Below are 102,965 nucleotides of genomic sequence, written 5' to 3' on the forward strand. Positions count from 1 at the left end.
TAGATACATGTATTGAAATACATATTCCAATAATTAGATGACACTTTAAGAAGAGAAGACACATTAATGATACTCTCACCCCATTTTCTCAATCACACAGAGCCAGAAAGGTCAGTTCCATCAGATACCATTAGAGCTAGGGCTATAATCCAAACCTTATGGGTCCTAATTCCATGCTGATACCACACACCTAAAGATTAAAAACAAACCTTTATAAATTGGTGTCACCGAACACTTTTTTTTTGTGGAGTGTAAATAGACTTTTCTCTTTAAGCTGGTGTTTCAAAAGGACTTTATAAGAGGCTTCTTGCTGACCACCCCACAGCCTGCAGGTACACACTCTTATATGCCTTGTATAGTCTATCCATTAGCTGAGTGCCAAAGTAAAGACCTTCCCATCTCCCAAATTCCAGACTGCTCACTTGGTTCTAGACTCCCAGGTTTCCTGGGCCTGGCCTACTTGAATGGTATGTATTTTCTAACCTGCGTTCACGGCTTTGTGTGAGCATTCCCAGTATTTGTGCCTTGTTAACTGATCTGCTGTTGCCCACTGTCCCTGTACAAAGATCTAAAACCACTCCTCTTTCTGAGGGGGATGGATGGGAAGACTTTTGATGCGCTCAATCATGTTCCTTTACTCAGTGTTTTCCCAGTTGCCAAATGCCTTCCATGTGACTGTGAATGAGAAAGTGATAAATTGGTACAAGGCTCAAGATATCTCTCCCCTCTTATCAGCTGTAAAGCTAGAATAGAAACTGATCGGTACCAGAAATTCACTCAATCATATAAATGTCTCATCTAAAAATAAAAGCCAAATACACATTTCTTTGTTTCTTGCATATATTTACAATATAAATACTAATTTGTTTTCAAAGTACATATTCTTTTAACAATTAGCAAAAGTTATCTAGAATGGGACAGCAATTTAACGTAAAGCCTTTGTAGTAGTGATTAAGGAAAAAATAGAACTGTTTTGGGGATAAGGGATTCTAGAAGGAATATGAATGGGCATGATGATCTGAACTTGCTAAGGTAATGTGAAGCAGCTTACTCCACGTTGCACTGCCGATACAGCATGTTAAAGGACTACTGTGTGAGACAGCAACCGGGATGGGGTGTTGTAAAAACTAAACCTGGGAGATATAAAAAGTACACATGCTTGCATAGTGCGTTAATCTTGAAAGAAGCTCAACATTTCATTCTCATTTTCAATAACTTAAATGAATAGTACTTAAAACACATCACACAAAATTAAAAGACTTGTGCATATATTTCAGATTTCAACAATGTCAAAAATACATAGTATGATTTTACATAGGACTTGTGCTACATTAGAACACTAAAGACAAACACCACTTGAGTAGTAAGGAAAACATTAAATATTAAATAACTGAGAAACGAAACGTGTAAACACTAATCTAACTGTGGCGGGGGTGGGGGGGTGGGGGGTGGTTTGCTCTTGCAACAAGTCCAGTGAAGTGGTTTCGACAGTACAAAAAGGGTTAGGACATGAGTGTTTCCAGTCTCCTTGGAATATGTGGATCTCATCCCAGGAATCCTTTCATAAAAACTGGTCCAGGATAACAGGAGAGGACCCACTCTCCTGCTTGTTGGTACACTCCCTTCTACGCTATTTTTTACTTTCAAACTTGGGTACTGAGCAAATACTTTAAATTGTCACTCTTTATCAACATCTTGGTGAAAACTGAGGGTTTGTTGGCGATTCAGTGTAAGATTTGAGTTCATATGCAGCACCGCTATCAACTTCCATCGACTTTCTAGAGAACAGGAGCCGTACATCTCTATGGAGGTAGATCTTTCCAGATTTAGAACTCTGGAACCTAAACAAAGAAACAACAAAATGATGCTTCATTTCAGGGAATTAGTGTTTAAAACAAACAAACCTGAGTAATTAAATTTTGAAAGCAGGAAGGATTAGTCTTGCTACAACATTAACAGTGCCTCTTTAACAAGATATTTAAAGTCTTATATTGCCAAAGCACTTGCTGCTATTTCAGTGCCTCTCCCTCACTATCCCTAAACATTCCATACTCCCTTTCCCCTCTTACAATGACAAAGGTGCTTCTTTTTGTAAATCTGGGTTTCACATGCAATCTGACTCTACATCCCTGACACCACAGCACATGCACCTTTCCTTACCTGTAGTATGCACTTTCAGTTCACGTCAGCCAATTACACTACATTTGGGCATCTTCTAGCTACAAAGAATGACCCATTTCACACAACTTGCCCTCCTACAATTTTGAGTACATTAAAATGGATTCCACACTTGGAAAGTCACCACAGAAAACTATCAAGTTTTGAGACAATCACAGGATGAGAAAGGACAGCTACCACCAGTAGTGGCTAGCTAAATAAAGCCTAATCATCATTAGAAACCAAGAGGAAAGTTAGCAGTGAAATGAAAATGGTTATCAAAGCTGTATATGGAACTGTTTCTATCCTCTGCTAACAGCTTATAGCATAATACAGGGGTTGGAGGCTTTAATCACATAAACTTAACTGGCAGATAGTCAAACATACCCTTTAGTGTTAATTTCTCTAGTTTCCCCTTTGCATAGCAGAAGTATCTGGGTTTGTGGATTTTATTCCCAAATTAGCTGAAAAATCTGGTGGTCAGTTGTATATATTAAAGCAGACCTCAGACTGGCTCACTCTTTGATTCTTTCTGCAGTTTTTCACCTTCTCAACCTGAAGAAGAACATGGTGAGCTTTGGGAGTTATGCCATGCCTTCCAAAGCAGTTTCTTTACAGCATTTAAGGTATCTAATCATTATGTGGAGATGACAAAAGCTGGGCTAGTTGACTTTTTGGCGAATGTTGGTTACATATGGCTAAGGCTGTTGTAACAGATTGAAGTTACCTCCTCCTGATGAATAGGGCTCCTTGGAGTAAGCAGTTAAGCTAAGATGAATTACTGTCACTGATGTGATTGAGGACTTCTTATGAACAACATCAGAAAATTATTAGGAATAGAGTTACAGGCAAAGGGCTACTGAGTTCTCTTCTAAGCAATACACTTGCTCATTGATCTTAAGAACTATACTAGGATTTCAGGGCTAAAAACCTTACCCTACGATGCTGGAAGCATGGACCTCAAGAGCAAACAAATGGTTTCTCACAACCTAGAGCTATTAGCTGGGTAGTAAAAGTTTGAGGAAAATATATTTCTAATGGAATCACCAGAATATAAGCTGTATAAGAATAGAGATTTTGTCCCTGCTGTTTCCAAGAGTCTAGAAGCATGCCGGACACGTCAATGTTTGTTGAATGAATGAATGAATATGAAAGTTAAGAATTTCCCTGTCCAACTCAGCAGCCACAAGCCACATGTGGCTACTGAGCACCTGAAATGTGGCTAGTTCAAACTGAGTACAGCAAAGGAATGTAAATATCTCATTAATAATTTTTATATAGATTACATATTCCAATTATAACACTTGTATGTTAGGTTAAATAAAATATATTAAACCTCTGCTTATTACTTTTTTTAATGTGGCTACTAGAAAATATAGAACTATATATATGGCTCATATTACAATTCTATTGGACAGCACTGGTTTAGACAACTGTGCTTCACTTCCCCCAGATATATTAGCATTGTTTTGCTATAACATAGTTTCCATTACACAGCTATAAATGAAGACTCCCCTAATTCAACAAGTAGTAATGACTGAAGGAAGATATGCCATGTGTTTTCTGCATCCTGGCATATCATAAAGAGTGTCGAAGTTAAGCAAATTCCAAGGGGCACTCGTCTAGTTAGAATGACAGTTTTTAAAAATAAACTAAAAATTTTAGAGTTTTCTTCTAAAGTAACGTATTTTCATATTCATTTGAAACATTACCTCAGATGTATGAGGTAGCGTAATAACCGTTCTTCTGTATGTCGGATGTTCTCTTTATTAACACTTCTCTTCATTTCTTGTTTAACAGGTACAGAAAAAGTTCTTTGTCGTAGGAATGTCTGATGATTGGCTGGCATATCTCGTAAGTCATATATCACAACAAACATCTTCACCACAGTCTTATTAGGATTAAATAAGGTCTGAAGAAACAATATAGAAATTATTCTTTAAAAACAGTGATTTGTTCATTTGATTCAAAATGATTGTGCCAATAATAAAACAGGCTTTTCAATAATAAATTAATCCCAGTGGATATAATTCAGTTTGGGGGAATAAAGTTAATAAAATTTCAGAAGTTTATGAAATGATATTCAATATTTTTTTAATGGTTCAATTAGATTTTTTATTTACAGAAATAAAAGAAATAAATGCTCCTGTAACAAATCAAAATCTTTAGTCACAAATCTCATATTAATAATAGATAATACATAACATTTACTCTTGTTCATATTTTAAGAAATGGTTCCATTAGATTAAGCAAAATACACCTTCACTGAATTAAAACATTCCAGTTCAACTACTTCAAACACTAGCTTTATTAAAATGAGTCAACTGAAAAATGCTCAAAATAGAATTTTAGTTTTCCTCACATCTTAATGGTGAATAAATAGAATTTTTTTTAAATAAAAAAATAAAATCTTGGTAAAACTAGACTTTGATATGATGTTTCAGGTACATATGGTTATTATAAAATTTAAAATATATTCTCAAAAAAGAGAATTTTTCTTGTTTGGAAATTTTTCCAAGTTTAGAAAATAAAGTTCATTATTATTAGTTACAAAGTAGGCTAAGTAATACTTCACGTTCTCACAGTTGGATTCATTTCGAACACTGCAGTGACACTAGACTTTTTTTAAAATCATCATCAATATCATAATAGACTGAAATTAAATTCAGTTGCTACTTGGCCATTAATAACTGAAAGAATATTATTTTTTAAAGTACTAATTTTTAAACAAAATTCCAAGCTGCTGATTTGACTTTAACCAAATTACCAACACATCAATAGGTAACTTGGTGCCCATGCTTTCAGAAGCTCATCCGTGGCACTGGACATCACTCACTGAATCAAAATGAGAAATATATCAATATTATGATCCAATTTTTGAAATCTAGTGAGTCTTAAGATTAAGGCTAATAATACATTTAACAACCACAACAACTAGCAAGCCAGGAGTTCAAGCCATGTTTATACATAATTAAATTTATACAAGGAATGAAAGACATACCCAAATTTCAGATTTAAAATAGCCAGTAGAGTTGGTAGTCTTCCAACAAGGGGTAAATGTGCTGCCTCTGGGTTTATGCCTCATTATTATGACACCTGATAGCTAGCTTTCCAGTGACCCACACTTTCACAAGCGCTACAGAGCCAGAGGCAAGAGATCAGAAGATGATCACTCTTTTAGTTCAAGAAATCCATTCAACATAAAAATCTTACTTTAAAATGCAGTGATTTTTCCTTGGTAAAATTTATACGTATGTACATACATGCATATATATTGCCTAGTACTGTGTTTCATTCCTGTGTGATACGAAATAAACAAATGTACAGACTCTTCACTATACTGGAACAATGAAGATGAGTAAAAGTGGTCCTTCGAAGCACTGATCACACTGAAGCCAAAGGTCATCAAAAGGCTTGGTGAATTAGACCAGATCCTTAGTGTGAGGAACTCAGCTAGACTCTTTTTTTTTTTAATTTCAGCTTTATTGAGGTACAGTTGACAAATCTCAGCTAGACTCCTTCCAAGAGTTGCAAGAGCCAACACTGTAATAGACTTGCGCGCTTACAGGATTATCCTGGGTCTGACTTGGAGATGAACTCAATCACAAACTGGTCTTGATATAAAATTACTCTTCTGAGAATCCTAGATCAAGGATGATGAAGGATTACTGCTCTGGGCTAGAGGGGCTCTCCTAAGCCAAAACTAGATCAACACCTAGACCAAAAGGAAAGAGGCATTCTTTGCCCTGACATCTGTCGGACTGCATTTCTGCTTTGTGTAACCGTCTCATTAAATCAATTTTAGAAATTATTACAGTAGGGATAATATAATTTTGCTTCCCAGGTTTCCCTGACAAAGCAATACTAATATTTGGGGTCTCCTTTTACATAGGTCAATCTCAATCCGGCTTATTATATTAAGTAGAAGGTACTGGTAATCTAAATTCTAATTATACTGAAAATAGCTCTATTTAAATTATGTTAACTGTCATACCTATTTTTCTAAAGCATTCACCTTGATTAGCTTATTAATGCTTTCCTTTTATGGAGGTCCCCAAATGGTCATTCCTGAGGCAGAGCAGGGTAACTCCAAACAAAGCTGCAGCCCCACTGTTACTTACCAAAGTTGTTGCAGCAGCAGTAGCAGGAGAAAGGGCTAAGTTCTATATGTATGTGAGAGAATGATTATTGCAATTGTAGGCTATAAAACACATACCACTTGTATTGTTCCTGAAGGAGGTACTCGATAACCCCTTTTACCAAGGGACTCTAAAGTAATCACACCCTTGAAATAAAAGAAGACAAACTGAGTACAAACTGATGCATATATATACATAAAAGACTAAAATAAGAATAATAAATCATGTAATTACTAACATTTCAGAATTTTATTTGTATGGAAAAACATTCACATTGAATTAATAGAGATACATTCTATGAATATGAAATAGTGAGGATCCCACCTCACTAGGAAACAATTTACTGTTCTTCCTAGAGATGCTTCAATAAACAATACATAACATCAATGACCATACTGCTTGAAATTAATATTAAGATATAAGATATAGAAGTGAGAAGTTCTTTAACTAAAAAGGAAATAAAGGGAGATGACAGGATTATTCTCTTGTACCATGTGGGAGCAGGGAAATGAAGCAAAACAATTTATTGGTCTTTGGACATACAGAAACTCAGGAATGAGGACTGATCCTAAGTCTTTCCCAAAAATGAAGTCAATTCTTCAGTCAGAAAGTTGAGTTGTTATATACGTATATGGACTTCTGACTAGAGACAGACCAGCATCATCAGCATCACCTGTGAACTTGTTAGAAATGCATAATTTGTGGCTTCTCCCCAGACCTACCAAATCAAATCTGCATTTTAACAAGATTCCCCAGATGATATCATATGTATATTAAAGTTTGAGAGGCACTGCCATATTATATAAAATAGTTTTCTGAGAAAGATGTTGTAATCACTGCAGAAGTCGAAACAATGACAAACAGTATAAATTAAAACACAGGAAGCTAAGATTGAATGTGTGAAAGTTTCTAGATAACCAGGATGACCAAATTACTACAGGTGGTGACTGTGATACTTAATTCTTAGGTAGCTTTAAGAAACAAATGCTGATTCATTTAACTGGGTAAATAGTTTTCTTTTGAGTAGTTAAGTAGAATAATTGCATGCTCTACAACTCATATCCCATCATTTTACACTGTACCTGCCAAAACGTGTCAACCTTATGTAAAAGTAAATATAAAACAGGACTGTCTCATCAGGCAACATCTGTTGGGTTTGAAAGACAGATCAGGGGAGGCGGTAGGGGGTAGAAAGCAGTGGACAAAGGTAAAAAGGAAGGCCAGACTCTAATATGTGAATACCTAATCTCCAAGTGAACAGCAATTGACAATCAGAATATTAAATTAATACGTTAATAATGGGAAATGTTCATGGAAATGGGCACTGAAAAGACATATGTGGTTCTTAACAAATATGATTACATGGTCATTTAAAGCATGAAAACAGCATATCAACAAACTGCATCCCTAACCAAAACAGTAATGAAGCTTTAATAATTTTTCTCTTACAATCTTCTCTACATGAAAAAATGCTATGGTATATAATGCTCCTCTTCTTCCTAGTTCCAGAAAGAAAAAGCAGAATATATCTAAATAATAGCTACCTTTCTAATCACATTGCTCCAGGCAATATATTACTGTTTTTCCTTGCCATCCTCTGCTAAATATATATAAAAAAACTGGTGAGGGAAAATCTACTACCAAGCCTACACTTACTTCCTTTAATACAATACAACTCTAATAGATTTTAGAACATAATAACAGTAACTAAATCAATTTATAAAGAAAGAATATGGATAAAACCCCTCAAAGTTTAAGGCAACACTTTACAACAATAATTTCTAAGCAATATAAGACTAGTATTGGCAATGGCAAGTTAGGAATTTTGAAGAGACTGGGAAAGTATTTGGAATTTTATTTGTATTATTATTAAATTTATTATTTTTTAAAAATTTCATTATTTTAATTGGTTGGCATATTAATATTTCCACCTAGAAAGTTACTGTATTTAACATAAAGAAGAAAAATACATTTTCTTCTGGCATTTTAGGATGGAATAGGTAGATTAAGATGAACTAAATTTGGTCAAAATCTTACACAAAAAATTCTCAAGTGACTGGGGAATAGAGAATATGCAAAGCTAAGTAAAACTGAAGGAGGTATATCTTAATTTCGTTAATTATAAATAGAATAAAATATATAGTGCTGTTAATATGATCATAAAGCAAGTCATACCATGAATTTGCCACGGGCAAAACTGCTTTAGACCTTTCTGCCTGGTTCCACCGTGCAATAGTTTCTAAACAGCGAAATGTTGCCATATTACGTAACACTTGGAGAACATTTTTACTACTGACGTAGGATTGGAGAGAGACATTTATATGGCTTTGAGCTAGTCTAAAAGGAATTATTTAATGAAAAGCCCTGTACTATCTCTACTCCACAAAGACAGAATTCTCTGTGCTAAAATTTCACCCTTGCAAGTCATTTGTATAATTTGTCATGAGAGGTTCCAAGGTTATTATTAGAGTAACAAATAGGGATTTGGTGTCTCAGCTCCACTGGTCTGTGATATGTACTATCTTATCAAAACATGATCAGACCTTTGAAAACAGACTAAACTACCAAAATACAAATAACCCTCCCTAGCGAATAAGATTAATTTGATTAATTTACAGGAGGAAAGATCCGTGGTCTAAGATTTGGACTGGGTCATTTGTAAAGGGAACCCATTCCTAATGAGTAAAAAAAATTACATATTGGAAAATTTATTAAAGAATATTATCAGAGAAAAGTAAGAAAAAGATTCTTAAAGGATAGACTAACTTAACCTAATTTAGACTCTTTTCAATATTTATTCAAAATCTGTGATCATTTGTGTGTGCTTTCTGGAGACAGAGTGATAAAATCCTTTATCTCTCTTTTTTTTAAATTTAATTTAATTTATTTTTTATACAGCAGGTTCTTATTAGTTATCTATTTTGTATATATTAGTGTATATATGTCAATCCCAATCTCCTAGTTCATCCCACCCCCTGACCCCCACTTTCCCCCTAAATCCTTTATCTCTTAATCCTTATTTTTTTAGATGTCAACCAAGGTCAAGAATTAATGTTATTTTGCTTTTTTAAAGCATAGTTCAAATTACCTCTTGCTCATGAATTTCACTCAAAGATAGTTTTTTGAGCTGACTTTCAGCCAATTCACTCTTTAACTTGTTTCTAACTCATCCTAATGGTCATCAGGGACTCTGTACACTAATGACCTCAGACCTTATCTTTCCATTCTTTATTACCATGTGCCAATAGAATACCTGAAACTAATGAGACTTCTTGATGTCCCAGTAAAGCAGAATGGCCATCTTTATAGCTATATTCTTTTTTTTTTTTTTTTCTGTGGTACACGGGCCTCTCACTGTTGTGGCCTCTCCCGTTGCAGAGCACAGGCTCCGGACGCACAGGCTCAGCGGCCATGGCTCACGAGCCCAGCCGCTCCGTGGCATGTGGGATCTTCCCGGACCGGGGCACGAACCCATGTCCCCTGCATTGGCAGGCAGACTCTCAACCACTGTGCCACCAGGGAAGCCCTATAGCTATATTCTAATATTGTAAGCATTCCAGTAAGATACACATTTTTTCTGGTATTGAGCTTATCTCAATATTTTCCATTTTATTAATTATCTAAAATTAACAGTTATTTTTTCAAAATTATACTGGAAAGTGGATACATCTTTCTATGGTAAATGAGTAACAAGTGGTATATGTGATAACTGGGTAGGCTTGTGAAGAACTGGGCCTCTGTTTTTTATAACAACCACTGTTATGCATCTTTACAATTATGACCCACAAGTGTTATTATTATTGAAAAAAGAAAACTTTGAATAAATGACACCACTGTGCTTTTTAGATCAAAGTATGAAACACCAATCAGACTCTTGATTAAAATTTTCACCCTTAGAATGGAATAAGGCTTAACAACCTTCCGTGAACAAACTACATCAGTAATGAGTAGACTGCATTTAGGTCCCTAAAAAACTATAACTTCCCTTCCTCTGTTGTTTCTCAATTATGCAGAATTTGCTTTTCATAGTTTTTATTAATAACAAAAGACATTGTTGCTAATGTCCTTGAGGAACCTAGAAGGTGGGGGAGAGGGATATTAGAAAGGAAGCAATTGGGTCAGGGGATAAGTTAGGAAATTCAAGTAGCAAGACCAGAGCTGTATATTTCTATGCCTACCGCAATTTGTATTTCTCAAAGCAAGACCTAACATAAAAACCCAGATCTGACTCCATATTTTATACCATCAACGTAAACTTCTTACAGACTTGCACTGCTAGCCACTAACTTGTCTTTCGGAAAAGGGCTGATAGTAATCACACACCAGGACTTGGTATCATTTTTGCAGTTGAGGGCTTATTTCATCCTCAAATCCACTGGAATAAAAGATGGGAAAGATAAAATTATAGGATCCTAAGGCTCAAGACAGTGCTCTTATTCCTCTTAGCTATTTTACTCTCCACTAAAACATTGGCATGGAGTCAGAAATAGCTAGTATTCTAAAGAACCCTAGAATTGGAAAAAGAATGGTCCAAAGATAAACCAAACAGGAGAAAGGGGGTGAAAGGGCATCACAAAAGCTGTACGTCACCAAATCTTTACCTAAACTCTACTGAGATGAGGATCATAGTGAAGGCAACACTGTTAGGACTAGAGTGCCCAGTAAGCACTTGAGAATCTGCGTGAACTCAGCAAATATGGAATCACAGTGTCACTAATCAAAATTTTATCATTTTTTCATATTACATAGAAACAAGTAAATTTTCAGCACAATCCTCAAATGTAATAGAGGGTACCTGTTATTAGAGCTTGCTCAGAAAGAAGTTGTGAGGTGTTATTTTGGCATATTCATCTCTATGCAGCCTTCAATCCCCTCTTAGGAAATACTTTATATTTTCAAGCATTGCACCAAAGTAGTACTAAATCTCTTTAAGCTTAAAGGTATTTGTCATTAAGATGGTTGATTTTAGCAGAAGAAGACAATTTAAAATACTTGCCATATAAGGAGAGGGAGCATTATCATCAGAAACACTGTAGAATGACACTTCAACTGGAAGAGTCAAATGAGTGGGGCAGAAAACACCACTTGCCCCTACCTCGGCAGTAAAGCCATCAACAATGCCGAGAGGATCTAAACGATAGTTCAAGACAGACTCCTGGAAGGCAAAATAAAATAATTTTTAAGAAATAAAATTTAAAAGTTAACACATTCATTCCTTCTTTCTATTTAAAGAAATATGTTAGTATGCTTTCTGGCACTAGAAAAGTGGTTGCTGCCATTGCCATGCCCTCATTTCAAATGTTCATCTGACCTGAAATCAACACCCTCCCAAATCAATCTTCTACCATCTTACAAAGTTTGGCCTCCTTACTATTCCAACCCACACTGAACTATCTTTGAACTTCACCATTATTTTGATATAATCGTTTAATGAGTTATTCTTATCTCTGTAAAGAAAATATGCTCTACCAAAGCAGGTATAATATCAGAAATTTTCTTATTCCTCAGAGTATATTTCTACTGTTAGCCACAGAGAAGCACTTGAAAACTTGTTAACAGGTCATATACAGAAGTTCCATCAAAAAAGAAAGCCAAGTACTCATAACTTTAACTGAAAAACAACTGCCTCTTAAAAATTGTTGTTGGAAGTGACATATGTTTTATTGTTTAGTTTAATTTAAGAAACAGTAAATACACATTGGGAAAAAATTTAAAAGTACATAAATACAAACAATAGAGAAGCTCCTTATCCATCTCTCCCAAGCTCACTTGCTGAGGAAACCACTTTTAACAATTTAGTGTTTATATTTCCAGGTATGAGAAACATGTTAAACCTTTCACAAGCTCTCTTTCCTATACATATATCAACACATATATGCATACATCAAGAAATGTGAGTAACGTTTCTTTGATTCAGGAATTCTTTGAAAAGAAACACTCCAAGCCCTCATGAGTCTAAATTTGAAAGTGGCATCAGCAATTCTCAAGTCCCGTGTCAAAAAGACCAGACCAAGAGACCTACGTTACAAGGAGCCTTCTGTATCTCCCTCCTGCCCTGCAATCAATCCAATCCATATCCTGCTGATGGGACCTCTCAAGTCTCACAGCCTCAGCTCCCTCAACACCAGTAACCTAGCTCAGACCCTCATAACCTCTCCTCTGAACAAATGCAATACCCTCTAATTAGTTGTTCCATCTTTAGTGTATCATCTGTATTACTGCCAGAGTTTTTAAAAAAAAAAAAAAAAAAAAAAGTCTTACATTACCCACCAGGTTAAAAACTTTGTGTTTCTTGATGTCCACAGGATGAAGTCAAATATTCACAGCATGGTATGTAAGGTCCACCCTACATCTCTTACCACAGCTCTCCTCACTTGCACGCAGTCTTACACTCCAGTTCTGGATGATGCTTTTCAATATCACCATGCTCTTTTACTACTTTTACCCATATGCCTTTGCACATGTAGCTCCCTTTGTCTAGAATCTCTTGACACTTCTCACACAATTTACTTGGCAAATTCCTACTCATCTTTTGTAACTAAGCTCAAATGACAGCTCCTTAGTGAAACCTTCCCAGTCCCTTAGCAGAGAGAACAAATATATGGAGACTGAGAAAATTTCTATTACAGTGCTAATTACTTCGGTTTATAGATTATTTATATGTCCAACTTCTCCAGCAGCCTGTAAACTTCTCTAAGGCAGGAAGTTTATTATTTAGCTTTATATTCCTAGCATACAACATGACACATAGTAGGTACTCAATAAATGTTTCTTAAATAAGAAAAATGTTCTAAGGATGTATGAAAATTTCAGAAAAAGAGCACAAAAATGCTAATGGATAAGGCCAATGATCCAATGTAGTCTATGACTTTATTCAGGTTTTTGTGACTTTAAACGAATATATTGTACTAGCATGCATGTTAGGCCCTACTGAGTGCAAGAAAAGGAAATAAAAGGCATATAAATTACAAAGTAAGAAATAAAACTGTCCCTATTTGTAGATGATGTGGGAATCTACATACAAAAATCCACCCCCTCCAAATCAATAAAATTAATAAGCAAGTTGAGCAAGGTCGTAGGTGATTATATATGTTTATACATGCATATGTATACATACACACATACATATATATATATATATATATATATATATATATATATATATACACACACACACCCATACATATAAAATCACTTATATATATATGTGTATTTTTAGCCCCAACTCTCAGCATGCAGGATCTTAGTTCCCCAACCAGGGATCCAACCCATGCCCTCTACAGTGGAAGCATGGAGTCCTAACCACTGGGCTGCCACGGAATTCCCTAAAATCACTGTTGGGAATGTAAATTGGTACAACCGCTATGGAGAACAGTATGGAAGTTCCTTAAAAAACAAAAAATAGAAGTACCATATGCCCCAGCAATCCTACTCCTAGGCATACACCCAGAGGAAACCGTAATTCAAAAAGATAAGTGCACCCCAATGTTCATTGCAGCACCATTTACAATAGCCAGGACATGGAAGCAACCTAAATGTCCATTGACAGGGGAATGGATAAAAAAGATGTGGTACATATGTACAATGGAATATTACTCAGCCATTAAAAAGAATGAAATAATGCCATTTGCAGTGACATGGATGGACCTAGAGATTGTCACACTGAGTGAAGTAAGTCAGACAGAGAATGATAAATATCATGTGATATCGCTTATGTGTGGATTCTAAAAAAAGGGTACAAATAAACTTATCTACAAAACAGAAGTAGAGTTACAGATGTAGAAAACAAACTTATGGTTACTGGGGGGTAAAGGGGGGGAGGGATAAATTGCGAAACTGGGATTGACATATACACACTACTATATATAAAAGAGAGAAAACAGATAACTAATTAGGACGTACTGTGTAACAGAGGGAATTCTACTCAATACTCTGTAATGGCCTATATGGGAAAAGAATCTAAAAAAGAGTGCATATATGTATATATATAACTGATTCACTTTGCTGTACACCTGAAACTAACACAACATTGTAAATCAACTATACTCCAATAAAAATTTTTTTTAAATGTCATTTACAGGTTCATGTTTAAGATTGTTTTCTAATTGAAGACAACTAAACCCTTGATATACTTGATCCCAAGTAGAAGAGTCATTAAATAAAGCAGCACATGTATCAGAGACCTTTAACCATTTGATTTTTTAAAAATAATCTTATTTTATAATAAATTTAGATTTACAGAGAAGTTGCAAATATAGTACAAAGAACTATTTGATTTCGAAAATCAGCCTCCTTGATCATGAATCAGCTGCTATCAGCCCACCATCATCCTTCCTGGGTCCCAGAGCCAGTTTTACCAGGTAAGAAGGTGTGGTCAAGTCTATTTTCCAGCCCGAGTAACGGATACCTCCATCCAACCTGATTTCACCTAAGTCCTGCATCTCCTCCACCAGCTACCCAATTCTAAAATGTCACTGCCAACAATTCTCCCAACTTTACTTCTCATGTAAAGGAAAGGAAAAAGGGAAATCAAAAAAGGAAAAAGGGATAAGGAAAAAAGAAAAAGGGAAAGGAAAGGAAAGGAGGTGATTTCAAGGCTTTAGAAAAATGTAATCCATTTATTTCCTTTTTAAGAACAAATGACATAAATGACACCATGGGTCTAGGTTAGGAAACTTCAACTCTTAAAATAGTTTCAAAAAACATTACCTCAAAATTTCCTAAGAGACTAAGACTTGTTATAGGTGGAGCACTAGAACTCAGAAATGGTTTTTCATGAATATCTGGATCATCTTCAATGTTTAAACATGGTCGAGGACTATTTAAAAAAAGAACAAATCAGCAAATGGACATATTAACAACAGTATTTTCTAATTCACTTTTGTACAAATTAAACTAGGAGGATCTGATCAATTTTACTTAAACTACCATAATAAAAAATTAATGTAACCAAATTTTAAGATATGAAATATCTCATTTTAAATTCCTGATTAGATTTTATAATCTTTGTTATAATATTTGATAAAGAATATAAATAACATCCTAGGTTTCAAGGTGGAATTTATAACATATCACATAGCAGCATCTACTGGAAATATATAATATTGTAATGCAGTCTTCTATATCAATCTTCATTTTAAGTTAAAAATTAGAATACAAAGGCAAACTTATGTGACTAAGGAATATAATGAGAGTATTATTTGTCAACATGGAACAAATTGCCAAGGCTTTTTTGCAAAGGAGTATAAGACAAAGGAGGAGGTGAATGACCAGAAACAGACAAACCCACTTAAATGTTAAAACCAATGTGTTTGTTTATCATAATGACCACTGTATAGTTAGTTACTCATCATCTTAATTTCTCCCTCACTCATCCTTAATAACTGTATGTGTGAAATCATCTTGAAAATGATAAACTGAAAAATGGGATTCCTGTTCAAATTTTGATTTTCAGAGTCAACATTATTTACTGTGAAAGGCTAGAATTTTGTGCAAGATTATTTCATATCACTAATGAATTTTAAGATAAATACCTTCTAGATGATAAGCTTTTCAGATGCAGTAATGAAGAATCCAGATTAAAGCAACCTGATTGTGCCTTTCTTTGAGGAACCTAAGGTTAAAATAATCACTTGTTAGGTTTCAAAAGAATTTCAGACTATAAGTTTTTTCTTGAATTGATAGAACAATTTTCAAATGAAAGCTAAGCATATCTTAAAAAATAATAAAACTTCTCTCCTAATAGCTTATTAAAATCATGCTCTTTATTACATATTGTCCCTATGTCCTCATTTTATTAACTAGTTTGGAAAAAAAAGATGATTAATAAAAGCACTTTTACTAGGTTTTGATTTTTTTCTTTTTTTGGCTAACTGCACTTCGGGATCTTAGTTCCCCAACCAGGGATTGAACCCTGGCCACAGCAGTGAAAGCGCTGAGTCTAAATCACTGGACCGCCATGGAATTCCCTCGGTTTTGATTTTTTAAGAACCAGAACCAGTTTTTTCTAAAACCAAATCTTACATGTAATCCCAATATATAATATAATAAGACTTTTACTTTTTACTTTATATACTTCTGTATTGAGGGGGTAGGAATAAATGATTAATAGCTTTACAATAAAAGGGGGAAAAAAAGAATTAAATGGCGATGGGAGTCTGGGGTCCTGCCAACTCTACTGTTCTTTTAACCATCCCTACCCGACTGCACATTTCCAAGAACCCTGGCTGGGGCTTCACAGAGAACAGGTTTGAAAAATACTACTGTGGATTTTTAACCACTATTGTATACCAAATTACATTTAAGACAAACCACCAACTAGCTAAAAATAATCTAAAAATGAAAGACCCAAGTGTAAATTAAAGGTAAAATCACATACAACATACAAGTTAGACGGATTTGTCTTTAGAATTAATGTTAAATATGTATAAAGTATCTGAGTGATTGGTCTAATTTGTGACTAAGAAACAGATGATACTGAAAGTCTAAACAACCTCAATATTTTTAAGAGTTGTACAAGCGCACCATTCTATATTTTGGAGTTAGAACTTAATGTGAAATCTTCAATCCAAATTCTCATGTCTTCAATTCAGGAAAGTTTTCTACTTTCATTTCTTCCAGTACTGCATTTTCCTCATTCCATCTAGCCTTCCTTTTGGAATTTCTACTAGGCTTATACTGAACATCTCATTTTATCCTCCAGGGCTCTTTCATATTTTACCATCTCTCTTCCCTTCTGCACTTTATTCTAGGTGCTTTCTTAATACGTGTCTATCCGTTGACTAAATCTCTATTCAGCTGATTCCAGTCCACCATTTAATCCATGTGTATGTGTATGCACACGTGTGTGTACACTTCAATTATATTTTTCATATTTTTAATTTCTATTTTTCCAATCCCACATGTTCTCTTATCTCAGTTCCCTGTCTTTATCTTCATTTATCTCTTGGAACATACATTCACTCATTCATTCATTTATTTATGTTAACATCTTTATTGGAGTAATTGCTTTACAATGCTGTGTTAGTTTCTGCTGTATAACAAAGTGAATCAGCTATACATAAACATATAACCCCATATCTCCTCCCTCTTGCATCTCCCTCCCTCCCACCCTCCCTATCCCACCCCTCTAGGTGGACACAAAGCACCAAGATCATCTCCCTGTCTTGTCTTGAAACATTTTAAAAAGAATTATTTCTGATTCTCTTTCAAGTTGCTCTGATAACAGGATTCCTAAATATGAATTTTCCCACTTCTTCTTCTTGCTGGTTCTTTTAAGGTGCTTTATAATTTTAATCCCCCTGAGATCATCCTCAGAAAGAGTTATCTTCCATGAAAATAAATCCTTGGTGCCATGGGTAATAGATGTGGGATAGTTTCATGTTTTCTCATAGACAGCACAAATTCAGAACCCCCTAACCATGGGTGACTTAGGCTTAGGTCCAAATTCTTTTGGGGGCTTCTTTTCCCATCTACTCTATCCCTCCTATTGCACCCCTTAAGTAAATAGGTGATTTCTTTTCTCTTCTCCCATTTCTAGAATGGCAGTCCTCACCTGTTTCTGGCTTTATGGAGTTTGGTTTTAGGTCCCAGCTATGACCAGTGTAGACCTGACTCCTGATCCAGCAGGAGCATTAAACGCTAGCACTATATTAGATTTAGATATCCTAGAAGGTCATAATTTGCCCCAAGTTAGTTTCAGAGATTTATCTTTCTTGCTCTTACACTATATTATGTATTTAAAAGTTGTGTTATATTTTGTCCAGGATTTTTGTGTTTGGGAAGGAGGAAGGATCTTCTCGTATTAACTCAGTCCACCATATTGAACAGAAGTCTGTAGTGCTTTTTACACCAGCATGATGCTATAAGTTTTTTCCTCATCACCTGGGCATTTTGAAAGCACCTCATACGTAGGTCAAACATTTGGGGTTATTTTAAATTGTTTAGAATTCAACTTCCCTAAAATAAACACCTAAGGTCCAAGTTACAAATTTAAAACTAAATCTCTTATTCAAGAATTAATTTTTGAAAATATGCCAGATATTGCATGCTTTGAGTTTACTTAAAAAAACTCACATAAAAACAAAAATTATGTCAATAGCAAAAATAAACATGTTTTTAGTTTACTAGGATATTGACTGCTTACCTCTCGTTTAACTGAAATGGCAGCTTTAGCGACTATCAAATGCTTACCAGGAATGATATTAATCATCTTCCCAACACTAAGGTGGACATTATCACCCCTTTTTCAGATGAGGAAACTGAGGCTCAGAGAGACAATATTTCTCACCTAATGTCACACAGCTAGGGTGAAGTCAGCGTGATGCCAAAGCGAGGTTCTTAACCATCACACTCAGATCTATAAATTTATTAGTAAATGTAGAGTGGGGAAACTTATATGTCTCAAAATAAGAAGATTAACTGTACAGGTCGCAAGTCAAAGACAGCCACAAATTTGATTCCCAGATGATTCAGCTGGTGGTGTCAACCAGCCACAGTACTATGATACAAATCTATTTAGAGAAAATCCACTTTACACTAAGTATTTTCTTTACATTAGTGAGAATCAATATGCTGGACAAAAGAATTTCAGAGAAATTTTATAATCCTAATACAATAAATTCATTTTTATTCATTTTTTCTGCCTTTTTCCATATTAACATTTAGCTATTAAATGTATCAAAAAATAAAATGTTTTCCCACTAGAAATTTATTTTGAAGGTATTTAAATTTTTTCAATTAAAATTTGGATAAAGTGATTTGCAAACATTTTACATGTTTTGCAAGTCTAAACATAAAATAAGAGAAAAACACTTACAGGACTGGAAAGAAGAGGCAATCCAGTTCGAGGATGAAAGGCTCTGGTTGAGGTTCCATCCAAGGAATGAAAATTATGTTTCTGCCAGACACTTGAGTGTTTAAGTGGTATAGTTCTCTGCTAGGAAAAGATTTAGATTTTAATGGCAATATTTAAAATTTTTTTGTTTTTAGATTTATTCTTAACATGTACTGAGGTATTACATCCTTGGTGGTAAAGCTAACAACCTATATAACTATCTATACACACACATATACATATATACACTTTAATCAAAAAACAGTGTTTAAGAGTTTTTTCTAAGATGCTGAATAAACTCAAATATTCTAAAAAAAGTATGTCCAAACACAATTGCCTTATCAACATATTTATCAAAACTCAGTCTGGGCTTCCCTGGTGGTGCAGTGGTTAAGAATCCGCCTGCCAATGCAGAGGACAGGGGGTTCAGTCCCTGGCCCGGGAAGATCCCACATGCTGCGGAGCAACTAAGCCCGTGCAGCACAACTACTGAGCCTGCGCTATAGAGCCCATGAGCCACAACTACTGAAGCCCGTGCGCCTAGAGCCCGTGCTCCGCAACAAGAGAAGCCACCGCAATAAGAAGCCCTCGCACCTCAACCAAGAGTAGCTCCCGCTCACCACAGCTAGGGAAAGCTCACGCACAGCAATGAATACCCAATACAGCCAAAAATAAAAACAAATAAATAAATAAGTTTATTTAAAAAAAAAAAACTCAGTCTATCATCTAGTAAGCTAACATTCAATTCTTTTAATCTGTGAAAAAACTCACAGAAAAAATTAGTAAAATATTCTAAAATATAAAACTATGTCAGTAGCAAGAGCCATTCTGAGAAAATATAATTTGGTACAGCATGATACAAAAATTTAAATGTGAATTTTAAAATATACTTAACACAGTCACAGTATCATGTTTTTGAAGTGATATAAGAAATAGACTAATTCTTAAGAATTTAAAATGGCAAGTTTATACCCAGAAATAAAAAATGCATAAAAACACATGAATAAAAATCAGAGAAGAATAATTGGGGTCCTGGCTCTACCATTTACTAGCTTTATGACCTTGGGCAAGTTACTTAACCTCTCTGGGCCTAGAGTTCTCATTTGTAAACTGGAGTTAGTAATAGCACCTAACCTCAGAGCGTAGTGAAAGGATTTAGTAAGCCAGCATGTATAAAACATTCAGAAGAGTGCCTGGGCACCCAGTAAATGCTATATAATTATATTTAAAATGAGTGTATGAAAAAACAAATATTAGTGGCTTGAAAAATACCATGGTCAAAGTAAGTCTCCCTGTTAGGTACCAGAAAGGATCATGAAAAGCTAGTATTCTTAAGGCCAGGGTAGGTTTTTGTGACAATTATAGTTTTAGGAAATTGGAAACTCTCATTTGATTAAACCCATGTGTTAGAAAGAGATCGTCTGTTGAAAAATATTAATTGCAAACATGGCATACTTTTAAGACTCTAATGTCCGGCAAAGCTAATTTGTATGATAAAGAAGATGAATCAAGGTCATTCAGATTTGGATCGAGGCAGTTAAGTAGTTTTCCATATAACTGAGATATAAATTTGTGATACTTCTTGGAGAAATAAAGGAAATTTAAGCCTAATAATAATTTTCTAAAGTTAAAAAGTGATTTGGTGGACAAATAAAATGGAACTAACTTAAATATCTTTGATTTAGGTAGTGCATTAAAAGCTTACAAAATGTTTAAAGATCTATAATTTGATTATCACCACAACTATAAGCAAAAGATATTCATCGTTCTTATTTTAAAATCGAGGAGACTGAGGGTTTTATAAGTTACATGATTTATTCAGCTTCACTCAAGGACCAAATTGTCAGGACTGAAACTTGGGTATTCTGACCAACAGCCCAGTGATTTCACTATAGATATTTCTAGGCATAACACAATGGGCACACTGCTTGTAGGCCAGAGCTGCTATCAAACAATACCTTAAGCTAATGATACAAGTTTCATTTCTGACTCTTATTTACTCTCCAGCAACTGTTCACAGTATTAAAATAAACAAAAAAAGGCAAGAGGAAGAATTTACCTAGCATTTGCTCTGAAGTGGGTGGGTTATTTACAAGGATGTTTATTATATCAGACAGTGAGTTTTATAGATAATGGGCATCTATCTTGAGCCTAACTAGATCTCCTGTAAACAAAGTTCAAACCATAACAAATGTTTGAGGATTATATTTGAAATGTTAGATATTACCTACCAATACCTCTTTAGTTTTCAGTCGTTCACACGTAAACAAACATTCTTTTATATTCTTCCTCTGAGAACAGTTTTGAGATATTTCATCAACTGGATCTTCTTTCTTATCCTGTTCATTGTTTAATTGGTTTGGCTTTTTGCATTTGAAACCTTCACTATCTTTATTGAGATAATTTTCTATACTATTAAGTTGAGTATTTTGTTCGCATGACTTAGGCTTTTTGGAGTCTTTATCTGAGCACTCATTTGCATGTTTCTTCAAATATCCAGACATTTCCAACACAGTAACATTTATTTTCGAGTCACTTTTTTTTGAATGATCAAACTGGTGATTGTTAAAAGATTCTGGATTATAATTTTCATTTATTATTATTTTGTCCTTATACTTATTTGTGCAAATCTGTTTGTCAATACTGTTACATTTTGAATACTGTTTATTGATTTCATTGTCAATTTCTTGTTCCTTAAATTGACACTCAGAAAGTGTGTTTTCCAATCTGATTGTGAAATCTAAGTTATCTTCTTTGCAATGAGACATATTTGAAGGATTCATTAAACCAGTGGCTTTGTTCTGTGTCTCTTGAAATGTACTTTGGATTTCACTAGGATTGTTCTGATGCAGATTTCTTCTTGTTTGAGGTTTCAAAGAAGGCTTGACATTACTATTGCATTTAAAATAACTAAAATGTTTATTAGGTGTTAAGTGTTTCCCTTCACTGATGTTATCTAACAAGGAAAATTTTGTATCAGAAATGGAAACAGAGGTGTCATCCTTGTTTTTCTTCAACAAATTTCTGTCTTCATAGGAACTCCTAAACACTTTAGAAGGAACTGAACTGGAGTCCTGCATGTTGAATGATTGCCGGGGCATGTGAGGTGCTGTTGGATCAATGTGTTCCAAGTGCTGAGCAATCCTTGCAATGACATCTTGCCGCTCCTGGAGTAAAGAGCTTATCAAAGGATTAATCTCACCAACAGACTGATCAGAATGAAGACCATTAGTAATGCAAGTGTCACTTCGAGGAGTTTCTGGTTTTACTCGAATTTTCCCTTCATTGATGTCTTCTGAGGAGGTGAGCTCTGGATTACCAAAAGAAATGGAGAACGTTTCTTTACATTTTCTCACATTTTCATTTTCTTGTGAAACCCGGAAAAGCTTTGAATTAAGTGAACTAGATTCTTGTGTATTAAGTGGATGTCCAGAAACATGTGAAGTGCTTGGATCACAATGAATCAAATGCTGAGCTATTCTTGCAATAACTTCTTGTCGCTCCTGAATTAAAGAGCCTATTAAAGGATTAGTCTCACCAACTGACTGCCAGGAACTCTGGCGGCTAGATTCACTAGAATCAATCACTGAAAATGATTTTAAAGTTCTCACTGATGTTTCATGTGACTTTTTATCTCCTATACCACTGAAGCCCAGAATATTGCCTTGAGATGTTCCATAGTCAGATTTACCACTAGTGCCCGGATATAGTTTGACATTTTTGACAGCTGCAGTATATTCTGGAGTTGTGCCATTTTTTGCATGTAATATTATGCTTTCGGGTGCCATGGTCCAAGTTTGTTTGCTACACAGACGCTGTGAACTGTTTGTACTACATTGCTCTGCTTCAGTAGAATTTCGGTGCTGATGGGTTTTAAGTTCATGGTCTTGAACTCTTTTCTCATAAAGGCCAATATTAGTGTGAATACTACAGGTCAAAACTGGATAATTAGACTGTCTGGGCAAGGACTGAACACTGACTTTCAAGGCCACATTGTGAGACACATTGGGAACAGGAAACACATGTTCAATTGGAGTTTGTGAAAAATTCCACTGTAGGTCTACATCAGCAGCACTGATTCTAGAATCACACAGAAAAAAATGGAATCAATGGATTATAAAACAAATCATTATTATGTTATTTAAAAAATGTTAAACAGTCATATACTTACCTTTGTTTGCATTAATTACTATTGAGATTTTATTTTAACCTACTTTACCATGCATGTCATTCTAACAAAACCAACATAAATAGATTATACCTGGAATGGAGACCATCTTTTTAAGAACACTATTCTATTAAAGCATTAAAGCTCAAAAATACTATAATTTAAAATTAGTTGTCAAAACAGAAAAAGGACTTTTCATTTACTACTAAATAAATGGATTCAGCTAATTCTGTTGCGCATGGTGATTAAGAGATACTCTCTATCTCACGGCCACCTGCCTAAAGAGACAGTTAAGACAGTTGTTCAGCAGCCTGTGTGTTTACAGTTTTCAGGATCTTAAAATTAAGTCTACCATTATGGAAATTCAGCAACCCAGAAAGTTTTTCCACTTTATTTATAATGGTGGTACATTCTCATTGTTAGTTCTGTGAAGTAAGCTGAAAAGTTCTCTGAAAACTATTCTACGCCAGATTTAACCCAAGAAGCAAAATGCATATTGAGTCATATCTAAATTTCTCTAACTTGTTTTGAAAAACAAGTAAATTTTTTACTTTTTAATTTCAGTAAATTTTGTCCCCTTATATTTAGAAATGAAGGATATAAACTGCCTAAAAGGTAAAATGTCATTCAGTAGCTAACCACTGTAGCTGAATACACATTGTCCTTTTTCTGCCCTAGACATACCTGTAAATAATATTTCGTGGAATAGCACCATGAGAAACACTCAGCCAAGCACTTAATTGAGAAAAAAACACAAATGAGCGGACAGCCAATAGGAGAGTCTTCTCTTCAATAAATCGATCGCCACTCCTAAGGGAAGTAAAAAAGCATCATCTAAATGTCAACAAGTACAAAATGACTAAATTTTAGAAAGATAAAAGTTGAAATAAACATATCACTCAGGACATGTGCTTTCAAGAGTATAGGAGTGCATTTACCAGTGTCACTTGAAGTCACATAAGTACTAAATATGTAAATTTTACTACATAAATAGAGGAACTCAAAGATATGATATATTATTAAAATAATTTATAGAAAGTAATGGAAAACCTGATTTACAAAGGACAACTTCAAACTCAGTTCAACTTACTGTCGAGGAACTGGCTCCAATATCCATCTTTCTAATAATAACGCATCTTGCTTAATTGCAGGATCATTTAGATCAATCCCTTCTGTGGTGGGCCCATCGTCACTGTAGCAGCAATCTGGTAGTAGCATCACTTCCACCATGATTGGAAGGTTATTCTTCCACAATAATGCGACCTCAGACCTAGTTCGTCGGGCTTGGCGACACTTGGAGAAGATGGAGATAAGCAAAATGGCTCAAGAGCCCACCCAATTTTATATTTAAATTTGAAAAATATAATTGTAAAGCAGACATCTATATGAAAATGAGTTGCCTATTGCAGGGCTCAGCTCAGGCTTGTCTGCCTATTTAGGTTTCCTCATTAAACAATGCATCAGCACTAGGAGCTCTAGAGTGTGGGGATTAGTAGCAAACAACAATTATGATGCAAATTTTCTCCGGGGAGGATATCTTTGCTCTATTTTGTGGAAAAAGAACTGCCATGCCCAATGTCTGACAGGCCTCAAGATGGCCCAGCCTCGCCTCATTTGTTAATTACATCATCATTAATTAGAGGAAAGATTCATTCTAAGATCAAAATATTAAAAACTCATTTTCATTAAACACTTAAAGTAGACAACATTTTTAGAAGTTTAAAATTTTGGACTACAGTTAAGAGACTAACTGGGAGAAAAATCCTTACAGCAAATTATACGCTACATATCAAAATAAATATTTTTAACAGTATTCTACAAAAACATTAATGATAGCAAAAAGTATCCTCCCATTAAAAAGGGGAGGGATGTAAGAGGGAAAGTGATTAATGTGGGGAAAATAATTATGAACATCAATCTATTAAATAAACAAGAACACAAAGTTGATGAACCGGGGCTGAGACTAAAACTAAAGAAAAGCTAATTCATAGTAACAAAGATAATCTTAAATCTGGTGTGTGTGGAGGCAGGTATGAAACTGGCTGCCCACCTGCCTGCTGATGGAAAAGCTACCTACTGTGGCCTTTGAGAGCCTTGTTTACAGCCAAAATTATTAGCTGCAGTTCAGGATTAGTACCTTTTCTTTATGTTGTGACCAATTTTATACTTAAATGTGAACATTATAATTGTGATTTAACAAAGTCAATGACAGAATTTAAACAGGTTTATATAAAAGATAAAAAGCATTCAAAACACAATTCTCACCTGGGCCAGCTTATCACTACATTCATGTTTGCTAGTTACTGGGTAACAGGACTGTGCTGGAGGGCAATGGAAACTTTCCGTCCGACCTTTAACAGAACATTCAGGTGTTCGTCCTTCTGTTATTAACAAGGCCAGAGAGACCAAGAACTCCTCTGCATCATATTCAAAATATTCATCCAGACTATCTGGTATCAAAAGAAAGAAAGAAAGAAAGATGGGTCCTTGCTTTAAGGTATTCTTGACAAGAACTCTTTTTTTTTAACATCTGTATTGGAGTATAACTGCTTTACAAGAACTCATTTTTTTATGTCTAAAATAACTAATGCCACAGCCCAAATTCAAGTATATTCACTAACAAAGAGTGAAAAGAGAATAAAAGTGAGGCAATTAAAATACAATAAACTCTTGGTACTTCCCTGGTGGCGCAGTGGTTAAGAATCCGCCTGCCAGTGCAGGGGACACGGGTTCGAGCCTTGGTGCGGGAAGATCCCACATGCCACGGAGCAACGAAGCCCGTGCGCCACAACTACTGAGCCTGTGCTCTAGAGCCCATGTGCCACAACTACTGAGACCGTGAGCCACAACTACTGAAGCCCACGCTCCTAGAGCCCGTGCTCTGCAATAAGAGAAGCCACTGCAATGAGAAGCCCGAGCACCGCAATGAAGAGTAGCCCCCCCTCACCGCAACTAGAGAAAGCCCGTACGCAGAAACGAAGACCCAACGCAGCCAAAATAAATAAATAAACAAACTTATTAAAAAAACCCAATAAACTCTTAATTCACAAGGTACAGAAGTCAGATGATGATGGATAATTCAAAATTTCATTTAAGACAAAGCCGGTTAAAATTATGGCATAAAATTGTTTTTATGTAAACTTCAATTAAAATGTTTAAGATTTAGGAATACATTTATAATCTTTTAGATAATGATATTTTTGGACATCAAATACAATAGTTTTCACACACAAAACTTCGCCAATAGCCAAAAGGTCAAAATGTCTTATTAGGTCATATAAATATTTTCAGCTAAGACGTTTTATTACTGTTATTAAATATTAGAAAAAGAGGCAGATACAAATGTATGTTTCTCCTTTTCTCTCCCTCTCCCTTCCTTAACTAGTTCCTTGCTCTTACAGCCCTAATTCTGTGATGTGGACACTCACAGCCACAGGGTCCTTCTCTTTCCTTGCTATGCAGTGGTAGTAGTTTCAGAGGAAGAAATTTTATAATTATCCAACAGGAGATGCAGGCCTGTATTTCAATATATGAAGTGTGATATTTTTTGGCTACTAGGCAGTTCCAAACAATCTAACCTGCAGATGTTTCACTTAGATATATTAAATTAAAATTTTTTCACAAGTCCTCCAATTTTAAAAGCACGGTTAGTCTTTAAAACTGCTAACCTGCTATGCAGGTTGGACATGCATGCATGTGTACATGCACACACGAAATTCAATTTATAGTGCAAACTTGAAAAGGTTGCTTTCTCTTATCTCTGCCAGCTAAGCAACACATATTTTAAGTGCCTAGCACACTGTAGTAGGTGACAAGGGGACACAAAGTTGTACTGCACAGAGCTAATAGTTTCAAAGGATTTGATTCAGGGACGATTTTTTAAAACAATAGAACACTGAAGCATATAATAAATTCCAAAGAAGTTCAGATAACAGTGGTAAAATTTTGCCGAAGAGGTAGATGTTAAGCTGAACCATGAGAGAGAAAGTGCAACTTGAGTGGAGCATTTGTACAAAAACAGTGTAGAAAAGGCAGGACTGGAGCCTGATTGTGAATAGCCTTGAAGAGTATGACGACGAGTGCCTATTTCTAGCCTCAGGAAGGCCTTATCAGGAAAAGAAGGAGTCTTGAGAGCCAACTTGATTGAGCTGGTATTTTAAGACCATTCAGTCCCTAAAATGACCATTTGCAATATATAAAATAACAGCCAGCACTTAGTAATGTTGTTAGGCATTGCCAGTTCTCACTACTTTCTATACATTAACTCATTTACTCCTCAAAGCAGCTCTAGAAGGGACTATTACCACCATTTTTATAGATAACCGAAGCATAGAGAGGTTGAATAACTTGCCCAAGATCACCCAGCTAGGAAGTTGCAAAGTTGAAATTTGAACCTACACAAGTCTGGTTCTAGAATCTGAGTCGCTAACTACCCCACGCATGCTTCCTTTCACTGTGGCTACAAATTTTGCCTTTATATACTTTAACAGATGTTTGTAAAAATATAAATAATATATATTCAACATATATTTTAACAATATATTTTGGAATATTGTGGTACAGGGTTTGTTTCCAGGAAAAGGACCATAACTTATAATAATGTGCCAAACTGGGGGAAAAAAAGAGGTCTCAACTTTCAACTTTCCTCCAGGAACCAATTAGGTCATAAGCCAAGGGTCTCCTGTGGTCTCCTGGGACTCACTGAGTTAAACCATGGTGTCCTTCAGAGGGAAGCAAAAGACATTAAAAGAAATCCATTCAGACCTTTCTCTGATGGTTCTGTGGGTTTTCAAGGCTAGCTCAGGCTTGCCATGGGCTGGCTACATGGGATGATTTTAGCTCCCGGGAGATTTCTCTGGGCTCATCCTTTTCCCTCTCTCAGACTGTGGGGTAATCCTGCAGAGCTAAGAACTGTGGCAGAGCAGTGGCTCTTACGCTATGGAAAGCTGAATGATGTCAAGATGTCAGTTACTCCATGTGAGTACCAAGGATGGTTCACAGCCTAAGTAATGTCTCATATATATTTGGCAGTATTTTTTTTAATTATAATTTATCTCCAAAACCCTAGCAGGATATCCATTGACAGATGAATGGATAAAGAAGACGTGGTACATATATAATACAATGGAATATTACTGAGCCATTAAAAAGAAAGAAATAATGCCACCTGCAGCAACACGGATGGACCTGGAGATATCATACTAAGTGAAGTTAAGTCAGAGAGAGAAAGACAAATATCATATGATATCACTTATATGCGGAATCTAAGAAAAAAATGATACAAATGAACTTACTTACAAAACAGAAACAGACTTACAGACTTAGAGAATGAATTTATGGTTACCTGGGGGAAGGGTGGGAAGGGGGAATGAATTTATGGTTACTGGGGGGAAGGGTGGGGAGGGGGATAGATTGGGAGTTTGGAATTGACATGTACACACTGTTATATTTAAAATAGATAATTAACAAGGAGCTACTGTAAAAAAATAAAAAACAACCCTATCAGGAAATGGCTTACTCATATACTAGAAATTACCAAGTTTAAAGTGATAAAAATTAAACTGTTATACACTGTAAAGCAACTATACTCCAATAAAAATTTTAAAGAACTGTTACGTGATGACAACCTTTAGGAACTTGTCAGGAAAAATTTATGAGTGTCTGAATTTTAATAAATAAGAATACTAAATCACAGTAGTCATTAGAAAAGTTGCATTATTAAAATTTTGATAATTTCAATCTCTAAAACCTCTGCCATAGCGCAGTATTTACTGTAGTAAAGAATATGACTAAGGAACTGGGAAATTTTATGTCATACTAAAGAAAATTTATTAGATCCAACAATACTTTGAGGACATAGCTTACTCAAGAAATAAGGTATAATTTTTGGGTCTCTGAAAACAATTTACTCTTTACAAAAACAAAAAGTGTTGCAAATCTAGACAAATACGTGCTAAGGCTTACCTACTAGCTATACATTTTAAAAGAGATAAATTATTTGATGTAAAACATAACTTCGAAAAGAACAGAAAGGATGTTATAAATTCTCACAGGCTATCAGTGACAAATCATTACAGAGTGGGAATTAATCAATCAAAACATAGTCCCTCTGCCCCCAAAACCTCAATGAGGATAGTGCTTACAACACAGTCTGACTAGAAGCCATGACCAGACTAGCTCCTTTTTTGTGGCACACTCTTCTGGCTCCGGAGTTCAGCCATCTTAAAGTTCTTCATCTGTTCTCTCCAACAAAAGAGGTTAATAATTTGGCCACTGGGAAAACCTTAAATAATCAGAATGACCCATAGGTGAAACAGACTAACTTGGGAAGTAAATTCTTCATCACCAAGGCACAAACAGACTGATAAACAATTGCCAGGGGTGTGGTTGAAGGGATTTAGCTGTCAAGTGGAAACTGAATTAGACTTGCAGTGGTTCTTTCAACCTTGAGAGTCTATGAATCTCTGTTCTTCAGAAGTACTTCATAAAAAACCTAGGGGAGAGACCAGAACCACCACTTCCTTCTTGGGAGGTCCTAACCAGGAGCCCCTCTCAATCAGAACTCATCATAAACACTTAATGGTGGTGTCTCTGGATCCTTGATTTAAAACAAAAACCTAGGATACTTCAAAGCTCTGTCTCAAGGAAACAGAAGAAGGTCCTTCCTACCATTGGGCTGCTGTATATACTGTTCAATTTACTTCTAAAGCCTGCCAAGGTAGTAGATTGCACCCCCCTCATATATGGAATAAAATGGCAAGAGAAGCATGAGAACACCTGGGGGATTGCCAAAAAGAAAGTTTCTCTAAAAATAATGTCCTTTCAAACTTATGATGGACAATCTAATAATACGAATAAAAACTATTCTATGAATTTATTCCAATGAAATAATAGACCAAGTACACAGAGATGAATGTTGAAGGATATTTATTAAAATGTTTATACCAGTCAAAAATAATTGTAATCAATCTAAATGTCCAACAAAAAGGGACTGGTTAAATATACTGTGGTACAGTTTTATCTAAAATAATGATATAGATCTACTTTTGACAAGGAAAGATTATCTACATCATAAGTGAAACACAACTCTCAAAAAGAATGTTATGATCATGTGTTTGTGGAATTACACATGCATAGAAAGATATACACGCAACAAAATATTATCAGTCCTATAAAGCAAACACACAAACAGATAAACTAAATTTTAAATAAATTACTGTTCTCTGACTGGCATTAATTAGATAAATGATAAAGCCTATTAACTGAAAAATAATATGTAAATAAAAGAATTACATAGTGTCATATATTTTAATTAGAGTTATTGTTTTGTAAAACCCCTGCTAAGGAGATCATAGTCTGGTTACTCAGTAGAGGAATTTGTGAAGACACACGTAAGTAACAGCACACTGGTTCTGGTGTTGAAAAATTAGAACTTAGCAGTTTGAACACTTTTCTGCTTTGCTTTCTTTCTTTTTTTCTCTTTATAAATAATCTTTTAAAAATAATTAGGTAAGAACTAGCATCTCAAACTGATAATATGAGAAACATATGGATGAATCTGAGAAAGGGTGTTAAGAATTAGTAGAAGAGGTTATGCTCAGAGAATTGGACTCTCAGTTGATATTACCAGTATGTAGGTATGAAGATGGTGCTAAGTGCCATGCTATAATTGCAAAAATTGAGAATAATTGTGTAAATGCTTTATACTAACTGTTGAGGGATGGCTTTTCTGAGCAGATAACATTTAATTAAGCCAAGGTCTGAACAAGGAACAAGCAATTCAAAAATCAGAGGAAAGAGCATTCTGAGCAGAGGGTCTAAGGTGACAATAAAGGAGTAATGTCCCAGGAACTAAAAGGTGAGTAAGGCTGGAATGGCAGTAGCAGAGAGGGAAAGTGGTAAGAACTATAGTTTAGAATGGTGGGCAGGGACTACATCACACAGGATTTTGAAGCTAGGGCAAGGAGTTCAGATTTTATCCTAAATGCAATGGGAAGTCACTGGAGGGTTTTAACTAGAGAAGTGACACGATCTGATTTACATTTTTAAATGATCGCTCTGCCTGCTATGTTGATAACAGAATAGGGGAAAAAGAATCAGAGTAGGTATACTAGTTAGGAGGTTGTTGTTTTCCAGGGTTGGGGATATAGTTTTGGGAATCATTGGCATTTGGTTAGTTCTTAGAGTGAAGAGTTACCTAGAAGCATGTAGAGGGCATTCATGACAAAGGCCAGAGGCACTCTAAGAAGTAGAGATCTGTTAGATGATGAACCAGCAAAAGGAGCTGGTATATGTCAAGTATGGTATCATGGAAGCTGCGAGAAAAAAAATGTTTCATGGAGGGCATGGCCAATGGTCTCAAACACTAGTGAGGTTTAATAAAATATAAACAAAGAAATGACCACTGTATTTGACAATAAGGAAGTCATTGGTGACTTTGACAATAGCAATCTCAGTAGGTGGTGATGATGGAAGATTAGATGTGACATACATTGTCAATTATTCTGAAGGGTACAGATGATAAATACAAAAGCCTACTTTCCTAGTCCTCTCTTAACACAATGGCAATTCATGTATCACAATATAAGTATTACACATGCAAAATCATCACTCATACAAAATTGTCCCCAAATCCCAAAAGGGAATAAGAGAAGTTCCCTTCTAAGTCTATGGTACAGGGGCAGGAGATTCTCCCTCTTTATGGTCCTAAAATCCAGTGACTGAACAAGTCACTAACTTGTTCTTCAAATTTCTCTTGAAATTAAACCTTCCTTTTTAACCTCAAAACAGTTACCAAGTTAGATTCCTATTACTTTACACATAAATTACTACACCAGTCTCCTAGCTATGGTCCAGGACTCTAGGCCCTTTCTTATTCATCTTGCACCCTGATGCAGATTAATCTTCCCGAGAGCCATTCCTCGAAGTTTTTCTGTTTGTTTGTTTGTTTTACTGGCTCCCTAACTTCCTATTAAACCCAGTGTAAACTCTTAAGCCTGACATTAGGGCCAGCGCCACTGTACAGAGGTAGCTACTCTGGCTGGGCATTGCCAGATTCTGATGTGAACACTGCCTCTTGAAGTTATACACTGAGGTGACCCTGCTTAAGACTCCACCCACCTCTGGTTCTTAATCTCATCTTTTACTGCTCTCTGTGTTCTACCCAAACTGCTGTCTATACCACGCTCTACTCATTTCTCACCCTGTACCACTGCTTTTTCTTTCTGTACTGCTAACTTTAGCCAACCCTCTCCCAACTGCAGGCACTTCCAGAGTTACACTAACCCATCCATTTCTTTATAAAAATATTCTTAATATTTCATAGATGTTTATCTCCTAATGGGTTAAGTTCTACATACATTGAAATATTTTTGCTTTCTCATTTATATGTTGCAATCTCATAGGTATGTGTTGAGTGTTTCTGTTTTAAGTGAGAATTGTAAAGGACCTTAGAAATCATGTGGCCTAATCTACCTTACTTCCAGATGAAGAGAGTAAGGTAAAAAGACATTAACTTTCTTGCTTAAAGTTGTATGCAGTATGCATACTGGAGAAATCCAGGTTTCTTCATTCCTAGTGCAACTTGACTTATACACCATGAGAAGTCTTTAAGCAGAGAATAAAAGACAAAGTTGACTTTAATGACAAGTGCAAAAAATAGTGGCTGTGGCTATAAATGAAAGCAACTTTATATCTGTACTATTATTTTATTAATACTAGTGACACATAAATATTTCCACTGTCAGAAGAGTACCTTCAAACACAAAAATATTCTTTGTTTTTGTTAGCCAACAGCAAAGCTTAAACTGAATTTAAAAAAATCCTCAGCACTCTATTATGAAAAAGGCAAGTGATCTGTAAACAAACATATCACGGACTGACTTTAAAAGCAGCTTTCTAGACGTGTGTGGTTTAAATTCAACCAAGTATTTCTGCTGTACATCTACAGTAACCACCAAAATTCAAAATTATGATTAAAACAATGAATATTCTGAAGTTCTATCTGAAAAACAAAGTCATGTGTATGTTTTTATAATAATCTAGCTCTTTGAAAATTGGCTATAAATTTTAATTGTCACATAATACAAACATTCAGTTAAACAAAGATGATCATTATCATCTTGAGTTGTGGAGTGTTTTATCAAGTGCTTCCTCATCTTAATTCTCATGATGTAGCATAAAGTAATAGTTAAGAACATGAACTCTGAGGTCAGGCAAACAGTTCTGCTACTTGCTAGTTGTTTGGCTTTGTACAAGTTATAGCGATACAACCTCTCTTTGCCTTAGTTTTTAAAAAATCTATTAAACGGCAATAATAGTAGTATTGACCTTCAGAGGGTCGTTAATAGGTTGTTATTTGTAAAATATTTAGAATATTGCCTGGCACATAGTGAGCACCATACTGTTTCTTTTTTCTTTTATTTTCCATCTAACGTTTCTTAAATTTAAAATAAAAATAGGGACTTCCCTGGTGGTGCAGTCGTTAAGAATCCTCCTGCCAATGCAGGGGACATGGGTTCGAGCCCTGGTCCAGGAAGACCCCACTTGCTGCGGATCAACTGAGCCCGCAAGCCACAACTACTGAAGCCCACATGCCTAGAGGCCATGCTCCACAACAAGAGAAGCCACCACAATGAGAAGCCTGCACACTGCAAGGAAGACCCAACACAGCCATAAATAAATAAATAAATAAATAAATTTATTTATTTTACAAAATGAAATAAAAATAAATGCGATGGTATAGGTTTTTCTCTCATTTTACAGATGAAAAAACTAAATTTGTAAAATCATTTGTCCAAGGTCACAAACAGTAAGTAGAGAACCATCTGTAGGAGCCCACTTTCCACTACCAATAGTTCTTAATAATTCTCAATTATGAAAGTTCATTCTTATTTTTCATTTCACACAAAAAAGATTCATTTTTAGGGTAGAGGTTACCCTACCAACTCAGGGCATAGATTCTAGGAAGCTCCTCAGATAGACATATCTTCAAGGATTCCTGGTATTAAAAGAATTTGGACAGCTATTCCTTTCTCTCCTTATGTCTCCCAAGTTTAAAGGTTTCTCAGTTTAGATATCATGGAAAAGGTCTGGATCATGCAGTGCCAGAAAGAGCAAGAGGATATCCCACTTAGAAACATTATCCTTATAATGCTTGGCAAAACTGTACAATTACATCTGCTTATAAATAAAATGTTTCAATGTTCTGTTTTGTGCATTCAAAACCACTTAGAGTTAAGTAAAACCAAACTTGGTCCCTCTGTCATCAAAGAAAAATAAGCAGCTTCTGTGGGCAAAACTACAGGGGATAAGTTAAAAAGTGGGGTGAGGTGGGGGGAGTCTTGGCTTTTGTATAGAATTCAGGAGTAAGAACTCAAAGGAACCTTCAAGAGTATGTATTTTCATTAATCTATAGATGAAGAAATTGGACTTCAGAGAGTAAAGTGACAGCTCAGACACACAGAGCAATATAATGGTAACGTGAGGCCTTAAATCAAGATCTCCTATGTATATAAAATGTTAAAAATCTGAGGACTTATTTCCAAGTCTCATCCAGTGTGCCTACCTAAACTCTACTCCCCAATTAGTCCAATTCCAATTCTGGCTCAGGAAAGAATAATGGATGGAGACTCAGCCTCAGGTATTTGTTGGCTTAGCATCAAGGTCATTCTTACAGCTCATTCTGTATTGGTTATCCAGCCTGTGAATGTTGATTCTGGTCCTTACTGTAAAACATCTTGATGTTTAATTTCCAATCTCTGTTTTCCTTTGAATTCTAGCTGGACTTTCCAGTTTACATGGTTACTATTCTGCAATCTTGACAGAATTTTCTTTGTTTCTCTGCTCATGCAACCACTCTGAACCCTATCTTTCACCACTGAGACATGAGGTGCTTACCTATCTCAGGACTGTTTCCTCAATATCTATTATATCTGATAGGGATTCCTATATGCCATGGCTACCCAAACTAAACCTGACACTTTGAAAGCTGCAAAAGAAGAGTTGTGAATGAGTTGGAAAACCAAAGGGGGAAGGGAAACAGGGGTTAAAAACCTTAATAAGGAGTACACTGTTACAAACTGTGTATTTTCCGATGGAGAAACTGAAAATCTGCCAACTTTTTTCTAGTCCCTGATTTCAGTTAAATTTCAACTCAGGCGGGAAGCAGACACAGAGGGAAATCCTCTCATAAGCTTCATGTGTTCCTACTGCAATTCTTACTCTACTCTAATGGCCGATTGTCTCTAATTAGATTATAAACTCTAGGCATGCAGGAGCCAGGTCTAACACATCCATCATTCTATTACCAGTGCCTAGGACAGTGCCTGGCGTATAGGAGATGCTCAATGAATACATAAGCAAAATGAAAGAGTGGTTAAAGTGTAGTTATTTAACTAATTAATAAGATCTCAGTTGCAGATCAACTTGAGATCTATGTTAAAGTATGACCAACTCTGAAGAATTCAGGTGTTATAGGACAAGTGACCTCAGATTATTAGCCCTCTAACAAATGGCAGATTGAAGGTGCCAGGACATCAGGCAATGCACAAGAAGTTCTTTTAGCTTTTATTTTACTACGTTTTTTTAAAAACAGAATTTAACTTATTCACACTGACATTTTAATAAAGAGTTGTTAAAACACACACACACACACACACACACACACACACCACTAAAATGATTATATTCATGTATGTTCCTGGGCCTCAATCATCAGTATCTCAAGAGAATTTGTTTCCTACATTCCAATTTGACAGCCGGTTCTGCCATCTGATAGTGTATTCTCTAAAATGTTGAAAGCAGGTAATTTTTGAGGGTCAGATCTTACAGATATCTTCACACTAAATCTCAGAGAAACCAAAGGAAAAGCCTTGGCTAATTCTCTAATCACTAATTCTCTATCGTTAACAATTAGCACAACTAGTATAACCAATGGAAATGGACTAAAGGAAGGCAGGCTTAGTGATCTGACAGGTGAGAATTAGGACTTTCAATTATTTTCAATGCTCCAAAATGTTTCTTAAATTTTTCTAAAACTGCTCATGTTTGTAGACATTCTAACAGGCTCAGAACTGGTGTTTTGAAATTTTCATATATATACACAAAAATTTAATTATTATGAACAAAATCAATACAAAATATTCATTCCATCATTCTTAGATATTTTAAGATTAATAGTATTTTCTAAAGCACTTTGAACTTCTTGAAACAAGGATCTAAATAACATTAAAAGACAAACAGTTCTGGTTCTAAAACTAAAAAAGAACATAAGAGAATTCTGGAAGCATAGAAGGTGCTCCTTTGATATGAGCTATGACAAGCCTGTGTACTCAGAACTGAGCCCATACTGAGCTCCTATGTTCCCTAAATTACTTACAGTCAAGTAATAAGTACTAACCCTTTTCCCACCTTTGCAAATATTGCATAATAAAAAACAGCAATCACCTACCAATTTGAATTTGTTTACCACAACTATTAAATAAATTACAGTAACAAAAAATACAATGCTATGTAGTTTTTTAAAACACTACGTAGACTATATTAAAACTTTTAAAAAGGCATATATTTTATGCCATTTAAACTGCTCAGATGATTATATTATAGGTTAAAAGCTTGCATAACAAAGAAATATGGCATTTATGATTAGTATTTACATATCTTCCATCAAAATAGTTTTTAACTAAAAGTGCTACATAGGCATAACACAAAAGAAACAACTCTTTATAGTAGTAAAACAATTGGTGAGTTCATTAAAAAGAAATTCAATCTAATTTATGCAATACTTACTACTGAATTTTTCACCCAATTGTTAGCAGATAGATATTTTCTAGGCACAGAAGAATAAATAGAGTTCACCAGAAGCCAAGGAAGGTAAAGCTTGTACTTCACACAATTCTGCAAGGCGACTCTCTTCCCAGAGGACTGTAATTGGCTGCCGTAACAGGCATCTCCTTTTCCTCTACAATCCGAATTCCCAACTACACAAAGCCTCTAATATGTAAGTGCCATCCACATTCCCCTCCTGGCTCCTTACCAATTCAACCACAGTAATTTGTGTGGAGATAAGGAAAGCTTTAAAGAAAACAATCAGAAAAGAATAGAAGGATAAGTAACTAAGAATTGTGATCAAAATAAAGAGAAAAAAAGGAGGAAAGGGACAGGGAGAAACAAAATAGACAAAGAAGAAAGAACAAACAAGAAAATATGATGGGGCGGGGTGGGGGGGAATAGAAAAGGAAAAATAAAGTATACAGAATAAGAGTAGAGTTAGAGGAAGCTGAACAGATGAGGGACGGAAAAACTTTTCAGGGGAGCCATCACTTTCTGTCCTAATTGTTCCTTAGGCTCTTTTCCTAAACTCCCATCTTTCAAACATTGCAAAGTAAGCTTCCCTGTCTTCTCACACATGTTCTACTAGCACCCCTAAAAGGAGCCCCAAATTTGTTAGGTAGTTGTATACCCATTGATTAAAAACATTTTAAAGTAGAAAAGGCCAATTCAATCTGGATTTCAGTTCACAATAGTGTTCAAAAGGTACAGAGCTTCAATTTAGTGAGCATAAAATATTAACTGTAACCTAGGCAAGTTGCTCTCTTAATTATTTCTCTGGTAACTAAGAGATGATTTATTGTTTGATAACCATATTGCTTATAATAATTTTTCTGTTGGTTTTAGATAAATGATCTTAAAGATTAATTTTTCTAAAGGACACATAATAAGCCAAAATTATAACTGTGAATTTTAAACCTGAAATATTAAAATTTTATGTTCTTCTATAGAACTGTGATGGTTCTAAACTGTGGCCTAACTTCGAGGAAAAAATTGGTTTTATGATCAAGTAAATGTAAATTCAAATACTGAGTGAATCTAGGCAAATTAAAATAATTCTTTGAGAAATTTCTGAGAAAAAAAAGACTCTGCCCTTTGATCTCTGGCATACACTGCTATGGTAGGAATTATCAAATTAAATTTCGGTTATTATTTAACCTTAAACAGCAAACCTCATGTAGTTGACAAATATTTATTTATTTATTGACAAATATTTAAAAACCCACTATAAATTCACTGCTCTTTATGGTCAGAAGACATTCTTAGTATAGTTTTCATACAAAGGGCCAGAATATAAATTAAGTAATTATTGATTTCAGGCTGTATTTCCTTCATAATGTATTTGATTCAAGGAATGCCATGAAGCATAAAACCTTCCCATCTCCAGAAATGAAATGAGGTTATATACAACATAACTGATGGTCAAAGTGAAAATTAAAATTCATGTAAAGATCTAAAAATAAAATTAACCTTTAATAACTATTTTGTAACTGCAATACGTAAAACATTCACTGCAGAATTTGATTTTACTGTTTTCACAAAGACAGTAGGATCCAGTGAGGACAGTCCTGGGCAAGTTCAGGCATGTCACTTAATTTCTTCATTTATACAATGATAATGGTAAGTGTCAGGGGAGAAAGGAACTTCTTCCCTTTACCTGGGTTGGGTCTCTGTACACAGGGAGAGCAGGACTTTACCACAGCTCTTATCTTCCACCAAGGAACATACTGGGGAGAAACGCATGATTTCTATATTCATCCATTTTATGAATTCTTCCACAAGGCCAGTAGGATGGCTGACATGACTGGTTTGATTTTGGTAGTCACTGTGCTATTTCCACTCAAAATGGAGTAACAGGGACTTGATTTACCCACACACCTAAACCACAACAAAATACAAACAACTGTTTCCAGACACTGGACAACAGACAGTGTAAGACAGTGATCTCTGAGAGAAAAATAAACAGGTGAGCTCTAAACTGCCCAACTTTGATGCCTGGAGAAGGTTTCCAGGCTGAAGGACAGGGAAGGAGAAGACAGATGGAATCCAGCAGTCTCCCTGAATCAAGCACAAAAGAACTAAGGGAAAGGGAAGTTAGGTGGCTAGAGTCACAGGGCAGAGTACCAGACAAGGGAGAGTAGCACAAAGAAGGTGAGCTCAGGAGAAATAGAGAAGGAGGGAAAGAAGAAAACTGTCAACCTGGAATTCCTGAAAAACAAACAAACAAACAAAAACCTTAGACCCAGCAAAGCTGAAACAAGTTTATCACCAACAGACCCTCACTACCAAAAATGGTAAAGGAAATCCTTCTGTCAGAAAGAAAATTAAACCATTTGGAAATCTGGATCTACACAAAGAGAACTGGAAATCATAAATATGTAGGTAAATAAAAAATAATTTATTATTTGTTTTTAAATCACTTTTAAATAGAACTGACTATTTAAAGGAAATGTTGAAGTATTTGAAGGTAAATACTTCAAAGTATTTGAAGGTAAACTGTGACAAGTTAATTATTGCATACTTTAAAGTAACTACTGAAAAAACAAACAAAACATACCCCTATAAAACTAATTATAATTAATAAGTTAACAAAGGAGATAAAATGAAATTATTCAAAAAAAAACCCCAAACTGTCAATCCAAAAGAAGACAGAAAAAGAAGGATAAAGGAACAAAGACCACATGGGACAAATAGAAAGCAAATAATAAGATGACAGATTTAATCCCATCCATATCAACAATAACCTAAAATGTGAAAGATCTAATTAAAAAGCAAGGACTGGGCTTCCCTGGTGGCACAGTGGTTGAGAGTCCGCCTGCCGATGCAGGGGACACGGGTTTGTGCCCTGGTGCGAGAGGATCCCACATGCCACACAGTGGCTGGGCCCGTGAGTCATGGCTGCTGAGCCTGCGCGTCCGGAGTCTGTGCTCCACGTCGGGAGAGGCCACAGCAGTGAGAGGCCCGCGTACCGCAAAAAAAAAAAAAAAGAAAAAAAAGCAAGGATTATCAGATGGGTTAAAAAAGCAAGACACAACTGCATACTACCTATAAGAAATCCATTTTGAATATAAAGACACAAATAAGCTAAAAGTGAGTGCTAACACTAGCCAAAAGAAAGCTGGAGTGGCTACAGTAATCAGATGAAACAGATTCCAGAGCAAATGAACTTGCAAGTGATAATGGTGGCCATTTCATAATGATAATGAGGCCAATCCATCAAGAAAGCATAACAGCCCTAAACATTTACGTACCTAAGAAAATAGCTTCAACAAGTATAAGGCAAAAATGATAGAACTGTAAGAAGAAACAGACACATCCACAATTATATTTGAGATTTCAACACCCGCTTTTTCAATAATCAATAGAACAAGTAACAGAAAATCAGTAAGAACATAAAAATCTTGAACAGTACCATCAATTTGACCTAATTGGCATTTACATTACACTCCACTCAACAAAAGAAGAATACACATCTTTACTAGGTACACATACAACATTTACCAAGACAGACCATATTCTGGGCCACAAAACAAGTCTCAATAAATTTAAATAGTTTTAAATCATCCAAAGTGTATTCTCCAACCATAATGGAATTAAATTAGAAGTCAGTAAGAGAAAGATAGCTGGAAAATCTCTACATATTTTGGAAGTAAATAACTGGTGTGATTTCAATAGTCACTGGACCACCTCTTTACTCCGAAGTGAGGTTTCCAAGTTTATGGACTGAACTGTGTCCCACCACACCTCCCCCGACCCCCAAACTCATATGTTGAAGCCCTAACCTCCAATGTGACTGTATTAAGAGACATGGCTTTTAGAAGGCAATTAATGTTAAATGAGGTCATCAGGGTGGGGCCGTAAACCAATAGGATTGGTGGCCTTACAGGAAGCGGAAAAGAGAAATCTCTCTACCTCTCTTCCTTCCCTTCCCACCTCCCCCCTTTCCAAACACATGCACCAAGGAAAGACCATAAGGGCTTCCCTGGTGGCGCAGTGGTTAAGAATCTGCCTGCCAATTCAGGGGACACGGGTTCAAGCCCTGGTCCGGGAAGATTCCATATGCTGTGGAGCAACTAAGCCTGCACTGCACAACTACTGAGCCTGCACTCCAGAGCCCAAGAGCCACAACTACTGAAGCCTGTGCGCCTAAAGCCTATGCTCTTCAACAAGAGAAGCCACCTCAATGAGAAGCCCGTGCACCACAACGAAGGGTAGCCCCAACTCTCTGCAACTAGAGAAAGCCTGCGCGCAACAACAAAGACCCAATGCAGCCAAAAATAAATTAATTAATTAATTTAAAAAAAGGGGAGACCATATGACCACACATCAAGAAGGCATCCATCTACAAGCCAGGAAGAGAACACTTACCAGAAACCAAATCAGCTGGCACCTTGATCTTAATACTTCCCAGCCTCCTTAACTGTGTGAAAATGAAATGCTGTTGGTTAAGCCACTCAGTCTATGGTGTATTGTTATGGCAGCCCAACCTGACTAATGCATCAAGGATAAAAGCCAGGAATCTGCCTCTATATTTCCTGTTCTTTGCTGAAACTCAGAGGGTGTAGTCCTGCACCTTGTTCCAGATTTCTAGATAAGGCATGCTGGAGCCAGTGCCTAAAGCCTACATGTTCTCAATTAATAAAAGAGGGAGTAAAAATACCAGGCATAAATGGGTTTCCAGAATCCTTGCACTTGGAGAACCATAGGGTGCATGCCTGGTTTAATAAAGTGATACTCTATTTCTCGTTCTATTGATACTATCAATCATGTGTGTATATACTTGCAGTTGGAAAGGAGAAATGGTAATTAGTACTATGAATCCCTAGAAATTATAACTATCCAACCATCTTACATAATTGTTGTGATGATCAGAAGTGAGGTATGCCAAACACTAATTCATTAAATTAATCTTACTCAAAGGAAAAAAATCCCCTTCTGTTCGAGAGCATGGCTACTTAATGAAGTCAAGGTGGGGGCAAGGGGAGAAAACTGAGAAAAGAGTGAGGAATAAGGGGAAAAGAAAAACAAAAGTAATGATAAATACATGTAGAATTCACTAAGTCCAACATCATATTCTACTCCCCCCTACTACCTATACATCTCCAAACCCAAATCTGCTCTTTCTCTTGAGTTCCCTATATAGTCTAACATTATCGATGCTTAACTGCCCAAGCCAAAAACTTGGCAATGGAGTCCTATAAACGGCACCTCCTAAACAGCTCTAGCCACTTTTCTTCCTCACTCTATGGCCCCTACCTATACTACCAATGGCCATATGGGGACTTCCCTGGTGGTCCAGTGGTTAAGACTCTGCGTTTCCACTGCAAGGAGCATGGGTTAGAACCCTGGTCAGGGAACTAAGATCCTGCATGCTGCATGGCGTGCCCAAAAAAATTAATAAATAAAAAAATAAAATAAAGAAACCATTAAAAAAATACATACTTAAAAAAATGGCCATATGTTACACACTAGTGTGTATAAAATAGATAACCAACAAGGACCTACTGTACAGCACAGGGAACTATACCCAATATTATGTAATAACCTATAAGGGAAAAGAATCTGAAAAAGAATATACATATATATATATGTATAACTGAATCACTGTGCTGTACACCTGAAACTTATATGATATTATAAACTATACTTCAATAAAAAATTAAAAAAAATAGCCATATGTTAAAAAATACCTCCTGTAAAATGCTATAAAAAATATATATATGTATTTCACCAAGAGTGAACCCTAATGTAAACTATAGACTTTTGGTGATGATGTGTCAATATAGATTCATCGATTGTAACAAATGTACCACTGTGTCATGGGGTATTGATAGTGGGGGAAGTTGTGCATGTGTGGGGAACAGGGTGTATATGGCACTCTGTACTTTGTGCTCAGTCTTGCTGTGAATCTAAAACTTCTCTCTAGGGACTTCCCTGGTGGTCCAGTGGGTAAGACTCTGAGCTCCCGATTCAGGGGTCCTGGGTTCGATCCCTGGTCTGGGAACTAGATCCCACATGCATGCCACAACTAAGAAGTCTGCATGCCGCAACTAAGAAGTCTGCATTCCACGACTAAGAAGTCCGCATGCCGCCACTAAGAAGTCCACATGCTGCAACTAAAAAAGATCCCACATGCTGTAACTAAGACCCAGGGCAGCCAAAATAAATAAATAAATATTTTTTAAAAAAACACTTCTCTCTAAAAAAAGTTTATTAATTAAAAAATATTTCCCTTCTATAAAATGCCAGAAAAATATCCTTGGTGTTTTTTTTTTTTTACTTTCTGCAGATTTAAAAAAATAAAAATCAATACTGAAAATAATGTATTCACTTATCCCAAAATTGTACTTAAGAAGTTTCCCTCAGGAAGCATGAATTATGAAGACAAAAACAAAAATTACAGGGGCTTCCCTGGTGGCGCAGTGGTTGAGAGTCCACCTGCTGATGCAGGGGACGCGGGTTCGTGCCCCTGTCCGGGAAGATCCCACATGCCGCGGAGAGGCTGGGCCCGTGAGCCATGGCCACTGAGCCTGCACGTCCGGAGCCTGTGCTCCGCAATGGGAGAGGTCACAACAGTAAGAGGCCCGCATACCGCAAAAAACAAACAAACAAAAAAAACATATATATATATATATATATATATATATATATACATAGTAGAAAGCAACATAAGAAGCACAAAAGAAAATGATCAAAGCTCAGATGAGCTATCACTGTCCCAGGATCAAAAAAAAAAAAAGACGTTCTGTACAAACTTAAATTAACATAGTTTATGTTTTATATTAAAGCATTTTAATGCCTGATAAGTATGAGTATACTTAAAATTCTTCAGGGTCTGAAAAAAATGTGTAAGTTACTGAAAGAAGGGAGAAACACTACTTCTGCAACATTATTTGCCATTTAACTTGTATTACAGGTAAAAAGTTAAGTGACTGAGGGAAGCACAGTTCTTATTATAACTGATATTCTCAAAGTCTACTGACAATAATATTGTTTCTCATAGAACCTCTGGTGCTGAGCTTCTTGGACAAAATTCCCCTAGACTAGACTATTGAATACCTATGTTAAATTCTGTATTTTGAGAATATGCCAGAGTAAGAGTCCTTAATGAGCAGTACAGTGCAGTATATTGTATAATGATGGCTTTCAGCATCCTATAAATACAGCAGTCTTGGAAATATCAATTTAATGTCAGTCAGATTTGTTTATAAAAGAACCCACCTACAGGAAATAACTTAAATAAGTTTCACTTACAAACTGAAGACTGCTTGGACACCTTTCTCTGGTCTGTGGTTGTGGATCCATCATGCAATTATAACACTAGTATTTACAATGCTATAATAACAGCTGACACTTCCTAAGCTCTTACTATGTGCCAGATACTGTGATGATTATTTTATCTTATTTAATCTTCACAATGATACTGAGAATACATCACACTGTTTTACCTCCAAAAATAGCCTGATTATATATGGAATGGTCATTCATATATAACCACTATTGTTAATTCATCAAATCTAAGATGTCATTAATTTTAAGATACATGACTATTTTATCTTTCATTAAGAAAGAAAAATCTGCCAATTTAACTACAGTGTGCATCAAAGTGTAAGAAACAAATTTCTTTCTGATTTCAAAGATTTAAAATATAGAAAATGTGCATGCTAAAATCAACCAAATATGGTAATCCTAAAATTATAAGTTTAATCAGAATCTGATTTAAATGCAGTTATTTCTTAATAGACCTGAAAACAAAGTAAGCTAACTAACTGAATGCTTTTCAGCCTCTTTTGAGAAGAAATCCAACCTTGGAGAATGAAATCATTTCTCCAACAAACTTCTTAACTGAACGGGAAAAAAAGAGAGAGAGCTACAGCTGCAGGTGTTCATATGAGCTGCATTCATACTTTACGCTTATATATTTTTAGTCAAACTATGTACATTCATTATTCAAAGTAAAAACACCTTCATCAAAGTGTGTGTTTAACAGTGACTGGTTAATCTATATTGTAATAAAAGGGTGAAATAAGACTGGATATTTATAGTTTCGTGGTTAAGATCATGATTAACAGACAATCTGAATCCTGGTTCTGCTGCTAATAACGATGTAGCCCAAAGGAACTTATTTAGTCTCTCTAAACTTTACTTTCCTGAAAAATGGAGGTAATACCTATTTCATAGCATCAATGATTTCATGAGGTAACAGTATGTTGTGTTGGACAACATGGCATACAGTAAGCAGTTTTATATAATACATAGTCTTACTGTTCCTTAATAAGCCAAAGTATCTGGATAGAAATTTTCAATAGTTCTAGAATCTTGTGGTTTGGAATCCCAGCTGCACATTGAACAAACTGGAGAGCTTTAAAAACAAAGTATAAGACAAAACAAAAAAACAGAAACAAAACCGAGGGACACATCCAAGACTGGATATTATATTCTTATAAAAGCTCCCTATGTAATTCTAATGTAATTTTAATGCAACAAGGATTGAGAACCACTGCTCTAATTGGAAGCTTGAGGCTAAGCAAGGGGAGAAAATGAGGATATTAGGCAAGGTGGTACATGGAGAAAATAGTGGTGACATTCGAAAAGCAAGAGACCTGCTTTAACATATGTACACTGGAGTTACATTTTCAGTTACAGCTGTGAATTTTCAAATATCCATTTATAATATGTAACTGAGGTAGAAGTGGTTCTCAGACTGGGGTCTGTGGACATTCTGGGGATCTGACAGCTCTTTCTCCAAATTTAACACGTGATTTATTTTCAACGAAAATCTCAAAAAATGAGCAAAAACCTAGCCTGGAACATCGTGGACAATGATAATCAAGGATTGCCTTATAATGTCAGTGCTATATTCATATGTACTATTATGATTTACATTTACAGTTTTGCTGGTGTTTAAATAACACGACTTTAACAGCTCTAGGCTAGTGAGAGAGGTGGACTTAACACAGATGAAGTTTTCATATTGTGTGCAAAATGGTGGCCTGGGGTACCAACAAAAGTTGACAATGAGTCAAATGGGACAAGCAAATATCAAGCCATAGTACGGTAGGCACGTTCATCTCAGAAGGACTTGGCCCATAATACCAATCATGATAGTCACATTTTGACCAGTAACTTTGTAACACATCACAATGATTTAAAGTTTACTGGTTCTACAGTTTTATTTGCACTTAGTTTTTAATTTTTAAAAACTTTTTTAATATTTTAATTTTATTGGAGTTGATTTACAATGTTGTGTTAGTTTCAGGTGTACAGCAAAGTGATTCTGTTATACAGATACATATATTCATTGTTTTTTAGATTCTTTTCTCATATAGGTTATCACAGAATATTGGATAGAGTTCCCTGTGCTCTACAGTAGGTCCTTGTTGGTTATCTATCTTATATATAGTAGTGTGCGTGTGTTCATCCCAAGCTCCTGATTTAACCCTCTCCCCCATGTTTCCCCTCTGGTAACCATAAGTTGTTTTTGATATCTATAAGTCAGCTCCTGTTTTGTAAATAAGTTCATTTGTATCTTTTTAAAATTAAATTCCATATATGAGCGATATTGTATGATATTTGTCTTTCTCTGACTTACTACACTTAGTATGATAATCTCTATGTTGCTGCAAATGGCATTATTTCCTTCTTTTTTATGGCTAAGTAATATTCCATTATATATATGTACCACACCTTTTTTATCTGTTCCTCTGTTGATGGACATTTAGGTTGCTTCCAGGTCTTGGCTATTGTAAAAAGTGCTGCAATGAACATTAGGGTGCATGTATCCTTTCGGATTATGGTTTTCTCCAGATATATGCCCAGGAGTGGGATTGCTGGATCACGTGGTAGCTATTTTAAGTTTTTTAAGGAACTTCCATACTGTTCTCCATAGTGGTTGTACCAATCTACATTCCCAACAACAGTGTAGGGAGATTCCCTTTTCTCCACATCCTCTCCAGCATTTATTGTTTGTAGACTTTTTGATGATGGCCTGCATTTAGGTTTTAAAAATCATTTTGGTTTTATAGTTGTACGAGGTCTATAAGAAAATTATACTGAGTTCAGTTTTCTACAATGTAATTAAAAAATAACTTATGTCAGCTGGTCCAAAAATTTTTTTTCCCTTAAATAGTTGTGGGGAGTCCTGGAAGAAAGACTGAATGGATTCAAATCTCAGTTCCATTATATAAGGAGGAGGCTTTCAACTTTTCATAAAATCTTTAAGATCTCTTTCTCTCTCTCAGGTATTATTCTGAAGTTGGCAAAAAGTCATACTTGGCACACCTGTCAGAATGGCTATTATCAAAAAGACAACAAATAACAAGTGTTGGTGAGGATATGGAGAAAAGGGGACCCTCGGGCACTGTTGGTGGGAATGTAGATTGGTGCAGCCACTATGGAAAACAGTATGGAGGTTCCTCAGAAAACTAAAAATAGAACTACCATAGGATCCAACAACTCCACTCCTGGGTATTTATCCAAAGAAAACAAACACACTAATTGGAAAAGATATATGCACCCCTATGTTCACTGCAGCATTATTTACAATAGACTAGATATGGAAGCAACCCAAGTGCCCAGATGAATGGATAAAGAAGCTATGGTTTATATATACAATGCAATATTACTCACAAAAAATAATGAAATTTTGCCATTGCAACAACATGGATGGACCTAGAGGCTACCATGCTAAATGAAATAAATCAGACAGAGAAAGGCAAATACTGTATGATCTCAGTTACATATGGAATCTAAAAAACAAAACAAATGAGCGAACATAACAAAACAGGGTCATAGATATAGAGAACAAATTGCCAAAGTGGAAGGGGGTGGGGGGAGAAAAGACATAGGTCATGGGTATGATATGTACAGTGTGGGGAATATAGCCAGTAACTATGTAATATCTTTGGTATGGTGACATATCATAACTACACTTATCATGGTGATTATTTTGAAATGTATAAATACCAAATCACTATGCTGGTGCAACAGGAACTAATATAGTGTTGGATGTTAACTGTACTTCAAAAACAAAAAACTAACGCACTCATAGAAAAATAGATCATTGTGGTTACCAGAGGCAAGGGGTGGGTGAAGGGGGAATTGGAAGAAGGTGGTCAAAAGGTACAAACTTCCAGTTATAAGATAAATAAGTACTAGGGATGTAATGTACAACATGATAAATATAATGAACACTGCTGTATGTTACATATAAAAGTTAAGACAGTAAATCCTAAGAGTTCTCATCACACACAAAAAGGTTTTTTTCCCTGTTCTTTAATTTTGAGATGATGGATGTTCACTAAAGTTATTGTGATAATCATTTCATGACGCAGGTAAGTCAAATTATTATGCTGTACACCTTAAACTTATACAGTGCTGTGTGTCAATTATATAGAGAGAGTATGATCCTATTTTTGTTTAAAAAGAGTTTTAAGGGCTTCCTTGGTGGAGCAGTGGTTGAGAGTCCGCCTGCCGATGCAGGGGACATGGGTTCGTGCCCTCGTCTGGGAAGATCCCACACGCTGCAGAGCGATTGGGCCCATGAGCCATGGCCGCTGAGCCTGGGAGAGTTTTAAGACATCTAATATTATATATACTTATATGAGGACAGGAGAAAGAGTAAAGATACAAGCACAAAACTATAGATACTGTTTACCCCTGGGAAAGTAGGCATAGGAAGAGGTAAGGAGTTTTCCCTATTTGTTTATACACTTTTTGTTTGTTTGAATTTTTTTTCAAACACCATGTACTATTACTGTAATTTTTAATCAAATTTTTCAAAACTGGGGGAGGGGGCAGTGAGAATCAAATAAAGATACATGCCTTTAAAGGCTTTTAAAATCACAGATAAGAAATACCTACCATAAAAACTAGAGCATTACCAACTTTTTACTTTGCTAGATATTTTTTAAAAGATTACTGAAATAGAGAACTCCTAAAATGACTAATTATATATAAAACTTTAAGACCTCTATCTTATATAAACTTTCCAAGACAGAACAATATTATTTAATAACAGTTCAAATATATATACAGTGATTAAGGGAAAAATATTGAGTATCTATCATACACCAGTGTTTCTCAAATTTTAATTTTTCTAAATATTATGGTAGACAGAGTAATGACCCCCCAAAAAATGTCCATGTCCCAATCTCTGGAACCTGTGTATATGTAACTTTACATTGAAAAGGAACTTTGAGGATGTGATTAAGTTAATCTTGAGATGGTGGGGGAGGGGTCCCTGGATTATCCTGGTACGCCCAACATAATCACAAATCCTTAAAAAAAAGAGGCAGGAGGTAGAGGTGAAAGATGATGCTACATTGCTACCTCTGAAGACTGGTGAAGGGGCCATGAGCCAAGGAAAATAGGAGGCCTCTAGAAAGCTATAAAAGTCAAAGCGACAGACGTTCCCCTAAAGCCTCCAGAAGAAGGAAGACAGCCCTCTGGACCCATTGTAAACTTCTGACCCCAGAACTGTGAGACCATGAATGTATGTTGTTTTAAGCCATAAAGTTGTGGCAATTTCTTACAGCAGAAATAGGATCCTAATACAAGTATCATCTTAGGAGCTTGCAGAAAATGTATATTCCCAGGTCCTACTCCCAGAGATTCTGACTCAGGAGGTCTGCATGTTTAATAAGAAAGCTCTATGCCTCTGATGCAGGTGATCTCTGAATCATACTTTGAGAAATAGCACTTTAGAGCACACATCAAAATAAATACCTCACAGGTAAAAAGAATCACATCTAAATTTTAATGGGGAAAACTAGCAGAATATTCAATATGTATTTATTTGACCTGTGGAATAATGAGACCTTTCTCAGCTTGGAAAGAGAAAAATACACACAAAGGAAAATATTGGCAGATTAAAATGTTTTAAATCTAAATTTTATATATTTCTTTTTATATTTCTTAAAGGTAAAAGGTAGAAGGGGACTTCCCTGGTGGTGCAGTGGTTAAGAATCCACCTGCCAACGCAGGGGACACGGGTTCGAGTCCTGGTCCGGGAAGATCCCACATGCCATGGAGCAACTAAGCCCGCGAGTCACAACTACTGAGCCTGCGTGCCACAACTACTGAAGCCCATGCGCCTAGAGCGCGTGCTCTGCAACAAGAGAAGCCACCGCAATGAGAAGCCTGCGCACTGCAACAAAGAATAGCCCCCACTCGCTGCAACCAGAGAAAGCCCGTGCACAGCAACGAAGACCCAATGCAGCCAAAAATTAATAAATAAAATAAATTTATAAAAAAGGGAAAATATTTCTATACTATATGGTTGACAAAGTGTTCCTATTTATATTATATTATTCTATATGCTATTTTAATTAAACTTACTATTTCAAAAGTTGAAAAGAGAAAGAATTCACATAAGGTGAAATAAAAAGAGTAAACACATAGAGAGGAATGTTTACTCTCTCTAGCAAAGAAATACCAATTAAAACCATGTTGAAAATCCATGTTTTATCTACTATAATAGTAAAGTTAAAAATAATTTTTTTAATTATCTATGAAAAATGGTTTGAGTGATGTTATGTCAACATGATGGAATATCCAACAGCCATTAAAATAATTAGAGTATTTAGAAAAATGCACTCAAAATCCATTAAGTTAAACAACAAGACATACAATTTTATGTTTAAGACTTTTTTCAATAATGTATAAACTGATATAAAGATGATCTGAAACAATGACAATATAAAAAACTATAATAAGTTTGCTAAAGTTTGCTAAAATAAGCTCTCTAAAGCTTCTGAAGATTTTTAAATACTTTACTTCTTAAAAGCAAAATTAGAAAGAAAAACAGTACTATCTATCTATCTTTTCACTTTCACCATCATTTCATAAAAGAAATAACAAAAATTTAACAGTCATGATCCAGAAAAAGGAGTCTCTCTTGAGAAAGGCTGCCATCTTTGCCATGGACAAATGAAAAGCTTATGTTAGACTAGCACAGGTCTGAGGACCAGTCTTTGGGAACCACTACTACTACCCTGAAAACTACTGGACTTTAGGCCCTGTGTGAATAGTAACCAAGAGCCCAACTACAGTTCTCTGGGGGTTCTTCCTCTTTCTCTCTCTACTGCTCCCACTTCAACCAGGCTGAGAAGCTTATCTATCATTTGAAGGAGCAATGATAGGGAGGGTAGAGACCATGTTCCACAAAAGTGGAAAACTGCCAATTCTAAAAAAAAGCGGGCAATGGACCAGAAGTCAATGAGAAAGATAGCTTGCCAAAAAGAAAATGAGATGATGTAATAGCACCAAGAAAGAATACCTACTGGTTCCTTCAGTGATCCAACCAGTTGAAGCAGGGAGACAATGCCACCCTTTTAACCATTTGTTTGTTCAAGTGGATTCATTCATTAACCTCTGTGCAAATGTGGGGAGATCAATTATTTTGAATGGAAGTTGCAGTTTAGTTGTAAATGGCTATGGTAAAGATATCACCTTGCTATATATAAGGTTGGTAAGAAAAGAAACAATACTTTTTTCTCTCTAATTTTTTTCCTCAAAGGCAGTTTCATATTGCTCTATTTCCCCTTTAAAATGGGTAACTCTGCCAAAGACAGTATCCTTTGATAAAGATAATGATCAAGCAGGGGGATTTAATGTTAATGTAATGCTTCTAATTAACGTTTTATTGGATAACTCTGTGGTCATTATCGTCAACTTCAATCAGCCAAGTACAGGATATTTCCTAGAACCAGATTAAACTGGTTTTAGTTCAGCCAGTATACATCAGTCAAGCATAGCTATCATCATCAACCAATTATTTATTGTTATATTATTTTAAAATCATCTGTTTAGAAGATAAACTTGCCAACATGCTTTAATTCCATATTTAACTTAGATCTTTTACCTAAATTTTGATAGCTAAATAAATCTTAACACTAACATTTATACTTGTAACAGATCTTGAAATTGACAGATCTCTCAATAAAACAGAGAACAAATGAAAAAAATTTTATAATAACTTGCAAAAAGTATGAAAATGCTATACTAGAAGTCAGAAGATCTGGATTCTAATTTCAGCTTTGTCATGAACTGGTTCCAAGACTTTGGGGAAGGTCAATTAAACACAAACTCACTTGTAAAATGAAGGAATGTGAAACTAGATGGCCCCTTCCAATTTAAATAATATCTGATTCTACATGTGCCAATTTTTGGAGTTATAAAATACTATCATCCCATTTACCACTTTGTCCACAAGCACAGACTGATCCTGGTGCATCTAGCCTACCACAAACTAAAAATAATCATGGGGGTGCTGGTCAGAGTACAAAACTTGTCCCAACTACAGCTGTTTTTGCTTTCTGTGACTCAAAATCTTAGAATTATTTATGCCTCCTCCCTTTCTCCCGCCTCCAATAAGTAAAGTCTGACTGCTTCTATTAACAATCTCCCATATCTGATCCCTCACCATTCACAGTTTGGCCAAAGCGTTGGTTGCATAAAGAGAAGCAATGAGAGATGAGGTAAAATAAGGACGCTATCTGTCATTAATGCCCTTTATGCATCCAATGGTCTGGCTCACCTGATCTTATTCTCTCCCAGAGCCACCTCAAGATATCCCACCCCTCCGTATTCCACTGAATCACTATAATTTTCTTGTTTCCAGCACTCCCCTCCTGGCAAGCCTCATAGCCCCACCTCAGTTGTTTTAATCACTCTCTCCAACTATTCCAGTATTCTTAAAGCCACACCATGTAAAAACTTTGTGGTAAGGAGGTGGTTCATCCTTTGTGCTCCAACTCTCCTAATACTCTTACTGCTTTTCCATTCTTGATACCCCACTAATTTACCAATGAGTCCGAAAAATTATAGCTAGTGACTCAAAAATCACTTCAACTAACTTTTTTTTTTTTTTGCGGAGCACAGGCTCCGGACGCACAGGCTCAGCAGCCATGGCTCACGGGCCCAGCTGCTCTGCGGCATGTGGGATCTTCCCGGACCGGGGCACGAACCCACGTCCCCTGCATCGGCAGGCGGACTCTCAACCACTGTGCCACCAGGGAAGCCCTCAACTAACTGTTTTAAAATTGCATTTTAAAGGTTCAAATCTCACCATTTATACAAGCCTTCTAAAATATTCTTTGGAAGAGTTTTAAAATTTTCTTCATAAAGAATTTGCTATTAAGTTCATTCAAAAATAGATTTGTTTGTTACACTCGTGTATGGGTTTTTAAAATTACATTTTCTAACAATCTCTACTCTTATGAAGTTAAAAATTTAACTTTACCACTTGATCAAAGTTCTACAGATTAAAAGAACAGGGTATGATATGATCCAGCAATCCCACTACTGGGCATATACCCTGAGAAAACCATAATTCAAAAAGAGTCATGTACCACAATGTTCATTGCAGCTTTATTTACAATAGCCAGGACACGGAAGCAACCTAAGTGTCCATCAACAGATGAATGGATAAAGAAGATGTGGCACATATATACAATAGAATATTACTCAGCCATAAAAAGAAACGAAATTGAGTTATTTGTAGTGAGGTGGATGGACCTAGAGTCTGTCATACAGAGTGAAGTAAGTCAGAAAGAGGAAAACAAATACCATATGCTAACTCATATAGATGGAATCTAAAAAAAAAAAAAATGGTTCTGAAGAACATAGGGGCAGGACAGCAATAAAGATGCAGACGTAGAGAATGGACCTCAGGACACAGGGAGAGGGAACGGTAAGCTGAGATGGGATGAAGTGAGAGAGTGGCATGGACTTATAAATACTACCAAATGTAAAATAGATAGCTAGTGGGAAGCAGCCGAATAGCACAGCGAGATCAGCTCGGTGCTTTTTGACCACCTAGAGGGGTGGGATAGGAAGGGTGGGAGGGAGATGAAAGAGGGAGGAGATATGGGGATATATGTATATGTATGGCTGATTCACTCTGTTATAAAGCAGACACTAACACACTACTGCAAAGCAATTATACTCCAGTAAAGATGTTAAAAAAAAAAAAAAAGAAAGAACAGGGTATGAAATAATGCAATGAGCTCTAGTTCAGCTTAAAAACACAATTCTTCCCTAGGTCTTATCCCAGCTCATCTGGTCCTATTATACCATGATGTTTTATTGTTTTTAGGAGAAGAGCTCATTGTACCTTATGCTTTTCCTTCCTAAAACTTAGCACAGATAAAAATAAATCACTATTTGCCTCTCTTCTCTAACCCACTAAGCTACATGAGAACAAGGGCCAACTCTCTTACAGTTACCCAGCACAGCACTTAGCATGAAGAAGCTCTCAAACACTTGTTGAAATACTGAATGGTTAATGTTCCATCATATTTTGTTTTCTGCCTATTTCAGCTTATTTCTGGTTAAAGTGATAAAGGCTTGCTGTTACCCTTTCCAGATAATTATCATTTTCTTCTTCTCTTGGATTTGACATTTTGCACTGAAATAGTTTTTGTGAGTTTTTTTTTAATGCCCTTACGTATATAATTTTCTTAAACGGGACAAGGAAATATTTGTTTTTAAAATAAAGAAATTGCATTAGGTAATCACCACATCTCTAGCCCAGGACAAAAACATTTTCATTTTAAAAAATAAAAAAGAGACGGGCTTCCCTGGTGGCACAGTGGTTGGGACTCCACCTGCCGATGTCGGGGACGCGGGTTCGTGCCCTGATCTGGGAGGATCCCGCGTGCCGCGTAGAGGCTGGGCCCGTAAGCCATGGCCGCTGAGCCTGCGTGTCCGGAGCCTGTGCTCCACGACGGGAGAGGCCACAGCAGTGACAGGCCCACGTACCACACAAAAAATAATAATAATAATAAAATAAAATAAAAAAGAGAGAGTACTTTCTGAGTTCTAATTTCCATATTGGTTATTGGAATTTCTAGGCCTCAACAGTCTTTTAAGGGAAAACAGAGAATTCATCATACCAACCTATTGATTGCTTAGGTGATGAGCTGGGGGAAACTTAAGCTCTAGAAAGAAAACTGTATTTTAAGTAATTTAAAGACTTGCTATAAGGTAAGAGTGGAAAAAAGAGGTATCTGCATGTCAAAAAATTCAAGTGAAATCCAGCTCTTCTCCAGAAGGCAATGGGAGAATGCCTTCAAGTAGAGGACAGTCTTATGGAGCACATTCAGATAAGTCTAATTCAGGGTGATGCCTGACAGATAATAAAGGTGTTACTAGAATGCTTAGGTGGGAACTCAATCTTAGATATCAGAAAAAGCTCCCAGAAGGCATGGTATTTAAAATGAAAGAACTAGGGAATTCCTTGGTGTTCCAGTGGTTAGGGCTCGGCGCTTCTATTGCAGGGGGCACAGGTTCGATCCCTGGTGGGGGAACCAAGATCCCACATGCTGTGTGGCACGGCCAAAAATTAAAAAAAGAAAAAAGGAATTAGACCTAGTCAGTGTTACTGAGGTGTTCTTTTGTTTTGCCTCCTTAAGTTCAGGCTGCCAGAACTGTGCTTTTAGCCACATATCATAGATGCACAGGCACAAACTTAGAGCTACACAGATTTTATTCATTTCCTTTTTACTTGCACTGACCCTATTTTTTAATTTCTCCGTGCTCTGTGTAAACCATTAAGCCTAATTCACCACTTTTTCAGGGCCTGAAAATCCTCAAGTAGAAAATATTGTCCTTTCCACTTTTGTAGGAATATTCCTGATTATATGGGTGTTATCACTCCATACCACATGCAGAAAGAACCATGGGACAAAAAGCTGAGAAAATGCTGCCACAAAAGGAAACAAAGTCCTGGGCTTCCCTGGTGGCGCAGTGGTTAGGAATCTGCCTGCCAAGGCAGGGGGTCATGGGTTCGAGACCTGATCCAGGAAGATCCCACATGCCACTGAGCAACTAAGCTAGTGTGCCACAACTACTGAGCCTGTGTGCCACAACTATGAAGCCCGTGTGCCTAGAGCCCGTGCTGCACAACTACAGAAGCCACCGCAATGAGAAGCCTGCACACTGCAACGAAGAGTAGCCCCTGCTCGCTGCAACCAGAGAAAAGCCCACACGCAGCAACGAAGACCCAACGCAGCCAAAAATAAAATAAATAAATTTATTTAAAAAAAAAAAAAAGGAAACAAAGTCCTGTCTCTCAAAACCACAAGTTCTAGATTTAGCTATACACTCAAAACATGACCCTGTGCTAAAAAAGCAACAATCCACTATTCTAGTTCTGTTTTGTTTTGTTCCAGCTTTCCTAATCCCAGATAACTGGCACATAACTTTCCAAAATTACTCTCAAGCTTAACCTAATTTAGTCTTTCTTACATTTTTATCTCGTGGGAATATGGTTACAACATAGGCTGGTCCCCAAAAATACATTCTGTCCTTTCAACCTCCTTCCCTCTACCACATGCATGATTCCTACTTTTAAGTACTCTTAACATTCATATTTTCCACTGACTGTGTGTTGGTATGTGTGAACCCTAAAACTCCAGCACAAATAAAAAGTGGATAGAGAGTTGTTTTTAGTTAAGAGTTGAAAACTTGCACATGCACACTAAGATCAGTTCTGCTCAGTTCTCTTGAACAAAGATGGAATTAGGTAACATCCGTTGCAGTGGACCTGTCATTTCCAGGGCAGAGCTATTTCTGGAAGAGCATCCAGGTAAAAGCCTAAGGCCATAGGAGGTGTCTTCTAGGTCTCCTCTTATCTCAGTCTACAACTCAGAGATGATATGTAGGTGCTGGGGACCTAGATATTACATTCCAGGCCTCGTCCTTTTGTACTAGGTTCTTTACCAGAAGCCCATCCAGAATATAGGAGTCAGCGCAGGAATATGGGGCACTCCCTAGGACAAATCCATTTGCAAGAGTTTTAATGTACGGAGTACATGTTAGAACATTTTCCCTCTCCTCAGAAGTTACAAAACAGCATCCCATGTTCACTACTTAACACTTTGCTTGTATACATATCCTGAAGTTTTTATCCAGTTTGTTTTAAACCTCAGTTCTCTAAAATTAATGCTTTTATTCTCTGACTAAAGGCAAATTATGTTTAACAAGATTTCTTAACTTAAGAGAATTTATGAACCTCTGGATATTTTCCACAAAATTATGTATGTATATACACAGATGCATTTTTTTTCCTAGCAAGAGGGTTGATATTTTTCAGCAGATTCTCAAAAGGGTTAGTACCCTAAATGAGAAACAATGACATACAGCAATCTTTTTTTTCCTTTTCTGTGTGGATATTTTTCAGAAAAAAATGATTTAAGGTAAACAAATACACCAATGCAATGCAATCAGGTAAAATCAGGATACTTATTTCTAAAAAGGTTCTCCTACCCTTTTTGTTAGATGTGAAATAGTCTCTGGACCCAATGCAGAAGCCACTTGGGCAGTACCACTGAATGCATTGACAGTGAAAAAATGGAGTACACTTGCAAGAGACTGTCTTTTCTTTACATTTGCTTGTTCTCTAATCCTCAGTAAGCTAAACTTTATCTTCAGCAAATTGGAAGACTAAATATGTTTATGTTGGCTTCCCTGGTGGCGCAGTGGTTAAGAATCCGCCTGCTAATGCAGGGGACACGGGTTCGAGCCCTGGTCCGGGAAGATCCCACATGCCACGGAGCAACTAAGAGCCTGTGTTGCGCACCTAGAGCCGTTTCTCCACAACAAGAGAAGCCACCGCAATGAGAAGCTTGCGCACAGCAACAAAGAGTAGTCCCCGCTCGCTGCAACTAGAGAAAGCCTGTGTGCAGCAACAAAAACCCAACAGAGCCAAAAATAAATAAATAAATAAAATAAATTAATAAAAAACAATAGTTCACATAAGAATCACAAAATCTTAGCACTTGATGAAAATATGAAAACCAGGATGGGAACCCAGATTAACCCTCTCTCCCAAAATAACTTAAAATTATCACCACCCAAAGCAATGAAAATACTGTGCTCAGTTGAAAAGAATCTGAAATTTTGTGTACTTATTAAAATGACAAAAGAGCATTTTCTGAACATTTTGGCTTAGAAGTTTGAGTTTTCAAATTTTAGCCCTACACCACCACATTTTTATTCTGTAAGTTCTTATATTTCAAAACAGTTACATTCATCATGTATGTGACAATATTTAATTTCTGGCTTCCAGACAGCTGGCTTGTCCCTTGTCATTAATGAGTAGTAAATACAAGGTCACCCTTAGCCCAATCCTAGTTGAGGAATTCAAAAGAAAAGTCAGAAATGAATTACTTCCCGGTAAACAAATCCCCAGTGGATTTACCAACTCTAATCAGTCAGCCCAGCACTTGTGGGCACTTGTATGCACACACAGGTGTGCACACACACACACACGCACACCAAAAATAACACTACATCAAACAAATTTTTTTCTGCCTTCTCTTCTTCATTTATCTTCCCATTTACTCATTATTTCCTTGCCATTATTGACTATTATCTTTCTTCAGAGGTTTAGTCGCATACTTCCCTATCAGCCTTGCCCTTTCTTCTGCTCAAATCCCCAAACTTCCACGACTTTCTGGGTCATAAAGTAAATTGAGACATCTGCATAAAAGTATATCTGCATATGTGAAATTTAGAGGGAAAAATATTAAAAACTATACTTAAAATTCTCAGAATTTAAAAATGTAGAATAATTTTAAAGAAAAGAGAATGGTTAATATTTAGCAAAAAATATTATGTAAATAACAAGGATTGTAAATAACTGGCGGAGTTTCCCTTTCATACTCTGGATGACAAGAAGCCTACAGCAAAATCTGAGGCCCAACTATGTATGACCCTTAGGGCCCAGCTATTTTTTCTACCCTATCTTGACTACTTCCTGTAATTTATAATTTTAATGCCCCTGTGCTTATCATAAACCTTATAATTCAGATCCTTTGATGTTCAGAAGTCTTTAAATGAGTAAAATAGAGACTAGTGAGCAATAAGGCAACATTTCCAGTTTCTCAAGTAACAGTCATCATACTACCACTTATAATTCAGCCTCACCACAAAGGATTATATAATCAGATTCAAGCAGTACAGTAAACGACTATGTTTTTAAAAACTTGGGTCTTTGGTTTTAGATACAACGGCATCTGAAGATTAAAAAAAAAAAGATTTACTATGCTCTTGCAAAAGCAATATAGTTTGTGCAATAACACTGTTGCTACATGAAAATGCTTGATAAAATGTTGTTAAGAGGCATCTGGTGGCAGGGTCTGGGGAAGGGGCGGCAGGCGCCACGTCGGGCCACGTAAGTGGCAAGAAGAAGCCCCTGAAGCAGCCCAAGATGCAAACCAAGGAGATGGATGAGGAAGATAAGGCATTCTAGCAGAAACTGAAGGAGGAGCAAAAGAAACTCGAGGAGCTAAAAGCAAAGGCCGCGAGGAAAGGCCCCCTGGGCACAGGCGGAATTAAGAAATCTGGTAAAAAGTAAGCTGCTTCTAGACTCCACGTATTGTATCCAGGCAAGTTAATGAACAACACACACACACATACACATGTGCACACAGCAGCAGCAACAACAATCTATGGGGTGGGGGGCAGGGGTAAGAAATGAGAATCTAGATTTGCTACCATATATTATCAAATATGTCTACTTATCAAAAAAAAAAAAAGTAAGCTGTTCCTTGTGCCTGAGGCAATGATGATCCTTAATTCCATTCCTGTTTAAACATCTGGATTAAACATCTGGATTCCTTGCCATAACATCTGTTGCCACCTATAGCTAGAATGAAGTGTTGTCTTGAAACCTATTGTACATTTAAGAATAAACTTTTGTAAAAAACAAAATCATTAAAAAAGAAAGTGTTGTTAAGACAAAACTTCCCTGCCTAGCTGACTATAATAATCAAATCTTTTTTGGATTCAGAACATGAACAAGTGATGGAATTTCTGCAAGAAGGAGTCAAAGAAACATTGTATCATAGAGCACTTAGAGCATACATGTAGGAATCAAACGTTTGGGATAATACTTGCTGTAGGAATGATTTTTCACAAAAGACCAAAAGAGAAAGAAATACTCAGATTGTTACCCCTTCCCAGCCTGAAATTTTAAATTACAGAATTTTTTTTTGAAGAACTATAAATGAAATACTATTTTCATATTATTGCCTGGTGATTTAAGAATAAACAAAAAAATTATTTTAAAATAAAATCTGTTACAGCAATCACACTGCATCTGATAAATATAAGAACTTCTATTTGCCACTGTATCAAGTGGCTAAGAGAAAAAAGAAATCACTATTTTTGAGAACTGAAGTATTTTTCTATTTTCAAGTACAAAGAAGTATAGTTAATTTAAAGATTTGGCACAGAATAAGACAATTAAAATTCTATTGTCAAATAATAGATAAATTCAAAGAGTTGAAATATGCTAGCAGTGTCACTAGCCTTGACCAGAGGAACTTTCAGATGTGTTAAGACGTGTAAGAACCATCTTTAGGGGCTGAGCCCAGGAATAAAATCTGGGATTCTGCCAAGACTATTCCTCCTGCAACACAAGGCAAAGCTTTTGTGTGACACAACAGTAGATCCAAATTTCTTGCCAATATCATGTACCTTTATTTTTGCAGCATATGAATGAAATCACCCTGCTCTTGGAAAGTCTGTTAATTCTTAAGAAATAAACCAAGGAAAAGGGAGTAGTAAACCAGTTCAAGCAACATTTTGGTTTTTGTGGTTGTATATTAAAAAATAAAATAGTAGTTGATGAGAGTGATAGCTAAAAAAAAATGGAAATAACTAGATTGACTTCCATGTGGTTAGAGCTACATTTGATGAACTTGGGTCTACTCAGCATACCTCTGCCTCCCATCCCTGCCCTTCTCATAGCTCCTCTTCTGCAAATGAGTGCTTTATATTGCAAAGGCCACCAAGTCCAAAAACTATAATAGCTTTCCTTATTTTGCCATCATTTTTATAGCTCCTATCAAGTTCAAGTTTGGGGGTACACGTAACGAACTGAAAAAACTAAGAAATGCCAGTCTTTTAAAGTTTAGCAACATGTAGGCTCACATAAAACACTTTTTTAACGTTTAAGGCCAATTTATTTTGTAAATTTTCATCTCCTATTTGAAATCCTTAACTTACTATAAATATATATGTATCTTTAAAAATGATCAGAAATGGGCGCAAAAGCATGAAATGTATTTTGAGTTCTTTTCAAGAAAAGATATATCTCTCCTCTCTTATCAAATAATGCTACCCCTTCCTAATGACAAGCACTTCTTGAAGAGAACAACAATATCAAAACCAATCCTATTCCAAAATATATCATTTGTAGAGATAAAAAATAAAGTTTGAATATTAACTTGGAATTTATATTATATTAATTTTATTCAGACATAAGTTACCTAGTGAATTAAAAAGGAGCCACTTAACACAACCAGGTGAAACAGGATAAGCAAAAGAAAATTGTTCATAAATGGGCAATATACTAATTAGTATTCTGTTCTGCTTTAATTAATTTAAGAGAATCATTAGCTAAATCAACTATGCAAAATATAATTTCACAGTATTTGAAATTATGTAAAACTTTTCTTTATATCTAAGATATTTTAAAACTTGCCTATAATTAGTTGGATAAACTGGTTTTTACAGATCTCATAAACTGTAACCCATATTCTGTTCAATTATTACAAATATTGAATTAGGTTCAATTTAATAAGACTACTATATTTGCAGTATTAACTAAGTCAGATATGGAATTATTATATTTAATTAAGGTTTAATTTTAAGATATTATCTTAAACATTTCTGGTTTGTCTTCAAAATACTTTATTTTTTCAGTTTTCTATATGGACATTTAATAGAACATGCCACTACCTTTGCAGTTGGATTTTACTACTATCCTTTATCTGAACTGAGAAGTACTAGCCAACAGATCAAATAATTAAGAGGTTATACAATTTGAGGTAGCATCTTCACAAATCCTTTATAGAAAGACACCATGTCAAAAGTATGTCAAAATTCTCACTAAGCTAAATTCTGACAATCTCTGTCAAATTCAGAAACAATGAATTTCAGTTAAAAATACGTAACTTATATTAAATACATTCTCCTTAACAGCTTTTATTTTAAAAACACCTTCTACCCCCAAGTACAGTTAATACTTCTGTCTAAACCTCATTCTCTTCCCAGTTTTCTCATTTTTATCATATTGTTTCCCCATTAAAGTAAGCATATTGTATTTTGGTTTCTTTTCTCCCTACTCATTGTTCAGATCAGCATTTTAAAAATCTTTTAAGCAATGCTGTTCAAAGAAAACAGGCTATATGAAGCTAAAGAAAATTCCCTAAGTTCAATGTTTTTCAACCTGAGATCATCTTCCTGGACCTATTTATTAAAAATCCACACAAATCAAACACTACAACTGTAAACAGCTACAGAAAATTGGAAGCTTAAAAATAAAGCCGTTGAAAACACTTCATTACACACCTTCTCTGTGAAGCCCTTTGTTTCCACTGAAAACCATACTGGAATCCTTGTATAAAATAAGTGGCCTTCTGGCTGTCAATAGCTATACAGTCAGTAACTGAGGGATCCAGATGTCTGCAGTGGTTAAAACAAATGTTCAGCAGTGGGTGCTGATTCCGCTTCTCTCTGTGTAAGGTTTTTCACAAAGGCAGCAGAGTAAGAGCTCACATAGCAACAGCACTCACAGCTGATTGGATGGAGGATACGCTCTGCCGCCCCTGCTCGCTAGGTCCACTACAGCTTCCTGTCTGCTTGGCAGTGGTATCTTGTTGTCTTTGCTCCTCTTACCAACTCAGCTGTGTTTAGGCAACGTGAAAGGAAAGATCAGGAGAACGATAATGACAAAGTATTCTAGCATGAGCCCCTAAAATGTGCATCTCTGGGTGCTTTTAAAAAGGAGAGAAATTCATAGGGCAAACATTTACTTCAGTCAGTGTTTCACATAAAACTGAGGACAAAGAGGGGTAGTGGAGGGAATCAATTTATTACTTCGCATTTCAAGTAAATCAGGCTCTACCAAGTGAAACCCTCTGAAAACAAAGAATACAAAAATTTTCGACAATTAGGATAAAGCATCAACCTCCATCTACCTAGAACTATGAATTACTTTACAACAAAGTTCACAAATTCCAAGAAAATCACGCAGGACCAGTTAGGTAGTTAAAATGAGACAGGGCCTAAAAATAGTCCTCCCTCAAATTTATGCAGTGCCTTTTAAGAGGGCAAGAAAAACTGAGGTTAACAGACTGCTTAGAAAAAGATTTTAAAAGGAAAAAATAATTGCTTAATAAACTCTGACAACAATAAAAGATTTAACTAGGTATCTGCATTAATAATATCTCTTCTTACATAAATGACAATGACATAAAATATAAAACAACGGCACTGACCCTGGATTAATTTATTTTCTCTATCATAAAAGTATCTGGAGACAGGAAGGCATAGGAATTTTTTTACCCCTAGGTTTCAAATACTGGGCTTCAATGTACCAATCTACACTATCTCCACAAGCTTTAACAACAAAAACAAAAATCCATCCCCAATTTACGAAGATGTTTGGGGGAGTCAATGCAAGTGTAGTAGGAGATAAACAGATACGAAGAATCGGAAAAATTCCTCATTTAGGAAATATTTCCCTTGAACTTCACACAAGCTAGGATAGTGTTTTTCAAATTTTTAAAGCAATGAAACCCTTTTAATTTGCATTCTTCCAATAAAATGCATTATTAGTGGTGGCATTAGGATTTCTATACAGGAGGGGTTTGTGGGAGTAGGCAGAGGCAACAGCAGAAGCATACTGTTTATTACTCAGATCTTTGTTTATGTGGAGTGTCTTGTGGGTAGGGCAGAGAGGCTGATGGAAATGTTGGCACTACTAAAGCACCCCATGAGCACCACGAGGCTATTTTTAAATGAGAGGCTACAAACAACACTGCAGTTTCATATCAGCCCCAGAATCTACAAAATTCCTACCCTTGAAAAAGCTTTTAGGATCTCTGGAGTTCTACAGTATACAAACAAGAGATATAACCTGTAAGAGTTAAATCTTATTATTACCTTAGTGTAAGGAAAGAACCTGATCCTTGGCTCCACAATTAGCCAGAGGGAGAGCTGCTAAGCCCTCTGAGAAATAACAAGAGAGAAGATGTGTTTAGGCGCACAATAACCGCTGAGCTAAGTGACTCGGAGAAAGAATGGCATAGTAGAGAGAACAAGGACGCTGGAGTCAGGCTGACCAACCTGGGTTCAAAATATGAATCTGCCATTTACAAACAGTAAGACACTATACAAATTACTTAACCACTCTGAGCTTCAGTTTTTTAATCTATAAAATGGAGTTAACTCACAGGACTATTGTGAAGGCTAAAAGGTGCTCTTTGCCAGCCAGACTGCTTTTTTGGTTACTAAGTCTCTTCAAAACTTAGGGTCTTTGCAAATACTATTCTTCTTTTGCTAGGACTGGTCTCCCACAACCCCTTCCATTGATAAGTCTCCATTAAATTTCTCTTCCCCGGGGCAGCTTTCTGTGAGCCAAGACTAGTCTCAGGCTCCCTGTACTTTTTTCTTAGTACTTAGCTCACAGAATGTTAAATAATTATTTGCAAAAAGACTGGTTGGACATTCTCCTCCACTACACTGTAAGTGCTTTAAAGGGCGGTACTACATCTGTCTACATTATTGCTTACCTAACACCATGCCTGATTTATATTCCACATACTATTTTATTTGATTTCATAACCTTGGGAGGTAAATACAAGTATCATTATCGGCCTTGTTCAAATAAGAAAATCAGCTCTAAATGTTTATTTACTCAAGTCATACAACTAGAAGTCAAAGGAAATAAATTTTTTTAAATTTTTGGATGAATAACTTTTTAATTCAAAATTAACTTCTGGGCTTCCCTGGTGGCGCAGTGGTTGAGAGTCCGCCTGCCGAGGCAGGAGACACGGGTTCGTGCCTTAGTCTGGGAAGATCCCACATGCCGCAGAGCGGCTGGGCCCATCAGCCATGGCCGCTGAGCCTGCGCGTCCAGAGCCTGTGCTCCGCAACGGGAGAGGCCACAACAGTGAGAGGCCCACATACCGCAAAAACAAAAAAACAAAAACAAAAACAAAATTAACTTCTTCCTATATCTTTGAAAAAAAGAATATATAATCTCTAAACTGTTTTAGAATACTTCCTTTCAGTTAGAATTCTTAAACTTTTTAATTAAAGGCTAATGATAGCCTGTTTCTATAATCTAAAACTACTGATTAACATATATAAAGAGAACTTATTGAAAAAATATTAACTTTAATCAGAAATATGTAATTATAAGTGAATAAAATGAACTCCAAGAGACATGCCACCTTAAAAAGTAAAATCCAGCCAAGAGATTTATTTAGTGAAATGCTTCCTCTGCTACCAGTTTTCTAAATGGTAAATAAATTTCAAAATGGCACTTTATATAACTCTGAAGAATGCATGCTTTTTTTCCTGGGTCATCTTGGTACACAAAGCTATAAATAATCTCAACAGTCTACAAGTTAAGAATCTGAATAGGACTTCCCTAGAGGTGCAGTGGTTAAGAATTTGCCTGCCAAGGCAGGGTACACAGGTTCAAGCCCTGTTCCGGGAGGATCCCACATGTCGCGGAGCAACGAAGCCCGTGCGCGACAACTACGGAGCCTGCACTCTAGAGCCTGCGAGCCACAACTGCTGAGCCCACATGCCACAACTGCTGAGGCCCTGCACGCCTAGATCCTGTGCTCCACAACAAGAGAAGCCACCGCAATAAAGAGTAGCCCCCGCTCGCCACAACTAGAGAAAGCCTGCACGCAGCAACAAAGACCTGGCACAGCCAAAAAAAAAAAAGAATCTGAATAATATAAAATGCTATACTAAGTACTAGTCTCAGGTTCTCAATTCTCAACACTTAACCATGAAAAACCCCCTTTTTGCCCAGCGTGGTCATAACTGTACTCTCCATAGACCAGTTCAAGAAATATAAATTATTTATATTATACTAATGTAAGGAAATAAATAGGAAAGCAGATCTTCCATAAGAGTTTTCTAAGGTACATATTCCAAATATAAAATGGAAAAATTTGAATTATCAACTGTTTCAGATCATTTGTGTCCTCTGTTAGCAGAAATAATTGGGAACTATCTACTTTTAAGATACCTTAGATATAACCATGTTAGCTTGGACAGTTTTTAAACAAAAAGATATACTTCTAGAAGAAAAAAATAACCCTTCAAAGGTAATGATTACATAGCTGCTATATATGTAGGCCCACGGGCCAGGCATGGGGCTAATTTCTTTACATGCCCATCTCTTCTGACTCTATGGTAGTTAACTATCCTGAGAGATAAGGAAACCGGCTTGTAACCTGCCCAAGTAAGCAGAACTAAGTGGGCAAAGCCAGGAAGTAGGTCTTCCTAAATCTAATATGTGTGTTCCTAACAATTCCTTTCATAATTACATTTCCATAAGATAAATATGGCATCACATAAGAATAAAGTTTAAATACAGAAATCTCAAGTTAACATTTTCCACTTATTACTCATTCAATAATCACCACTACAGCCCCATTACACCTCAGAACTGTCATTGATACACTACTTATAATACAGAAAAACAGGATTTGACTGCTAAACAGGGAGCCAGGCCGTAGCAATAGTGAAGGCACAATAAAAGATTCAATCTGTAAAACTTCACTACTTTATGGTCACAGAACACATACCTGATTCAGAGAAAGTATAAAGGGAGTATTATACAAATGAACATTGAACCAGGAACCACAGATCTGGGCTCTAGTCTGAACTCTACCACTAATGAGCTTTGTGATCTTAAGCACTTCTCTGAAATTGCTCACGTCTAAGTCAGGAATCTTTTTTTTTTTTTCCTTTCCTTTTCTTTTTTTTTTTTGCCTGCAATATTGGTATGTTGCAAGGATCAAATAGGACAAGAAACAATTATTTTGAAAACAGCAAAATGCTACACAAATAGGATATTGTCATCCCTGGTGGTCAGTCTTCTACGGGTTGGCACAGTAAACATGTTTGCACAAAATCCAGTGTAATTACTGAAAAGATCCCTTAAAGCAGCAAGACATAATGGAGAAGAGCCAGACAGTCTAGCGTTCAAGTTCTTTGCACTTAACAAGCTGTGCTATCAAATTATTTAACCTACCTCAGTCTATTTCTTCATCTGTAAAGTGGGAGTAATAATTTCTCTAAGAGTTATGAACCATCTAGTCCAATACTTGCTCTCAAGCAATTTAAGTGTCCTCTTTTCTTTTGCAAACATCAGTTCCATAAGATGTTACTAAAGAGCAAATGTACATGCATACACACATACACATACCAACAAATAAAGGGCAATACATCAGTAGTATCCCATATTAATAACAGTGGGGATAAAATTTAAATCTTGACTACCAAAGAAAGATTTTTATGACACTGTTTTTTTTTTTTTTTTTTTTTTTTTTGCGGTACGCGGGTCTCTCACTGTTGTGGCCTCTCCCGCTGTGGAGCACAGGCTCCGGACGCGCAGGCCCAGTGGCCATGGCTCACGGGCCCAGCCACTCCGCGGCATGTGGGATCTTCCCGGACCGGGGCACAAACCCGTGTCCCCTGCATCGGCAGGCGGACTCTCAACCACTGTGCCACCAGGGAAGCCCGACACTGATATTTTTTAAGTTTGTTAAATGATGTCACTTTGACAACACGTTTCACAGCTCACTAACTTATTTGCAAGAAAGACTAAACAAAACTAAATTTTACAGTTTGGGAAATTAGGGAAATTTATGGTTTTTCTAATTAAATCAGAGTTTTTATTCAAAAATTATGCTGTCAGGTCACTACTGGGATAAATTAAGCCATAAAAAACAATATTAATTTCCACTCACATGGAGATTCCTAGTGATCATTATTGCTGAAATGATTATCCAGTGATTTGTATTTATTATGACATGGTACCAATAAGCCACGTGGCCAAACAACAATCCAAACATACTGTGTTTTTAAGAGCTAAAACACTTCTTAAATTAAAAATAGTAAAATGTACCTAAGAGACTTAATTGGGATTCTCATCTTTCAAAAGATTTGGGGTTATGATGACCTACATTAGTTCCAGGAGCAGAGCCTTGTTTACAAAATCTAAGATCTTGGAGAGAAGAAAATGTTCTAGCCTGTTTTTTGGCATCACTCATACTACATTGTTTAAAATGAGCTAGAACAGGGATTATTTATAATCTAAGCTAGTGGACAAACACTCTAATAATACCCACACACTAGTCAGATTTAATAAGTATCAAGATCAGGTATAAGAATCCATTTTTAATATCCTATAGTACTTGGTCTTAATAAAAATATCATTATTTTTTAAAAAATAATTAATTAATTAATTTTTGGCTGCATTGGATCTTCATTGCTACACCTGAGCTTTCTCTAGTTGTGGCAAGCAGGGGCTACTCTTGGTTGCGGTGTGCAGGCTTCTCATTGCAGTGGCTTCTCTCCTGTTGCGGAGCACAGGCTCTAGGCGGTGGGCTTCAGTAGTTGTGGCACGTGGGTTCAGTAGTTGTGGCTCGCGGGCTCTAGAGCGCAGGCTCAGTAGTTGTGGCGCACGGGCTTCATTGCTCCACGGCATGTGGGATCTTCCCGGGCCAGGGCTCGAACCTGTGTCCCCTGCATTGGCAGGCAGATTCTTAACCACTGCACCACCAGGGAAGTCCCCTATCATCATTATTAAATATGTGCCAGGATGCACATGGGTTCCCCTTTACCTATACCCATATTTCTTTAAAGATATGATCTAGGATGTTGTTAACCTTCTGCTATTATAAAGAATGGTATGTTTGATTCATACCATCAACCTAGAACCAATCAAGGGTTTTTTATTCTGATAAAATGATATTTTAGTAAAAGTATTTCCATACAGATAATGTATCTTACATTTACTTGTCCCTTAGATGATCACAACTTTGTGAAATAAGAATGCAGAAACAGAATCACCTAATCCAGGTTTAATTCCAAGTCCTGGTTTGTTTTGTTGTTGTTTTTTTTCCCCACAACTAGCCATCACTGGTAATGTCATTACCTCTACTAATTATGCCAATAGTCATACAAATGACAGATTCTGCATTTAAAATTTTGGAGAATGTTAACAAAAATCTAGTTAAGTAAATTAGTTATGTGGAATTAAGACAACCTCATGTAGCTTTAAGACTCAATTGCTAAGCCCTCAAAGTTTTAATAATTTACTTGCATTTTTAAAAATTTTGCTAATTTCAGACTATTTCATATAGTCCTGTTTCCAAATGATATAACAACTCTTCTGGCCACCTGTATCACTGCAAACTCTAATGTATCTAAAACTGAATTACTTTTCCTCTGATTAGGATTCACCATTATTATCACTCCCAATTTCCTAAGCTAACAAACTTCGGAGAGAATAAAAATAGCCACTGATTATGTGTTTATTAAGTGCCTGATACAACCACTTTACTCAAGTTATGTCATTACAACAAACCTATAAAATGAATACCATTATTATCTCAGTTTTAACCAATGAAGAAACTGAAGCTCAGAGAAGTTAGGTAATTTGATCAAGCTTACATAGAGCAGGTGACAAAACCAGAATTTTAACCCAGGTCTTTCTAGTTCTTCTAAATGCTAAAACAATCTGCAGGATTAAATGTGAAATTAATTTAAGGGGCTGGGATTATTATTTTCTTTTTAAATGAAACAGGAAAAAGAAAAGATGAGCCACCATTGCATGAGCAAGATTGAGTAATGAGTTTTGCTTAGGAGGAGGGAATGTTGTTATAGGGCAGCAACTTCAGCTGTCTTTGTGGGCAGTCAAAAAAAAGTTGAACCTACTGCTCCGTTTGATACTGCCTCTCAGTTACCACCACCCCCTTAATTTTCCCAAATAGGTGTTTGGTTCTACCTTATCACATTCAACCAACATGGACTTTGGGAGCATATATTAAAGGCTGATATTAAGTTTTACCTAGTCTGAGAAAGAAGTAGTTGCTAGAGATTTACCACCAGAATGCATGAATTCTGTAACTACTAAATACACTTCTTTGTGTAGAGGGAGAGTTTTTTCTTCACACAAATGCTACAGTCAACCTCTCAAAGCTTTCCACTTTCAATACAATTTCAGTTTACACAATTATTTTACCCAGCAAGCCAGTGCAAAGTACTTATACTTTGCATACCTTAATAGTTTCTAACCTTTTAGACCAGGAAGGTTTTAGTTGCATCGCCTAGAGGGGAAAATCAACAAGGCCTCATGAACTAAGCACCTCAATTGAAACCTGCACTTACTGAGAATAAATTTCCATTCCTTATTCTCAAAAACGAAATAAAACAGAACAACCAACACATACATACATACCCTATATTCAAACCAAAAATATCTGAGACAACCACAAATAGAAAAGGGTAGTGGAACGTCAAAGTTCTACAAGTCTGTGCAGGCCATCTGATACTCTCTTCCTCTGGGCCAGTTCCCCTACTCCCCACCTGCGCCTCTTCCAAAACAGCACAGGGTAACCTCCAGTCCTGATTTGTCTGTTGACTCAGGGAAAGAAAGTCAGGAAAGACTACATTTGACAACAGGTTCCATAAGGCAAAGATCATGTTAGTTCTTGCTCATGATTGTATTTCCACCACATATGTGCCAGGCACATAGCAGACGCTCAATGAATATTTGTTTCAGGAGAAGAGAGGGAAAGGAATCTTAACTGTCCAAAGTTTTATCATATTTAACAGTAAATTCTAAAAGTGATAAGTCATTTTATCCATATACTATGTAATCACTAATTTAAAGTTTATTACAGAAGGCACTGTTCATAAGAATTCAGATGACTTTGAATAAAAATTTTTTTTGCTAAAATATGTGCATTTTGGTAGAAACATTTTAGAAATCAAGAATTTCTGAAACAAAGTCCAGGTGTTTTGTACCAAATCAAAGCAAACATTCCATGTTGTCAATCCCTTGATTTAGTACAAGAGTCCACATAAATTATAAAATATTAGATGCAATATCCTACAGAACACAGCTGAGGCAAATTGTCTGCCTTGAGCTATATTTAAGCTAGCTAAATACAGAATAAAATACAAGTTAATGGAAGACAAGATTTGAGTGCACTAGCAGGACAACAAAATGGCTAATAACTAGGGTGAACATAAAATTCTTTGTCCAAACAATGACACATTTAGAGTGAAAGGAGACAACTGTGAAATAGGATTGAACACAAGCGCAACAGGCATAAAACCAGGACCATCCCAGGTAGCATTTAATCCATCCCATCCCCCAAGAAAATGTGAATTTCATGGTTAAAATAGATATATAAAATGGTTTAAAAAAAGATATATAAAATGGTTAATTTTTTAATGTAAATTTTTTATTCCATGAAACTCACTGATCTGAGTCAAAATATAAAATTTATGATATTTTATGATATCTGAAATACTTTACAACTGTGCATTAGGTTTTTCAAATGTCCTTAAAATAAAAAGTTACCATATACAGCTCACTAGTCCTAGCTTTCTTGTCTGAAGGGAAGGGAAAGAAAGATCAGGTATTCACCCACAAAGCACTGACAGTGATTAAGCACACAATAGGCACTTAAATGTTTTCTCAAACATCTAATAAATGCCAGCTCTGAGCCCAGCACCGTAACAGGTGTGAGGGAAGAAGTCAGATGCTGTGCTGCCCTTGGAGAACCAATACTCTAGTGAAGGAAGCCCAAATTGTGGTATGTGTCCTAGTCTTCTTTCATTTCCTAAAGCATGCCAGTCTCTTTCTAAATTCAGGACCTTTGCACATACTACTCCCTTGGCCTGCAATGTTCTTCTCCTCACTCGTTACACAGCTAGCTCCTGTTCTCACCTCACCTTCTCAGAGAGGCCTTAGCTAATCATCCCAACCAAAGGGGTCTTTCTCCCTGCCCTAAGTTGTCACCCTCTTAACCTTTGTATATTTCCTTCAGAGCACTTAGAACATGTACTTACCTTAATTGTTGAAGAAATGTTAATGTATTAACAATAATAGGTAACATTTATTGAATATTTCTTCAGAATCAAACACTATTCTAAGCACTTTACATGGATTACTTCATTTAACCACTATGACAGTCCTTTATTTAGGCACTATTACTAGCCCTGCTTTTCACATGACAAAACTAAAGATGGATTTCCTCTATAATTCTTAATAATAAGCTTACACTATTTCTTGACTTTTAAATTTTAGGCATTATGTCTAATTTCTTTATATTCCTTTCTCTTTTTAGCAACCCAGTTTCAAGGATTAAATATTTCTTTCACTTTGAGTCTATGTATTACGATTTGACTTTCTTTTAAAAGTATGTATACATTACTTGAGAAGAATGTTAAAATATAATCACCTAGCCTTTGTTTCTTTCAAGTTCCTTGAGGAAGGCTGCATGATCATGATGTCATTTCTGATGCCAGAACCTAGAGGCAACTGTGATCTTGCTAGAGGTAATAGAGTACAGAAAAATACTCAACTGGCTAGCAGGTAATTTAAGTTTTTACTTTTGTAGTTAGACAGGTTACTTCTTTTTTGGGGGGCCTTATGTTTTCTCAACTGTAAAAATGAAAGACATTCACACTCTCTAAGGACCTTTCCAAATCTGATGTCTAGCAATAGCATAACTTTTAGAGTAATTTCAGAATAACAAAAGCATTTTCATGTCCTGAGCTCTTCATAATGGAATTTAATCTGTACCACGATGTAACCCGATGATTTTTTTTTTCATTGTTAAGTCATTCAGAGTCCCCTGGCAGATCCCTGAACTCTGCAACATAAGCTACAAGAAACAGCACAGGCCAGGGTTGTTATATGCTGGACTACAGAAACATGTCTCCAGGACTAGCATTCAACCAACAGAATAATTACCAAGATTTGAGTATACTTCCTCAAAGGCATAGGTATGTTCCTTATTCCAACTTCTGAAGAGCAAGTATACCAACTTAAGAACATACATGCCCAGAGAAACAATTTTTAAGAAAGGAGTTATGAATGATGGAAAATAAGATTTCCTGCTGTGCTCTTTCTACCACAATACACTGCTGAACAAACCCCTCTTATAACCAAACTTTTTTTCTTGAAGCTTTGGTGTGAAAAGTGTTTATTTGGTTGGGTAGTGGAGAAGATATATGTTTATTCTCTCCTTAACACAGCTAGAAAAGCTTATCAGTATTGTGGGGAATCTCCTTACTCTTAATGCTCACATGCAGTTGGGAGGTACAAGGGCTTCTAATCCTACAGACTTCATTAAGTTTCTGCCAGCAATTGTCTGGAATGAGAGAAGGAATCTCCAACTTCATCCTGTTCTTTTCCCCTTTATTTGTTCTAACACACAGCTACTTTAAAATAAACTGTGCAGTTTACTACTCTGACCAAAGAATATCATAAAACAATAGCCATGGTATTGTGTGCCATCTTAATATTCCCAAGAATTTTCATAAAAGGCAATACATACTAATCCCTCATATATTACAACAAATGGTGGTGAAGGGAAAAACATATAGAGAAGAAAACAGCCAACAGTAGACATGAGTGTCAGGTAATTTTTATAATACCAGGTAATAATGTAATTTTGAGGGCTAAAAAACTGAATTTAAGACTGTCAGACATTCAATAATCTCTGTTCTGGTTTATAATGAAATTATATAAATGTACTGCCAAATTATTCTTCCAAAGAGTTCTCTTAATCATACAAAACAGTAATTAATGGTGCCCCACTATCGAATGAATGAAGCTCAAAGTCCTTAGCTTGACATTCAAAACCTGAATCCCCTCATTCCTAAGTAACCCTTCCAATTCACATTAGTCTACCTGCTAGCCCTCAAACATCTTTATTGCTCATGTCCTCTCTTCCAGTCTTCCCCCTCTTAATCTCTGTAAAATTTCCATCTATCCAAATCAAACTGTCTTTTAAGGCTCAATACAGCTGCTGTCTCTGCCAAAAGACAGGTTTTGCCCTGAAATTAATCATCCCAGCTGAAATTAACCATTCCCTACAAACTCTGATAGTAGACATTACTTTTACCATTTACTGTACTCAGTTATGAATATCTTGTATTATGTTTGTTTGTTTGTTTGTAGTTATCTCATTTGATCCTTCCAATAACCTTGAGAAGTGGGAATAAATATTCTCATTTAGAAACAAAAATGGACACTGTAGAATTAATTCTTAGTTATAAAACTAACAAATCACAGAAAAATAATGCAAAAAGTTTTCCAGTAATAAGTTTTATGCTGCACCACAAAGATATTAAAATGCATGCAAGCATTCATTCAATGACAAATATTTATTGAGCAGCTACTAAATGCCAGGCACCAGTCCATGCATGGGGAAACACAGCAGTGGACAAACACCACTAAGTCCCTGCCCTCTTGAAGTTTACGTTCCTATTGGGAGAAAAACAAAAACAGCAAATAAATAAACATAGAACAGCAGGTCAAGTAGTGGTAAGGACTACGAAGAGTAATGCAGAGTCAACAGACAATAAAAGAACTGTACTCTTTTGATAGGATGATCTAGGAAGGCTTCTTTGAGGAGCTGAAAACTGAGCAGAAAGTCAAATGAAGTAAAAGACAGTCATGAGACTTATATTCCAAAAGGGAACAGCAAATGCCAAGTCTCCATGGTGCCAATGTGCTTGTGGTGATTGAACAGCAAGATCGATGTGCCTAGAGTACAGGGAACCTTAGAGAGTACCAAAAAATGAGGTCAGATAGGTAGCATGAAGCTTCAGGATTAAAAATGGAATTCTTCCCAATGCAAAAATAATTTAAAATATAATTCTTTTCCAATTGAAAAAGTCTTGGAATTTCACCAATACTCATTTTCCTCTTAGATCTACTTAGTCCAGGTAATTTTTTTTAAAGCTAAATAAAGTAAGGAAAAATCTGCTAAAATCTTAATTAACTGTCCTATTTACATGACCTAATTTTTTTTTCCAGAAGCCAATCATTTTATTTACTTGTACCTTTACATATTCTTATGGTGTACTCCAAAAGCTTTCTAAATGTTGTTCAAACATCAGGGTCTAACTCCTTTTCTGTAACAGAAAGCAACTTACTTCCTTAAAAGGCAGTATGACTATAGACAATACCAGGACAACTAGAGAAATATGAATATAAACAGTATATTAGATATTAGCATTGTGCCAATAGACTTCTTGGGTGGGATAACTGTATTGCAGGTATGTAGGAGAATGTTTTTATTTTTAGGAGACACACAGTGGTATGATGGTACATGTTTAACGACTGGCTCTGCAAAGGAAAAAAAAAAAAGCCCTGGTTTGTAGCACTGCCAATTTCCATGGTGTAAATGCTGGTACCATTGCTGATTTCAAGCAACCAACCTGACGCAGAGCTGGGAAGAAATGTACACAATCAGCTTTCACATGCTGTTACCAGCCAGTTCCATACTGAAGTACACAGGGTTGAAGTGTCATGACATCTGCCACTTACTCTCAATTTACAGAAACAAAAAAGAAAACAAAACAAAAAAGCCCCTATGTCTGTCTGTCTAACCACTTACCTATCTACTGACCTCCCACTCAAGAGAGATAAAACAAAAGTGGTAAGATGTTTACAATCCATGAAAAGTATTTGGATGTTAACTGTGTGATTCCAACTTTTCTTGTGGGTTTGAAGTAGAGCAAGCAATGTACGGAAGTTTAAAGAAATCCTATGGCCAACTCTATTGTATACCAAAAAATTTGTTTGTATATCAAAAATTTTTTTGTATGTCAAAAAAATTTGGGGAAGTATACCAAATATGATATAGAGCTTTAACTTAAAGTTATTTTTAAGATCAAAACCTTGGAATTCCCTAGCGGTCCAGTGGTTAGGATTCCACATTTTCACTGCTGAGGGCTCAGGTTCAATCCCTGGTCAGGGAGCTAAGATCCCGCAAGCCGCACAGCGCAGCCAAAAAAAAAGATCAAAACGTTTTTAAAAAAAGCAATTTGCCAATACTGAATGCAAAAGTTATACATTCTCCTATTCTCCTACTATTATGAATTTAAGTAGAAGTGACCCACTGGATAATGCAACAAACCATGATATGTCTTCACAAAAGAAAATGGCTGATTTGGTTAAAAAATGTAAAAGAATTCTCTAGATGTCAGAGTAAAGTTTTATCAATATAAATGGCCCGATTTCAGCTACTGTTATCAAATTTTAATTCCATTCAGAATATATAAGTTTAGTAAGTGGGAAAATAACAAATGGGAACTTCATATTAATTTAAAATGTTAATTCCTAACTATAAACCAGTTGTGCTCTCAAAAAGGATGTTTTAAAGTCCAAATAAAAGTCATACTTTGAATATTATTTATAAATAATAAATAAATAAATAACAATTATAAAGAGTTATAACTAGATTCCCAGGCTAGCCTACCAAAGGTTTCTTAACCTATAATATTAGCCCATTTCTTACAGCATCATGGAACAAGTGTAAATTCTGGGTCACAGATGCAGAAGGGCCATGCTCCAAGCACTGAAATCAATCCTAGCTTATATTCTAAAATAAAGAAAAAAGCAATTTAGGGCACCATCTGACCATTCTAATAATTTCCATCAACCTCCTTCTAGTGTCCACCCCCACCCGAATCTCTTTGCCTTAATGCTGCTCTAAATGCTCTTAATGGTGTATGATCACCCAGAAATAGTTGGTGTGCTCCAATTACCTACTTTCCCTCTCCCCTTGCATGCACGTTACAGATGTGTAGTTCAGTACTTGTTTCGAGTTCCTCTAGTTGTATATTCCAGAATACAAGGTTCAGAGTGACAAACAATAAGAGCCTATCGATCTCTTATGCCTTTTATGACTAACTTTCACAACAGAGTACTGAAATATTCATTTCCTCAGTGCAGCTGATCCAAGTTGTGTATCCTTGGAAATAAAACACTCACCAATCTCTATCCTGTGCCAGGCACAAGCTAGGTGCTGAACCATAGGTTCTCAGTTTGTCTTTCCCACAATCCTTAAGGTTGATGTTATTAGAACAAAATGAACTGAAGTTCTGACAGGTTATGTAATTTGCTCAAGGTCATTTGGCTGATAAGTGCTGAAGTTAGAATTTCTAAGTTTGACCCTAAAGCCTTAGGGTCTTAACTCTTCCTTTTTAGCATGCTGAAATTTGAACTAATTTTATAACAAAATATGCCCATTATTTCAATAATCCTGAAAAATGTATAATTAAATATACATTTATTAATCTAAATGGATCTCTTGTTGGTGTAATTTCAATCAGAATAACAAGGGGAAACTTTAAAAACAGTAAAAACCAGGCACTGTGTGACTGGGTAATTTTAGACAGAATGAACCCACCTAAGATACACTTGGGAGCACCTGGCCCTTTGCTCATCTGTACAGATGATCCTGTGCATAGGGCAAACCAGTCAACATATATAGCACTTCACACCTTATAAAGTTCTTTGACACATTATCTTACCTGAAACTCAGAAGCAACACTTTGAGCCCAGTACAATTTACAGATGAGAAAACAGGCTTGGAAGTTGACCCAAGTCACAGAACCTATAAGTGACAGAATGAGCCCCAAATCTAAACTCTAAATCCTTTGAGTCTTTATCCTACTTATACTCATAAATCTGAAGTTATCCAACAAATTTAATCTCTTTCTTTCAAAGAAATAGTAACAGGAACAAATTCAGCATGGTGGTTGGAGAGCAGAGAGCTACCAGAAGATGTCTGTGTGTGGATCATTTGTTAAGTAGATGTATATAAACTGGGGACCACCTATACCAAACAGCTTTTGCCTACTTCTTATTTTACAGCATCTTATTTCAATTTAATCAATTTTAAAATATAAACTTTTTATTTTACATTATAATTTATTAACAATGTTGTGATAGTTTCAGGTGTACAACAAAGTGATTCAGTTATACATATACATGTATCTATTCTTTTTCAACTTCTTTTCCCATTTAGGTTGTTACATAATATTGAGCAGAGTTCCCTGTGCTATACAGTAGGTCCTTGTTGGTTAAATATAACCTTCTTTTAAGGTAAGTTACGGGCAAATATATCTTAAATCTATTTTTTTTAATTAGGTATAAAGTTGTGATAATAGACTAACAGTCAATAATGCAAACAAATTCCTAAAGTGAGAGAATTTCAGGTGGTGACACTAAAACAATCAATGATTGCTAAGCATCTGCTTCTACTCCTATTTGCTCCACAAATATTGGGATATACTAGTGATTCATTCTTTCAGCAAATATATATTAAGCACCTCCTATGCACCTACCATGTATAAGGCTATCTGCTAGGTGATGGAAATATAGTTGCAAACAAGAGATAAGGTTCTTGTCCTCATGGAACTTAAAATCAAGCTGTGGAGACAGACAATAAGCAAAGAAAAAAATCACAAAATGTGGTAAATGCGGGACTTCCCTGGTGGCGCAGTGGTTAAGAATCCACTTGCCAATGCAGGGGACACGGGTTCGAGCCCTGGTCTGGGAAGATCCCACATGCCGTGGAGCAACTAAGCCCGTGCGCCACAACTACTGAGCCTGTGCTCTAGAGCCCGCAAGCCACACTGCTGAAGCCCGCGTGCCTAGAGCCCTCGCTCCGCAACAATGGAAGCCACCGCAACGAGAAGCCCGCACACCACAACAAAGAGTATCCCCTTTTCGCCACAACTAGAGAAAGCCTGCACGCAGCAACGAAGACCCAACACAGCCAAAGATTTAAAAAAAAAAAAAAATGTGGTAAATGCTATGAAGGAAACAGACTGCGGAGACACAGAACAACATAGGACACTAATTTAATAAATAATAATAACAGCTAGCATTAATTGAGCACTTTAAATAGAGTAGTCAGAGAACATCTCTCTGAAAAGTGATATTTAAACCAAGGTCAGAAGAATGACAAAGAGCTACCCATGTGATAACTAGGTAGAAAGGCTTTTTAGGCAGAGGAAATAATGCACACAAGGCTGTGAATGGTCATCAAAAACCTAAAAGCTGGCCAATGGCACTGGGCATGCTGAACAAGGGGAAGAGATGCAAAAAGCCTTATTATAATTTTACTGGATGAGTTTCTTTTATATGAAAAGGAATATATGAGAAATCTCAACTCAGGTTATTGCTAGGTCTGTCTTTGGCATTACACATGGATTAATGTCTAATATTTTGACTAGCTACTGGCATTTTTAGCCAGTCCATCCTGTTTCAGTTTAAAAAGAAAGTCTGACATAATCAACGTCAGATTTTTCACCCATTTGAGCAAAGACACAATTAAGTATTAACAAATTGACTTTGGTTTACCTACTAAGAAAGAAATACTGTTTCCTGGTACTACAATTTTGCTTTTTCATTTAAAAAAAAGTCAGTATTAAGTTAGAATTTCTAAGTTTAACGTTCCCTCAGTTTTTAAAAACTTCAGCCTTAAATGGCGGAAAAATACTACCATAATTAGGTGCAAAGTTGAGAAGGACAAAAGAATAAATGAATATAAATATTCTTCATTTAACAACTAATTTTTTTCTATACTTGTTCATAATACAGAATGCTTAGGCCCCATGGGTTTCTTCACTTTTTGAAAAGGAAATCAGCTTTTGAGTCACTCTCCCTATGTACACATTAGCCTCTCGATTCTGCCTTCCAATTATCTTTTTTCTCATCCTTCAAAGAAATGACAGTGTTCCACCCACTGAATCACTTCCTTCTTACTGAATGACAGGCAAAAACATAGGGAACCTCTATGTCAAGCCCTTTAGTACTGAATCTCAGAAGTTGTATCAAGCCAGCAATTATTTGACAGCTACTGATGTGTCAAGACCCATCAATGTAAATGGATGAAAGATCAACAGTAGTCATTTTTGGACTTGAGATCACAGGGAGTATACAAAACATATACAGCTTAATTAGCCCCTTTCTTTTGTCCTCCCCAGCTTTCCCTAAATGATTGACTTCTTAATTAGAATATGTCCAATTGTAGCAAGAGCAGTTCACATTTGAATGTCTACTATATCCCAGCCATAGTTCTAAGCACATTACATGCACTAACTTATTTACTCAAAGTAGCCCTAAGGCAAGGTACTATTACTTCCTCCATTGTAAAGATGAAGAAGGTGAGGCACAAATAAGATATACAGTTTTCCAAGATTACAATAATTAGTAAATCTGTTTTTCATTTTCCTCAGGCCTATTTTAAAACAAATTTGGTCCCAGTATCTTATAATACTTTAATATAACATACTCCTACAAGTCAGAGGGTTAAGAGCATGTACCCAAGCTTACTTCAAATCTGGGCTAGCCCTCTTATTAGCTGCGTAACCTTGGGTAAGTTACCAAACCTCTCTCTCTGACTCAATTTCATTTATCTATAAAATGGAGATGACAATAGCACCTAATTCCTTGAACAATTGTGATGTTTAAATGAGTTACATATAGGGCTTCCCTGGTGGCGCAGTGGTTGAGAGTCCGCCTGCCAATGTAGGGGACACGGGTTCGTGCCCCGGTCTGGGAGTGGCTGGGCCCAGTGAGCCATGGCCGCTGAGCCTGCGCTTCCGGAGCCTGTGCTCCGCAACGGGAGAGGCCACAACAGTGAGAGGCCCGCGTACCGCAAAAATAAATAAATAAATAAATGAGTTACATATATAAACTACTTGGAATAGTGCCTGGCACATAGTATGTAGAAGAGTTAGCTGTTATTAGTAATAGTACCACACCACCTCCACCCCGGGAATTTAGCAAAAGCCTGATCTATTTAATCTAGTCAACACTTCTTTTCCTCTAACATCTGTCATTTGTATTGTCTGACTTACACTGGCTAACAATGAACTATTCTTAGCAAGTAAGCAACACATCTAACTCCCATGCTATTTTTTTCTAGTCCTTACCACTTCTTTCCTCCTATTTCAGTTGCCCAGGAAGAACTGTTTGAGATTAAAATGGTTTGCATTATACTCTAGGCAAGTTCATAAGCCATCGCAATGCTAAAGCTAAAGCCTAAATTTGTAATACAATCAAAAAGGGGGTTTCTTAGTCTATTCAGCCTGCTATAACAAAATACCATAAACTAGGTGGCTTATAAACAACAGAAATTTATTTCTCACAGTTATGAAAGCTGGAAAGTCCAAGATCAAGACACTAACAGATCTGGGTGTCTGGTGAGGACCAGCTTTCTCATTAGGCAGTTGTCTTTTCATTATAACCTTAGATGGTGGAAGGGATAAGGGCACTTTCTTGGGTCTCTTTCATAAGGGCACTAATGCCATTCATGAGGTCTTCACCCTCATGACCTCATCACCTACCAAAGGCCCCTACCTCCTACTACTATCATTTTAGGGCTTAGGATTTCAACACATGGATTTTGGGGGCACACAAGTATTCAATCTACAGCAGAGGGAAAAAACTAAGCATTCCTCTCAGTTTTAACCTCAAAAAATCAAATTGATTGGTATTTTATTCGTGGAACAGGTTTTGCACTAATAGTTTTTACTTAAGAATTATAAATGACTTACAATATGTATTCAAATATGAATTGAAACAAAGTATGTTTAAATTATTAATGCCTTGATGATTTCCTAGATGTTATAGGCCTTAACCTTTCGTAAGAGTTGATAAGCTCAGACAACATTCTTAGAAATGTCTGATGAAGAAACTGTTTCTAACCAAAGCATAAAGCATAGCAAAATTGACATTTATCTTTTAAATTGAAAAGATGTTGATTCTACTTAAATTGTTGAACAATACCATGAACTTGGGACTTCTGAAACCTTGGGACTTTTTTTTTTTTTTTGCAGTACATGGGCCTCTCACCCCTGCGGCCTCTCCCGCCATGGAACACAGGCGCCGGACGCGCAGGCTCAGCGGCCATGGCTCACAGGCCCAGCCACTCCGCTGCACGTGGGATCCTCCCGGACCAGAGCACGAACCCGCGCCCCCCCGCATTGGCAGGCAGACTCCCAACCACTGCGCCACCAGGGAAGCCCGCCTTGGGACTTTTGAAATCAAAACATAAGCTTATATTCTACTATTTTGAAAAATATTTTTATAGAAAAAATATGCATTCAAAAACATACAAGATTATAAATACATTTATACCATAAATAAATATTAAATGTTAAAAACATAAAATGCTTTAATTGCTTCTATGCAAAGACCATACTTTAGACATCTCTTGAAACACTGGGCATTCAATATCTAACTAGGATCAGATCCAAACTTTACATCCTTGAGTACAAGGTGAAGTAACATTGTTTAACCTCTCCAGCTGCCCAGCTCTAGTCAGAATTTAAAAATATATTTCCAGGAAGCTTGGTCCACCCATGCCACCCCCTACATATAGAGGTTAAGATGTAACTGTAATAACAAATGACACAGAAATAAATTACACATACATCAAGTGTCCTTTCATAGCTTTTGTATCTTCTCAGATAACTATACATTAAAAGCCTACTAAATCTGCTTGAGCCTTAGCAGGTTACAGGCTATGAATGCAAAACGAAACAAGATACTATTAGGTTATTGCACATTTGACTATTTCTTTACCTCTGTTGAACATATTTTATAACCAACCAACATATAACCACCTGTAATATCTTGTTTAACATGGTAATGATCATTTATTTAAAACCTACTATGTGCCAACCAGTGTCGTATTTCATTCTAACAACTATGAGAAGTTGGAATTATCCCCATTTTACAGACAAAGAACCTGAGACTCTCAGAGATAAAGGAAATTAATGAAGATTACACAGCTAGCAAGTAATGGAACAAGGATACAAATACAGGTCTGATTCCAAAACCTGTGCTAATGATAACATCAAAGACTCATCTTTGGCAGCATTGCACAAGTAATGTTATATAACTGCTGAAAAATTTAGAAAAAGAAAAAAGAGGAAAAAAAAGATTTACCTCAGACTATAGTAAAATTCTATTGACTACTGTGAAACATGGCCATTGTACAGTAACATCTTAATTATCTGGAAGTACAGTAGAAGGTCTTTTAATTTTCACTTAATCAACTAGCAAGATTGTCCAATGCTTTCCATATCTTCCATAGAAGCAAACTGACAGACATGAGCAGCTAATAAGTTACTTTCCAGTTGCCTGCACACTTCTACTCCTACTAGTTGAGTTGTATGCTTAAGTAGTATCTGGTGTTTCTTCCCAAATCTGCTTATGTGAATTTATTTTAAAACTATATAAATCAATGAAATGAATGCACAAAAAGGTTATTTCTGTGAAAACTACGTTGAATGCTTTGGAAAGCACATATTTTGATGAACATAATTTTGATGAATATATATTCCCTCTCCTCCCAAAACAAATTTCTGTTGACTACACAAATATCCTTGTAATTCCTGGTGTACACAGACACCTATAAAATTGTGTGAAACATTAAAAAAGAATTTAACACTTTTTAAATGTAAAATATTCCACCCTTGGATTTTTTTGCAGTCTTATTCCACTTTAAAGAAATTGAAAGTAGAAATCTTAGGTGTACATTTTTGGTGTGGTTTACATAGGAAAGATCATATCTAACACTGAAAAACAGACCCCATTTCACCCCCAAAAAAGGGCCTTGAGCCTACACCAAAAGACAAATGAAATAATTAAGGCTGTTATTTTTTCTGATTCCTCATTTAAACTTTTTAAATTAGCCAACCAACTACCACATGCAACCATGTAGGATAAGAGGGTCCTTTTGCACTTAGAAACTTTCTGAAGCACAGCTGTATACCACTAAGCAAATATCTCACAGTTTCTACACTAGAATTCGTATACTTTCTTAGCTTCTGAATGAATATCTGAAGGTTTTCCTATTTATTCTCATTTTTTAGAGAACTCAGTGCTAAGCATGGTTATCTAGTTCTTTATCCCAGAGACTAAAAGCGGTAAAATTAAAAGGAGACAAGAATAAGCATATTGACAACAAAGACTGTTGACAGCATGGGAATTCAAAAATCAGATCTTAAAAAAAATAGGCTGAAGTGGTTTAAGCTAGAGGAAAAAAAAAAAATCTGTGTCCACATATCATGATTACAACTGAAAATATTTTTGGCATTTAAAGAGTAAAGTTTCAGTTATCCAGAAAATTAACTCATATAGAATAGCTTCTTAGATACCAATGTAGAAAAAGTGAAGTATTACTGTTGTCAAGCTCTCCCATAATTGTGCCTTGCCAACCACAGGTCAAGAAATCAATTCAATGGGTTATGCAAGCAATTTTTAACAACAGAAATAGAACAGAAAGTACAAGACCACACTGCACATAGTACGAGTAAGTATGTTTTGTGAAGTTTATTTCAGTATTTCTATACTACTTTGCAAAGTAAAAGATACTTCTTACTCTAGGTCCTGGTCAAAAGAAAGCCATGGGCCTAAAGACTCATATTATAAAATATAGTCACAATACTAAACTTTCAGTCACCTCATTTTTACATCATAATGCTAAAGATAGCTACAATTTTAACGAGAAAAAAGTCTCTTTTTTAGGAGTCTTGATGCATAAATGTATTTACTTTTCCTAGTAATCTACATTAATATATAACATTTTATTGTGTTTAGTACTAGTTTTGGCTAAAATATAGACTGTGTGCAAATACTATTTTTTTTAACTGCTTAGGGGACTTCCCTGGCGGTCCAGTGGGTAAGTCTCTGCCCTCCCAATGCAGGGGGTCCAGGTTCCATCCCTGGTCAGGAAACTAAATCCCACGTGCATGAGGCAATTAAAAGATCCCATGTGCCTCAACAAAGACCTGGTACAGCCAAAATTTTAAAAATAAACAAACAAACCTGCGTAGGACCTTAAAGCGACTTTTGCAACAACCACCAAAACAAAAACAAAAAACAAACAGCAACTCTGATTTTCTTTGCTTGTTTATTTTGAGGTGCAATTACCAACCTTGGTGCCATCTTTCCAAAGTCACAGATGAAATCTAAAAGTCTAAACTTGGCATTCTACACAAGCAACCTGCTTAGTAACAATATTCTTGCTAATACTTAATTCATACAAAGCTGATTTTAAGAAACAACCAAACACTTAAAACTAATCCACTAAATTAAGTATGGCTTTCTCCACTTCTTTCTAGTGCATTTTAAGACAGTATTACTAAAGATGTATTTTAATAGAAAAGAAAATTTGACTTTCTAATCCAGTTTTAAAAAATATTTGGAAAAAATAACCAGTTTAATATATATCTTTTAAAATTATTGTATTTTATTCTTTTAAATTATCATTTATTGATTGATCGATTGACTGCCATGTCGAGGCCTGCGGGATCTTAGTTCCCCCACCAAGGATCAAACCTGTGCCCCCTGCAGAAGAAGCACGGAGTCCTAACCACTGGACCGCCAGGGAATTTCCCATATCTTTTTTTTTTTTTTTTTTTTTTTTTTTTTTTTGCGGTACGCGGGCCTCTCACTGTTGTGGTCTCTTCTGTTGCGGAGCACAGGCTCCGGACACGCAGGCTCAGCGGCCATGGCTCACGGGCCCAGCCGCTCCACAGCATGTGGGATCTTCCCGGACCTGGGCACAAACCCGTGTCCCCTGCATCGGCAGGCGGACTCTCAACCACTGCGCCACCAGGGAAGCCCTCCCATATCTTTTTTTAAATGAGCATCTAATTCATAAAGATAAATTAACATTTCCAATCTGAAAGTCTCAGATTTGGAAGGAACTCTGTCATCTAGTCCAACTCCCTACCAAATACATTAATCCTCTTCCTACAATGTTCCTTGAACTCAAATTCCCATATAACAAACTCCTACTACCGCTATATTAAAAACTTCTAAAGTTGGTCCTTGCAATGGCCAATCAAAAGTAGATTGATAAATGAGTTTTCAATTCCTTTGAAATCCTTGAGAAACACAGTGTATGCATTATTCCCATAAGTCCTGAAAATACAGGTTTAGAAAGGAAATGGCACATTTACAGTACTTATTATAGGGATTTCAGTAGCCCTGTGTATATATTGATATACTGGACAAAGCCCTCGCGTACTTTGCAAACTTTTAGAGTTTGCCTAAAGCACAAAAATCAGCAAGGACAAATAATATTTGTGAACTCAATCTTAAATTTTCTCAGTTTATCAAGATCAAATTCTCAAGTTGAAAAAACTTTTAAACTTCTTTAAAATCGAAGTTAGATTGAACCTAAAAATGAGTAATGTAACTCTAAAATGGTACCAAGTATTGTGGCAACAGATACACGTGCTGTTCTTGGCAATTTCATTTTTAATATCTCTTGAAACTAATACTTTGAAGACACTTTTGAAAAATGTATTCTCCCATCTAGTTCCTAACTCTTCCATGCGCCCTTCTCTACCTTACCAGCTGGAATCTGTAACAGAAACAAATAATCATATGTAATTCACAAAGAGTTGATCCTGCCGCAGAACGAGGTTAACTTTTCTAAAATGGGGCACAGAAAAAAAAATTCTACTTAAATCAATTATTTACCTCGGTCTGGCTTCATCTTCACGCCAATTTCCACCCAAGGTGCTGTGAAATACACGTGTGGGTTCTTTCAACAGGCTCGCCGCCGATTCTGTGGCTACTGCTCCGTTTTCAAAATGCTAAAAGAGATCAAAATAAAATTAATCTGGTCTTGCCCTCAACACTCGATCTTGCAAGAAAACTACTGCTAACAGGCCTCTCCCTGGCACTAAGCGCGGTGACAGCACCATCCGCAGGTCTGAAAAAAGCAAAACTCTGCACCGCCCTCCCCCATCTCCTCCGGACCAAGCACCCCTCTTCCCCGCCCCTGTGCTCTCCAGGCCAACGTGTCCTTCTTTGACACAGTGTTTCGGAACCAAAAGGAAGATCTATTTATAACCTGAAGGTACAGGCAGAGAAAAAAAAAAAGGATTCAAACAACACAAGCTAACTAACCCCTTTGTAAGAAAAATACCGCTGGGAACAGTGGCACCTCCGCAGTGGCTGGTATAGAAATGCTCCGACCTGGTGACTTGGGCGCAGGAAACTCTTCAAGACCCCAAGCGCCTCGCCTACAGCTCCGCCCGCCCCGCCGGGCCTCACCTGTGTAGTTACCCTCTGGCTAGTCTTCCTGCCTCAACCGCGGCCAAGTTGACACAATGAGAGGGTCAGAAAGAAACGCGAGTCATCTCCTCTTGCCCAGCCCCCAGTTCCAAACGAACTCTACTGGGCTGTCCCGGCTCGCCCCTGCCACCCCCCCGGCCCTGCGAGGTCTTCCCGGGAAGGTGTTTACGGCCGGGCGCTCGCCCCTGCTCGGCGCAGCCTGCCCGTGCGGCCCCCTTCCGTCCCGCCGCGGCCCTGATTTCCTTCAGCCACGCCGTCCGGAGCGCCGCGCCAGCCCTTTTCCCCGCCGGAGAGTTGTTTTCATGGCTCCCTCGGCCGACCTCTGCTGACTAACTCGCTCTCCTCTCCCGTCCCAATCCCTCCTCCCCTTGGCACTTCTCTCCGCCGCTCGCCCAGCGGCTCACATCACACTCCCACCTCAGACGTGAGGCTCCGAGAGGCGCAGGGCCGGCGAGAGCGGAATGTGGCGCGCAGCGGCCCCCGGGGCTGCGTTAGAGGACCATGGGGACCCGAGACAACAAGCCCGACGCGGCTCCCCGGCGCCCCTGTGGCCATCCACCCCCGCCTCGGCCGCCGCCTCGCTCCGCTCCCGGCGCTCAGCCCCTCGCCCTGCCTGCCCGACTCGCACCCGAGCCCCGCTGCCCCCGGGCTTCGCCTGCCCGTCGCCCCGGCCGGCCCGCTCGCCCCGCGCCTCTGCCAGCTCTTCGCCCGCCCGCTGCTTCTAGCTCTGGAGCCCCAGCTCCCGGTCCCCCTCGCTCGCCCAGTTCTTTCTCTTCAGTTTGCCCTGTCAAAACACTGCCCGGGTCACGTGTCCCAACAACAGCCAACCCACCGCTCGTCACTTCCTCCCCGGCGGCCTCCGCGGCTGGCGCCCGGTTGTTATGGCAACGCTCCCCGCGCCCCGGGGCTCTAGCCTGGGGGCCTGGGTTCCCTTGCTGGTGCTGCCGGCTGCGAAGGGCCGGCGGAGCCCGGGAGGCCCGAGAGGCGCCCGGCGCTTTGGCCGCGCTCGCCTCCTGCCTGCGCTCCGAGCTGGCTGCGGCGCTTCTGGGACCAGGAACCGGAGCTGCGCTACTAGAGCACAGGGTAACTGGGGAGATGTCATCCGAGGGCCTGCCCCAGACGTGGAGGATAATTATAGTCTCCTCCTCCTCCTCCACACTGGATGCTGGCGCAGAGTTGTGACCCAGCCCCAAGGGGCTTGCCGTGCACGGTGGAAGTCGGGTCTAATTAATGTGGCCAAGACAGGAGAGTGGGCAGCCATACGCTGCAGGGATTGGGGAGTTTAAGAGCAAAAACCCTCCCCAACCAGATTTTTTTCAAATCACCAGGGATTTTAGTAGGATTCGGAACCCAAGCTCTAGAGGCCTTCACTGTGCTAAAAATAACTTTTATAACCTCTAAAACACTGACTCATGGCAGGAGGACACTTTTGACACCGTGTTATTGTTAGGGAGCTGTAATTTTGTTGTTGTGCTATAACAATGTGACATGATGACATTTTGTGTTGCGATGTTGTATCATCATTTCAACACAAACAGATGACAAGGATCTGCTGTAATTAAAACAAGCAATCCTAACAAGGGCTGAAGCTATTAGCTACTCAGTTTATAGACAAAGTACACATGGGGTTGTGAGCTCAAAACAGAGACGAAGAGAAGTACAAAATTTGCAATCCTCTTTGGTTTCATTTAGAAAAAGCCTTTTTTTTTTTAAGAAATAATTTTGCATACAAGAATCACAACAGGCAAGTACTAGGTTAGGTTTAAAGGTGATTTACTTTAGTCTTTGTACTCTTCTGAGGTTTCCAAAGTTTTACAGGAAGTATGTTTACTTCTACATCAGAAAAGTTTTTGTAAATTACAAGATTGGGATTGCATTTTTTTTGCCTCAGATCTATTAAATACATGAAATTTTTATTATGAAGAAAACAATATTTTCTGGATGTTTTCATATGCACAGTAAAATTACATATGCACCTGCAATTAAAAACCTTAACTCTAAGATTGCAACTAATCAAAACAGGACAGAACATTTAGGAAGGTAACATTCATCTTCATGGGAAATGTTCTGGCATCGTGAAGATGAAACTTCTGACAAATGGCAACAGTTCCTTTATGTAATAGCTGCAAATGTTAACTCCCAGTGGATTTGACTTTGATATTACAGAATACTGTAGTATGTAGTTTCTTTTATGAACTGAAGCTTTACTTGTTCTAACATCACTTCTCAATTAACCTTGGTAATGGGAGACAGAAAGAGCAGTTAAAGATAATCCAAAATCCTAAATTTAGCACAACAGCTGGGACCAGATAACAGCTATTGTAAAGGCTTACTGGGTGAACAGGCAGCAAGATTTGTGATTTAGCTCCTCTTCCTCTGCCGAATTTGCAAGAGGTATAAAGACCAGAAAAATGTTGAGAGTAGAAGCTGAGAATATTGGATAATCTGGAAAACAATTCTCTCTTAAACAGTTAAGTTTGTTTGTTTGTTTTGCGGTAACGGACCTCTCACCGCTGTGGCCTCTCCCGTTGTGGAGCACAGGCTCCGGACGCGCAGGCTCAGCGGCCATGGCCCACGGGCCCAGCCGCTCCACGGCATGTGGAATCTTCCCAGACCGGGGCACGAACCTGTGTTTGCCTCATCGGCAGGCAGACTCCCAACCACTGTGCCACCAGGGAAGCCCTAAACAGTTAGGTTTTAACAGCACATGGATAAATGATGCTGTCTGAACATTCGTTAGACTACCTCGAAGCTTTTTATTGAGAATCTTAAATTTGTTGAAAAATTGGAGATCATTATGGTAGTGGAAAAATATTTTAAAAGACGTGTATTTTTGACTCATTCATTCATTTTTCAAATTATTTTTTCACTCAGCCTACATTTATGGAGCACTCACTGTCTGCTAGGCATATGCTAGTTTCTGAGAGCACAAAAGTCACCAAAAACAGGGTCATTACTCTCATGGAGCTTACAGTATTGATTACTACAGTTGCATAGCCTAGGTCAAGTCACACTCTACAGCCTCTTTTAACCTATAAAAATGAGGGGTTTGGACTCAGGCAGTAAATAATCTCTTTCCTTTCTAATTCTGAAACAATCCTGTAATTGTATAAAGCATTTGTAGAATGGTTGGAAATAAGGACCTACCTACCATGGCAACTCTAAGTGTTGGTGGTAAAGTGTGTTTGCACCTTGGAGCACTCAAGCAAAACAAACATCTCTGGTTCCTGCTTGGTGAGGTGTGAAAGTGGGTGAAGAAAGCAAGTCAAAACAGCTGGCACGGGGCTTCCTGGTGGCACAGTGGTTAAGAATCTGCCTGCCAATGCAGGGGACATGGTCTCGGCCCCTGGTCCAGGAAGATCCCGCATGCCGGGGAGCAACTAAGCCTGTGTGCCGCAACTACTGAGCCTGCACTCTAGAGCCCGTGAGCCACAAGTACTGAAGCGCGCATGCCTAAAACCCATGCTCCGCAACAAGAGAAGCCACTGAAATGTGAAGCCTGTGCACCGCAACAAAGAGTAACCCCCTCTCGCCGCAACTAGAGAAAGCCCGCGCGCAGCAACGAAGACCCAACGCAGCCAAAAATTAAATAAATAAATAACTATTTTTTAAAAAACAGCTGGCAGGAACCTTTCCCCTTTTGCATCTGATTTGCTCTCCATTTTGCTTTCCCCTAGTGTTGCAAAGACTTGAGTAATTAACTTCAAAAAAGTTAGCTCATCTTCAGCTAGGAGGTAATCCCCTCAATTTTGATATGTTGTGCTGACATGGGCAGTGTATAACAAAACTGTGTGTTTAATGGAGGTGTTTTACTAACTAAGGTGATGAGGATTACTGGTTTGCTCACTTTATTAGCACAAGGCTGTTACTGTTACCAAGGTCATGGAACCAGTCCAGTCTACCAGAATGAGGTCCACCAAAGCAGGGACTGGTGCATTTTTCTTCTTGTATCTCTAACACCAAGCATAGGACCTGGTACAGAGTAGGAGCTCAATACATGTCAACCTTTGTATTCACCAATAAAATATTCTTGTACATGCCCACAAACTGTACCTCTAATACCAGTTGGCATTTACTCCCTAGTGGGATTTAAAGCTAGATAGAGAGCTGGGAAATCAGTGGGTGGCACAAACTTCATACATGAAGGATAAGTTTTCATTATACTTTTGGTATTGTCTTATAATAGTAGGAGCTCGTTGTGGGTTGAATTGTGCCTTCCAAAATGATATATTGATGTTCTAACCCTGATACCTGTGAATGTGACCTTATTTGGAATTAGGGTCTTTGCAGATGTAATCAAGTTAAGATGTAGTCATGCTGGAGTGGGGTGGGCCCTAAATCCAATTACAAGTGTCCTTATAAAGTGAGAGAGATTTGACGACAGAGGAGAGACAAGGAAGATGGCTATGTGACCGGGCAACAGAGATTGGAATGATGCAGCTGCAAGCCAAAGAATGCAGAAGATTACCACGAGCCACCAGAGTCTAGTAAGAGGCAAGGAAGGATTCTTCTCCAGAAATTTCAGAGGGAGCATGTCCCTGCCAGTATCTTGCTTTTGTCCTTTGCATCTTCAGAACTGTGAGGGAATAAATTTCTGTTGTCTTAAGCCACTCAAGTTTGTTGTATTTTGTTACTGTAGCCCTAGGAAACTAATATAAAACTCCAGCAAAGAATATTGCCATAATTTTTTCTTGGCCTGTAAGTTGCATTGCTGATAATGCAAGTTTTCTAAAGTTTCCAGATTCTGAATGGTCACCAAATCATGGAGATCTTTAATTCTATAAAAATTACAGTAAATAGTTGGAAATGTGAAGAAAATCTCTCTAGTGTCACAAAAGAACAACTTTATGATCATGAATAATAAGTGGTTGAGAATCATCACATGAAAATACACTGTTTTAGATACGGTGATTGGTAGATCTGTTTTCACCATATTGTGGAAATAAAGACTAGTAGAATTAACTGGAATGTATAGATAAATCTTCTAAGGTAAGTAAAAAAATATCAAACTGTGTACTTTTAGTTCCTGAAGCAACAAGAGGAAAGTCACGCTATCTTTTCTGTACCCAAATTGTTTCTGATTGTTCAGTCATATTTATTACAGTTCATTTCTTCCTAAGGGAGAAAGGTCATGGAGTCGTTGCTAAGGTATTGTTCTCATGTAAACAACCCTCCACCTTCTTTTAAATCAGTTGGCTGATTTGTCCTTTTTTGAGACTCCTGTTTGTCCACCTTCTTTAACCACGGGTATAAGGAAGTGAAAAATGATTCTTTCTGGTTCCTGCTTGCAGAAAGTGACTGTAGTACTCAGAAATATGAAAGCTTCTAAACTTCAAGCCATGGGAACCTTTCATCTGAAGGTTTGCTGAGCTGCTAGAGGTCTCTGAGCCATCAAGACTTAAGATCTTTTCAAAAGTTAAAAATAATTGTTCATTTTTGTGACAGTAATTGTGCTCAGCACTTCACATATATTATACATTTGATCCTGAGAGGGTGATATTATCTTGTAGATTAGGAAACTGGGGCTCTTAGATGAGTAAGTTTCCCAAGGCTGCAGTTAATAAGTAGAAGCAGCCTGCTTCCTAAGTGGGCTCATTTAATTTCCATCACAACATGATAAAGTAGGTTAAATTATTCCAAATTTTTCAAATGGGGAAACTAATACTCAGAAACATTTGAGAATGGTTGCACATTTGGAATGTAAATTGGTTTATGTAAACTTAAGCTCAGTGCTTTGAGATATAAGTTCTAAATAGAATGGCTGTGGTTGGTTTGTTATATGTAAACTCCAAAGAGCAAATAGTCACACTTAGTTAATAACAACAGCTAATACTTCTTGAGCATTTAAGTAGTAAGCACTATACTGAGTGCTTTATAGGTATTAGTTCATTTAATCCTCACAATATCCCCATGAAGTATTATTATCCCTATTTTATAATCAGATAAACAGGAAAAGGGAAGTTAAATAACATGCCAAAAGTCAAGCAATTAGGAAGTGTCAGAGCCAGGATTCACACCCAAGGAGCATGACTGAGGAGCTTATGTCCTTAACTACCACCTAGTATTGGTCCCATATAGTTTGGTTTTCCTCCTAAACCCTGTATCTTCCTGCCACTGGGCTTTTGCCATTTCCCCCACAAAATGTTCCTCCCCAGTTCCTATCTAAACCCTTGTGGACTTTCAGGGCCCAAAATCTTACTTCACAATGCCTTCTAACGCCCACACTCACACACAACCATCTGTCTTTTCTATGAACTCATGTTTTATTTATGATGTTAAAACCACATACTATATATTTTTTTATCTTTTTATGGGCAGAGATGAACTGTGACCTCGGGTTCCTTTTTATTTCTTGTGTTGACTGACACCAAACTGGGCACAAAGCCTGAAGTAATTACTGAAGACCTGAGGCCATCACTATTCTCTAGAACTACTCCAGCCAATACAGTAGCCACTGGTCACATGTGGCTACTGAGCACTTGTAGTGTGACTAGTGAAACTGAGAAACTGCGTTTTCCATTTTAATTTAAATATAAACTGAATGACTGGTTCTTGATTCCATGATTAGAAAAGTAAGTATGTTTGGAACAACTTAGGTATATGAATCTACTTTTTCCAACTGCAAATTGTAGGAAATATAAATATAGATCAATTATTTCTTTTTTTTCAACAAAACTTTTTATTGTAGCAAAATTCACATAACATAAAATTCACCATTTTAACCATTTTAAAGTGTACAGTTTAGTGGCAATTAGAACATTCACGATGTTGTGCAACCATCACCGCTATCAGTTCCAGAACATTTCCAACGCCCTAAAAAAACCCTTGTACCCACCATTCAGCAGTCACTCTTCATCCTCCCTCCCCCAAGTCCCTGGTACCCACAACTCTGCTTCCCGTCTGTATGGATTTGCCTCTGTTGCACATTTCACATAAATAGATCAACCAACATTTTTCAGGCTCAGCACCTGCTAGGCACCAAGGGTATGAAGATAAATATGACAATCTGCTCTTAATGAGATCACTTCCAACTGGGATGAAACAGATTTTAAAAGATCATAGTAGAATGTGATGTGACGAGTATTGTAATAAAAATATGAACATTGTGAGAAAACAGATGAGGGAGATAAGGGATGCTGCAAGAAGTAAGATTTGAATTTGGGCATGGGGGCAGAAGTTTGCTAGACCAATGAGGGCTGGGCAGGAGGGTGGTGTAGAAAAGAGGGAGCTGGAGTAGGACAGGGAGAGTGTGACCAAGGCACTATATCAATTATTTCTAATGAAAATTTAGCATCCAAATTGAAATGTGCTGAAAGTCTGAAATATACACCAGATTTTAAAGACTTAGTAAAAGTATAAAAAAAGGAATATAAAATATTAATACTCTAAAAATGTTGATTATGTGTTGAAATGATCCTATTTTAGATAGATTTGGTTTCTTTTAAAAATTTTTTTAATGTGGCTACTGGGAAATGTAAAGTTACATATGTAATTCACATAATACCTCTATTAGACAACACTGCTCTAGGACTTGGTGGCTTAGTAGCAGCCACACAAAAGACATTTGAAAATCAGCTATGCTCCCCAACCAAGTGATGCCTTCTAGCAGTTCAAATTTAGGGCTAAGGGAACTTACTGCTTGCTCTAGTCCTATCAAGAGTTCTATGCATCCTAAGCAGAAATGGAGACACAGATGTAGAGAACAAACGTATGGATACCAAGGGGGAAGGGGAGGTGAATTGGGAGATGGGGATTGACATATATACACTATTGATACTATGTATAAAATAGGCAACTGATGGGAACATACTGTAAAGCACAGGGAACTCTACTCAATGCCCTTCAGTAACCTAAATGGAAAGGAAATCGAAAAAAGAGGGGATATACGTATACATATAGCTGATTCACTTTGCTGTACAGTAGAAACTAACACATTTTAAAGCAACTATACTCCAATGAAAATTAAAAAAAAAAAAAGAGTTCTATGCATCCTATGGGAATTCCCTGGTGGTCCAGTGGTTAGGGCTTGGTGCTTTCACTGCAGAGGACATGGGTTCAATCCCTGGTCAGGGAAATGAGATCCTGCAAGCATAGCGGTGAGGCCACACACACACACAAAATTTCTATGCATCGTAATGAGACTTGAACGCACCACAAAATGGTGAGAGCATACCTTAGATATAGTAGACACAGTAGTGAATGACCCTTCCAAACACACATGTTAAATTCAGTAGTGTTTTCATAGAAATTATTTTCCCTTTTGTGCCTGTTAAAGGATCACACACAGAACTATCTTGCCCCCAAACAGTGTGAGCTATTTTCAGAAGCAGTGATGGGTGGATTTCAGTTAAACTCTCCATGAGCTGGTAGAGACATTAAGTCTAATATAAATCAAGTTACTGGTCCTTTAAATCTTTTCATCAGAATATATCAGTTCATTGCATCCTAATGCGAATTCTATGACAATGTTTTTCACTGTAAAAAAAAAAAATCCATACCATTTGACTTGAATGTAGATATAAACAACAACAGTGACCTCTGTTTCAAAATGTGTATGATAAGACACAGCAGTGTAAAGCAACTATACTCCAATTTTTAAAAATGTATGTGATAAACTAAATGATTAGATATTTCAGAAAAAATATTTTGAGCAGAGTCTTATTCTTCCAAAAGTTTTTAAAGAAGCAATCTTAGGTTATTATGCTATTAGGTTTTTAAGAAAGAAAAAAGAGTGTAAGACTGTACAAAAATAATGCAGAAAATCTCCAACTCCTTTTTACAAATGGGAAAACTCGTAACTGAAACTAAATTCTTCACATGCAATTGATAGAGCATGATAGAACAATTTGTAATATAATTTTTCAAATCAAATTTCTGCTGCTTCTGCCAGAACCAAAAAGCTCAATGCAGCATAAAAAGAATTCTAGAAGTGTTTCCTTTATTTGCCTGCTGTGTATATCTCAATAATTTTATTCTGCCATGCTTCAGAGAGAAGAGAACATTAGCTGCCTTCTTATTCCAAATTTCACAGGCAAAATTCTGTACTTGCAACTCAGTGTAATTGGTCTTTATTTCCAAAACGTCATTTCTGTCTAACATAAGTTTAATTCAATTTGGCATTCATTGAATTTTGAATGCCAAATACTTTGCTGGGCTCTAGAGAAAAAGAGGCCAGAAAAGCAAGTACTTACACTCCAAAAGCTTTATTAATCTAAAAAGGAGGTGGCAATGTAAATAAATAACTGCAAATTATTTGATAGCAGCAAAAAATTCATGCATAAAGAAAACAGCTGTCACAAAGAAGGAAAGTTGCTTCTCTCTAGGAGAAGGAGTTGCTTAGGAAGGAAAAGGAACATATTAGCTATGCTTTGGAGCATGAAGGAGTCATCATCAGACAAGCAAAATGGGGTGGGATGCAGATGGGAAAGTTGTTCCTAGCATGTCACTCCAGCATGTTACTGAGGCATGATAGAATATATTTTGTTCAAGATGCCATATTAGGTCAGATTCAAGAAAGTTAAATGAAAGTGATAGGTACAATATCAGACAGCCCCCCCCCCTTTTGCCATTGGCCGCAGTTCTTCATCCCTCCACGTATCCATGCTTTTCCCTTGTAACTTGCAGTCTCTCCCAGTAATAGGTCAGAATACATTGCCCAGATCCTGGTTCAGCCACACTACTTACCCTGACAAATAGAATGAGGCTAACATGATAGTTTTGAGCTAGACCTTAAGAGGGCTTAGCTGTTTGCTCTCTTGTGCCTCTACCATTTCCATGAAAAACAGATACCAGGGCTAACCTGCAGGTCCCTGGAAGATGAGAGACAAATGGAAGGAACTTTAGCCACCTCACATGACCCACAGATCATTCCAGCTTTGATTAGCAGTACCACCATAGCCAACCCATACACCCAAGAATATGAATTGTTGTTTTAAGCCACTAAGGTTTGGAGTGGTTTGTTACACAGCATTTTTGAGGCATTAGAAAACCAATACAGCCGTAGCAATGAATTTGGGTTTTACCTTGTGGATGACAGAAAACTATAAAGGATTTTTAAATGAATAGTTAGATTGTTTCAGAAAGATGGCTTCAGCAACAAAGTGGAAGATGGAGACGGAAAGAGATGGTGGCAAAAAAGCTACTACAGGGCTTCCCTGGTGGCGCAGTGGTTGAGAGTCCGCCTGTGATGCAGGGGACGCGGGTTCATGCCCCAGACCGGGAAGATCCCACGTGCCGTGGAGCGGCTGGGCCTGTGAGCCATGGCCGCTGAGCCTGTGCATCCGGAGCCTGTGCTCCACAACGGGAGAGGCCACAACAGTGAGAGTCTCGCGTACCGCAAAAAAAAAAAAAAAAAAAAAGCTACTACAGTTGCCCGACCCCAAGAGTATGCAGACCTGAACTGAGGCACTAGCAGTGGGAATAAAGTAGAGAAGACAGACTGGAGAGAGGTTTAGTTGATAGAACTGATAGAATTTGGGTGGTGGCTGGTTGTAGGCAGAGAGAGAGGGCAGCATTCCCACGCTTACCACGCCATCCTACCCTGGCTCAGAATAGTTGATGAATCACCATGTACTTTTAGACAGGAAAAATCAGATGGCCACTGAAGGCTGGGGTAGGGGTGGGCAACAGGGGATAATGTATTTAATTTAGATACATTAAGTTTGAAAAACCTGTAATCATCTAGACAGACAGTATGAAAGCAGAGGAAAATTCTGCTCTGAAGCTTGGGGATGAGGTCTCATCTGAATGCATAGTGCTCAGAAACTATCACCATAACAAATGGTGGGTACTCCATGGGATAGAAGAAGGTGCTATCATGGGATAGAAGAAGGAAGGTGCTCAGAAATGGTGGCTGCTGTGGAGAAGTCAAATAAGGTAAGGGAAATATTCTTTTGATTTAGCAATCACGTCACCCTTAAGAGAAGAAACAATTTTGAAACTGTTTTAACAGATGGACAGCAGTAGCAGTAGCCTGGGTCCAATTAAACTCATTGTCTATTCAGAAAATAACCCATAGTTGGGAAATTCACAGCACCAGTGCTTTGAAACAGATCACTACTTTACACCAGGTCAGTCAGTGTGGCATAATTCTGAGAACAGTTGATATTTTACTATGAGCACATGTTTTGGGAACTTAAAATCATTTGTGCTATATCCCAGAAACACCATTATCCTTGATTTCATGAAGTGCACCAGCAAAATCCAACATGCAGAGATTTCACAGAAATTGTTTTTCTGAGAGTAATGTACTTCAGAAATGTTTTCTGATTTATAGGAGTGTCACATATGAAAAACCAGAAAAAACCCTCCCCAGCTCTTATTCATAAGTGCCCATATATTGAATTTCTCTTCAGTGTGCTATATAAATGACATTTTTCTCTCAGTAAATCACGGTTCATTTCTGTTTCTTCATCAGAATACACCATGGTGATTCTAGGAAACGTGATTGGGTATTGATGGCTTGTCTAGTAAATGAAATCCACACAGCAAAGATGTGGCAATGTGAATGTAAAATACTCGTGTGGCGGTTTGGATTGTTAGATATCGATATGGGACAGGCCCTGGTTATTGCTTTTAACATAAGGTAGTACTAGGCCATGCAAACTGCCTCAGGGTACCTGCCTCATTTGCGGCCCCCCTTTTGCCATGTGACCTTACCCCCTTTGCCACAGGTGACTGAACCAAGGATCATTACCTGAGCTGAAGGCAACACTATATAGGTTGGCAAGTGACCTGTGAAGTGGCTCAGTGCTAGAGAACTAAGCCCAGCAGGAGTACCATTATATTGGTTAATGACTGGCTAATCATATTCATTATGATGGTGGTGGTGGGAGGGTAGTGATGTACTTCAGACATGCAGAGTTAGTGGCAGCTGAGCAAACACAGAGGCCTCCTTAATGGTGAACAATGGGAAAGGGGGCAACAGACACCCAGTTCTGAAAGAGCATTAACTGTTCTTAACCCAAGAGCTGCAATTAGGCTGCTAGAGGTGTTGCCAGTCCCAAATGATGGAAATGATGGTCAGTCGGCTGTACACCTGTTGGGATTTTTTTTAATCTTCCTTTTATGGCTCCATGAATCCTTCCAATAAACCCCTATAACAAAGGCAATCTGAAGATCTCTGATACTTGGAATTTGAAAGCATCTAACATAATTTTACATTGCTTTTTATCGTGAGTAACAATGTTGAGATACATTATTGAATTAGGGTCCCTACACACATCAATAAATTATTCAATCAACAATATGTACTGATTACCTACTATGTGCCAGACGTGTACTAGCATTAGGAATTTAGTACTAAACAAGATTGACATGACTCCTGCCTGTATGGTGCTATGGTCTAGCCTGGAATACGTAGACTACTTGGGTCTTAATACGTACTATATGGACAAACCTAAACTTAATATGTCTCACAAGCTTGTGATCTACAATTGTTTTTCTTGTTTTAAATATTTACGGTTTTCCAAGTATATTACATTGATAAGGGTATAGCATTAATACTTGTGTTAATACTTTGGTCTAAGGATACTTACATTTATATCTGAATAACAGTTCAGAGCTTTCTAAGATTTACCATATTAGAAACAGAGCAAACAACAGAAATCAGGGTTAACAAAACTATAAACTATTAACTAGAACCTGGCCCCTAAGTAGAGCCAGAAGTATAGTAACAAGATGAGGCTTGTATATAGAAATCAACCAAAGAGAATAAAGTGATGACATTTGTATGCCAGTATTTTGCAACAGTGGTAACGTGCCACCTATAAATGAGAGTGAGTCCTGAAGTAGAAAGGCTGAACATTTTTCTTTGCCTTAAATAAAAGATAAACTGAAAATTAATGGCATGGATTGCCCAAGATAACACGGCTGAAAATAAAGGTATAGGTGATTCATTAAACTAGATTGAAGAAAAATGGAGAAGATGGAATCTGGTGCTTGGTGAAACTGAAATCTCAAGGAATTGACATTGATGCATCCTGTTGGTAACTCAATAGTCAAGCAAAAAATGTTAATGCTATATTTCTTAGGCTGACTAAATTAAGAGTGAATGTCTTTCTCAGTGGAGCTAAGATGGTCCAGTGAGAGTAAAGAGTTGGGGGAACACTGTTAAGTTCTTCAGAGTTTCTCGCACTCTATTATTTTACTTGGAGCATCAAGGGACTGAAATACTCTTAGTTATATTTTACCATTAAAACTTTTTCATGTTTACCTTCCAAGATACTCAAATCCCTAAGCCCCTGAACTTCTAATTGCTGTATGAGAGTTAGCCTGGTTGCTATAGTAATGCTATGGAAATTATCTCTTGTTGTCTTCAATTCAATAGGTTGCAGTTTAAAGGTCTGCAGCTCTCTAAGCAGAGAACACAGACAACAATGGAAATTAAAGAGATGACATAACCACAGCTACAGAAGATAATTTAATTAGCACAAAATTTTATTTACATAGTTTATATAATTAATTATAAAATTAATATGAAGTGGATGATCTTACGGAAAATATAAACTTATAATATGGAATCAAGAATAGGTAGAGAACCTGACTAGACTAATCAACATGTAAGAAATAGAAAAGTTAGTCAAATATCTACTTCTTCAAAAAAGATAACAGGCCCAGAAGAGTTTGGGAGAGTTCTGCCAAACCACTGAAGAACAGGTAATTCTTTTGTTATACAAACTGTCCAGGGCAAAGAAAAGGATAAAAAGCTTCCTATTTCATTCTGAGACCAACATAATCCTGATAACAACCCAAAATGGAAAGTACTGTTTCCCCCCCAAAGCCCCACAAGAAACAAATGTCATTTATGAACACAGAAGCAAGTATCCCAAATACAGTATTAGCACAGAATATGGCAGTATATTAAAGGACTAACGCATCAAAACAAGAGAGTTTATTCTGGAAATACAGAACTGCTTCAACATTATGAAGTCTATTAATACAAATCACCATACTATCTGATTAAAGAAATAGAAACCAAATGATCATCTTATGCTGAAAAAAGAACTTGATAAAATTTAATACCTTTCCTATCAAAATGCCTTAGAGAGCTAACAAGACGGGAAAACTTCCTTATAGAGAATTTACCACAACCTTATGGCAAGCATCATCCTAATAGACATTCAAAGCAAGCATCCCCTTGAAAGAACAAGATAAGGATATCTACTTCCACCATTACTATTCATTATTGTATTTGAGGCTTTAGTCAACGCACTAAAACAGGAAGAAAGACATAAGATACAAGTAAATGGAAAGGTTGAAACAAAACTATTTCAGAGGTTATGGTTAAACTAGTAGAACAAATAAGGGAATTTAGTACCATGTTCAAATATGTGATCAACATTTGAAAAATTAATAGCTTCTAACACTCCAACAATAATCTATTAGAAAATGTTAGGGGAAAGGGAGCCATTCATTTCAGCAACAAAACCATTACATCACTTAGAAATAAACCCAATGAAAAATGTTGAAGATTTACATGGGAAAACAACAACAACAAAACCAAAATGACATAAAATATTTAAATAGCTGGAAAGACAGACCATGTTCCTGGATAGGAAGACTCAATGTTTAAAGATAAAATACCTCAATCAATCTAGGTGATTTTTATCTTCTTTATGTTTATAGTATGTATTTTCTGATTTTTCTATAATTGTTACAAATTACCTGTAAAATAAACATGAAAACAAACACATACACACACACGCACAAAGATTTCTCAATCTATAAGTTAAATACAACCTCAATCAAAATCTCTACAAGATTTTTAAATGGAATTTGACAAGTTGATTACAAAAGTTTACATGAAACCCTAGAATTACACTTAATACAGTGAAATGCTTACACTAAGAGCATGTGAAAACTAATACCAGCTAATGGAATCACCTCTTCAAGCCTTACTTCTCATGCTCACATCGAAAAAGATATTAGTTGAGGGGGATGGCAGATAGCAGTGCCTGCACTCTTCTCTCTCATACCTAACTCTCCTTTCTCTTATTCAAAGACTCTAGGTGAGTTCTCTAAATTAAGTGCACTATATAATGTGACTACTCGTCACTTTGACACATTTTCTAAAGAAATACTACCTAGAATTTTGCAACGTTTCACATCAGTCTCTTTGCATTTTACACTTAAACCTCCAACTGAGTACATTTTAAATATGTGATTGCTTAGAATTAAAGCATATAATTACCATTTCTCCTCTGAGACTCAAGAATTCATAGATATTTGATATGGCACCTTTGTGTTAGGTCAGGTAGAAAATACAAACAATGCTGAAACAAAACATTTGTAACATACACAAAACCCCACTGTTTCACAGAATTAGAAAAACCCATTACACGTTTTTAAAATCTAATTTTGAAATATATTTTGTCCTGTCTATTTCCCTGGATTACCATACTTTTCCACTGTTAAATTTAATAATTACTGTACGTTTTCTGATAGCTCTTTCTAGTGTTCTTTGTTTTGCGATCACATTTTTTCTGACTACTTTTTAAGTGTTACTTTTCCTCCCAAACTCCTTCTGTCATTAGTCAACAGGTACTCTATGAACAAGCCCAAGTTTCAGCTATCTCCCACATGCTGATCAACTTCCAAATCTAAAATTCTGTACCAATAGTCCTTTCCCTCGAACTCCAGACCACCCAGGTATCCACAAGGATGACCCACGGATCCTTCCTTAAAATATTAAATCAATAACATTCTCTTTGTTTCCTGAAAGCTTCTACTTCTCTCCTGCCTTTCCTTTTTTGGAGCTGCATCACCATCCCCTATTCATTCATACAGTATCTATTGAGCACCTGCTATGTACCAACCACTATTCTTTTTTTTTTTTTTTTTTTTTTTTTTTTTTTG

The 102,965-nt window shown here is 36.9% G+C and overlaps 1 protein-coding gene across 7 annotated transcripts; it reads right to left on the reverse strand.

Annotated features, from left to right (window-relative positions):
- Window positions 1–822: 822 nt before the first annotated feature.
- FAM214A (family with sequence similarity 214 member A) lies at window positions 823–88,014 on the reverse strand. Of its 7 annotated transcripts, none has more exons than XM_029236439.1 (13): window positions 86,943–87,866; window positions 86,511–86,626; window positions 25,565–25,749; window positions 24,390–24,592; window positions 23,984–24,109; window positions 21,363–23,211; window positions 19,114–19,230; window positions 15,830–15,909; window positions 15,006–15,114; window positions 11,293–11,451; window positions 6,374–6,442; window positions 3,870–4,069; window positions 823–1,841 (listed from the first exon to the last, which is right to left on the reverse strand). In XM_029236439.1, the coding sequence occupies exons 2-13, from the start codon at window positions 86,524–86,526 to the stop codon at window positions 1,688–1,690; spliced, it is 3,267 nt and encodes a 1,088-aa protein (XP_029092272.1). In that variant the 5' UTR covers window positions 86,527–86,626; window positions 86,943–87,866; the 3' UTR covers window positions 823–1,687. The 7 variants fall into 7 exon arrangements, 6 of the variants coding, with proteins under 6 accessions (XP_029092272.1, XP_029092271.1, XP_029092274.1 ...); XM_029236438.1 differs by lacking the exon at window positions 86,943–87,866 and adding an exon at window positions 87,943–88,014 and having other exon boundaries at window positions 1,252–1,841; window positions 19,114–19,233; XM_029236441.1 differs by having other exon boundaries at window positions 1,252–1,841; window positions 21,369–23,211.
- Between the last annotated feature and the right edge of the window lie 14,951 nt (window positions 88,015–102,965).

The sequence above is a fragment of the Monodon monoceros genome, unplaced genomic scaffold (assembly GCF_005190385.1).
Source record: "Monodon monoceros isolate NGI ecotype Baffin Bay Population unplaced genomic scaffold, NGI_Narwhal_1 Super_Scaffold_21, whole genome shotgun sequence".
Taxonomy (NCBI): Eukaryota; Metazoa; Chordata; class Mammalia; order Artiodactyla; family Monodontidae; genus Monodon; species Monodon monoceros.

Coding starts and splice junctions, on each gene's coding strand:
- FAM214A (XM_029236438.1), bottom strand. Junction 24,593..25,564: donor GTAGTGATAAGCTGGCCCAG/GTGAGAATTGTG, acceptor ATCTTCTCCAAG/TGTCGCCAAGCCCGACGAAC. Junction 24,110..24,389: donor TTGGAGCCAGTTCCTCGACA/GTAAGTTGAACT, acceptor TACTTCCCTTAG/GAGTGGCGATCGATTTATTG.